The sequence below is a fragment of the Coregonus clupeaformis genome, chromosome 5 (genome assembly GCF_020615455.1).
Source record: "Coregonus clupeaformis isolate EN_2021a chromosome 5, ASM2061545v1, whole genome shotgun sequence".
Classification (NCBI taxonomy): domain Eukaryota; kingdom Metazoa; phylum Chordata; class Actinopteri; order Salmoniformes; family Salmonidae; genus Coregonus; species Coregonus clupeaformis.
In genome coordinates, this window is record NC_059196.1 from 41762013 (window position 1) to 41863667 (window position 101655).

Genomic DNA, 101655 nt, shown 5'->3' on the forward strand with positions numbered 1-101655 from the left:
CTGCATGTGCGATCTGCTTAACCTTCTGAAGTTTCTCCTGGATCATCTTCTGAACTTTACCCTTAGTCTTCCTCATCTGAGCCTTCCTCTTCCCATACTCTTCCTCTATAGGGACAGTGTTGCGTCTTGTGGTCTGTCTCACTGCAGAACTGACACACACATGTCTGGTCTCTTCTACAGAACAGCTCCAGGGGTCTCTCATGCTGTCTTCCAAGTTCTCCTGATCTTGTGTTTTTTGAAAGACGCCAGTGTCTTTTTACACATTGGACACTGGTACAGGTCAGTGCTATCCCAACATCCTTTGATAAAGGCCTTGCAGTAGTTGTGTCCACATGGGATGGACACTGGCTCAGTGAACACATCCAGACAGATACCGTAGAACACTGGAACTGCACTTCAGACAGGAGAATGCAGGAGGAAGCCATAGCTGGAAACAGACAAAAGAAAACATGATTTATGATAGTCACTCTGATGGTTAGTGTTGATAGATTTGAAAGAGCTGTCTGGTCCATTCATTTGATATGTACAACATTTATTTACTTGTCTCAAACTAAATAAATCATTTAAAACCGCAATCTGTCAACAAAAGAATACATAGGTGAGCAACTTGTCTCATGAAGAATTTCCTTAACACATACTTTTAAGTTGATTAAACTTTCCCCCAACTTGTCCCATTGAGTCAGAACAAAGTTTTGGCCATCTCAAAATGTGAATTTCATGCAACACATTTGGGCCACCTAAAGAAAAAGTACAGTGTGACCAAAGCCATTCCAGCTGAGTTGACCCCAACTATAGTTGGTCAAATATTGCCACTCTTTCACAGATGGCTGACACAATAACCTGAGGCTCTTGAGGTCAGCCATTCCCTAGAGGTCCATTACCAGTGCTAAGTAGAGAGGTAGAAGGACCCAGGAGAGAAGTATGTGTGCCGCACCCTTCCTATCAACTCTGCTGTAAACAAAGCAGTCATTAACCTAATGAGCAAAGTTTCAAAGAAAGTAAACATTGTGGTTGCTACAGTATACACATGGTTGGTAAGTGTACTCTTCAATAACAAGGCCTAAGGTGAGGAGAGACCCTCAAATAACATCTGTTCACCGAGGCAGCCAATGAGGTGAAGGTTATGATGACACCACTGTGTCGTCTAATTCCATTGGGTGCTTTGTCGGAGCAACATCTCTAAGCTTCATTTGAGTTGTAACAGAGGAGACAGAGAGAGGACCTCACGCTACAGAGCTCATTACAGAAATGTAACTACTGTTATATGTAAAGATATATTTTATTTTCTGTTCAGGCACTGTAGAAGATGACAATACTACACATTTGTTGTCTATTGTATACACAGCACACTGAATAAATCCTTATGGGAGTCAACTAACTAGGAATGAATGTTCATTCCTATCAGGTGTCTGCTGACAAGTCAACAAAACACAGTTTAAACAGAGCTTGTTAACTGTAATATGCACATTATCAAGCTCCAAATCACGTTGTGGACCTCATGCTCAATGTTAAGATTGAACATTGGGACACAATGTGCCCCAGATTCAATTGACCTGTATAAAACTGTTATTTGATGCTTCATGTAATATTTTCAAATGAGGATACTATAGTTCCTCAATGACCAACAATCTTTCTATGACCAATAAGTACGTAATGCATTGTAGAATAAATGCAAAATAAGCATATCGTTTATATAGGTTCTCATAAAAGCCAGGAGGTTTTATTTTGTATTTGTATGTGTATTTATTAAGGATCCCCATTAGTTCCTGCCAAGGTAGCAGCTACTCTTCCTGAGGTCCAGCAACATTAAGGCAGTTATATATAGTTTAAGATATTACATGACATTACATTTCATAACACTTTCCCCAATACATTGAGTGTGTTCCCTCAGGCCACTACTCCATTATCACATATTTACAATACAACATCCATGTGTACGTGTGTGTAGAGTGTGTGTCTTATCATGTGTGTCTGTGCCTGTGTGTGTGTCTCTTCACAGTCCCCGCTGTTCCATAAGGTTTATTTTGTATCTATTTTTTAAATCTGATTCTACTGCTTGCATCAGTTACCTGATGTGGAATAGAGTTCCATGTAGCCATGGCTCTATGTAGTACTGTGCGCCTCCCATAGTCTGTTCTTGACTTGGGGATTGTGAAGAGACCTTTGGTGGCATGCCTTGTGGGGTATGCATGGGTAGCCGAGCTGTGTGCTAGTAGTTTAAACAGACACCATGGTGCATTCAGCATGTCAACAGTTCTTACAAAAACAAGTAGTGATGAAGTCAATCTCTCCTCCACTTTGAGCCATGAGAGATTTACATGCATATTATTAATGTTAGCTCTCAGTGTACATTTAAGGGCCAGCCGTGCTGCCCTGTTCTGAGCAAATTATAATTTTCCGAGGTCCCTCTTTGTGGCATCTGACCACACGACTGAACAGTAGTCCAGGTGTGACAAAACTAAAGCCTGTAGGACCTGCCTTGTTGATAGTGTTGTTAAAAAGGCAGAGCAACACTTTATTATGGACAGACTTATCCCCATCTTAGCTACTGTTGTATTAACATGTTTTGACCATGACAATTTACAATCCAGGGTTACTCCAAGCAGTTTAGTCACCTCAACTTGCTCAATTGCCACATTATTCATTACAAGATTTAGTTGAGGTTTAGGGTTTAGTGAATGATTTGTCCCAAATACAATGCTTTTAGTTTTTGAAATATTTAGGAGTAGCTTATTCCTTGCCACCCATTCTGAAACTAACTGCAGCCTTTGTTAAGTGTTGCAGTGATTTCACTCGCTGTAGTAGCTGACGTGTATAGTGTTGAGTAATTTGCTTACATAGACACACCAGCTTTACTCAAGGCCAGTGGCATGTCATTAGTAAAGATTGAAAAATGTACAGTTCCTAGACAGCTGCCCTGGGGAATTCCTGATTCTACCTGGATTATGTTGGAGTGGCTTCCATTAAAGAACACCCTCTGTGTTCTGTTAGACAGGTAACTCTTTATCCACAATATAGCAGGGGTTGTGAAGCAATAACACATACGTTTTTCCATCAGCAGACTATGATCAATAATGTCAAAGGTCGCACTGAAGTCTAACAAAACAGCTCCCAGTATCGTTTTATTATCAATTTCTCTCAGCTTGTTGAATGTCCTTCCCTATAAGCGTGCTGAAAGTCTGTTGTCAATTTGTTTACAGTAAAATAGCACTGTATCTGGTCAAACACCATTTTTTCCAAAAGTTTACTAAGGGTTGGTAACAGGCTGATTGGTCAGCTATTTGAGCGGAATTACTTTTGCTTCCCTCCAGACCTGAGGGCACACACTTTCTAGTATGCTTAGATTGAAGATATGGCAAATAGGAGTGGCAATATCGTCTGCTATTATCCTCAGTAATTTTCCATCCAAGTTGTCAGACCCAGGTGGCTTGTCATTGTTGATAGACAATAATAATTGTTTAACTTCTTCCACACTCACTTTACGTAATTCTAAATTATAAAGCTTGTCTTTCATAATTTCATCAGTTATACTGGGATGTGTAGTGTCAGCATTTGTTGCTGGCATGTCATGCCTAAGTTTAATAATCTTGCCAATAAAACATTTATTAAAGTAATTGGCAATATCAGTGGGTTTTGTGATGAATCTGATTCAGTGAATGACGGAGCTGAGTTTGCCTTTTTGCCCAAAATTTCAATTAAGGTGCTCCAAAGCTTTTTACTATCATTCTTTATGTCATTTATTTTTGTTTCATAGTTTAGTTTCTTCTCCTTTTTATTCAGTTTAGTCACATGATTTCTCAATTTGCAGTACTTTGCCAATCGGTTGTGCAGCCAGACTTATTTGCCATTACTTTTGGCTCATCCCACTCAACCATACATTTTTCGATCCCTCATCAATCCATGCGGCTCTAACAGTTTTTTACATGCTTATTAGTAACTGGAATAAGCAATTTCATAAATGTGTCAAGTGCAGCGTCTGGTTGCTCGTCATTACACACCACAGACCAACAAATATTATTCACATCAACAACATAGGAATCACTACAAAACATAGTGTATGACCTCTTATACACTGTATTAGGCCCAGCTTTTGGAAATTTGGTTTTCCTAAATATGGCTACTATATTGTGTTCACTACAGCCGATGGATTTGGATACTGCTTTAAAGCAAATTTCTGCAGCATTAGTAAAGTTGGGATCAATACATGATAATTGATGATTTTCTTTCTGTACTCTTTATAACTACCCTGGTAAGTTGACTGATAACCTGAACCAGGTTGCAGGCACTAGTTACAGTTTGAAGCTTTTTCTTGAGTGGGCAGCTTGATGAAACCCAGTCAATATTTAAATCACCCAGAAAATATACCTCTCTGTTGATATCACATACATTATGAAGCATTTCACACATCAAATCAAATAAAATAAAATTTTACTTGTCACATACACGTGTTCAGCAGATGTTATTGCGGGTGTAGCGAAATGCTTGTGCTTCTAGCTCAGACAGTGCAGTAATATCTAACAAGTAATATCTAAAAATGTCACAACATATACCCAATACACACAAATCTAAGTAAGGAATGGAATTCAAGAATATATACATATATGGACATGCAATGACAGAGCGGCATGGACTAAGATACAGTAGATACATATGAGATGAGTAGTGCAAGATATGTAAACATTATTAAAGTGAACCACACTGTCTGCGTGGGTGGACCATTTCAGTTTGTCGGTGATGTGTACGCCAAGGAACTTGAAGCTTTCCACCTTCTCCACTGCGGTCCCGTCGATGTGGATGGGGGGGTGCACCCTCTGCTGTTTCCTGAAGTCCACAATCATCTCCTTTGTTTTGTTGAGTTGAGTGAGAGGTTATTTTCCTGGCACCACACTCCCAGAGCCCTCACCTCCTCCCTGTAGGCGGTCTCGTCATTGTTGGTAATCAAGCCTATTACTGTTGTGTCGTCTGCAAACTTGATGATTGAGTTGGAGGCGTGCATGGGTGAACAGGGAGTACAGGATGGGGCTGAGCACTCACCCTTGTGGGGCCCCAGTGTTGAGGATCAGCGAAGTGGAGATGTTGTTTCCTACCTTCACCACCTGGGGGCGGCCCGCAGGAAGTACAGGACCCAGTTGCACAGGGCGGGGTTCAGACCTAGGGCCTCAAGCTTAATGATGAGCTTGGAGGGTACTATGGTGTTGAATGCTGAGCTATAGTCAATGAACAGCATTCTTACATACAGTAGGTATTCCTCTTGTCCAGATGGGATAGGGCAGTGTGCAGTGTGATGGCGATTGCATCGTCTGTGGATCTATTGGGGCGGTAAGCAAATTGAAGTGGGTCTAGGGTGACAGGTAAGGTAGAGGTGATATGATCCTTGACTAGTCTCTCAAAGCACTTCATGATAGAGGTGAGTGCTACGGGGCGGTAGTCATTTAGTTCAGTTACCTTTGCTTTCTTGGGTACAGGAACAATGGTGGCCATCTTGAAGCATGTGGAGACAGCAGACTGGGAAAGGGAGAGACTGAATATGTCCGTAAACACACCAGCCAGCTGGTCTGTGCATGCTCTGAGGACGCAGCTAGGGATGCCGTCTGTGTCACAACTTCCTCCGAAGCTGCCTCCTCTCCTTGTTCGGGCAGGCTTCGGTGTTCGTCGTCACCGGCCTTCTAGCCACTGCCGCTCCATATCTCATCATTCCATTTGTTTTGTCTTGTCTATTACACACACCTGGTTCATATTCCCCTCATTAGTACATGTATAAGTGTTCCCTCTGTCCCCCTTGTCCTTGTGGGTGATTGTTGAATGTGAGGAGAGAGTAGCTCGGTTGAGCTACGTGTACTTTGTATTGCCGGGTTATATTTTGCCTGTGTGCCTGTTTTCTTCCAGTGCGGCTGTTTTGCGCACTGGACTGTTTGACGCTATCCAGCGTAACTTTGTACTATGGAATAAACTCTGTATTCTGTGATTTACCCTCCTGCGCCTGACTCCTTCAAATCACCTCTTACAGTCTGGGCTGGCAGCCTTGTGGGGGTTAACATGCTTAAATGTCTTACTCACGTCGGCCACAGAGAAGGAGAGGCCACCAGTGTTGCCAACTCATTTTCAGGGGAAATTGCTAGAGGCAGGTCGATTTGTTGCTAAAAGTTGCTAAATGACGTTGTGATGTCATTGCGTGATGACGTCATTATGTAATAATGTAAAACTGCATCATTACGTAGAATACACAATAACGTTGCTCAAATTGACTGGCGTCTCGGCGACAAATATGATTTGACATTTGTTAGTTTAGATTTGTTTGTTTATTATCACATATTTTTATTTGTAAAAGTAATATAAACACAACACATTTTATATGATCAGATATTTATATTTTTAAACACAACACATTGAATTATTGAACAATTACACATTACACATTATTGAACAATTACATTTAATTTTTTCCTTAGTAACTAGTAAACCTACACATTCTGAGCAATTATATTTTTAAGCAGTGCATTGGTAGTTAATTAACATGCTACCTAACGGATCAATAATTCTAGGTACATGCTAATAACAAGGTACATATGCTATCTTATTGAACAAGCATCTTAACTCAAATAATAATGAGTGCACTAGACATCTCTCTCCAGCTCTCTCCAGGTTGTTGTGCTGCTTGGCTGGCCTGCTGCTGCCTGTGCAGGAGCTGAGCGCCTGCTGCTGACGTCACTCACAATGCACTTTTGCAGCCATGCACGTGTGTTGTGACTTAGTGTGTGACAGAGAAAATCATTTTTTGTGTCATTTTGAGGGAAAATGCGTGCATTTTAGCGTTTGAGACAATTTTCAAAAGTTGCTAAAAGTTTCAAATACATTTTTAAAAGTAGCTAAATTTGTTGCTAGGTGCTGTTTGAAAAAATAGTTGTCAGGATAGTCTGAAAAGTTGCCAAATCTAGCAACAAAATTGATAAGTTGGCATCACTGGAGGCCACAGTCCTTGATAGTGGGCCTCGTCGTTGGCACTGTGTTATCCTCAATGCGGGTGAAGAAGGTGTTTAGCTTGTCTGGAAGCGAGACGTCGGTGTCGGCGATGTGGCTGGTATTCCTTTTGTAGTCCGTGATTATCTGTAGACCCTGCCACATACGTCTCGTGTCTGAGCCGTTGAATTGCGACTCCATTTTGTCTCTATACTGATGTTTTGCCATCTTAATTGCGTTGACGGAGTGAGTAGCTACACTGTTTGTATTCTGCCATATTCCCAGTCACCTTGCCATGGTTAAATGCGGTTGTTCGCGCTTTCAGTTTTATGTGAATGCTGCCATCTATCCACGGTTTCTGGTTAGGGTAGCTTTTAATAGTCATAGTGAGCACAACATCACCTATACACTTCCTGATAAACTCAGTCACCGTTTCAGTCTATTCGTCTAAATTATTTTTGCAAGCTACCCAGAACATATCCCAGTCCGCGTGATCAAAACAATCTTGAAGTGTGGATTCCGATTGGTCAGACCAGCGTTGAATAGTCCTTAGCACGGGTACAGTACTTCCTGTTTGAGTTTCTGCCTATAGGAAGGGAGGAGCAAAATGGAGTCGTGGTCAGATTTGCCGAAAGGAGGGCAGGGGAGGGCCTTATAACCATCCTGGAAGGTCGAATAGCAATGGTCGAGGATTTTAGCTGCCCGAGTACAACAGTCAATATGTTGATAGAACTTCGGCAGCCTAGTCCTCAAATTTGCTTTGTTAAAATCCCCGGCTACAATAAATGCAGCCTCGGGATATGTGGTTTCCAGTTTGCATAAAGTCCAGTAAAGTTCTTTGAGGGCCGTCGTGGTGCTTGAGGGGGGATATACACGGCCGTGTCTATAACCGAAGAAAATTATCTTGGGAGATAATACGGTCGGCATTTGATTTTGAGGTCAATAATTCATGCATAATGCATTATACATAGGCCGTTAATATAAAGTGCTACTAAGGAATGCTACAGCAGCAACAAAAGATTAATGAATGCAGTCTGATATGACAGACTGTACAACTCTTTCCTCATCACTGGTGAAATATGACATACTGTAAGTGAACAGAAATTAGCTGACAAAAGTGGAGGGGACCACCCATCAAGAACATTCAATTAAAGTTAAATTGTTCTTTGTTGACATCTTCTGTCTTCTGGTGAAATATGACATACTGTAAGTGAACAAAAATTAGCTGACAAAGTGGAGGGGACCACCCATCAAGAACATTCAATTAAAGTTAAATTGTTCTTTGTTGACATCTTCTGTCCTTGTGTGTGACGTATTATTAATATTTTTATATTACCAAAAGAGTGTATAAATCATGTGTGTGACGTATTATTAATATTTTTATATTACCAAAAGAGTGTATAAATCATGTGAAAGACAGTTCACGTTCACTATAAAACCCTTCCATGAAATAGGCTATAGTAACCATCTCTCTTTCTTTCTTTTTACTGTGGGAGTGCTTTATCTGCAGAACATTTGGTTCATCAGTCACCAAGTTCCATGGCTTTGCTCTGATGAAGGCCTGAACAACCATGGCCCTGCGAGAGCATGTCTGCAGTGGACGTGTATTTGAGTATTTGTTATTTATATATTTGAGTATTTGTTAATTAAATATATACACAGCCCAAAACAAGTACTTTCATTTGAATATTTGAATGGTTATTTGTAAAAACCAAATAGTCTACCAAATTGTATTTGACAGGATTTTCAAATACTTATTTCAAATACTATTTTCAAATACCTAGGTTAAATGCATAGGAGTGTATTTGAGTCAGTGTATTGAATATTTTCAAATTCATTCCAAGTGTATTTCCAAATACATTCCAATATTAAACTACTTGTTTTTTCAAATAAACGTTATCTGAATACTTGTTTTGAAATGTTTTGAAAAGTAATTTAAATACCTGAAATAGCATTTGACCCCAGGTCTGGTCTGCAGTGAGTGCATAACCAGGCTAACGGCAAATACATTGTGGAAATGAAATGTTCGTTTTTTAAAGCTTTTGTTGAAGCTTAGAAGAGCTACATTTTCTTAGAGTATTATATAACTTCTGATTGTGGGAAGTTTATTGCACTAGAAAACAAAGCCAAGTGGCTCCCAATGAAATTTGCTTATTTTTTAAGAATAGTTCATCATTTCCTAAATCTGTACATGCAATCTCATGTGCCAGATTTATATGTCTGGTAAATTTACGATAAATCCAAGTTAAGCTGTAGTTGGCTTCCTGACATGACATTTGCCTCCTAGGAGAGATTATCTAATAATTTACATCATGTGTCAAATTTATTCCACGGAGGGCTGAGTACCTGCGTGTTTTCGCTCCACCCTTTTACTTGATTAATGAATTAAGGTCACTAATTAGTAAGGAACTCCCCTCACCTAGTCGTCTAGGTCTTAATTTAAAGGAATCACCAAAAACCCACAGACACTCGGCCCTCCATGGAATTAGTTTTACACCCCTGATTTACATTGTCCAATCACTGCCTCCAAAATACATTAATACATTATTAATGACAGACCAATAATTGTTTGAGGTAAGGTTTTAGAACCACAAAGCACAGGATCACCTTTCTTATAAATATGCATGCAACCACGTTTCCATAACTATTAACACTGATGTTCTGCACTGTACATCTACAAGGCTATCAGTGAATAACAATTCCTGTACATTTAAGTTGATGTTTTTGGACATTTTTTACACTCTTCAAAGCTGGTGTGAAGCTGCCGTGAGGTTCAACGCTACAGGAGGATGGGGAACCAAACCATAGATGTACTTGACACTGTTTTCATAATGGGCAAAATAGACTTGACCTCTGAAGGGAAATATTTGACTGTCCTAATAGGCTCTCTCATCTACTTATTTACACTATTCGGTAATCTGTCTTTGCTTGCGGTTATAGCTTTCAACAGAAATCTACACGGGCCTATGTATCTGTTCCTTTTTAATTTATCCATCAATGACTTGATAGGTATCAGTGCAATGATTCCAAGGGTCATGTCAGATGTATTGTCTGAGGATAGGCACATCACTTACCCAGCATGCTTGATTCAGGCTTTCTGTATTCATATGTATGGCGGAGCGACACTTCTCATATTGTCTATTATGTCGTTTGATCGCTACATAGCTATCTGTCATCCATTAAGGTACCACTCGATCATGACTAAGAGCACTGTTGTAAGTCTCATTGCCTCTGCTTGGCTGATTGACTTTCTACTGGTGGGGATCCTGTTCGGGCTCATGTTGCGTTTCCCTGTTTGTAAAACAGTTATCGTGAACATCTTTTGTGACAACGTGGCCCTGTTAAGACTGACCTGTGCAACAGACACCACAGTGAACAACATCTATGGCTTATTCATCACAGGTGTACTCCATGGGGGAGGGTGTTTTTCTGTGGTGTTCTCCTACTCATTGATTCTATTCACATGCTTTAAAAGTAGTGACTCTGATGCCAAGCTAAAGGCCTTGCATACCTGTGCCACACACCTGCTTGTCTTTCTAATCTATGAGTTCTCAGGTATCATTATTGTCCTTGTGTATCGAATACCAAACAGTCCACTCCTACTTCAGACATTTGCAGGAATGATATTTGTTGTATTTCCTTCAGGTCTAAACCCAGTAATATATGGTATCAAAACTAAAGAGATTAGAGTGAAATTACTTCTGCTTTTCTCCATGGCAAAAGGTTCAGTTAGAGCAGTAAAAGTCAATACTGTAACTTTATAATGTAACGTTAATTCCTCATTGTTCTGTTTGTTATATGTTTTAATTTCTATTGTCAAGGAATATAATACTCAAGAGGAATGTATGTTAAAAAGCATTGGGATGTCAATGTATGTTAGAAAGCATTGGGACCAGAAGAGGAGCTATAGTATGTTGCCCTACTGCCTGTCTCCTTTCCATCTGTCTAAGTAAAGGGTAAATATACAGTATATATATATATATATATATACAGTGGGGCAAAAAAGTATTTAATCAGCCACCAATTGTGCAAGTTCTCCCACTTAAAAAGATGAGAGAGGCCTGTAATTTTCATCATAGGTACACGTCAACTATGACAGACAAAATGAGGAAAGAAAATCCAGAAAATCACATTGTAGGATTTTTTATGAATTTATTTGCAAATTATGGTGGAAAATAAGTATTTGGTCAATAACAAAAGTTTCTCAATACTTTGTTATATACCCTTTGTTGGCAATGACACAGGTCAAACGTTTTCTGTAAGTCTTCACAAGGTTTTCACACACTGTTGCTGGTATTTGGCCCATTCCTCCATGCAGATCTCCTCTAGAGCAGTGATGTTTTGGGGCTGTCGCTGGGCAACACGGACTTTCAACTCCCTCCAAAGATTTTCTATGGGGTTGAGATCTGGAGACTGGCTAGGCCACTCCAGGACCTTGAAATGCTTCTTACGAAGCCACTCCTTCGTTGCCCGGGCGGTGTGTTTGGGATCATTGTCATGCTGAAAGACCCAGCCACATTTCATCTTCAATGCCCTTGCTGATGGAAGGAGGTTTTCACTCAAAATCTCACGATACATGGCCCCATTCATTCTTTCCTTTACACGGATCAGTCGTCCTGGTCCCTTTGCAGAAAAACAGCCCCAAAGCATGATGTTTCCACCCCCATGCTTCACAGTAGGTATGGTGTTCTTTGGATGCAACTCAGCATTCTTTGTCCTCCAAACACGACGAGTTGAGTTTTTACCAAAAAGTTATATTTTGGTTTCATCTGACCATATGACATTCTCCCAATCCTCTTCTAGATCATCCAAATGCACTCTAGCAAACTTCAGACGGGCCTGGACATGTACTGGCTTAAGCAGGGGGACACGTCTGGCACTGCAGGATTTGAGTCCCTGGCGGTGTAGTGTGTTACTGATGGTAGGCTTTGTTACTTTGGTCCCAGCTCTCAGCAGGTCATTCACTAGGTCCCCCCGTGTGGTTCTGGGATTTTTGCTCACCGTTCTTGTGATCATTTTGACCCCACGGGGTGAGATCTTGCGTGGAGCCCCAGATCGAGGGAGATTATCAGTGGTCTTGTATGTCTTCCATTTCCTAATAATTGCTCCCACAGTTGATTTCTTCAAACCAAGCTGTTTACCTATTGCAGATTCAGTCTTCCCAGCCTGGTGCAGGTCTACAATTTTGTTTCTGGTGTCCTTTGACAGTTCTTTGGTCTTGGCCATAGTGGAGTTTGGAGTGTGACTGTTTGAGGTTGTGGACAGGTGTCTTTTATACTGATAACAAGTTCAAACAGGTGCCATTAATACAGGTAACGAGTGGAGGACAGAGGAAACTCTTAAAGAAGAAGTTACAGGTCTGTGAGAGCCAGAAATCTTGCTTGTTTGTAGGTGACCAAATACTTATTTTCCACCATAATTTGCAAATAAATTCATTAAAAATCCTACAATGTGATTTTCTGGATTTTTTTTTCTCAATTTGTCTGTCATAGTTGACGTGTACCTATGATGAAAATTACAGGCCTCTCTCATCTTTTTAAGTGGGAGAACTTGCACAATTGGTGGCTGACTAAATACTTTTTTCCCCCACTGTATATATATAATTAATTGATGTCAATTTATGTGATTGTGTTTCAAGTTACCTGAATTACCACAAAAACAAATATTTATCCTTTATGTTTAATTAGCAAATACAATTTCCTCCATATACAGTATTTTTACTATGGTTTTACATATGAAAACTGTCAGCTGGAATACCACTTTTCTCATAAAATAAATTATGTGAATAATTATCTCAATTTGTAAACCAAACTTTCCACCACTCTTTTCCTGACACATTCTCACTTTGCATTTGCATTTGCATCCTTTTCAGTATTGTTTCATTTCATTGATTCAACCTGTCTGGTATTGCATTGAATCTGTGCTCTGATGAAAGGTGCTATGCAACATGATCTTCAACCAATCAGCAGACCAAATCTTCAGAAGCCACATTTTTCCATGTGTGCTAAACCCGCCCATAGTTTCTGAGTGGACACTGATCAAGTGCCTCTACTGGAGAATTTCCAGACTGAATCAGTGAAACAGTGGAACGGAGTGATATTCAGTGTGGATTCCAGGCTGTATTTTGTGCAGAACAAAATCACTAGAGGGTGCTGTGAACAAATGTGTTCCTTTTTTTTCTGAGTTCATTCACATTGTTCTTATCAGCATCACAGACTTTTGAATGAACACAATTTTGAGACCAAAATAGATATGTGTATGTCTCGTTCTATACATTTGAAGTATGTCTTGTTTTGTGGTATCCACAAACTAAACATGGGGTTTGCAAGATGAAGAGAAAAGGGAAAATGTCCGACTGAATCACTAGGTCATTGCACAACAAACACACTGACTGGAATGTGATATCATATCTTTAATGTGAAGAGACGGCCAAATACACCAGACATACTGCATAGGCCTACATATGAGATATATAACAATTACACTTTTACATTTTAGTCATTTAGCAGACGGTCTTATCCAGAGCAATTTACATGAGCAATTAGGGTTAAGTGCCTTGTTCAAGGGCACAGATAGATTTTTCACCTAGTCAGCTCAGGGATTCAAACCAGTGAGCTTTCGGTTACTGGCCCAACGCTCTTTTTTTAAATTATTATAATTTTTATTAATTTTTTTAGGGGTTAGATCAGCTTTAATATTGCAGATAGATTGTAACTTCCATCAATGTAATTGTCTGCATCACTTCCCCATATGTTTATTTTGTAGCAAACCCCACCACCCCTTCCCTAATTGGAATAAACTAGTGAACAACAATGCTTAGGCCTCTACTTCCAGCTTATACATACTATATATATTTTATGGACACAGTCAATTTTACAATAATTATATTTTGTTTGTTTTTACTCCTGAGCTTCCTCTACCCTCAACCTCTCCGATCATTTTCATGATGTCCATCCGTTTTAATTCTATATGCCATATCTTTCTAACTGTGCTCTTTCACAAAAGCTCTCAACCTATAACCTATATACTTATTATGGACACATTATGCTTTACATTAGTTATCTTGTTGTTATTAGTTGTTGTTAGTTGTTATTAGTCCCATCCTTCAACTCCATTCAACACCACCCATCTATCTCTTAACACCATCCATATTTGCCATATATATTTCAACCGCACTGTGATGTTTTACAAAAGTTCTGAACACTTCTATTATCATTGTTTCTGCAGATTGTAAATTGAAAATAAACATTTTCGCTAAAAGTATTATTATATTATTGATCGATTGACTATGACTTTTCAGATCACCCAGTAGTGCTATCTGCAGGGTTAGCTCCAGGTAAACATTATAATCATTTAGCCATTCCTGGACCTGTGTCCAAAAACAAGCTACAAATGGACAGTACCAAAACAAATGATCTAATGATTCTGTCTCTTCACAGCCAAATCTGCAGAGCTTGGAGGATTGTATCCCCCATATAAAGAACATTAAATTTGTAGCAAGAATTTTGTATAATAATTTAAATAGAAAAATTCTAGGTTTTGAATCAGGCGTCGTTTTGCGTATCAGTTCATAAACACTATGCCATGGAACCGGTACGTCAAAAATCTCTTCCCAAATATTTAGCAATCTATATGGGACGGCTGTCAATCCTTTGGTCCTTAAATGAAACTAGCATACTTTTATATTTATCACAATTTTCTTTAACCAATTATGTTCTTTAATACAGGGCCGACAGACACGTTCCTTACTTTTTCCCCCTTCCACTTTCCTCTTCCATTTTTGCGGTAATGCTGCAATTATTTGGTTGTAATTTTGGGTAGAGCAGACATTTCCGTATGTTCTTGTTAGCTGCATGTGCAACATAACTCCACCAGTCCTACCTATGATTTCATTTACAAAGAATATACCTTTTTGAATAAATAAAAAAATAATCATGATTTTTTATCAATTAGTATATTTGAGTTTAACCACAATATCATCTGACCAGAGAACCTTCTTCCATATGTTTGGGGAGTCTCCCACATGCCTTTTGGCGAACACCAAATGTGTTTGCTTACTTTTTTTCTTTAAGCAATTACTTTTTTCTGGCCATTCTTCATTAAAGTCAGCTCTGTGCAGTGTACAGCTTAAAGTGGTCCTATTGACAGATACTCCAATCTCCGATGTGGAGCTTTGCAGCTCCTTCAGGGTTATCTTTGGTCTCTTTGTTGCCTGTCTGATTAATGCCCTCCTTGCCTGGTCCATGTGTTTTGGTGGGCGGCCCTCTCTTGGCAGGTTTGTTGTGATGCCATATTCTTTCCATTTTTTTTATAATGGATTTAATGGTGCTCCGTGGGATGTTCAAAGTTTCTGATATTTTTTTATAACTTTGTCCCTGACCTGTTTGGAGAGCTCCTTGGTCTTCATGGTGTCGCTTGCTTGGTGGTGCCCCTTGCATAGTTGTGTTGCAGACTCTGGTGCCTTTCAGAGCAGGTGTATACAGTGCGGAGAACAAGTATTTGATACACTGCCGATTTTGCAGGTTTTCCTACTTACAAAGCATGTAGAGGTCTGTAATTTTTATCATAGGTACACTTCAACTGTGAGAGACGGAATCTAAAACAAACATCCAGAAAATCACATTGTATGATTTTTAAGTAATTAATTTGCATTTTATTGCATGACATAAGTATTTGATACATCAGAAAAGCATAACTTAATATTTGGTACAGAAACCTTTGTTTGTAATTACAGAGATCATACGTTTCCTGTAGGTCTTGACCAAGTTTGCACACACTGCAGATCCTTCATGTTTTCGGGGCTGTCGCTGGGCAATACGGACTTTCAGCTCCCTCCAAAGATTTTGTATTGGGTTCGGGCTGGGCCACTCCAGGACCTTGAGATGCTTCTTACGGAGCCACTCCTTAGTTGCCCTGGCTGTGTGTTTCGGGTCGTTGTCATGCTGGAAGACCAAGCCACGACCCATCTTCAATGCTCTTACTGAGGAAAGGAGGTTGTTGGCCAAGATCTCGCGATACATGGCCCCTTCCATCCTCCCCTCAATACGGTGCAGTCGTCCTGTCCCCTTTGCAGAAAATCATCCCCAAAGAATGATGTTTCCACCTCCATGCTTCACGGTTGGGATGGTGTTCTTGGGGTTGTACTCATCCCTCTTCTTCCTCCAAACACGGCGAGTGGAGTTTAGACCAAAAAGCTTTATTTTTGTCTCATCAGACCACATGACCTTCTCCCATTCCTCCTCTGGATCATCCAGATGGTCATTGGCAAACTTCAGACGGGCCTGGACATGCGCTGACTTGAGCAGGGGGGACCTTGCGTGCGCTGCAGGATTTTAATCCATGACGGCTTAGTGTGTTACTAATGGTTTTCTTTGAGACTGTGGTCCCAGCTCTCTTCAGGTCATTGACCAGGTCCTGCCGTGTAGTTCTGGGCTGATCCCTCACCTTCCTCATGATCATTGATGCCCCACGAGGTGAGATCTTTCATGGAGCCCAAGACCGAGGGTGATTGACCGTCATCTTGAACTTCTTCCATTTTCTAATAATTGCGCCAACAGTTGTTGCCTTCTCACCAAGCTGCTTGCCTATTGTCCTGTAGCCCATCCCAGCCTTGTGCAGGTCTACAATTCTATCCCTGATGTCCTTACACAGCTCTCTGGTCTTGGCCATTGTGGAGAGGTTGGAGTCTGTTTGATTGAGTGTGTGGACAGGTGTCCACACACTCAATAATAAATAAATTCATAAAAAAATTAATAAATTCATAAAAAATCCTACAATGTGATTTTCTTTATTTTTTTTCTCAATTTGTCTGTCATAGTTGATGTGTACCTATGATGAAAATTACAGGCCTCTCTCATCTTTTTAAGTGGGAGAACTTGCACAATTGGTGTCTGACTAAATACTTTTTTTCCCCACTGTAAATAACATTCTACTTGTAGCAAATATTTTGTATAATAATTTAAATTGAAAATTATAAGTTTTGAATCAGGCATCGTTTTGCTTATCAGTTCATAAACACTATGCCATGGAATTGGTACGTCAAAAATCTCTTCCCAAATATTTTGCAATCTATATGGGACGGCTGTCAATCCTTTGGTCCTTAAATGAAACTGGCATACTTTTTTTATTTATCACAATTTTCTTTAACCAATTATGTTCTTTAATGCAGGGCCGACAGACAAGTTCCTTACTTTTTCCCACTTCCACTTTCCTCTTCCATTTTTGCGATAATTATTCAATTATTTGGTTGTAATTTTGGGTAGAGCAGACATTACCATATGTTTTTGTTAACTGCATGTGCGAAATAACTCCACGAGCCCTACCTATGATATAATTTACAAAGAAAATACCTTTTTGAAATTTTTTTTCAAAAACTGTTTTTTTATCAATTAGTATATTTGAGTTTAACCACAATATTTGTTGCATTATTTGTTCTGTCGTTTCTCCGATATTCTTTGTTTTAAGACCATATCTGATTGGATTTAAAATTGGGGGGGAAATGAATGTGGAAACCCCTATGAGTCTCCGTAATTGTGAGGGAAATTGGCTCAGTCTGTATGAAATAACGACGAGAAGCCATAAACACGTGAAGAGGTGAAAACTATTAAATGTGTAGCACAAGTCTGCAGAACTTTGCTTTTAGTGTCAGCTGATCCTTTCTTTCTGAAACATGTGACAAGTATATGAAGGTAAGTGTAGAGAATGGTCCAAACAACTATGACCTGTATGAGGGTAGGAATAAAGAGTCCATAGATGTTATTGATGGCTGTGTTAGCACAGACCAGTTTCAACATGGAGGGGTTGTCACAGCAGGAGAGTGCCATCAGAGATCTACAGCGTGGTAACCGAAGCAGCAGGAAAAAGAGCACCCCCATCAAAATCAAGTCACACACCCATATCAGTGTGATGATTTTCATGATGTGAGCATTGGTCATAATTGTGTTGTACCTCAAAGGGCAACATATGGCAATATATTTTACATTTACATTTTAGTCATTTAGCAGACGCTCTTATCCAGAGCGACTTACAGTTAGTGAGTGCATACAATTTTTTTCATTTTTATATATATATTTTTTCATACTAACCGCAATAATATTTGATTGAATCCTCACATCCTCCCTCCTTCTCAAAGCACATTGGAGTAGATCTAAGGTTCCTCTCCTCTGATCTTCTCCTCCAATGCATTTTGAGAAGGAGGCAAGTAGAGGATGCGAGGAATCAAGGAAATACAATTGACATACACACCAGGAATTGGACTACTGTGAGGTCATCCTAGAGAACGAGGCTGGCCGACTATCCGCCCTGCTGCTGGATGAAAGGGTTGGGGATGGCTTCCATGCCGTCCTGAGGACAGATGAGCACCACGGACGTCCCTCTACAAACCACCCTATATCTGTCATATGCCATAGCAGTCAGGATGAACACAGCTCCCGTCCCATAGATTGTAATAAATAAAGCTTGTGTGACACAAACAGCGTATTGAATGGTCCTTGTGTCAAGTAAAAGCTCTTTGATGACCTGTGTATAGAGTGCTGTGGAGCCTATAAGGTCATTGATGGGTAGGTTTAGCAGCAGAAGGTTCATGGGCTGGTGGAGATTCCTATTGAGTACGATGGTGAGAATCAAGACCAGTGTCAAAACAGATGATGGATTTGATCAAAAGTTATCCATTGGTCCAGTTCAGATTTCTTGATTTTTAAAAAGGGGATCCAATAATGATTTATACCAGAAAAAAACTACTGTACACCTCTCAAAAACTGAAATGACTGACTTGTTATACTGTGGTCCCATTATATAGGCCATTCAATGCATCTTGAATTTCAGTGAGTCTGTCTTTCTTTCACAGATAGCCCTACCTTCTCATGGGGACAAAGAACAGGCATAACAATTATACAATATGGGAGAGCGAGAGAAGGAGGGTGAGAGAGAGAGAGAGAGAGAGAGAGAGAAGGAAGGAGGGAGAGAAAGAGAGAGAGAGAAGGAGGGAGAGAGAGAGAGAGAGAGAGAGAGAGAGAGAGAGAGAGAGAGAGAGAGAGAGAGAGAGAGAGAGAGAGAGAGAGAGAGAGAGAGAGAGAGGGGGAGAGAGAGAGAGAGAGAGAGAGAGAGAGAGAGAGAGAGAGAGAGAGAGAGAGGTACAGCGAACAACTGACATTTGTCTTCTACTTGTGTTACTCAGCTCCTCCAGATAGCGCATTATATATTGTTTAACTATCAAATCTACTGTTTTTATTCTACATGAACGTCAAGTCAGTCAGGCTCAAGCTGCACACACACACACACACACACACACACACACACACACACACACACACACACACACACACACACACACACACACACACACACACACACACACACACACACACACACACACACACACACACACACACACACACACAGCTATTTTGAGGAAGGGGATCTACTGTGCTGTCTTAGATTGTTATTGTTATTAAAATGGTGAAGACTGACAAAACAAAACAAGTTACACACAATTTAGTCAACATGCTGTAGCCAACCCATAACCAATCTTAACCCATTACACATTTTAACCTATAACAAATCAATGAAATTACTAATTGTCTTGCACAAAAAGACGGAACACAACTCTAATTTTCATTGACTGATTTACAAAGGAGCATATCTTTCTTTTATTGGGAAGGCCTTAAAAACTATCTGAAGCGAATGCCATGTATTATACATGTTCATGTACAGTATTTCTTCTCATTTAACTGAAGATACCTTTCGTTTGTAGAAACCCAGAACATTTTGGCGAATTTCTTTAGTTTTTAGACCATATATGAGGGGATTCAGAATGGGAGGGAACACCATAACTGATACTCCAAAAGCTCTCCTCAAGAAAGGGTCTGTTTGCTCAAATCGATGAGCTATCAGGCTAAAGCAGGCGTTGAACTCTAAGAATAAGAACACTACAAGATGCGTACCACATGTCTGAATGGCCTTGCTCCGGGCATCAGACGACTTATTCATGACACAGGTGATCAGGATCTGGATATATGTATATATAACCACTAGCAACGATACACCCTGAAAGACGGCTATTATAAACAACCCATAGTAGTTGTTTATACGTGTGTCATCGCAAATGAGCCTCACCAACGACGGATTGTTACAATATATATCCACTATCGTCGTTCTGCAGATATTGAAGCGAGTGACCAGAGCCAGCAGAACCACAATCAGAGCAATGACCAAGAGCCACATGAAAATTATGATTTTCATCAAGTTACTTGGACTCATGATGGCGTTATACCTCAGTGGACAGCAGATAGCGATATACCTGTCGTAAGCCATTGCAGTCAGGATAGTTAAGGAGCCAGCTCCATACAGGTGGAGGAGCAGAGCCTGGAGGTAGCATGCAGGGTAGGAGATTGACCTGTTCTGAGCCAGGATGCTCACCACCAGCTGAGGGAAGAAGGCTGTAGCACCTATTAAGTCATTGATAGGCATGTTGAAGAGTAGGATAAACATGGGTTTATGCAGCTTTCTGTCCAGGGCTATGGTGGCTAAAACCGTTACGTTGCAAAACACAATGAAACAGTATGTAAGGGTTCCAAAAAGGAATGCTGGGTAAACACCAGATGGAGCTATGGCCAGTGATTCCATGCTCAACATGTATGTAGAATTTGTATACATAACTACTGTAGAATGATTTTGTAATTGCCTTCTGGAAAGCAGCCCACCTGAAACAATACAGAAATAGTCATATAGTCTTCAACACATATGTTTGTCCAATGAATGTGTTGAATTAAAAGAGCACAATATTGCCTACTGCAACAAATATTATGTTTTGACTGCAACAAATATGACAGAAAAAACACATCTCTACAACTAAAAAGAACAAAACAAAATCCCAAAGAATTAAGAAATAAATTACTTTGTTGTTGTTGAAACTGTTGCATATAACACACATTTTTCTTTGCCAAATGGAAACACATTAATTGAGTAGCCTACTGCAGTTTAGCTTAATCTATCATATTATTTAAATCATTCATACTTCTCTCTTCTTAGATGTCAGTCCACGGCCAGAGCTGGAGGCCACCTTCAGTTATGACAGACCCCTGTATGATGGCTCCCTGACAAGCCCTCTTTATTGCCTCATGATCAGTAAAGGACAGCCCTTTAGTGTCCTAGAGGCCTTTCACCTAGCTGATGTAACCTGGGAACCTCCTTAGATATGTGTTGCTGTCTAGTCTAGTTCATGATAACATTTTAAAAACAACTTTATTGCAATATTATAACATCCTTATATGTACAGTGGCTTGCGAAAGTATTCACCCCCCTTGGCATTTTTCCTATTTTGTTGCCTTACAACCTGGAATTAAAATTGATTTTTGGGAGGGTTTGTATCATTTGATTTACACAACATGCCTACCACTTTGACGATGCAAAATATTTTTTATTGTGAAACAAACAAGAAATAAGACAAAAACACAGAAAACTTGAGCGTGCATAACTATTCACCTCCCCAAAGTCAATACTTTGTAGAGCCACCTTTTGCAGAAATTACAGCTGCAAGTTTCTTGGGGTATGTCTCTATAAGCTTGGCACATCTAGCCACTTGGATTTTTGCCCATTCTTCAGGCAAAACTGCTCCAGCTCATTCAAGTTGGATGGGTTCCGCTGGTGTATAGCAATCTTTAAGTCATACCACAGATTCTCAATTGGATTGAGGTCTGGGCTTTGACTAGGCCATTCCAAGACATTTAAACCACTTGAGTGTTGCTTTAGCAGTATGCTTAGGGTCATTGTCCTGCTTGAAGGTGAACCTCCGTCCCAGTCTCAAATCTCTGGAAGACTGAAAGGTTTCCCTCAAGAATTTCCCTGTATTTAGCGCCATTCCATCATTCCTTCAATTCTGACCAGTTTCCCAGTCCCTGCCGATGAATAACATCCCCACAGCATGATTCTGCCACTACCATGCTTCACTGTGGGGATGGTGTTTTCAAGGTGATGAGAGGTGTTGGGTTTGCGCCAGACATAGAATTTTCCTTGATGACCAAAAAGCTAAATTTTTGTCTCATCTGACCAGAGTACCTTCTTCCATATGTTTGGGGAGTCTCCCACATGCCTTTTGGCGAACACCAAATGTGTTTGCTTACTTTTTTTCTTTAAGCAATTACTTTTTTCTGGCCACTCTTCATTAAAGTCAGCTCTGTGCAGTGTACAGCTTAAAGTGGTCCTATTGACAGATACTCCAATCTCCGGTGTGGAGCTTTGCAATTCCTTCAGGGTTATCTTTGGTCTTTGTTAACTGTCTGATTAATGCCCTCCTTTCCTGGTCCATGTGTTTTGGTTGGCGGCCCTCTCTTGGCAGGTTTGTTGTGATGCCATATTCTTTCAATTTTTTTATAATGGATTTAATGGTGCTCCGTGGGATGTTCAAAGTTTCTGATATTGTTTTATAACTTTGTCCCTGACCTGTTTGGAGAGGTCCTTGGTCTTCATGGTGTCGCTTGCTTGGTGGTGCCCCTTGCTTAGTTGTGTTGCAGACACTGGTGCCTTTCAGAGCAGGTGTATACAGTGCGGAGAACAAGTATTTGATACACTGCCGATTTTGCAGGTTTTCCTACTTACAAAACATGTAATTTTTTATCATAGGTACACATCAACTGTGAGAGACAGAATCTAAAACAAACATCCAGAATGTCACATTGTATGATTTTTAAGTAATTAATTTGCATTTTATTGCATGACATAAGTATTTGATACATCAGAAAAGCAGAACTTAATATTTGGTACAGAAACCTTTGTTTGCAATTACAGAGATCATACGTTTCCTGTAGGTCTTGACCAAGTTTGCACACACTGCAGCAGGGATTTTGGCCCACTCCCCCATACAGACCTTCTCCAGATCCTTCATGTTTTCGGGGCTGTCGCTGGGCAATACGGACTTTCAGCTCCCTCCAAAGATTTTCTATTGGGTTCAGGTCTGGAGACTGGCTAGGCCACTCCAGGACCTTGAGATGCTTCTTACGGAGCCACTCCTTAGTTGCCCTGGCTGTGTGTTTCGGGTCGTTGTCATGCTGGAAGACCCAGCCACGACCCATCTTCAATGCTCTTACTGAGGGAAGGAGGTTGTTGGCCAAGATCTCGCGATACATGGCCCCATCCATCCTCCCCTCAATACGGTGCAGTCGTCCTGTCCCCTTTGCAGAAAAGCATCCCCAAAGAATGATGTTTCCACCTCCATGCTTCACGGTTGGGATGGTGTTCTTGGGGTTGTACTCATCCCTCTTCTTCCTCCAAACACGGCGAGTGGAGTTTAGACCAAAAAGCTCTATTTTTATCTCATCAGACCACATGACCTTCTCCCATTCCTCCTCTGGATCATCCAGATGGTCATTGGCAAACTTCAGACGGGCCTGGACATGTGCTGGCTTGAGCAGGGGGACCTTGCGTGCGCTGCGGGAATTTAATCCATGACGGCGTAGTGTGTTACTAATGGTTTTCTTTGAGACTGTGGTCCCAGCTCTCTTCAGGTCATTGACCAGGTCCTGCCGTGTAGTTCTGGGCTGATCCCTCACCTTCCTCATGATCATTGATGCCCCACGAGGTGAGATCTTGCATGGAGCCCCAGACCGAGGGTGATTGACCGTCATCTTGAACTTCTTCCATTTTCTAATAATTGCGCCAACAGTTGTTGCCTTCTCCCCAAGCTGCTTGCCTATTGTCCTGTAGCCCATCCCAGCCTTGTGCAGGTCTACAATTCTATCCCTGATGTCCTTACACAGCTCTCTGGTCTTGGCCATTGTGGAGAGGTTGGAGTCTGTTTGATTGAGTGTGTGGACAGGTGTCTTTTATACAGGTAACGAGATCAAACAGGTGCAGTTAATACACGTAATGAGTGGAGAACAGGAGGGCTTCTTAAAGAAAAACTATCAGGTCTGTGTGAGCCGGAATTCGTACTGGTTGGTAGGTGATCAAATAATTATGTCATGCAATAAAATGCAAATTAATTACTTAAAAATCATACAATGTGATTTTCTGAATTTTTGTTTTAGATTCCGTCTCTCACAGTTGAAATGTACCTATGATAAAAATTACAGACCTCTACATGCTTTGTAAGTAGGAAAACCTGCAACATCGGCAGTGCATCAAATACTTGTTCTCCCCACTGTATATACTGAGATCATGTGACAGATAATGCGACACTTAGATTGCACACAGGTGGACTTTATTTAACTTTTTTTTTAGGGGGTAGTTCAGCTTTAATATTTCAGATAGATTGTAACTTCTATCAATGTAATTGTCTGCATCACTTCTAATCCCCCATATGTTTTTTTCTCTCGTAAATATATATATATATATATATATATATATATATATATATATACACATACACATACATACACATAAATACATATACATACACATATACAAAATATATTTCCCTTTATTACTTTCCAACCCCACCACCCCTTCCCTAATTGGAGTAAACTAGTGATCGACAATGCTTAGGCCTCTACTTCCACATTATACATATATATTTTATGGACACAGTCAATTTTACAATAATTATATTTTTGTTTTGTTTTTACTCCTGAGCTTCCTCTACCCTCAACCTCTCCGATCATTTTCATGATGTCAATCCGTTTTAATTCTATTTGTCATATCTTTCTAACTGTGCTCTTTCACCTTTCACAAAAGCTCTCAACCTATATTATATACTTATTATGGACACATTATGCTTTACATTAGTTATCTTGTTGTTATTAGTTGTTGTTAGTTGTTATTAGTCCCATCCTTCAACTCCATTCAACACCACCCATCTATCTCTTAACACCATCCATATTGGATTTCTATTTGCCATATAATTATTCAACCAAACTGTGATGTTTTACAAAAGTTCTGAACCCTTCTATTATCATTGTTTCTACATACTGTAAATTGAAAATAAACATTTTTGATAAAAGTATTATTATATTATTGATCGATTGGCTATGACATTTCAGATCACCCAGTAGTGCTATCTGCAGGGTTAGCTCCAGGTAAATATTGTAATCCTTTAGCCATTCCTGGACCTGTGTCCAAAAACAAGCTACAAATGGACAGTACCAAAACAAATGATCTAATGTTTCTGTCTCGTCGCAGCAAAATCTGCAGAGCTTGGAAGATTGTATTCCCAATATACAGTGGGGAAAAAAAGTATTTAGTCAGCCACCAATTGTGCAAGTTCTCCCACTTAAAAAGATGAGAGAGGCCTGTAATTTTCATCATAGGTACACGTCAACTATGACAGACAAAATGAGAAAATCAGAAAATCACATTGTAGGATTTTTAATGAATTTATTTGCAAATTATAGTGGAAAATAAGTATTTGGTCAATAACAAAAGTTTCTCAATACTTTGTTATATACCCTTTGTTGGCAATGACACAGGTCAAACGTTTTCTGTAAGTCTTCACAAGGTTTTCACACACTGTTGCTGGTATTTTGTCCCATTCCTCCATGCAGATCTCCTCTAGAGCAGTGATGTTTTGGGGCTGTCGCTGGGCAACACAGACTTTCAACTCCCTCCAAAGATTTTCTATGGGGTTGAGATCTGGAGACTGGCTAGGCCACTCCAGGACCTTGAAATGCTTCTTATGAAGCCACTCCTTCATTGCCCGGGCGGTGTGTTTGAGATCATTGTCATGCTGAAAGACCCAGCCACGTTTCATCTTCAATGCCCTTGCTGATGGAAGGAGGTTTTCACTCAAAATCTCACGATACATGGCCCCATTCATTCTTTCCTTTACACGGATCAGTCGTCATGGTCCCTTTGCAGAAAAACAGCCCCAAAGCATGATGTTTCCACCCCCATGCTTCACAGTAGGTACGGTGTTCTTTGGATGCAACTCAGCATTCTTTGTCCTCCACACACGACGAGTTGAGTTTTTACCAAAAAGTTATATTTTGGTTTCATCTGACCATATGACATTCTCCCAATCCTCTTCTGGATCATCCAAATGCACTCTAGCAAACTTCAGACGGGCCTGGACATGTACTGGCTTAAGCAGGGGGACACGTCTCGCACTGCAGGATTTGAGTCCCTGGCGGCGTAGTGTGTTACTGATGGTAGGCTTTGTTACTTTTGTCCCAGCTCTCTGCAGGTCATTCACTAGGTCCCCCTGTGTGGTTCTGGGATTTTTGCTCACCGTTCTTGTGATCATTTTGACCCCACTGGGTGAGATCTTGCGTGGAACCCCAGATCGAGGGAGATTATCAGTGGTCTTGTATGTCTTCCATTCCTAATAATTGCTCCCACAGTTAATTTCTTCAAACCAAGCTGCTTACCTATTGCAGATTCAGTCTTCCCAGCCTGGTGCAGGTCTACACTTTTGTTTCTGGTGTCCTTTGACAGCTCTTTGGTGTTGGCCATAGTGGAGTTTGGAGTGTGACTGTTTGAGGTTGTGGACAGGTGTCTTTTATACTGATAACAAGTTCAAACAGGTGCCATTAATACAGGTAACGAGTGGAGGACAGAGGAGCCTCTTAAAGAAGAAGTTACAGGTCTGTGAGAGCCAGAAATCTTGCTTGTTTGTAGGTGACCAAATACTTATTTTCCACCATAATTTGCAAATAAATTCATAAAAAATCCTACAATGTGATTTTCTTGATTTTTTTCTCTCAATTTGTCTGTCATAGTTGATGTTTACCTATGATGAAAATTACAGGCCTCTCTCATCTTTTTAAGTGGGAGAACTTGCACAATTGGTGTCTGACTAAATACTTTTTCCCCACTGTAAATAACATTTTATTTGTAGCAATAATTTTTTATAATAATTTAAATTGAAAAATTATAAGTTTTGAATCAGGCGTCGTTTTGCTTATCAGTTCATAAACACTATGCCATGGAATTGGTACGTCAAAAATCTCTTCCCAAATATTTTGCAATCTATATGGGACGGCTGTCAATCCTTTGGTCCTTAAATGAAACTGGCATACTTTTTTATTTATCACAATTTTCTTTAACCAATTATGTTCTTTAATGCAGGGCCGACAGACAAGTTCCTTACTTTTTCCCACTTCCACTTTCCTCTTCCATTTTTGCGATAATTATTCAATTATTTGGTTGTAATTTTGGGTAGAGCAGACATTACCATATGTTTTTGTTAACTGCATGTGCGACATAACTCCACGAGTCCTACCTATGATATAATTTACAAAGAAAATACCTTTTTGAATTTTTTTTTCAAAAACTGTTTTTTTATCAATTAGTATATTTGAGTTTAACCACAATATTTCGATATTCTTTGTTTTAAGACAATATCTGATTGGATTTAAAATTGGGGGGAAAATTAATGTGGAAACCCCTATGAGTCTCCGTAATTGTGAGGGAAATTGGCTCAGTCTGTATGAAATAACGACGAGAAGCCATAAACACGTGAAGAGGTGAAAACTATTAAATGTGTAGCACAAGTCTGCAGAACTTTGCTTTTAGTGTCAGCTGATCCTTTCTTTCTGAAACATGTGACAAGTATATGAAGGTAAGTGTAGAGAATGGTCCAAACAACTATGACCTGTATGAGGGTAGGAATAAAGAGTCCATAGATGTTATTGATGGCTGTGTTAGCACAGACCAGTTTCAACATGGAGGGGTTGTCACAGCAGGAGAGTGCCATCAGAGATCTACAGCGTGGTAACCGAAGCAGCAGGAAAAAGAGCACCCCCATCAAAATCAAGTCACACACCCATATCAGTGTGATGATTTTCATGATGTGAGCATTGGTCATAATTGTGTTGTACCTCAAAGGGCAACATATGGCAAGATATTTTACATTTACATTTTAGTCATTTAGCAGACGCTCTTATCCAGAGCGACTTACAGTTAGTGAGTGCATACATTTTTTACAATTTTTATATATATATTTTTTCATACTAACCGCAATAATATTTAATTGAATCCTCACATCCTCCCTCCTTCTCAAAGCACATTGGAGTAGATCTTAGGTTCCTCTCCTCTGATCTTCTCCTCCAATGCATTTTGAGAAGGAGGCAAGTAGAGGATGCGAGGAATCAAGGAAATACAATTGACATACACACCAGGAATTGGACTACTGTGAGGTCATCCTAGAGAACGAGGCTTGCCGACTATCCGTCCTGCTGCTGGATGAAGGGGTTGGGGATGGCTTCCATGCCGTCCTGAGGACAGATGAGCACCACAGACGTCCCTCTACAAACCACCCTATATCTGTCATATGCCATAGCAGTCAGGATGAACACAGCTCCCGTCCCATAGATATTAATAAATAAAGCTTGTGTGACACAAACAGCGTATTGAATGGTCCTTGTGTCAAGTAAAAGCTCTTTGATGACCTGTGTATAGAGTGCTGTGGAGCCTATAAGGTCATTGATGGGTAGTTTTAGCAGCAGAAGGTTCATGGGCTGGTGGAGATTCCTATTGAGTACGATGGTGAGAATCAAGACCAGTGTCAAAACAGATGATGGATTTGATCAAAAGTTATCCATTGGTCCAGTTCAGATTTCTTGATTTTTAAAAAGGGGATCCAATAATGATTTATACTAGAAAAAACCTACTGTACACCTCTCAAAAACTGAAATGACTGACTTGTTATACTGTGGTGCCATTATATAGGCCATTCATTGCATCTTGAATTTCAGTGAGTCTGTCTTTCTTTCACAGATAGCCCTACCTTCTCATGGGGACAAAGAACAGGCATAACAATTATACAATATGGGAGAGCGAGACAAGGAGGGCGAGAGAGAGAGAGAGAGCGAGAGAGAGAGAAAGAGAAGGAAGGAGGGAGGGAGAGAGAGAGAGAGAAGGAGGGAGAGAGAGAGAGAGAGAGAGAGAGAGAAGGAGGGAGAGAGAGAGGAGGGAGAGAGAGGAGGGAGAGAGAGAGAGAGAGAGAGAGAGAGAGAGAGGTACAGCGAACAACTGACATTTGTCTTCTACTTGTGTTACTCAGCTCCTCCAGATAGCGCATTATATATTGTTTAACTATCAAATCTACTGTTTTTATTCTACATGAACGTCAAGTCAGTCAGGCTCAAGCTGCACACACACACACACACACACACACACACACACACAGCTATTTTGAGGAAGGGGATCTACTGTGCTGTCTTAGATTGTTATTGTTATTAAAATGGTGAAGACTGACAAAACAAAACAAGTTACACAAAATGTAGTCAACATGCTGTAGCCAACCCATAACCAATATTAACCCATTACACATTTTAACCTATAACAAATCAATGAAATTACTAATTGTCTTGCACAAAAAGACGGAACACAACTCTAATTTTCATTGACTATGTCAAGGGCTGAGCGTAGATGTGGTGCAGAAATCAAGCGCAGGACAACAGAGGCTCTTCAACAGTCTTTAGTGAGGATCAAATAATGCAAAAAGACTCACGGCAAAATCCCAGCCGGAGGGCAAGCGAAACAATTACGCACACAGGAAACAGAGCGTAACCCAAACTGCGCACACAGTGCGGACACTCTCTCCAAACAAAACAGAACGAGAAAGAACAAACTGACGCCAAGCTGACACGAAACAATTACACACAACACATGACAAAACCTAAGAGAACTTATAGGGCACATAATCAACACTAACAAAGAACAGGTGTACAAACAGACCAAACCAAACGGACATCGAAACATAGAACGGTGGCAGCTAGTACTTCGGAGACGACGACCGCCGAAGCCTGCCCGAACAAAGAGGAGAAGCAGCCTCGGCCGAAACCGTGACAGACTGATTTACAAAGGAGCATATCTTTCTTTTATTGGGAAGGCCTTAAAAACTATCTGAAGCGAATGCCATGTATTATACATGTTCATGTACAGTATTTCTTCTCATTTAACTGAAGATACCTTTCGTTTGTAGAAACCCAGAACATTTTGGCGAATTTCTTTAGTTTTTAGACCATATATGAGGGGATTCAGAATGGGAGGGAACACCATAACTGATACTCCAAAAGCTCTCCTCAAGAAAGGGTCTGTTTGCTGAAATCGATGAGCTATCAGGCTAAAGCAGGCGTTGAACTACAACAAGTTCAAACAGGTGCAGTTAATACAGGTAATGAGTGGAGAACAGGAGGGCTTCTTAAAGAAAAACTAACAGGTCTGTGAGAGCCGGAATTCTTACTGGTTGGTAGGTGATCAAATACTTATGTCTTGCAATAAAATGCAAATTAATTACTTAAAAATCATACAATGTGATTTTTTGGATTTTTGTTTTAGATTCCGTCTCTCACAGTTGAAGTGTACCTATGATAAAAATTACAGACCTCTACATGCTTTGTAAGTAGGAAAACCTGCAAAATCGGCAGTGTATCAAATACTTGTTCTCCCCACTGTAGGTATTCCTCTAGTCCAGATGGGATAGGGCAGTGTGCAGTGTGATGGCGATTGCATCGTCTGTGGATCTATTGGGGCGGTAAGCAAATTGAAGTGGGTCTAGGGTGACAGGTAAGGTAGAGGTGATATGATCCTTGACTAGTCTCTCAAAGCACTTCATGATAGAGGTGAGTGCTACGGGGCGGTAGTCATTTAGTTCAGTTACCTTTGCTTTCTTGGGTACAGGAACAATGGTGGCCATCTTGAAGCATGTGGAGACAGCAGACTGGGAAAGGGAGAGACTGAATATGTCCGTAAACACACCAGCCAGCTGGTCTGTGCATGCTCTGAGGACGCAGCTAGGGATGCCGTCTGTGTCACAACTTCCTCCGAAGCTGCCTCCTCTCCTTGTTCGGGCAGGCTTCGGTGTTCGTCGTCACCGGCCTTCTAGCCACTGCCGCTCCATATCTCATCATTCCATTTGTTTTGTCTTGTCTATTACACACACCTGGTTCATATTCCCCTCATTAGTACATGTATAAGTGTTCCCTCTGTCCCCCTTGTCCTTGTGGGTGATTGTTGAATGTGAGGAGAGAGTAGCTTGGTTGAGCTACGTGTACTTTGTATTGCCGGGTTATATTTTGCCTGTGTGCCTGTTTTGTTCCAGTGCGGCTGTTTTGCGAACTGGACTGTTTGACGCTATCCAGCGTAACTTTGTACTATGGAATAAACTCTGTATTCTGTGATTTACCCTCCTGCGCCTGACTCCTTCAAATCACCTCTTACAGTCTGGGCTGGCAGCCTTGTGGGGGTTAACATGCTTAAATGTCTTACTCACGTCGGCCACAGAGAAGGAGAGGCCACCAGTGTTGCCAACTCATTTTCAGGGGAAATTGCTAGAGGCAGGTCGATTTGTTGCTAAAAGTTGCTAAATGACGTTGTGATGTCATTGCGTGATGACGTCATTATGTAATAATGTAAAACTGCGTCATTACGTAGAATACACAATAACGTTGCTCAAATTGACTGGCGTCTCGGCGACAAATATGATTTGACATTTGTTAGTTTAGATTTGTTTGTTTATTATCACATATTTTTATTTGTAAAAGTAATATAAACACAACACATTTTATATGATCAGATATTTATATTTTTAAACACAACACATTGAATTATTGAACAATTACACATTACACATTATTGAACAATTACATTTAATTTTTTCCTTAGTAACTAGTAAACCTACACATTCTGAGCAATTATATTTTTAAGCAGTGCATTGGTAGTTAATTAACATGCTACCTAACGGATCAATAATTCTAGGTACATGCTAATAACAAGGTACATATGCTATCTTATTGAACAAGCATCTTAACTCAAATAATAATGAGTGCACTAGACATCTCTCTCCAGCTCTCTCCAGGTTGTTGTGCTGCTTGGCTGGCCTGCTGCTGCCTGTGCAGGAGCTGAGCGCCTGCTGCTGACGTCACTCACAATGCACTTTTGCAGCCATGCACGTGTGTTGTGAGTTAGTGTGTGACAGAGAAAATCATTTTTTGTGTCATTTTGAGGGAAAATGCGTGCATTTTAGCGTTTGAGACAATTTTCAAAAGTTGCTAAAAGTTTCAAATACATTTTTAAAAGTAGCTAAATTTGTTGCTAGGTGCTGTTTGAAAAAATAGTTGTCAGGATAGTCTGAAAAGTTGCCAAATCTAGCAACAAAATTGATAAGTTGGCATCACTGGAGGCCACAGTCCTTGATAGTGGGCCTCGTCGTTGGCACTGTGTTATCCTCAATGCGGGTGAAGAAGGTGTTTAGCTTGTCTGGAAGCGAGACGTCGGTGTCGGCGATGTGGCTGGTATTCCTTTTGTAGTCCGTGATTATCTGTAGACCCTGCCACATACGTCTCGTGTCTGAGCCGTTGAATTGCGACTCCATTTTGTCTCTATACTGATGTTTTGCCATCTTAATTGCGTTGACGGAGTGAGTAGCTACACTGTTTGTATTCTGCCATATTCCCAGTCACCTTGCCATGGTTAAATGCGGTTGTTCGCGCTTTCAGTTTTATGTGAATGCTGCCATCTATCCACGGTTTCTGGTTAGGGTAGCTTTTAATAGTCATAGTGAGCACAACATCACCTATACACTTCCTGATGAACTCAGTCACCGTTTCAGTCTATTCGTCTAAATTATTTTTGCAAGCTACCCAGAACATATCCCAGTCCGCGTGATCAAAACAATCTTGAAGCGTGGATTCCGATTGGTCAGACCAGCGTTGAATAGTCCTTAGCACGGGTACAGTACTTCCTGTTTGAGTTTCTGCCTATAGGAAGGGAGGAGCAAAATGGAGTCGTGGTCAGATTTGCCGAAAGGAGGGCAGGGGAGGGCCTTATAACCATCCTGGAAGATTGAATAGCAATGGTCGAGGATTTTAGCTGCCCGAGTACAACAGTCAATATGTTGATAGAACTTCGGCAGCCTAGTCCTCAAATTTGCTTTGTTAAAATCCCCGGCTACAATAAATGCAGCCTCGGGATATGTGGTTTCCAGTTTGCATAAAGTCCAGTAAAGTTCTTTGAGGGCCGTCGTGGTGCTTGAGGGGGGATATACACGGCCGTGTCTATAACCGAAGAAAATTCTCTTGGGAGATAATACGGTCGGCATTTGATTTTGAGGTCAATAATTCATGCATAATGCATTATACATAGACCGTTAATATAAAGTGCTACTAAGGAATGCTACAGCAGCAACAAAAGATTAATGAATGCAGTCTGATATGACAGACTGTACAACTCTTTCCTCATCACTGGTGAAATATGACATACTGTAAGTGAACAGAAATTAGCTGACAAAAGTGGAGGGGACCACCCATCAAGAACATTCAATTAAAGTTCAATTGTTCTTTGTTGACATCTTCTGTCTTCTGGTGAAATATGACATATGACAATATGACAGATGACAATATGACAGATGACGCAGATGCTAAGCTACAGGACTGTTTTGCTAGCACAGACTGGAACATGTTCCGGGATTCTTCAGACAGCATTGAGGAGTACACCACATCAGTCACTGGCTTCATCAATAAGTGCATCGATGATGTCGTCCCCACAGTGACCGTACGTACATACCCCAACCAGAAGCCATGGATTACAGGAAACATCCGCACTGAGCTAAAGGGTAGAGCTGCCGCTTTCAAGGAACGGGACTCTAACCCGGACGCTTATAAGAAATCCCGCTATGACCTCCGACCGAACCATCAAACAGGCAAAGAGTCAACACAGGTCTAAGATTGAATCATACTACACTGGCTCTGACGCTCGTCGGATGTGGCAGGGCTTGAAAACTATTACAGACTACAAAGGGAAGCACAGCCGCGAGCTGCCCAGTGACACAAGCCTACCAGACGAGCTAAACCACTTCTATGCTCGCTCGAGGCAAGCAACACTGAAGCATGCATGAGAGCACCAGCTGTTCCGGATGACTATGTGATCACGCTCTCCGTAGCCGATGTAAGTAAGACTTTTAAGCAGGTCAACATTCACAAGGCCGCAGGGCCAGACGGATTACCAGGACGTGTACTCCGAGCATGTGCTGACCAACTGGCAAGTGTCTTCACTGACATTTTCAACATGTCCCTGACTGAGTCTGTAATACCAACATGTTTCAAGCAGACCACCATAGTCCCTGTGCCCAAGAACTCTAAGATAACCTGCCTAAATGACTACCGACCCGTAGCACTGACGTCTGTAGCCATGAAGTGCTTTGAAAGACTGGTCATGGCTCACATCAACAGCATAATCCCAGAAACCCTAGACCCACTCCAATTTGCATACCGCCCCAACAGATCCACAGATGATGCAATCTCTATCGCACTCCACACTGCCCTTTCCCACCTGGACAAGAGGAACACCTACGTGAGAATGCTATTCATTGACTACAGCTCAGCATTCAACACCATAGTGCCCTCTAAGCTCATCACTAAGCTAAGGATCCTGGGACTAAACACCTCCCTCTGCAACTGGATCCTGGACTTCCTGACGGGCCGCCCCAGGTGGTAAGGGTAGGTAACAACACATCTGCCACACTGATCCTCAACACGGGGGGCCCCTCAGGGGTGCGTGCTCAGTCCCCTCCTGTACTCTCTGTTCACCCATGACTGCATGGCCAGGCACGACTCCAACACCATCATTAAGTTTGCCGACGACACAACAGTGGTAGGCCTGATCACCGACAACGATGAGACAGCCTATAGGGAGGAGGTCAGAGATCTGGCCGTGTGGTGCCAGGACAACAACCTCTCCCTCAACGTGACCAAGACAAAGGAGATGATTGTGGACTACAGGAAAAAAAAGAGGACTGAGCACGCCCCCATTCTCATCGACGGGGCTGTAGTGGAACAGGTTGAGAGCTTCAAGTTCCTTGGTGTCCACATCACCAACGAACTATCATGGTCCAAACACACCAAGACAGTCGTGAAGAGGGCACGACAAAGCCTATTCCCCTCAGGAGACTAAAAAGATTTGGCATGGGTCCTCAGATCCTCAAAAAATTATACAGCTGCACCATCGAGAGCATCCTGACTGGTTGCATCACCGCCTGGTATGGCAACTGCTTGGCCTCTGACCGCAAGGCACTACAGAGGGTAGTGCGTACGGCCCAGTACATCACTGGGGCAAAGCTCCCTGCCATTCAGGACCTCTATACCAGGCGGTGTCAGAGGAAGGCCCTCAAAATTGTCAAAGACTCCAGCCACCCTAGTCATAGACTGTTCTCTCTGCTACCGCACGGCAAGCGGTACCGGAGTGCCAAGTCTAGGTCCAAAAGACTTCTCAACAGCTTCTACCCCCAAGCCATAAGACTCCTGAACAGCTAATCATGGCTACCCGGACTATTTGCACTGCCCCCCCACCCCATCCTTTTACGCTGCTGCTACTCTGTTAAGTATTTATGCATAGTCACTTTAACTCTACCCACATGTACATATTACCTCAACTACCTCAACTAGCCGGTGCCCCCGCACATTGACTCTGCAACGGTACCCCCCTGTATATATAGCCTCCCTACTGTCACTTTATTTTACTGTATATATAGCCTCCCTACTGTCACTTTATTTTACTTCTGCTCTTTTTTTCTCAACACTTTTTTTGTTGTTGTTTTATTCTTACTTTTTTTGTTTAAAATAAATGCACTGTTGGTTAAGGGCTGTAAGTAAGCATTTCACTGTAATGTCTGCACCTGTTGTATTCGGCGCATGTGACCAATAAAATTTGATTTGATTTGATTTTGATTTGATTTGACATACTGTAAGTGAACAGAAATTAGCTGACAAAGTGGAGGGGACCACCCATCAAGAACATTCAATTAAAGTTAAATTGTTCTTTGTTGACATCTTCTGTCCTTGTGTGTGACGTATTATTAATATTTTTATATTACCAAAAGAGTGTATAAATCATGTGTGTGACGTATTATTAATATTTTTATATTACCAAAAGAGTGTATAAATCATGTGAAAGACAGTTCACGTTCACTATAAAACCCTTCCATGAAATAGGCTATAGTAACCATCTCTCTTTCTTTCTTTTTTACTGTGGGAGTGCTTTATCTGCAGAACATTTGGTTCATCAGTCACCAAGTTCCATGGCTTTGCTCTGATGAAGGCCTGAACAACCATGGCCCTGCGAGAGCATGTCTGCAGTGGACGTGTATTTGAGTATTTGTTATTTATATATTTGAGTATTTGTTAATTAAATATATACACAGCCCAAAACAAGTACTTTCATTTGAATATTTGAATGGTTATTTGTAAAAACCAAATAGTCTACCAAATTGTATTTGACAGGATTTTCAAATACTTATTTCAAATATTATTTTCAAATACCTAGGTTAAATGCATAGGAGTGTATTTGAGTCAGTGTATTGAATATTTTCTGTCACAAGCTGGGCTAGAACTCCGGTCTCAGATGTGGGGAGCTGGGGGTTCTACCCCTTAGCCACAGAGGAGGTATAGTTGGACCCAAATGAAACACCCAAGGCAATACTCCAGGTAAGTAGATTTAATGTAACAAAAAGGTTCTTTGCACTTCAAAAATAGTCCAACAAAAGTTCTTCTCAGAAAGAGGTATATTAACAGAGGTAGAGTAACAAAACAGGAGGCAAAACAAAATAACTCCACGAGGGGAGAAAAACAAACTAAAGATAACTTAGAAAAGCTTACTTGGAAAGACACGGTGGGACAAAGCAGGAGACACATAGCCAGGACTCACAAACCAAGTGAGGAACAGGGGAAAAAACACAGCTAAAATACTCTAGGGGAAACAAGGCACAGGTGACCTGGATCAAGCTAATAAGGACACACGAGGAAGAACTAAGGCAGAGGGGAACACAGATGACCTCTAGAGGCCCGGAGACAAACAGGAGGCAGGAAGCTGACAGGACCCCCTCCTCTAGGAACGACTCCTGACGTTCCTTCCAGAACACCCTGGCCTCAGGGTGCGAAACTCTCGGATCAAACCTGGGTCCAGGATGTCCTTGGCTGGAACCCAGGAGCGCTCCTCTGGCCCGTAGCCCTCCCAGTCCACCAGATACTGCAGAGAGTTCTGGACCCTCCGGGAGTCCAGTATCCGGCGGACTGTGTAGGCTGGCTGGCCGTCAATGATCCTGGGAGGTGGCGGGGGTCTGCGTGGGGGGGCAAAGGGAGAAGACAAGACAGGTTTAAGTAGTGAAACATGGAAAGTGGGGTTAATTCTAAGGGAGCGAGGGAGAACCAAACGATACGAAACAGGGTTAACCTTTCTTGCTATGCGGAAAGGGCCAATGTATTTCTGGGAAAGCTTCTTGGATTCGACCCGGAGGGGCAGGTTCTTAGTGGCCAACCAAACTCTCTGACCAGCTCGGAAACTAGGGGCCGTCCGGCGGCGGCGATTAGCCTGACCTTGGTATCTCTGGGAGGTCCGAAGGAGGGTACGCCTGTCCTTCTTCCAGGTCCGCCTACAGCGTTGGACAAAGCGCTGGGCCGAGGGAACACCAACTTGCGCCTCTTCCTCTGGAAATAATGGAGGGGTGTAACCGAACTGGCATTCGAAGGGGGACAATCCGGTGGCTGAGGACTGGAGGGTGTTGTGGGCATATTCAGCCCAAATGATATAGGTGGCCCAAGACGTGGGATTACTGGCCGCCATACACCGCAGGATGGTCTCCAGATCCTGATTAATCCGTTCCGTTTGGCCATTAGACTCTGGATGGAACCCCGACGATAGGCTGGCTGTGGCCCCAATAAGCCTGCAGAAGGCCCCCAAAACCGGGGACGAGAATTGGGGACCTCGGTCGGAGACCACGTCCAGGGGAATTCCAAATATCCGGAAGACATGGTTCATGAGGAGCTCAGCAGTCTCCTTAGCCGAGGGCAGCTTGGGCAGGGGAATAAACCGGGCAGCCTTAGAGAACCGGTCTACCACCACTAGGATGACGGTGTTGCCCTGGGATGGAGGAAGTCCCGTAACAAAGTCCAGAGAAAGGTGTGACCATGGCCTTCGAGGAACAGGTAAGGGATGGAGCAGTCCCTGGGGTCGCTGGCGTGTCGACTTTCCCTGGTTGCACACAGGGCAGGCCTCAACATAGACCTGCACGTCCTTCTTGATGGACGGCCACCAAAACCGCCGTCGGAGGAATTCCAGTGTGCGAGCACTGCCTGGATGGCATGTCAAGGTCGACTCATGACCCCACTGCAAGCACGGGCCCGAACAGAGAGAGGAACGTACAGGCGACCGGCAGGACCACCGCCTGGATCGGGCTCATGGACAAGGGCCTCTCGTACCCCTCTTTCTAGTTCCCACTGAAGAGGTGCGACGATCCTAGACCTCGGAATAATCAATGCCAAGGGCTTCTCTTGTACCTCGGGAGAATAGGCTCGAGACAGGGCATCCGGCTTGACGTTCTTGGTGCCAGGTCGGTAAGACAGGAGGAACTGGAATCGATTAAAGAAAAGGGACCATCGTGCTTGCCGAGGGTTCATCCGCTTAGCCTGTTGGAGATATTCCAGGTTCTTGTGGTCTGTGAGAACCTGGAAAGGATGCTGAGCCCCCTCAAGCCAATGGCGCCACTCTTCCAAGGCCAGCTTAACCGCAAGCAACTCTCGATCCCCCACGTGGTAGTTGCGCTCGGCCTCAGACAGGCGGCGAGACATGAAGGCACAAGGGTGTAATCTCCCATCCTCACCCCTCTGTGACAGGACGGCTCCCACCCCCACCTCTGAGGCGTCCACCTCCACCACGAAAGGTCTTTCTGGGTCAGGGATCACCAGAATCGGAGCAGAAGTGAAGCGGCGCTTGAGATCCTCGAAGGCCCCTGCTGCTTCCGGACCCCAGTGAATCTTGGTCCCTCCTCCCTTGGTAAGCGTCGTCAAAGGGGCTACCACAGAGCTGAAATTCTTAATGAACTTCCGATAGAAGTTAGAAAAGCCAATGAACCGTTGAACCTCCTTGACCGTGGCAGGTGTGGGCCAGCTGTGGACCGCTTTGACCTTCTTGGGATCCATCTCTAGGTGGCCGGGAGTGACAATAAACCCGAGAAACTGAGTCTGAGAAACATGAAACTCACACTTCTCAGGTTTAACGTAGAGGTGATTGTCAAGGAGCCTCTGGAGAACCCTGCTAACATGCCCCTCATGCTCCTTCAGTGACCTCGAGAAGATGAGGATATCGTCCAGGTACACGAAGACGAACAGATTAAGCATATCCCGGAGAACATCATTAATCAGGGCTTGGAATACTGCGGGGGGCATTGGTGAGCCCGAACGGCATCACCCGATATTCATAGTGCCCCGTGGGCGTGTTGAACGCCGTCTTCCACTCGTCCCCTTGCCGGATCCGCACAAGATGGTAAGCATTGCGGAGATCCAGTTTAGTAAAAATGGAAGCCCCTTGAAGCAGCTCAAAAGCAGTGGCCATGAGAGGAAGGGGGTATCGATTCCGAACCGTGATCTTGTTGAGTCCCCGGTAATCAACACAAGGCCTAAGACCCCCGTCTTTCTTTTCAACAAAAAAGAAGCCCGCCCCAGCCGGGGAAGTAGAGGCACAGATGAGGCCGGCTGCCAAGGACTCCTTAATGTAGGTGTCCATAGCTGCTTGCTCGGGGGAGGATAAGGAAAAGATCCGACCTCTAGGAGGGCAGCAACCAGGGAGTAGATCAATGGCACAGTCATACGTGCGATGAGGCGGTAAGGAAGTAGCCAGGGCCTTGCTGAACACTGCCTTGAACCGATGGTAAACACTGGGGACTCGGGAGACGTCAACAGACTCTTGAAACTGGGTACTAGGGGCTGAGGGACTCTGAAGCATGCAGGTGAGTTGGCAAGTGGAACCCCAGCTTAGAATGGTGCCAGTAGGCCAGTCGATCTGGGGATTATGTCTGCATAGCCAAGGGTGACCCAGGATAATAGGATACTCGGGAGAGTCAATGAGATAGAAGGTCTCCTCCTGCTGGTGTTGAGAGATGGTAAGTCGCAGGGACTGAGTCGCCTCAGTAACCTTTCCTGGTTCCAGAGGTCTGCCATCTAAGGCTGTAACTGCCTGGGGTTGAGGAAGTAGTTGGGTAGGGATCTTAAGTTCCTTAGCCAAGGTTACATCCATGAAATCACCTGCGGCACCGGAATCGATCATAGCCTGGACCCGATGCTGGTGGCCCTCCCAGGACAGAGTGGCTGGAATAGCTAGGACAGCGTTAGTAGGAGGAGCTCTAATTTTCCCCATCACAACCCTCCTGTAGCTGGGCGGGGACAGGCGTTTCCCAAAGCTCGGGGGCAAGTGGAGCGGAAGTGGCCGGCAACCCCGCAGTAGAGGCACCGACGCTCCCTCATGCGACGTTCCCTTTCGTTGGGAGAAAGCCTGGAACGGCCTAACTGCATGCTCTCCGGGGAATCCTGGAGCAGTTCAGGAGCCGGGGAAGCTCTGAATGACGGAGTCCAAACAGGAGAAACAGAGCTACTCAGAGGAACCTGGGACTGAGACACCTGGCGGCGAGCCGTTCTCCGCTCTCTTAGACGATTGTCCAGGCGGATGGCCAAGGCTATGAGGGACTCGAGATCTCCAGCTGGTTCTCGGGTGGCTAACTCATCTTGAAGGGGGCTCAGATAACCCTCCCTGAAAACAGACCCTCAGCGCTTCATCATTCCATCCGCTCCTTGCTGCTATGGTCCGAATTCAATGGCAAAATCTGCCGTGCTTCGGGGACCCTGACGGAGAGACAGTAGGCGCTTGGAAGCCTCCCGCCCACTGACAGGATGATCGAACACCCGCTTGAACTCTTCTACAAATGCAGCGTAGGAGTCACAACAGGCCTCCTGGGACTGCCACACCGCAGAGGCCCAGGCGAGCGCCTTGTCTGAAAGAAGGGTAATGATGTAGGCAATCTTGGAACGGTCTGTGGGAAAACTTGAGGGTTGGAGCTCGAAGGTGAGGGAGCATTGGGTGAGGAAACCCTGGCAAGAGCTTGGATCCCCAGAAAAGGGCTTGGGAGGTGGTAGTCGGGGCTCCGCCACTGGAGAAGGCCTGTCGTCACTGGGGGGTGACCTGGAGGAAGGGAGAGGACCAGGGAGGCGTTCAAAGAGCTGGTGGAGGGAACTCATCATTTCGGCCAGGAGTTGAGAATGACTAGCCATCAGCTCTTCTTGTCGGCTGAGAACGGCTTCCTGGCGCTGGAAAGATGCCTCATGTCGAGTGATCACCGCCACCAGGTCCTGGGAACTGAGTGTTTCTGGGTCCATGATTGACTTGGTTTTTTCTGTCACAAGCTGGGCTAGAACTCCGGTCTCAGATGTGGGGAGCTGGGGGTTCTACCCCTTAGCCACAGAGGAGGTATAGTTGGACCCAAATGAAACACCCAAGGCAATACTCCAGGTAAGTAGATTTAATGTAACAAAAAGGTTCTTTGCACTTCAAAAATAGTCCAACAAAAGTTATTCTCAGAAAGAGGTATATTAACAGAGGTAGAGTAACAAAACAGGAGGCAAAACAAAATAACTCCACGAGGGGAGAAAAACAAACTAAAGATAACTTAGAAAAGCTTACTTGGAAAGACACGGTGGGACAAAGCAGGAGACACATAGCCAGGACTCACAAACCAAGTGAGGAACAGGGGAAAAAACACAGCTAAAATACTCTAGGGGAAACAAGGCACAGGTGACCTGGATCAAGCTAATAAGGACACACGAGGAAGAACTAAGGCAGAGGGGAACACAGATGACCTCTAGAGGCCCGGAGACAAACAGGAGGCAGGAAGCTGACAATTTTCAAATTCATTCCAAGTGTATTTCCAAATACATTCCAATATTAAACTACTTGTTTTTTCAAATAAACGTTATCTGAATACTTGTTTTGAAATGTTTTGAAAAGTAATTTAAATACCTGAAATAGCATTTGACCCCAGGTCTGGTCTGCAGTGAGTGCATTACCAGGCTAACGGCAAATACATTGTGGAAATGAAATGTTCGTTTTTTAAAGCTTTTGTTGAAGCTTAGAAGAGCTACATTTTCTTAGAGTATTATATAACTTCTGATTGTGGGAAGTTTATTGCACTAGAAAACAAAGCCAAGTGGCTCCCAATGAAATTTGCTTATTTTTTAAGAATAGTTCATCATTTCCTAAATCTGTACATGCAATCTCATGTGCCAGATTTATATGTCTGGTAAATTTACGATAAATCCAAGTTAAGCTGTAGTTGGCTTCCTGACATGACATTTGCCTCCTAGGAGAGATTATCTAATAATTTACATCATGTGTCAAATTTATTCCACGGAGGGCTGAGTACCTGCGTGTTTTCGCTCCACCCTTTTACTTGATTGATGAATTAAGGTCACTAATTAGTAAGGAACTCCCCTCACCTAGTCGTCTAGGTCTTAATTTAAAGGAATCACCAAAAACCCACAGACACTGGCCCTCCATGGAATTAGTTTTACACCCCTGATTTACATTGTCCAATCACTGCCTCCAAAATACATTAATACATTATTAATGACAGACCAATAATTGTTTGAGGTAAGGTTTTAGAACCACAAAGCACAGGATCACCTTTCTTATAAATATATGCAACCACGTTTCCATAACTATTAACACTGATGTTCTGCACTGTACATCTACAAGGCTATCAGTGAATAACAATTCCTGTACATTTAAGTTGATGTTTTTGGACATTTTTTACACTCTTCAAAGCTGGTGTGAAGCTGCCGTGAGGTTCAACGCTACAGGAGGATGGGGAACCGAACCATAGATGTACTTGACACTGTTTTCATAATGGGCAAAATAGACTTGACCTCTGAAGGGAAATATTTGACTGTCCTAATAGGCTCTCTCGTCTACTTATTTACACTATTCGGTAATCTGTCTTTGCTTGCGGTTATAGCTTTCAACAGAAATCTACACGGGCCTATGTATCTGTTCCTTTTTAATTTATCCATCAATGACTTGATAGGTATCAGTGCAATGATTCCAAGGGTCATGTCAGATGTATTGTCTGAGGATAGGCACATCACTTACCCAGCATGCTTGATTCAGGCTTTCTGTATTCATATGTATGGCGGAGCGACACTTCTCATATTGTCTATTATGTCGTTTGATCGCTATATAGCTATCTGTCATCCATTAAGGTACCACTCGATCATGACTAAGAGCACTGTTGTAAGTCTCATTGCCTCTGCTTGGCTGATTGACTTTCTACTGGTGGGGATCCTGTTCGGGCTCATGTTGCGTTTCCCTGTTTGTAAAACAGTTATCGTGAACATCTATTGTGACAACGTGTCCCTGTTAAGACTGACCTGTGCAACAGACACCACAGTGAACAACATCTATGGCTTATTCATCACAGGTGTACTCCATGGGGGAGGGTGTTTTTCTGTGGTGTTCTCCTACTCATTGATTCTATTCACATGCTTTAAAAGTAGTGACTCTGATGCCAAGCTAAAGGCCTTGCATACCTGTGCCACACACCTGCTTGTCTTTCTAATCTATGAGTTCTCAGGTATCATTATTGTCCTTGTGTATCGAATACCAAACAGTCCACTCCTACTTCAGACATTTGCAGGAATGATATTTGTTGTATTTCCTTCAGGTCTAAACCCAGTAATATATGGTATCAAAACTAAAGAGATTAGAGTGAAATTACTTCAGCTTTTCTCCATGGCAAAAGGTTCAGTTAGAGCAGTAAAAGTCAATACTGTAACATTATAATGTAACGTTAATTCCTCATTGTTCTGTTTGTTATATGTTTTAATTTCTATTGTCAAGGAATATAATACTCAAGAGGAATGTATGTTAAAAAGCATTGGGATGTCAATGTATGTTAGAAAGCATTGGGACCAGAAGAGGAGCTATAGTATAGGTTCATTGTAATGGCACAGGAGACAAGCAAGTGGGACAACAGTAGGAAGGGTGGACGCAGGGATTGATCCCTGGTCTCCGGTGGGGAGCAGTGTATGACTGGCTGTGACAGTCACTGCTAGACTACGGTTTCTGCACGTCAAGTAAAGGATAATCAACGAAGGGCTTTGCTTTCTTTGGAAAAGAATGAACGACGTGGAAGCTTAGTTTCACTCCGCTGGCGTGTCGTGGAACACACCTTCCACCTCGTTCATTATTTTCAATAGAACGCATAGCCCCTCATTGATTATCCCTTACTTAACGTCCAGAGCCTGTGGTCTAGCAGTGACTCTTATGGCCAGTCCTATACTACTCCCCACCGGAGACCAGAGTTCAATCCCTGTGTTGCCCTACTGCCTGTCTCCTTTCCATCTGTCTAAGTAAAGGGTAAATATACAGTTATATATATATATATATATATATATATATATATATATATATATATATATATATATATATATATATATAATTCATTGATGTCAATTTATGTGATTGTGTTTCAAGTTACCTGAATTACCACAAAAACAAATATTTATCCTTTATGTTTAATTAGCAAATACAATTTCCTCCATATACAGTATTTTTACTATGGTTTTACATATGAAAACTGTCAGCTGGAATACCACTTTTCTCATAAAATAAATTATATGAATAATTATCTCAATTTGTAAACCAAACTTTCCACCACTCTTTTCCTGACACATTCTCACTTTGCATTTGCATTTGCATCCTTTTCAGTATTGTTTCATTTCATTGATTCAACCTGTCTGGTATTGCATTGAATCTGTGCTCTGATGAAAGGTGCTATGCAACTTGATCTTCAACCAATCAGCAGACCAAATCTTCAGAAGCCACATTTTTCCATGTGTGCTAAACCCGCCCATAGTTTCTGAGTGGACACTGATCAAGTGCCTCTACTGGAGAATTTCCAGACTGAATCAGTGAAACAGTGGAACGGAGTGATATTCAGTGTGGATTCCAGGCTGTATTTTGTGCAGAACAAAATCACTAGAGGGTGCTGTGAACAAATGTGTTCCTTTTTTTTCTGAGTTCATTCACATTGTTCTTATCAGCATCACAGACTTTTGAATGAACACAATTTTGAGACCAAAATAGATATGTCTATGTCTCGTTCTATACATTTGAAGTATGTCTTGTTTTGTGGTATCCACAAACTAAACATGGGTTTGCAAGATGAAGAGAAAAGGGAAAATGTCCGACTGAATCACTAGGTCATTACACAACAAACACACTGACTGGAATGTGATATCATATCTTTAATGTGAAGAGACGGCCAAATACACCAGACATACTGCATAGGCCTACATATGAGATATATAACAATTACACTTTTACATTTTAGTCATTTAGCAGACGGTCTTATCCAGAGCAACTTACATGAGCAATTAGGGTTAAGTGCCTTGTTCAAGGGCACAGATAGATTTTTCACCTAGTCAGCTCAGGGATTCAAACCAGTGAACTTTCGGTTACTGGCCCAACGCTCTTTTTTTAAATTATTATAATTTTTATTTATTTTTTTAGGGGGTAGATCAGCTTTAATATTGCAGATAGATTGTAACTTCCATCAATGTAATTGTCTGCATCACTTCCCCATATGTTTATTTTGTAGCAAACCCCACCACCCCTTCCCTAATTGGAATAAACTAGTGAACAACAATGCTTAGGCCTCTACATCCAGCTTATACATACTATATATATTTTATGGACACAGTCAATTTTACAATAATTATATTTTGTTTGTTTTTACTCCTGAGCTTCCTCTACCCTCAACCTCTCCGATCATTTTCATGATGTCCATCCGTTTTAATTCTATTTGCCATATCTTTCTAACTGTGCTCTTTCACCTTTCACAAAAGCTCTCAACCTATATTCTATATACTTATTATGGACACATTATGCTTTACATTAGTTATCTTGTTGTTATTAGTTGTTGTTAGTTGTTATTAGTCCCATCCTTCAACTCCATTCAACACCACCCATCTATCTCTTAACACCATCCATATTTGACATATATATTTCAACCGCACTGTGATGTTTTACAAAAGTTCTGAACACTTCTATTATCATTGTTTCTGCAGATTGTAAATTGAAAATAAACATTTTCGCTAAAAAGTATTATTATATTATTGATCGATTGACTATGACTTTTCATATCACCCAGTAGTGCTATCTGCAGGGTTAGCTCCAGGTAAACATTATAATCATTTAGCCATTCCTGGACCTGTGTCCAAAAACAAGCTACAAATGGACAGTACCAAAACAAATGATCTAATGATTCTGTCTCTTCACAGCCAAATCTGCAGAGCTTGGAGGATTGTATCCCCCATATAAAGAACATTCTATTTGTAGCAAGAATTTTGTATAATAATTTAAATAGAAAAATTCTAGGTTTTGAATCAGGCGTCGTTTTGCGTATCAGTTCATAAACACTATGCCATGGAACCGGTACGTCAAAAATCTCTTCCCAAATATTTAGCAATCTATATGGGACGGCTGTCAATCCTTTGGTCCTTAAATGAAACTAGCATACTTTTATATTTATCACAACTTTCTTTAACCAATTATGTTCTTTAATACAGGGCCGACAGACACGTTCCTTACTTTTTCCCCCTTCCACTGTCCTCTTCCATTTTTGCGGTAATGCTGCAATTATTTGGTTGTAATTTTGGATAGAGCAGACATTTCCGTATGTTCTTGTTAGCTGCATGTGTTAGGCTATGGTTCAACCCAGCACTCAGAGAAACAAACACGACAAAGGGAGTGGAAGAAACAAAAATATTTAATAAAAGTTAAAATTGTCTTAGTCCAAAAACAACTGAAGTAAAGGAACAGAGTGGGCTAGTCGGCTCCGGAGGAAGGAGAGGCTGAGGCAGGCAGGCAGGCAGGCAGGCAGGCAGGCCGACAGGCAGGAAGGCAGGCAGGTTGGGAGGTATGTCCGAAACGCTCTGGTAAGAACAACGATCTGGCGCCGGTGGAGAGCCATGCCCCGGAATTAGTAGTGCAGGTTGATTAGAGAATAGGATGCAGCTGCGTAGGCAGGAATCACTGGAAACAACCCGCAGCTGCACAGGAGAGGCAGATCCTGAGCACGCCCCTGATCCACTCCAGACACACCCACATAAAGGGGACAAACACACATACAGATACAACAGACACAGAGGGGACAAAACAAGGAGGAAGGGAAACAGAAAAGGGAGAGACAAGCTGCCCACATAACAGTACCCCCCCTCAATGGTCGCCACCTGGCGACCCACCAGGCCTGTCAGGGTTGTCGTGATGGAAGTCCGTGATCAGCTGAGGATCCAACACAAAACGCTTAGGGACCCAAGACCTCTCCTCTGGTCCATAACCTTCCCAATCGACTAGGTATTGGAGACCCCTACCCCGCCTCCGAGAGTCCAGTAGCCTACTGACGGTGTAGGCCGGATGGTCGTCAATGAGACGAACAGGTGGAGGTGGAACAGCCGGCGGACACAAAAGGCTGGAGGACACAGGTTTCAGTTGGGAGACGTGGAAAGTAGGGTGTATCTTCATGGCTGAAGGCAACTTCAAACGAACCGCAGCGGGGTTAATGATGGACTCCACCACAAACGGACCCAGGTACCGAGGAGACAGCTTGCGTGATTTGGTACGAAGAGGTACGTTCTTAGACGACAGCCGAACCTCTTGACCAGGATGAAACACAGGTGCGGGGAGTCCTGCTCCTATCCGCTGTCATCTTGTTCCTGTCGGTGGTCCGAAGCAACGCTTTCCCGAGCGTCGCGCCACACTCTCTGGCAGCGGGCGGAGGTTCTCCTGAACCGAAGGAACAGCCAATTCCTTCTCCTGAGCAGGAAACAGAGGGGGTTGATAACCCATGGTAACTTCGAAGGGTGAAAGACCAGTGGCAGAGGTGGTGAGGAGTTGTGGGCGTACTCTATCCAAGGCAGATGTTTGGCCCAGGATGATGGATGTTGAGCAGCCACACAACGAAGGGTTGCTTGAGGTCTTGATTGGCTCTTTCTGTTTGACCGTTGGTCTGGGGATGAAACCCTGAGGACAGACTAACGGAAGCACCCAAAGCAGAACAGAAAACCTTCCAAACACGGGAAGTAAACTGTGGGCCTCTATCAGATACGATGTCCACAGGTATTCCATGGGGACGGAATACATGTTGGACTAGGAGGTCCGCTGTCTCACTGGCAGACGGTAATTTTGGTAATGCTATATAGTGAACAGATTTAGAGAATCTGTCCACAATGGTAAGTATAGTATCATTACCTTCAGACTTGGGTAGGCCGGTGACAAAATCCATGGCTATGTGGGACCAGGGACGGCTGGGAACTGGGAGGGGTAGCAGCAGCCCCGAAGGGGACTGATGGGAGGCTTTGCCCGAGCACAGGTTGAACAGGCTGCCACAAAAGCCCGAACGTCAGTTTCCATTGAAGGCCACCAAAAATGTCTCCTAAGCAGCGTCAACGTGCGTCTCATCCCAGGGTGACCAGCAAAACGGGAGGTGTGAATCCACTGCAACACCTGAGACCGGACCGTCTCGGGAACAAAGAGTAGGTTGGGAGGTCCATCACCCGGTCCCGGGTCCGTGGCAAGTGCAGTCTTCACAAGAGACTCGATCTCCCACTGAACAGCCGCCACGACGCATGAGGAAGGCAGGACTGCCTCAGGCTCGCTGGTCTCCGAAGGGTCAGCAAACTGGCGGGACAAAGCATCTGGTTTAACATTTCTTGACCCCGGTCTGTATGTAAGAATAAAGTTAAACCTACTAAAAAACAGGGCCCATCTGGCTTGGCGTGAGTTGAGTCTCTTAGTGGCTTGGATGTAAGCCAAGTTCTTGTGGTCTGTCCAGACCACAAACGGCAGTTCAGCTCCATCCAGCCAGTGCCGCCATTCTTCCAGTGCTAGCTTGACCGCCAGCAGTTCTCGGTTTCCAACGTCGTAATTCCGTTCTGTGGGTGACAATTTTTTTGGAGAAAAAGCACAGGGGTGAAGCTTTTGGTCAGTGGGGGGAGCGCTGGGAGAGGACGGCTCCCACACCTGAGTCCGACGCGTCCACCTCCACAACAAACTGCAGAGAGGTATTGGGGTGTATCAACACAGGGGAGGTGGAAAACAGTTCCTTCAAAACCCCTACCGCCTGCTCCGCCTCAGGGGACCACAGAAAAGGGACTTTTGGGGATGTGAGTCTAGTAAGGGTGCCACCACTTTACTAAAACCCTTAATGAACCTACGGTAGAAGTTAGCAAAGCCCAAAAATCGTTGAAGTTGCTTACGGGTGGTGGGTATGGGCCATTCCGTCACTGCCCGGATCTTCTCGGGGTCCGCCTTCACCTGCCCGCTCTCAATGATGAAACCAAGGAACGATGTAGACTGTTTGTGGAACTCACACTTCTCTGCTTTGACATACAGCTTGTTTTCCAAGAGCCGTTGAAGGACTTGACGGACGTGTGACTCATGCTCCTCGGGTGACTTGGAAAAAACAAGAATATCATCCAGGTATACAAAGACAAAACGGTTCAAAAAAATCCCTAAGAACATCGTTCACCATGGCTTGGAAAACAGCAGGGGCGTTTGAGAGCCCAAAGGGCATGACCAAATACTCAAAATGTCCCAGTGGAGTGTTGAAAGCGGTTTTCCACTCATCTCCCTTACGGATCCGGACAAGGTGATAAGCGTTCCTGAGGTCGAGCTTGGAGAAAACTGTGGCGCCATGCAGAGGTTCAAAAGCAGAGTTGATGAGTGGAAGGGGATACTTGTTTTTAACAGTTATGTTGTTTAAACCCCTGAAATCGATACAGGGGCGTAACGACTTGTCCTTCTTTTCCACGAAAAAGAAACCTGCACCCAAAGGAGACGACGAGGGACGGATTATGCCCGAGACCAGAGAATCACCAATGTACTGCTCCATTGCCTCTCTTTCCGGTCGGGACAGATTGTATAAGCGACTAGAGGGCAAGGGAGCACCAGGAAGCAGTTCAATAGGGCAATCATAAGGCCTATGTGGTGGTAGAGACAGAGCCTTGTCCTTACTGAAAACCTCCGCTAAGTCATGGTATTCTTTGGGGACAGATGACAGATCAAGAGGAGCTGAGGGATGAGTTGGGTTACACTTAGTGGGGGAACCGCTGACCTAAGGCACTCTGAATGGCAGTTAGTGCTCCAACTGAGAATGGTGTGACGTGTCCAATCAATTTGTGGGTTGTGAAGAGCCAACCAGGGGAAGCCAAGGATTAGGGGAGGTAGCTGAGCCAGACATAACTCTTAGCTGAATGCTTTCACAATGATTGCCAGAAATCACTAGGGGAAACGGGGGTGGTTTGATGAGTTATCTCTGCGGAGGCGCCCATCAAGGGCTGTGACCCGAATGGGGGTAGGTAGTGGCTCCATGGGGATACGAGCTTGTGTAACGAACTGGTGGCTAATAAAGTTGTCTTCTGCACCTGAGTCTATGAGAGCTGAGAGTGGCAGGGAATGACTCTGGAAACGTAAGGTTACAGGTACTTGTAATCGGGGAATGATGGGTTCAGGATCTAACTCTGGGCTCGCAAGTAGACCCACCGTTACGAGCGAGCCTTGTCTTTTGGCCGCTTAGGGCATGTAGCCAGAATGTGTGGCGTCTCCACAGTACAGGCACTCACCCGCCTGGAGGCGCCGTTGCCGTTCTGCTGGAGGTAGTCGAGCTCGACCCACTTGCATAGGTTCCTCCCTCTGTGCTCGGGATGGAATCAGGAATAAGAAGCTGCCGGCTCCCGGGGAGGCGAGACTCGAGTGGTTGAAGGCTGGGAACTCGTCCTCCTAGATGCGGCCGACCGCCTCTCTCCCGACGCCTCCCGCAACCGGTTGTCTAGCTTAATGGACAGGGAAACGAGAGAATGTAAATCATGTGGCTCGTCACGAGCAGCCAGTTCATCCTTAATGGCTTCATTCAAACCGTTTAGAAATGCTCCTTGAAGTGCCACATTGTTCCACTTGGAGTCCGCTGCCAAAGTCCAGAACAATAGAGTACTCAGCCACACTGTTAGAACCCTGCCTCAAATTAAAAAGTATCTTGGAGGAATTACCCACATGGTCAGGATGGTCAAAAACAGTCTTCAATTTAGCAGAAAAATCAGCGAAAGTCAATCCAGTCAAAGTTTGATTTGAGCACACAGCCTCAGCCCAAACCAGAGCTCTCCCTCTTAACAGCCCCAGAACATAATGTACCTTAGAGGAATCAGTAGAAAATGACAGTGGTCTCTGCCGAAAAAATCAAGTCACACTGAAGCAAAAATCCCGGCACTTGTCCAATTCTCCATTGAACGGTTCAGGCGACGTGACAGGGGGTTCCCGATGGAACGAAGCCTGCATCATGTCCGAGGAACCAACTTGGGGTGCATCAAACTGGGGGTCAGAGAGAGATGGAGAACTGATAACAGACAATTTAGAGACTTGTGTAGTTAACTGAGTCACCTGGTTCAGCAGTTGATGATTATTTTCCAAAAGAGTCCGAATCAGTTGGTCATGCTGTCCTAGCAACGTTCCTTGAGCCTGGATAGCTTGTTGGAAGCTGTCTTCGTTTGCCCCGTGCTGTCTCTCTGTTGGGTCCATGGCCAGATCGTTCTGTTAGGCTATGGTTCAACCCAGCACTCAGAGAAACAAACACGACAAAGGGAGTGGAAGAAACAAAAATATTTAATAAAAGTTAAAATTGTCTTAGTCCAAAAACAACTGAAGTAAAGGAACAGAGTGGGCTAGTCGGCTCCGGAGGAAGGAGAGGCTGAGGCAGGCAGGCAGGCAGGCAGGCAGGCAGGCCGACAGGCAGGAAGGCAGGCAGGTTGGGAGGTATGTCCGAAACGCTCTGGTAAGAACAACGATCTGGCGCCGGTGGAGAGCCATGCCCCGGAATTAGTAGTGCAGGTTGATTAGAGAATAGGATGCAGCTGCGTAGGCAGGAATCACTGGAAACAACCCGCAGCTGCACAGGAGAGGCAGATCCTGAGCACGCCCCCTGATCCACTCCAGACACACCCACATAAAGGGGACAAACACACATACAGATACAACAGACACAGAGGGGACAAAACAAGGAGGAAGGGAAACAGAAAAGGGAGAGACAAGCTGCCCACATAACAGCATGTGCAACATAACTCCACCAGTCCTACCTATGATTTCATTTACGAAGAATATACCTTTTTGAATAAATAAAAAGATAATCATGATTTTTTATCAATTAGTATATTTGAGTTTAACCACAATATCATCTGACCAGAGAACCTTCTTCCATATGTTTGGGGAGTCTCCCACATGCCTTTTGGCGAACACCAAATGTGTTTGCTTACTTTTTTCTTTAAGCAATTACTTTTTTCTGGCCACTCTTCATTAAAGTCAGCTCTGTGCAGTGTACAGCTTAAAGTGGTCCTATTGACAGATACTCCAATCTCCGATGTGGAGCTTTGCAGCTCCTTCAGGGTTATCTTTGGTCTCTTTGTTGCCTGTCTGATTAATGCCCTCCTTGCCTGGTCCATGTGTTTTGGTGGCGGCCCTCTCTTGGCAGGTTTGTTGTGATGCCATATTCTTTCAATTTTTTTATAATGGATTTAATGGTGCTCCGTGGGATGTTCAAAGTTTCTGATATTTTTTTATAACTTTGTCCCTGACCTGTTTGGAGAGCTCCTTGGTCTTCATGGTGTCGCTTGCATAGTTGTGTTGCAGACTCTGGGGCCTTTCAGAGCAGGTGTATACAGTGTGGAGAACAAGTATTTGATACACTGCCGATTTTGCAGGTTTTCCTACTTACAAAGCATGTAGAGGTCTGTAATTTTTATCATAGGTACACTTCAACTGTGAGAGACGGAATCTAAAACAAACATCCAGAAAATCACATTGTATGATTTTTAAGTAATTAATTTGCATTTTATTGCATGACATAAGTATTTGATACATCAGAAAAGCATAACTTAATATTTGGTACAGAAACCTTTGTTTGTAATTACAGAGATCATACGTTTCCTGTAGGTCTTGACCAAGTTTGCACACACTGCAGATCCTTCATGTTTTCGGGGCTGTCGCTGGGCAATACGGACTTTCAGCTCCCCTCCAAAGATTTTGTATTGGGTTCGGGCTGGGCCACTCCAGGACCTTGAGATGCTTCTTACGGAGCCACTCCTTAGTTGCCCTGGCTGTGTGTTTCGGTCGTTGTCATGCTGGAAGACCAAGCCACGACCCATCTTCAATGCTCTTACTGAGGAAAGGAGGTTGTTGGCCAAGATCTCGCGATACATGGCCCCTTCCATCCTCCCCTCAATACGGTGCAGTCGTCCTGTCCCCTTTGCAGAAAATCATCCCCAAAGAATGATGTTTCCACCTCCATGCTTCACGGTTGGGATGGTGTTCTTGGGGTTGTACTCATCCCTCTTCTTCCTCCAAACACGGCGAGTGGAGTTTAGACCAAAAGCTTTATTTTTGTCTCATCAGACCACATGACCTTCTCCCATTCCTCCTCTGGATCATCCAGATGGTCATTGGCAAACTTCAGACGGGCCTGGACATGCGCTGGCTTGAGCAGGGGGGACCTTGCGTGCGCTGCAGGATTTTAATCCATGACGGCTTAGTGTGTTACTAATGGTTTTCTTTGAGACTGTGGTCCCAGCTCTCTTCAGGTCATTGACCAGGTCCTGCCGTGTAGTTCTGGGCTGATCCCTCACCTTCCTCATGATCATTGATGCCCCACGAGGTGAGATCTTTCATGGAGCCCAAGACCGAGGGTGATTGACCGTCATCTTGAACTTCTTCCATTTTCTAATAATTGCGCCAACAGTTGTTGCCTTCTCACCAAGCTGCTTGCCTATTGTCCTGTAGCCCATCCCAGCCTTGTGCAGGTCTACAATTCTATCCCTGATGTCCTTACACAGCTCTCTGGTCTTGGCCATTGTGGAGAGGTTGGAGTCTATTTGATTGAGTGTGTGGACAGGTGTCTTTTATACAGGTAACGAGATCAAACAGGTGCAGTTAATACAGGCAATGAGTGGAGAACAGGAGGGCTTCTTAAAGAAAAACTAACAGGTCTGTGAGAGCCGGAATTCTTACTGGTTGGTAGGTGATCAAATACTTATGTCATGCAATAAAATGCAAATGAATTACTTAAAAATCATACAATGTGATTTTCAGGATTTTTGTTTTAGATTCTGTCTCTCACAGTTGAAGTGTACCTATGATAAAAACTACAGACCTCTACATGCTTTGTAAGTAGGAAAACCTGCAACATCGGCAGTGAATCAAATACTTGTTCTCCCCACTGTATATACTGAGATCATGTGACAGATAATGCGACACTTAGATTGCACACAGGTGGACTTTATTTAACTTTTTTTTTAGGTGGTAGATCAGCTTTAATATTGCAGATAGATTGTAACTTCTATCAATGTAATTGTCTGCATCACTTCCAATCCCCCATATGTTTTTTCTCTCGCAATAAATATATATATATATATATATATATATATATATATATATATATATATATATATATATATATATATATACAAACACATACACATACACATACATACACATAAATACATATACATACACATATACAAAATATATTTCCCTTTATTACTTTCCAACCCCACCACCCCTTCCCTAATTGGAGTAAACTAGTGAACAACAATGCTTAGGCCTCTACTTACAGCTTATACATACTATATATATTTTATGGACACAGTCAATTTTACAATAATTATATTTTTGTTTTGTTTTTACTCCTGAGCTTCCTCTACCCTCAACCTCTCCAATCATTTTCATGATGTCCATCCGTTTTAATTATATATGCCATATCTTTCTAACTGTGCTCTTTCACCTTTCACAAAAGCTCTCAACCTATATTCTATATACTTTTTATGGACACGGTATGCTTTGCATTAGTTATCTTGTTGTTATTAGTTGTTGTTAGTTGTTATCAGTCCCATCCTCCAGCTCCATTCAACACCACCCATCAATCTCTTAACACCATCCATATTGGATTTCTATTTGCCATATATTTTTCAACTGCACTGTGATGTTTTACAAAAGTTCTGAACCCTTCTATTATCATTGTTTCTACAGATTGTAAATTGAAAATAAACATTTTTGCTAAAAGTATTATTATATTATTGATCGATTGACTATGACTTTTCAGATCACCCAGTAGTGCTATCTGCAGGGTTAGCTCCAGGTAAATATTGTAATCCTTTAGCTATTCCTGGACCTGTGTCCAAAAACAAGCTACAAATGGACAGTACCAAAACAAATGATCTAATGATTCTGTCTCTTGGCAGGAAAATCTGCAGAGCTTGGAAGATTGTATTCCCCATATAAATAACATTCTATTTGTAGCAAGAATTTTGTATAATAATTTAAATTGAAAAATTCTAAGTTTTGAATCAGGCGTCGTTTTGCGTATCAGTTCATAAACACTATGCCATGGAATTGGTACGTCAAAAATCTCTTCCCAAATATTTTGCAATCTATATGGGACGGCTGTCAATCCTTTGGTCCTTAAATGAAACTGGCGTACTTTTTTATTTATCACAATTTTCTTTAACCAATTATGTTCTTTAATACAGGGCCAACAGACAAGTTCCTTACTTTTTCCCACTTCCACTTTCCTCTTCCATTTTTGCGATAATGCTTCAATTATTTGGTTGTAATTTTGGGTAGAGCAGACATTTCCATATGTTTTTGTTAACTGCATGTGCGTCATAACTCCACGAGTCCTACCTATGATATAATTTACAAAGAATATACCTTTTTGAAACATTTTTTCAAAAAATAACATTTTTTTATCAATGAGTATATTTGAGTTTAACCACAATATTTGTTGCATTATTTGTTCTGTCGTTTCTCTGATAGTTTTTGTTTTAAGATCATATCTGATTGGATTTAAAATTGGGGAAAAAATGAATGTGGAAACCCCTATGAGTCTACGTAATTGCGAGGGAAATTAGCTCAGTCTGTATGAAATAACTACGAGAAGCCATAAACACGTGAAGAGGTGAAAACTATTAAATGTGTAGCACAAGTCTGCAGAACTTTGCTTTTAGTGTCAGCTGATCCTTTCTTTCTGAAACATGTGACAAGTATATGAAGGTAAGTGTAGAGAATGGTCCAAACAACTATAACCTGTATGAGGGTAGGAATAAAGAGTCCATAGATGTTATTGATGGCTGTGTTAGCACAGACCAGTTTCAACATGGAGGGGTTGTCACAGCAGGAGAGTGCCATCAGAGATCTACAGCGTGGTAACCGAAGCAGCAGGGAAAAAGAGCACCCCATCAAAATCAAGTCACACACCCATATCAGTGTGATGATTTTCATGATGTGAGCACTGGTCAACATATGGCAATATATTTTACATTTACATTTTAGTCATTTAGCAGACGCTCTTATCCAGAGCGCCTTACAGTTAGTGAGTGCATACATTTTAAAAAATGTTTTATATATTATTTTTTTCATACTAACCGCAATAATATTTAATTGAATCCTCACATCCTCCCTCCTTCTCAAAGCACATTGGAGTAGATCTTAGGTTCCTCTCCTCTGATCTTCTCCTCCAATGCATTTTGAGAAGGAGGCAAGTAGAGGATGCGAGGAATCAAGGAAATACAATTGACATACACACCAGGAATTGGACTACTGTGAGGTCATCCTAGAGAACGAGGCTGGCCGACTATCCATCCTGCTGCTGGATGAAGGGGTTGGGGATGGCTTCCATGCCGTCCTGAGGACAGATGAGCACCACGGACGTCCCTCTACAAACCACCCTATATCTGTCATATGCCATAGCAGTCAGGATGAACACAGCTCCCGTCCCATAGATATTAATAAATAAAGCTTGTGTGACACAAACAGCGTATTGAATGGTCCTTGTGTCAAGTAAAAGCTCTTTGATGACCTGTGTATAGAGTGCTGTGGAGCCTATAAGGTCATTGATGGGTAGTTTTAGCAGCAGAAGGTTCATGGGATGGTGGATATTCCTATTGAGTACGATGGTGAGAATCAAGACCAGGTTACAGATGAGAATGATTATACAGCTCAGTGTGGCAAAAACAAATGCTACAAAGGCACTTTCAGGGGGGGAGATCGAAGCCTTGCAGTGTCAAAACAGATGATGGATTTGATCAAAAGTTATCCATTGGTCCAGTTCAGATTTCTTGATTTTTAAAAAGGGGATCAAATAATGATTTTCTACAAAAAAAAAATACTGTACACCTCTCAAAAACTGAAATGACTGACTTGTTATTATATAGGCCATTCATTGCATCATGAATTTCAGTGAGTCTGTCTTTCTTTCACAGATAGCCCTACCAGGCATAACAATTATACAATATGGGAGAGCGAGACAAGGAGGGCGAGAGAGAGAGAGAGAGAGAGAGAAGGAGGGAGGGAGAGAGAGAGAGAGAGAGAGAAGGAGGGAGAGAGAGAGAGGAGGGAGAGAGAGAGAGAGAGAGAGAGAGAGAGAGAGAGAGAGAGAGAGAGAGAGAGAGAAGGAGGGAGAGAGAGAGAGGAGGGAGAGAGAGAGATAGAGAGAGAGAGAGAGAGGGGTACAGCAAACAACTGACATTTGTCTTCTACTTGTGTTACTCAGCTCCTCCAGATAGCGCATTATATATTGTTTAACTATCAAATCTACTGTTTTTATTCTACATGAACGTCAAGTCAGTCAGGCTCAAGCCGCACACACACACACAGACACACACAGACACACACACACACACACACACACACACACACACACACACACACACACACACACACACACACAGACACACACACACAGCTATTTTGAGGAAGGGGATCTACTGTGCTGTCTTAGATTGTTATTGTTATTAAAATGGTGAAGACTGACAAAACAAAACAAGTTACACAAAATTTAGTCAACATGCTGTAGCCAACCCATAACCCATCTTAACCCATTATACATTTTAACCTATAACAAATCAATGAAATTACTAATTGTCTTGCACAAAAAGACGGAACACAACTCTAATTTTCATTGACTGATTTACAAAGGAGCATATCTTTCTTTTATTGGGAAGGCCTTAAAAACTATCTGAAGCGAATGCCATGTATTATACATGTTCATGTACAGTATTTCTTCTCATTTAACTGAAGATACCTTTCGTTTGTAGAAACCCAGAACATTTTGGCGAATTTCTTTAGTTTTTAGACCATATATGAGGGGATTCAGAATGGGAGGGAACACCATAACTGATAATCCAAATGCTCTCCTCAAGAAAGGGTCTGTTTGCTGAAATCGATGAGCAATCAGGCCAAAGCAGGCGTTGAACTCTAAGAATAAGAACACTACAAGATGCGTACCACATGTCTGAATGGCCTTGCTCCGGGCATCAGACGACTTATTCATGACACAGGTGATCAGGATCTGGATATATGTATATATAACCACTAGCAACGATACACCCTGAAAGACGGCTGTTATAAACAACCCATAGTAGTTGTTTATACGTGTGTCATCGCAAATTAGCCTCACCAATGACGGATTGTTACAATGCGTATCCACTATTGTCGTTCTGCAGATCTTGAAGCGAGTGACCAGAGCCAGCAGAACCACAATCAGAGCAATGACCAAGAGCCACATGAAAATTATGATTTTCATCAAGTTATTTGGACTCATGATGGCGTTATACCTCAGTGGACAGCAGATAGCGATATACCTGTCGTAAGCCATGGCGGTCAGGATAGTTAAGGAGCCAGCTCCATACAGGTGGACGAGCAGAGCCTGGAGGTAGCATGCAGGGTAGGAGATTGACCTGTTCTGAGCCAGGATGCTCACCACCAGCTGAGGGAAGAAGGCTGTAGCACCTATTAAGTCATTGATAGGCATGTTGAAGAGTAGGATAAACATGGGTTTATGCAGCTTTCTGTCCAGGGCTATGGTGGCTAAAACCGTTACGTTGCAAAACACAATGAAACAGTATGTAAGGGTTCCAAAAGGAATGCTGGGTAAACACCAGATGGAGCTATGGCCAGTGATTCCATGCTCAACATGTATGTAGAATTTGTATACATAACTACTGTAGAATGATTTTGTAATTGCCTTCTGGAAAGCAGCCCACCTGAAACAATACAGAAATAGTCATATAGTCTTCAACACATATGTTTGTCCAATGAATGTGTTGAATTCAAAGAGCACAATATTGCCTAATGCAACAAATATTATGTTTTGACTGCAACAAATATGACAGAAAAAACACATCTCTACAACTAAAAAGAACAAAACTAAATCCCAAAGAATTAAGAAATAAATTACTTTGTTGTTGTTGAAACTGTTGCATATAACACACATTTTTCTTTGCCAAATGGAAACACATTAATTGAGTAGCCTACTGCAGTTTAGCTTAATCTATCATATTATTTAAATCATTCATACTTCTCTCTTCTTAGATGTCAGTCCACGGCCAGCGCTGGAGGCCACCTTCAGTTATGACAGACCCCTGTGTGATGGCTCCCTGACAAGCCCTTTTTATTGCCTCATTATCAGTAAAGGACAGCCCTTAAGTGTCCTAGAGGCCTTTCACCTAGCTGATGTAACCTGGGAACCTCCTTCGATATGTGTTGCTGTGTAGTCTAGTTCATGATAACATTTTAAAAACAACTTTATTGCAATATTATAACATCCTTATATGTACAGTGGCTTGCGAAAGTATTCACCCCCCTTGGCATTTTTCCTGTTTTGTTGCCTTACAACCTGGAATTAAAATTGATTTTTGGGAGGGTTTGTATCATTTGATTTACACAACATGCCTACCACTTTGACGATGCAATATATTTTTTATTGTGAAACAAACAAGAAATAAGACAAAAACACAGAAAACTTGAGTGTGCATAACTATTCAACTCCCCAAAGTCAATACTTTGTAGAGCCACCTTTTGCGGCAATTACAGCTGCAAGTTTTTTGGGGTATGTCTCTATAAGCTTGGCACATCTAGCCACTTGGATTTTTGCCCATTCTTCAGGCAAAACTGCTCCAGCTCATTCAAGTTGGATGGGTTCCGCTGGTGTATAGCAATCTTTAAGTCATACCACAGATTCTCTATTGGATTGAGGTCTGGGCTTTGACTAGGCCATTCCAAGACATTTAAACCACTTGAGTGTTGCTTTAGCAGTATGCTTAGGGTCATTGTCCTGCTTGAAGGTGAACCTCCGTCCCAGTCTCAAATCCTTGGAAGACTGAAAGGTTTCCCTCAAGAATTTCCCTGTATTTAGCGCCATTCCATCATTCCTTCAATTCTGACCGGTTTCCCAGTCCCTGCCGATGAAAAACATCCCCACAGCATGATGACTTCTCAAATGACTACCTCGCCTGGTTCAACAACTTCTTCTCAGATAGAGTTCAATGTGTCAAATTGTAGGGCCTGTTGTCTGGATCTCTGGCAGTTTCTATGGGGTGCCACAGGGTTCAATTCTCGGGCCGACTCTATTCTCTGTGTATATCAATGATGTTGCTCTTGCTGCTGGTGACGCTCGGATCCACCTCTAGGCGGACGACACCATTTTGTATACATCTGGCTCTTCATTGGACACTGTGTTAACAAACCTCCAAACGAGCTTCACCCCAATACAACACTCCTTCCATAGCCTCCAACTGCTCTTAAACACTAGTAAAACTAAATGCATGCTCTTCAACCGAACGCTGCTTGCACCCGCCCACCCGACTAGAATCACTACTCTCGGCGGGTCTGACCTAGAGTATGTGGAAAACTAGGTGTCTGGTTAGACTGTAAACTCTCCTTCCAGACTCACATTAAGCATCTCCAATCAAAAGTTAGATCTAGAATCGGCTTCCTATTTCGCAACAAAGCCTCCTTCCCTCATGCTGCCAAACATGCCCTCATAAAACTGACTATCCTACCGATCCTTGACTTCGACGATGTCATTTATAAAATAGCCTCCAACCCTCTACTCAGCAAATTGGATGTAGTCTATCACAGTGCCATCCGTTTTGTCACCAAAGCCCCATATACTACCCACCATTGTGACCTGTACGCTCTTGTTGGCTGGCCTTCACTACATATTCGTCGCCAAACCCACTGGCTCCAGGTCATCTATAAATCACTGCTAGGCAAATCCCTGTCTTATCTTAGCTTACTGGTCACCATAGCAACACCCACCCGTAGTCTGCGCTCCAGCAGGTATATCTCACTGGTCATCCCCAAAGCCAACACCTCCTTTGGCCGCCATTCCTTCCAGTTCTCTGCTGCCAATGACTGGAACGAACTGCAAAAATCTCTGAAGCTGGAGACTCTTATCTCCCTCACTAACTTTAGGCTTCAGTTGTCAGAGCAGCTTACCGATCACTGCAACTGTACACAGCCCATCTGTAATTAGCCCATCCAACTACCTCATCCCCATATTGTTATTTATTTTGCTAATTTGCACCCCAGTATCTCTATTTGCACATCATCTTTTGCACATCTATCATTCCAGTGTTAATACGAAATTGTAACTATTTTGCACTATGGCCTATTTATTGCCTTACCTCCATAATTTACTACATTCGCACACACTGTATACATATTTTCTGTTGTATTTTTGACTTTATGTTTTGTTTACCCCATGTGTAACTCTGTGTTGTTGTTTTTATCGCACTGCTTTGCTTTACCTTGGCCAGGTCGCAGTTGTAAATGAGAACTTGTTCTCAACTGGCTTACCTGGTTAAATAAAGGTGAAATAAAAGAAAAAAAGAAAATGATGCTGCCACCACCATGCTTCAATGTGGGGATGGTGTTCTCGGGGTAATGAGAGGTGTTGGGTTTGCGCCAGACATAGCATTTTCCTTGATGACCAAAAAGCTCAATTTTAGTCTTATCTGACCAGAGTAGCGGTGTTGCAGACTGGGGCCTTTCAGAACAGGTGTATATATACTGAGATCATGTGACAGATAATGCGACACTTAGATTGCACACAGGTGGACTTTATTTAACTAATTATGTGACTTCTGAAGGTAATTGGTTGCACCAGATACATATGCACACACCACTTCTCCGTTATTTTTTATTCAAATGTTTTGAAACAAGTTTTCATTTCACTTCACCAATTTTGACTATTTTGTATATGTCCATTACATGAAATCCAAATAAAAATCCATTTAAATTACAGGTTGTAATGCCACAAAATAGGAAAAACGCCAAGGGGGATGAATACTTTTGCAAGGCACTGTAATTCATTGGTGACTGAGTTGATATAGGCATGCTGTTCAGAGTTTTCCCATTGTTTTGCATGCAATTATGCTCATGCTAAATTGTGATTAGGTAAACTAAGCCACGTTTTTGGTTGCTGACTCTCATCCATCATCCATATATTGCCAGTTATCTGTCAATGGGTGAACTATGCCTTTACAGAACGCCTGATGTGTATGAAACCAGTGAACTATCCATTTAGAACCGCCCAATGTGTATGAGGCCAGTGTGAGTATCTGTAGACTAAGCTCAAACTGTCTAAGCTCAAAGTATTGTGGGTAATTCAATACCTTCAAAAGCATGTTGACAGATGGGTAGGCTCCTGGCTCGCTTCACTGCACATCATGTAAATTAGAGGAGAGTGGGCGGATCATGACAATCCCAGAGAGTCCAAACATAATTTGTGGTGATTATAGATGCAGCCCCTGACCGCAGGAAAAAGGGTTTCCATGGTGCTGCTGTCCCGGTTGTGAAGTACAGCTGTAGTAACACCTGCCCCCTAACAGTCACACCTCCTGACCTAACAGTACACAACTGCACTGCCTTCCAAAGGCCTTACTTAAAAGGTCCAATGCAGCTGTTTTTTATTTCAATATCACATATTTTCTGGGTAACAAACAAGTACCTTACTGTGATTGTTTTCAATTAAAATGGTCAAAAAGAAACAAAAATAGCTTCTTGGCAAAGAGCAATTTCTCAATCAAGAATTTTGCTATGATTTTTCTGGGAGTGGTCTTAGTGGGGAGGGGAAAACGCAAAATTATCTGTTATTGTCAGAGCGGTTTGGAACTCTCTTTCTTATTGGTCTATTAACTAATTTACTGGCTGGTGGCCAAATCGCCATCCCACCAAAACAGGCAGAAATTTCAGGCGGTCTTTTCAAACAGCTCTTACACTAAAATGGCATTATCATAATTTTCACAATTTCACAGTATTATCCCAACCTCAAAGTGTGGAAATATATATAACACACAGGAAAATCTAGTTTTGACTGCACTGGGCCTTTAAGTAATTGGGACTGTGTAACCTAACAGTACACAACCACAAAGCAGACAAAGTCATTGACACTGGGTAAGAGTACCAATTACACATACAGCTGTCTCATAGTCTGCTCGACTCCACAGACAAAAGAGGCTTTCATAGACTGATGCAGTTCATATTGAATTGAATAATTCGGAATCACGCTTATTAATAACGTGTTGTAAGGGTTTCTGGGCTGATTGAACTTTTTCACATTACTTAATTTTCCACACTGAGGTCACCTTGCAATATACCAATCTAGATGGAAAAAAACGTTATGCATATATTAATAATATAAAGTAAAATATGAAAAAGTAAAGCAACCTTTAAAGAGGCCACTGCCTAACATATCCAGTTGACAAAATGTGATTGAATAGTAATCTCAAAACAAGTCAAGTAAGAAAGGCATTAAACAGATGTTAGGTATGTTACTATGACAGATTATTGGTGTCACAGTAGATATTTAGTATGTAAGCCTTGCACCTCTTAACTCTGGACTGAAGAGCAAACAGGGTCAGTATCATGGCCAGGTCCAGGCCCCAAGCAGCTGATATAATGACACATTCTATTGCAGTGGTTTGCAAATGGTAAAATATCTATCAATTGACATCGCTGCAGGTAGGAAAAGCACACCACCCCCGTACATGTGACAAACAAAGGCTTGAAAAACACATGTGGGGTAATACACAGAGTGAGTCTGTGTCACGATGTCTGCCAACACCCTGGGTAGCATAGAGCTGATTCCTACCAGGTCGTTCAGGGGGAGACTGTAAAACATGGGCTTGTGGAGAGTCCGCTGTGTGACGATCAACAGCATGATGGTCAGGTTACAGAAGACAGAGAACAGATAGAGCAGGAGACCCATGGTGAACACAGGGTAGCTCAATGGGGTAGGGATGTCAAAACTGGCGATCTGCAAGTGGTAACTGAATGTCTGATTAAGATTCTGGTCAGCCATCATCAAATACTTGTACAGGAAGAAAAGCAAATCTTATGTATACATTCAATGTACTATTAGGTATATAAATCTGACCCAATACTAGCAAAAAATGATCTAAAGCTAGTTAGCTCCAGTCTAGCTTACTGTAGGGCTCTTATTAACTGAATGATCAGATTGGTTATATTCAGTCACTGTAGATGGTGAATTGAAATCATATTGTAGTTTAGAATTTTAAACATACAGTGCCTTTGGAAAGTATTCAGACGCCTTGAATTGTTCCACATTTTGTTACGTTACAGCCTTATTCTAAAATGTATTAAATAGTTTTTGGGGAGTTTCTCCCATTCTTCTCTGCAGATCCTCTCAAGCTCTGTCAGGTTGGATGGGGAGCGACGCTGCACAGCTATTTTCAGGTCTCTCCAAAGATGTATGATCTGGTTCAAGTCCGGGCTCTGGCTGGGCGACTCAAGGACATTCAGAGACTTGTCCCAAAGCCACTCCTGCGTTGTCTTGGCTGTGTGCTTAGGGTCGTTGTCCTGTTAGAAGGTGAAACTTTGCCCCAGTCTGAGGTCCTGAGCGCTCTGGAGCAGGATCAAGGATCTCTCTGTACTTTGCTCTGTTCATCTTTGCCTCGATCCTGACTGGTCTCCCAGTCCCTGCCGCTGAAAAACATCCCCACAGCATGATGCTGCCACCACCATGCATCACCGTAGGGATGGTGCCAGGTTTCCTCCAGACGTGACGCTTGGCATTCAGGCCAAAGATTTCAATCTTGGATTCATCAAACCAGAGAATCTTGTTTCTCATGGTCTGAGAGTCTTTAGGTGCCTTTTGGCAAACTCCAAGCGGGCTGTCATGTGGCTTTTACTGACCAAGTCCCTTCTCTCCTGATTTCTCAGTTTGGCCGGGCGGAGCTCTAGGATGAGTCTTGGTGGTTCCAAACTTCTTCCATTTAAGAGTGATGGAGGCCACTGTGTTCTTGGGGACCTTCAATCTAACCCATTTGTTCTGAATCAATGTTTTAATTTCCCCTCTACCCAACTGCACCTGTATATCCACAATATTATTTTTCACTGCTCTTTTTGCTATTATATCTACTATATAATTTCCATTAACTCCTGTATGAGCTGGAATCCAACAGAACTGAATTTCAATACCATTTCTTTGTAACCCCAAACAACAGCATTATTCTTTCTAACTATAAATCCTCACGTTCAGACTTTCCAGATCTTAAACTACACAAAACTGATGCAGAGTCCCAACATATTACTACTCTTCTTGGTTGCGCCTCCTCTATCCATTTCAATCCAACAATTATCGCAACCATTTCTGTTGAATATACAGACAAATCATTAGTTAGTCTCTTGCATAGATTAACATCGAACTCAGGAATAAATACACCTGCACCTGTCTTCCCATTCATGGGATCCTTTGAACCATCTGTATACACTGCAAGACAATAATAAAACTGATTACTAATATATTGATCCACTATTGTTCCTACATTATCTTCTTCACAACACTGTTTCTTTTCTTCTATCAGGCTAAAATCAACGCGTGGTCTTGCATTAAACCACAGTGGCACATTTCCTATTGCCACAGATGGCCCTATAGCAATATATCTGAGTCCATATTCATCAACCCTTTTTCCAATCTCTGGGCCAAAACCCCTCTTTTGATATCATTCATATTCCCAACAGTCTTCCAATACTGTCAGTGTAGGATGATCTACCGTACTACCCTTCAGTCTTTCCCAGCATGCCTGGGCTAGCTTAACTCTTCTAAGGGATAGAGGCATTTCCCCAGTATCTACTTGTAAAGCCTCAACCAGTGTCGTTTTAAATGCACCATCACACATCCTGAGTGCCCTCACTTGCATCCTATCATGGCTCAACAGTGATGTAAAAGCCGCAGAACCATAAACAAAGCACCCATAATCTATGGACGATCTCATCAAAGTAAGATGAATATTCAGTAAAGATTGCCTATCTGCCCCCCAATCATGACCAACTACTGTCCTCATAAGATGTAATACTTTCTTACATTTAGTCTCAAAACATGTCATATGTCTCCATGTAAGCTTTTCATCAAACCATAGCCCCAAATACTTGAATTCTGTTACCCTTTCCAGTCGTTCTCCATATAATTGAACACTGACATCTTCCTTAATCATTTTGTTAGTGAACATCATATGGCAAGATTTTGATAAAGATAACTACAATCCCACCCTGACCTGGAAGGTTTGGTCAAACAAGAAATCCATAATCCAGTTATACATTTTTCCCACTAATACCCATTCCATTCAATTTAATCAGTAGACCTTCCCGCCACATTGTATCATATGCTTTTTCAATATCAAAATATACTATTGACCTCACTTCCTTCATTGCCAAAGCTTTGGTCACCTCAGTCTGACATGCACTGTCAACTGTGAGACCTTATATAGACAGATGTTTGCCTTTCCAAATCATGTCCAATCAATTGAATTTACCACAAGTGGACTTCAATCAAGTTGTAGAAACATCTCAAGGATGATCAATGGAGCTCAATTTCGAGTCTCATAGCAAAGGGTCTGAATACTTATGTAAATAAGGTATTTCTGTTTTTAATTTTTAATACATTTGCAAACATTTCTATAAACCTGTTTTCGCTTTGTCATTATGGGGTATTGTGTGTACATTGATGAGGACAAAAATGTATTTGATCCATTTCAGAATAAGGCTGTAACGTAACAAAATGTTATGTGCAAAAACAATAGACTTTGCCCCACATCTGGCCTAATTGTGACTGTGAACCATCATCATACACCAGGTTTGTTATTGGTTCAGACTGATACTTGTAGCATAGATAAAATGTAGCATAGTTTTGTTTGAGAAAAAAAAAATTATATTCAAATGTAGGAACTGGGTTCTACAGTTTGAACCCCTGCTGTCTCTGGCTCCACATCCACCCTGCCCGGCCATCTAGATGTGTGAAAGTTATTGTATAAGCTAATGATCCATCATGTATGACATTCCTGGGAGTGTGTAAACTTACATTTTGTATTACCATATCATTTTGTATGTTCTCTATAGTTATGTACTTGAAAATGTATCAATTGACCAATTCGGCACATTTGGGCAGACTTGATACAAAATATTCGAGTATTGCAATGCTTCGCTGGATCAATCTGAAACTTTGCACACACACTGCTGTCATCTAGTGGCCAGAATCTAAATATGATGATGATAGAACAAACAAATTAATAGAAAACGCATGTTTCTTTTACAAACACGGTTTTCGTGTTTAGTGAGTCCGCCAGATCAGAGGCAGAAGTGATGACAACACATTATATTGATAGGTTTGTGAATTGGGCCATGTCGCTGCCCTGCTAAGCATTCAAAATGTAGCAGTACTTTTGGGTGTCAGGGCAAATGTATGGGAGTAAAACGTTCTTATTTTCTTTATGAATGTATTGGAAAAGTTGTAAAAAATATAAATAGTAAAGTAAAGTACAGATACCCCAAAAAACTACTTAAGTAGTACTTTAAAATATTTTTACTTAAGTACTTTACACCACTGGGAATATGAAGAGTAAACTGTGACGCACAAACCCCATCTCCCCTCGATGAATTTAATTCATTAATTCATTTATTTATTCATTCAATCATTCATTCATTACAATTACAGTAGCATTTACTTTGTTACAGTGTAATTAATAAGAGTGAAAATTATACGGTGACATTCAGTGGGGCCTCTATTGGGTGCATGGGCACATATTTGTTTTATGGGCCTAATAGTAAAGACGTAATTTAACATATTTTTTTATGTGGCATGAACACAACCAGTCATAATGTATTTGTCTAATTGTCAAACAAATCTCTTAAAAAAGTAGGCTACCTGCGCACGTTTGGCCACTCCAAAACAATTCCAGCATCCAAACAGTGCACTGTGCACCTGCCATTTGATGAATGGAAAGATACATCTGTTACAGACACCATCAGTGTAATCACATCTGTTACAGACACCATCAGTGTAATCACATCTGTTACAGACACCATCAGTGTAATCACATCTGTTACAGACACCATCAGTGTAATCACATCTGTTACAGACACCATCAGTGTAATCACATATGTTACAGACACCATCAGTGTAATCACATCTGTTACAGACACCATCAGTGTAATCACATCTGTTACAGACACCATCAGACTTAAGACTTCCAAATCGCTTTGAGCCCCTGTTCCAGCTGTCTTCTGCTGGGGGCTTGGGTGTTCCCTCCATGGCTGTGGACGACCCTCCAGCTACCTCTCCCTGCGGTATATATTCAGAATCACATTCCTGTAAAGCTTAGAGAGGATCTCATGTTAAATACTGTTGAAGTGATATGGCTACAGATTCACCTGCCTCACCTAAAGCCCATTCTGGTGGGAAGCTGCTATAGACCACAAAGTGCTAACAGTCAGTATCTGGATAACGTGTGAAAATATTGATTATATATGTGATATCAATAAAGAGGTATACTTTCTGGGTGATTTTAAATATTGACTGGCTTTTTTCAGGCTGCCCACTCAAGAAAGCTTCAAACTGTAACTAGTGTCTGCAACCTGGTTCAGGTTATCAATCAACCCACCAGGGTAGTTACAAACAGTACAGGAATGAAATCATCAACATGTATTGATCATATCTTTACTAATGCTGCAGAAATGTGTTTGAAAGCAGTATCCAAATCCATCGGATGTAGTGATCACAATATAGTAGCCATATCTAGAAAAACCAAAGTTCCAAAGGCTGGGCTAATATTGTGTCTAAGAGGTTTTACAATAAGTTTTGTAGTGATTCATATGTTGAGTTGAAGAATATTACAGACTCCATCTTTCTTGTCTCTCTAATTTTCCTTCAATTTGCAAGTGGCTGAATCTATCTTACTGGAAAGTAATGTCATAATCCTTTTGGCCAGACAGCATCAGATACATTGGCTACATATACTGACACAGAGGGCACTGTTTTGCTCAGTCGGATGCTTTCTCCGGTGAGACTGATGTGTCTTTCTGTCGACGTGCGTCTCGGTCAAATTATCAATATTAAGAGACCCCCCCCTCAAAGTTAGACTTTTGTTGCCTTTAGGGGAGCTAATGTCTCATTCAGATGTCTTACCATCACTGCCCCACCCCTTTTGTGTACACATACAATATCCAACATAGTAAGACTTAATTTATTTGCGAACATCACTGATATCTAAAAACAAGTTATTGATACATGTTTGATAATATAATACTCTCTGTTACAAGTGAGGATGTCTCTTTTTAACTTTTATCGTCTTTTAAAGTATACCCCATCTAGTATTCCATGTGATTACCTTTATTCACCTAATACAGTTCATTGTGGCTACTTTGTTAATCATAACACCTCCATAATTACATCAGTTAGCAGAGACTGTCATCTTGGTGTGAACAACATGTATTAATGAGCCCCGTAGAGAGTTGATTAACTAATGTCTTATTAAGTGTATCTTGTTGTAATTAATCCATTGGGACTGCAGAAACCTCTCGTCAGTTATTAGAGTCTTCACCTCTCGCTAATGAAGCATGTTGATAAAACACAAGTTCAAGTTAGGCCTCTGCTTTATAGTTTGGTAGCATTAGACACATTTTAATGACATAAATCATATAGATGATATCTCAAATGTCCAATGCATTTCAATAGAAGGGTGAAAGATATCTATCTATCATAACATTGCCTTATTTTATTCTCCATGCCTCTATCCCAGACATGCTCTAACCAGATTATCCATGTTGATGCTCCATCAGAACAGATATCGAATCACGTGTTAAAAATTAATATCGTATCTACTCATTTCTATAACTCCTTCCTTCCTGATGTGTCAGGATGTCCACAGAGAGAAACATTGATTAAGTATCTATTAAAACTAGAGGAGATAGGGGAATATGTGGACACTGACCTATGGGATTGCAGTGGGGACAAGTGGGCCTCTTTACCAAAGTAGAGTATAGAACTGGGGAATGGACATAAGGGATAGGTTAATCATTCCACCCAGGAGAGATAGCCCTATTGGACAGGGAGGTAGTTAATTACTTTTAGATTTGTGTGTATTGTTGTGAATTGTTAGATACTACTGCACTGTTGGAGCTAGGAACACAAGTATTTCGCTACACCCGCAAAAAAACATCTGCTAAATATGTGTATGTGACCAATAACATTTGATTTGATTTAATTGAATCGAGCTCTGGTCATTGTTAGTGGATGAAGGGTTAGGGCGAGGCCACCAGAGCCCCTCTCATGACTGGAGGAATACTGTAGGATCCTGAGGGATGGAAGACTCCATGCTGCTGACTGTCTATCTGCAAGCATTTCGCTACACCCGCATTAACATCTGTTAAACATGTGTATGTGACAAATCAAATTGGATTTGATTTGACTTGCTAGCCATGCTTCACAAACCCACTGAATTGGTGAGGAATTAGGTCTTCAAAAACATACAGTATACAATGCCTTCAGAAAGTATTCACACCTCTTGACTTTTTCCACATTTTATTGTGTTACAGCCTGAATTTAAAGTGGATTAAATTGAGATTAATTTGTCACTGACCTATACACAATACCCCACAATGTCAAAGTGGAATTATGTTTTTCAGAAATGTTCAAAATTAATGAAAAGCTGAAATGTCGTGAGTCAATAAGTATTCAACCCCTTTGTTATGGCAAGCCTAAATAAGTTCAGGAGTAAACATGTGCGTAATAAGTCACATAATATGTTGCATGGACTCACTCTCTGTGCAATAACAGTGTTCAACATGATTTTTGAATGACTACCTCATCCCTGTACCACACATATACAATTATCTGTAAGTGTATCAGTGAATTTCAAATACAGATGAAACCATAGAGACCAGGGAGGTTTTCCAATGCCTCACAAAGTGGGCACCTATTGATAAAAAATAAAAAAACAGACACTGATTATCTCTTTGAGTATGGTGAAGATATTAATTACACTTTGGATGGTGTATCAATACATCCAGTTACAACAAAGATACAGGCGTCCTTCCTAACTCATTTGCCGGAGAGGAAGGAAACCTCTCAGGATTTCACCATGAGGCCAATGGTGACTTTAAAACAGTTACAGAGTTTAATGGCTGTGATAGGAGAAAACTGAGGATTGAAAACAACATTGTAGTTACTCCACAATACTAACCTAATTGACAGAGTGCAAAGAAGGAAGCCTGTACAGAATAAAAAATATTCCAAAACATGCATCCTATTTGCAACAAGGCACTAAAGTAATACCTCAATACATGTGGCAAAGCAATTAACCTTTTGTTCTGAATACAAAGTGTTATGTTTGGGGCAAATCAAACACAACACATTACTGCATCATGTTATGGGTATGGTATGCTTGTAATCATTAAGGACTGGGGAGTTTTTCAGGATAACAAATTAACAGAATGGAGCTAAGCACAGGCAAAATCCTAGAGGAAGATCTGGTTCAGTCTGCTTTCCACCAGACACTGGGAGATGGATTCACCTTTCAGCAGTACAATAACCTAAAACACAATACCTAATATACACTGGAGTTGCTCACCAAGAAGACAGTGAATGTTCCTGAGTGGCGAGTTACAGTTTTGACTTAAATCTATTTGAAAATGGTTGTCCAGCAATGATCAATAATCAATTTGACAGACATTGACAGAGGTTGAAGAATTTTGAAAATAATATTGGGCAAATGTTTTGAAGCGCGAGACTTACCCAGAAAGTCTCAGAGCTGTAAACGCTGCCAAAGGTGCTTCTACAAAGTATTGACTCAGGAGTGTGAATACTTATGTAAATTAGATATTTCATTTTGATTTGCAAACATTTCTAAAAACATGTTTTGACTTTGTCATTAAGAGGTATTGTGTGTAGATGGGTGAGAAAAAATATATAATGAATCCATTTTGAGATCAGGCTGTAACACAACAACATGTGGAAGGGGTATGAATATATATATATATTTTTTTTACCTTCTGGCGGGCCAAACCAGAACTTGGCCCGTGCCGACTTTTGGTAAAAAAAAAAATTGTAAGTTAACCCAGCAGAAGGTAGGTTTATTTTTTTTAGGAACTTAGTCGGGTACTCAACTTACTGTTGAGAGTTAGAAAATTAGAATACACAAGGTGCAATTTTGAAATTTGGTAGTCCATCAGCAGTTTTCCACTTCTTATGTCTGTCACTGACAGTCACTCAATTAGCCCATGTCAGCTGACATTTTTTAGATTTCTGGGTAAGGTAGTCTAGCCAGCTACATGTATCTAAACCTTGTAGTAGGCTAATCATCAGTCACTCTCACTCAGATATCATATGAACATGGCATAAGTCATGGCAAAATGTGTAGAATTGTAGGAAATTATCTCTAAAATGGCAAACGTTTATCACCACCCTATGGCAAAATGTGTAGAATGGCAGAGAAAGTGCTTTAAAACTGCAAAAACAATTATTCACCTCATGGAAAATCTTGCTTAGGGACCCCAAAAGGCTAGAGACGCTTCTGGGTGATGAGCTTCCCTGATGTTTTCTTGAACTTTCCAATACCTTTATGATGCATTTCAGTGACTTACTGCTGCAAATACAAATTGTTACACCTTTCCAATATTCAAGTCATTTTAAACATATTCAAGTCATTAGCTTTATGAACATGGAAACTTGGTAGCAGTTTCAGCACTACAATGTTTCTTATTTTTATGCATCTTTTAAGCGATTCTCCGGTACTTTTGCCAGTAGTTCTGAAAGTAGGGCTCACGAGCCAAAAGTGGTCTCCTAAAATGGTGTACTACGTCACATGTGCAGATATGTGCACCACATTTTTGCTCTCTCTTTTGCTCTGCTGTGTGTGAATGATGTGCCTCTTGCTAGCTGTCGCTCATATGGCAAGGGGCTGAGAGTTCATTGGTCGAACTCAAATTGCTAGGGGGGCTGGCCCACGTGGCGGAAAAAATGGCGCAACACAGCTTCCAGAAAAAGGTTGCTTTCAAACTAGGGATTTTGTGGCTAATTGAGGTAAAACAGTAATTCTGCTAAAAGTATATGCATGTATGAACTACACATTGACACGTCCAGCCCAAAGCAGGAGGTGTCAAAGTAGTAGCCAAAGTTCCAGAGCATGTCATTAATACTGGTAAATAGAATGTGTTGTTAGGTGTCATGTTATATGGCTACAATTTGATCAATGTTTGAAGTGTGATTTTGTGATTGCTTACTATACTGAACAAAAATATAAACGCAACATGCAACAATTTCAAAGATATTACTGAGTTACAGTTCATATGAGGAAATCAGTCAATTTAAATACATAAATTAGGCCCTAATCTATGGATTTCACATGACTGGAATACAGATATGCATCTGTTGGTCACAGATACCTTAAAGAAATGGGCCTCACAATGGGCCTCAGGATCTCATCATGGTATTTTTGTGCATTCAAATTGCCATCGATAAAATGCAATTGTGTTTGTTGTCCGTAGTTTATGCCTGCCCATACCATAACCCACCACTACCATGGGACACTCTATTCACAACATTGACATCAGCAAACCACTCGCCCACACGATGCCATACACATGGTCTGCGGTTGTGAGGCCGGTTGGATGTACTGCCATGGTAGAGGTGGCTTATGGTAGAGAAATTAACATTACATTATCTGGCAACAGCTCTGGTGGACATTCCTGCAGTCAATATGCCAATGGCATGCTCCCTCAAAACATGAGACATCTGTGGCATTGTGTTGTGAGAAGAAACTGCACATTTTAGAGTGTCCTTTTATTGTCCCCAGCACAAGGTGCACCTGTGTAATGATCGTGCTGTTTAATCAGCTTCTCAATATGCCACACCTGTCAGGTGGATGGATTATCTTGGCAAATGAGAAATGCTCTAACTAACAGGGATGTAAACAAATTTGTGCACAACATTTGATATAAATAAGCTTTTTGTGCACATGGAACATTTCTGGGATCTTTTATTTCAGCTCATGAAATATGGGACCAACACTTTACATGTTGCGTTTATATTTGTGTTCAGTGTAAAAAGCTATTGTTTAAATACCCTAAGAAGCAATTGTTTACCATTTATATTTCTAAACACATAATGTCTATTTGTTCGGCTCGCAGCCCATCAATCAGATCATATTTTGGCCCACAAGGCCCAAAAGTTTGAGCACCCCTGTTTTATTGATACAAAACTTTGGATTATTCACACATAATTTTTATACAGTAAATGTAGCCATACTAATTTGTTATTGCATCCACTAGTGTTTTCCTCTCCATTTCATCATTCCTCTCCCTGTTGGGAATTAGAGTTTAGGGATCCTAGATAATTAGCGCTCTGTTTTTAGCCTGATTTGTTAGTGCTACAGTACATAGTGATCATGGCGCTCATTAGTTCCTCTAGTCATTGTACAGTGGCTTGCGAAAGTATTCACCCCCCTTGGCATTTTTCCTATTTTGTTGCCTTACAACCTGGAATTAAAATGGATTGTTGGGGGGCTTGTATCATTTGATCTACAGAACATGCCTACCACTTTGAAGATGCAACATATTTTTTATTGTGAAACAAACAAGAAATTAGACAAAAAAACAGAAAACTTGAGCATGCATAACAAAGGTGGCTCTACACTTTGTTGAGCCACCTTTTGCGGCAGTTACAGCTGCAAGTCTCTTGGGGTATGTCTCTATAAGCTTGGCACATCTATCCACTGGGATTTTTGCCCATTCTTTTAGGCAAAACTGCTCCAGCTCCTTCAAGTTGGATGGGTTCCGCTGATGTACAGCAATCTTTAAGTCATACCACAGATTCTCAATTGGATTGAGGTCTGGGCTTTGACTAAGCCATTCCAAGACTTATTGGCAGACTAAATAGCCTTGGTTTCTCAAATGACTGCCTCGCCTGGTTCACCAACTACTTCTCAGATAGAGTTCAATGTGTCAAATCGGAGGGCCTGTTGTCTGGACCTATGGCAGTCTCTATGGGGGTGCCACAGGGTTCAATTCTTGGGCCAACTCTTTTCTCTGTGTATATCAATGACGTCGCTCTTGCTGCTGGTGACTCTCAGATCCACCTCTACGCAGACGACACCATTTTGTATACATCTGGCCCTTCATTGGACACTGTGTTAACAAACATCCAAACGAGCTTCAATTCCATACAACACTCCTTCAGTAGCCTCCAACTGCTCTTAAACACTAGTAAAACTAAATGCATGCTCTTCAACCGAACGCTGCTTGCACCCGCCCACCCGACTAGAATCACTACTCTAGACGGGTCTGACCTAGAGTACGTGGACAACTACAAATATCTAGGTGTCTGGTTAGACTGTAAACTCTCCTTCCAGACTCACATTAAGAATCTCCAATCCAAAGTTAAATCTAGAATCGGTTTCCTATTTGCAACAAAGCCTCCTTCACTCATGCTGCCAAACATGCCCTCGTAAAACTGACTATCCTACCGATCCTTGACTTCGGCGATGTCATTTACAAAATAGCCTCCAACACTCTACTCAGCAAACTGGATGTTGTCTATCACAGTGCCATCCGTTTTGTCTCCAAAGCCCCATATAATACCCACCACTGTGACCTGTACGCTCTTGTTGGCTGGTCCTCACTACATATTCGTCGCCAAACCCACTGGCTCCAGGCCATCTATAAATCACTGCTAGGCAAATCCCCGCCTTATCTTAGCTCATTGGTCACCATAGCAACACCCACCCGTAGTCTGCGCTCCAGCGGGTATATCTCACTGGTCATCCCCAAAGCCAACACCTCCTTTGGCGCAATTCCTTCCAGTTCTCTGCTGCCAATGACTGGAACAAATTGCAAAAATCTCTGAAGCTGGAGACACTTATCTCCCTCACTAACTTTAAGCATCAGTTGTCAGAGCACCTTACCGATCACTGCACCTGTACACAGCTCATCTGAAATTAGCCCGCCCTAACTACCTCATCCCTATATTGTTATTTATTTTGCTCATCTGTACCCCAGTATCTCTATTTGCACATCATCTCTTGCACATCATTCCAGTGTTAATACTAAATTGTAATTATTTTGCACTATAGCCTATTTTATTGCCTTACCTCCATAACTTGCTAAATTTGCACACTGTATATTAATTGTATTTCTATTGTATTTTTGATTTTTGTTTTGTTTTACCCCATATGTAACTCTGTGTTGTTGTTTTTATCGCACTGCTTTGCTTTATCTTGGCCAGGTCGCAGTTGTAAATGAGAACTTGTTCTCAACTGGTTTACCTGGTTAAATAAAGGTGAAATAAAAAAAATAAAAAAAATAAAAATTTAAATGTTTCCCCTTAAACCACTCGAGTGTTGCTTTAGCAGTATGCTTAGGGTCATTGTCCTGCTGGAAGGTGAACCTCCGTCCCAGTCTCAAAACTCTGGAAGACTGAAACAGGTTTCCCTCAATAATTTCCCTGTATTTAGCGCCATCCATCATTCCTTCAATTCTGACCAGTTTCCCAGTCCCTGCCGATGAAAAACATCCCCACAGCCTGATGCTGCCACCACCATGCTTCACTGTAGGGATGGTGTTCTCAGGGTGATGAGAGGTGTTGGGTTTGCGCCAGACATAGCGTTTTATTTGATGGCCAAAAAGCTCAATTTTAGTCTCATCTGACCAGAGTATCTTCTTTCATATGTTTGGGGAGTCTCCCACACACTAAATGTGTTTCCTTATTTTTTCTTTAAGCAATGGCTTTTTTCTGGCCACTCTTCCATAAAGCCCAGCTCTGTGGAGTGTACAGCTTAAAGTGGTCCTATGGACAGATACTCCAATATCCGCTGTGGAGCTTTGCAGCTCCTTCAGGGTTATCTTTGGTCTCTTTCTTGGCTCTCTGATTAATGCCCTCCTTGCCTGGTCCGTGAGTTTTGGTAGGCGGCCCTCTCTTGGCAGGTTTGTTGTGGTGTCATATTCTTTCAATTTTTTAATAATGGATTTAAATGTGCTCCGTGGGATGTTCAAAGTTTCAGATATTTTTTTATAACCCAACCCTGATCTGTACTTCTCCACAACTTTGTCCCTGACCTGTTTGGAGAGCTCCTTGATCTTCATGGTGCCGCTTGCTTGGTGGTGCCCCTTGCTTAGTGGTGTTGCAGACTCTGGGGCCTTTCAGAACAGGTGTATTTTTACTGAGATCATGTGACAGATCATGTGACACTTAGATTGAACACAGGTGGACTTTATTTTACTAATTATGTGACTTCTGAAGGTAAGTGGTTGCACCAGATCTTATTTAGGGGCTTCATAGCAAAGGGGGTGAATACATATTCGCGCACCACTTTTCCGTGATTTTTATTTATTTATTTTTTGAAACAAGTATTTTTTTTCATTTCACTTCACCAATTTGGACTATTTTGTGCATGTCCATTACATGAAATCAAAATCAAAATCCATTTAAATTACAGGTTGTAATGCAACAAAATAGGAAAAATTAATACTTTTGCAAGGCACTGTACTATAACAGCTTGACCAACCATAGAAAACAAACTTTGATAATGTCAGGTCACCTGACCCCCTGTCAATATCAAACGTATCCACTTGCTCCACTTGGGTAATTAACGGTGAAGTTTATGTCATTCAAAGAGCGCTTGCAGACAGGTGGAAACAGGTGTCATTTCACTGACAGAGGACACAAAATTATAGATCAAAGTCATTGTTGAGAGTATAACAGTAGGCCATAGACTTGTTCGATATTTATACACATTGAGCATATACTGCATTGTCTAGATTACTGATACTTAAACAGCATAACTTCTTCATTGTTGCATATCTACGTACCGCAGAGACTAAATGCCATAACCAATGTATCTCAGACACATACTGGCCTACAGCAGGATGAAGGCCAGAATAAAATCACTTGAGGTACGCATCAGTACAAAATACACTACATGACCAAAAGTATTTGGACACCTGCTCGTCGAATGTCTCATAAAAAAATCATGGGCATTAATATGGAGTTGGTCCCCCCTTTGCTGCTATAACAGCCTCCACTCTTCTGGGAAGGCTTTCCACTAGATGTTGGAACACTGCTGTGGGGACTTGCTTCCATTCAGCCACAAGAGCATTAGTGAGGTTGGGCACTGATATTGGGCGATTAGGCCTGGCTCGCAGTCGACATTCCAATTCATCCCAAATGGGGTTGAGGTCAGGGCTCTGTGCAGGCCAGTCAAGTTCTTCCACACCGATCCCGACGAACAGTTCTTGTGCTGACGTTGCTTCCAGAGAACGTTTGGAACTCAGTAGTGAGTGTTGCAACCAAGGACAGACTATTTTTACATGCTACGCGCTTCAGCACTCGGCGGTCCCGTTCTGTGAGCTTGTGTGGCCTACCACTTCACAATAACATCACTTGCAGTTGACCGGGGCAGCTTTAGCAGGGCAGAAATTTTACGAACTGACTTGTTGGAAAGGTGGCATCCTATGACGGTGCCACCTTGAAAGTCACTGAGCTTTTCAGTGAGGCCATTCTACTGCCAATGTTTGTCTATGGAGATTGCATGGCGGTGTGCTCAATTTTATACACCTGTCAGCAACGGGTGTGGCTGAAATAGCCTAAGCCACTAATTAGAAGGGGGTGTCCACATACTTTATATATAGTGTATCAGGATTTGATACTACACAGCGCTGCCTATCCAACTCCTATATGGAATAATTGTCCGCCAACCAGCCATGTTGGTCTGCTTGGTGTAAAAATGCCGACGGTGCAAACAGATCCAGGACCAGGCTAACAAACAGCTACACAATATCATACAAAACCTTGTTGCCAGATGGCTTCCATTAGTGGTCACTCACACAATATTTTCATTGTTTTTTATATATAACAATTTCCTTCTCAAGATGAGTTGTCATGTCAATCAGCCTAGCAATAGCTCTTGAGACTACGACATGAAAATGTTAACAATCACGTGACCATTTGTCTTACCTCATTATTGTTGACATCAAATTAAGGATGATAAATGATGGGGGAGTGTTTTAGATAAAAAGGATTTGGCCGATACCTGTGGCAGGATTCTTACCCACTTCAGCAAGGTACAGGTGTGGCTTTTGAGGACTACCTGTATACAGGTTTTCCTCTTGACTGACTACAGCTGTTAATGCTGCGGTATTCTTACTCACTCTGTCAAATGTGTTTATATGGGGTATTCAAAATTATTACCAGTAGCATAAAAAAAAGAGGATACGAACAGCATGTGTAGTATATCTTCATTTAAAACTTGTATTTACCATTTTAAAAAATCTGTATTTTTGTAAAACATATTTCTGTTCTTTTTGTACAGGTTTGCCCTGTGTTGCTAACAGGATGGACAACAACATGTCATTACCAAGCCATATCCTTAAAATACAGGGGTTTTGAAATCTCACAGACATTCATGTATCCATTTTTTTCTCCATGCTGTTTGTTTATCTCTCCCTCCTTGTTTCTAACATTGGAGTCCTGGTTGTCATCATCACAGAGAGAAGCTTGCACAAACCAATGTACATCCTCTTCTGTAACCTGTCTGTTAATGACCTGATTGGCAACACTGTCTTGTTGCCTCGCCTCATGGCTGATATTGTTTCAACTGAGAGGTTTATCACGTACAGCCAATGTGTTGCTCAGGCCTTTTTCAGTCACACGTTTGGATCAGCCGCACATATGATACTGACCATTATGGCCTTTGACAGGTATGTGGCCATATGTTACCCTTTAAGGTACACATCAATAATGACAACCAAAACTGTAGTTACGCTGTCTGTGTCTGCTTGGGGGGCTTCCCTTGTGTTAGTGTCTGTCCTACTGGGTCTCACCATAAGGCTATCCCGCTGCAGTTCAATCATTCTGAATGCTTATTGTGACAACGCATCGTTGTTCAAGCTATCCTGTGAGGACGTTTCAATCAATAACATTTATGGGCTTTTTTTCACTGTGCTGCTCTTTACTTCTTCAATGGGAAGCATAGCTGTCACTTATTTCAGGATTGCTGTGATTTGCTGGACCAAGAAAAGCAAGGAGATGAACAACAGAGCATTGCAGACCTGTGCAAGCCACCTGGTGCTGTATCTCATTATGCTGTGGAGTGGGTTTCTAACCATCATACTGCATCGCTTTCCAGACTATCCATATTTGAGAAAACTGGCTTACGTTCTATTTCATGTCGTCCCTGCTAATTTGAATCCAATTATCTACGGCTTGCAAACAAAGTCATTGAGGCAGAAAATTACACAAATACTCAGCCGGAAAGTTACACACTCTTAATACAGATATTTGTTTGGCACTTTGAAAATCAAATCGACAGGCTTGTTGATTATTCTGGTACTGAAACCATGAAAACAAAATGGATTAGAATTCAACACATACCAGTCTTAAAAGCTGTCTTTGAGGTACATTTCAAACATTTTCTGCTCCATATTCATAATCTCAGCACCACCCCAACATCAACATATGTTAAAATGGCGCCTTTCTATGTTTTGTAGTCAAAAAGATAGAGGAAGATAAATGTTTCCGATGACATCATCCGGTGTGTGTCGTGATTTTAACCAATTATGTGCAGGCAATGAGCAGACAATGTTCGGGCGGAAATTGCAATGTTTCCCTTTAAAGGTTATGTCTTGCCATTTTCACATTTTGATGTTGGGGTGTTGATGGAGATGATGACTATGAAGTCGTAAAATGTTGAAATCACCCTTTAAAGGTGACGTTCTGTAAGATATTAGGAGGTATGAATGAGGGAACTGTAGAGGTGACGATGAGCACACATTGTTTAACAGGCTTTCCTGTCTGTGCCTAGTCATTACCTGGTTGCCAGTCAAAATGGTATCTCTATAGAGAATTCAGAGGGACGTCGCAGAGATGTCCTGCTGGTTTTCAGGTGAGGTACCAAGCCAACCTGTACCTTATTCACTCTATAGAGCCAACCTGTACCTTATTCACTCTATAGAGCCAACCTGTACCTGGTTCTCTCCATAGAGCCAACCTGTTCCTGATTCACTCTATATAGTATACATCTAATCAAATTTTTATTGTCCTATCATGATGGAAAGATCCCTAACCCTATATCCTGGACACCCACCTGAGTGACCCATACACCAAAGAGAAGTTCCCATCTCTTTTATGGACCTGCTGTGAGTATGCAGCCTAAACAGAGAAATAAATGCGGTCAGAGACCTACTTGAGCAGCACCGCCCCCTCAAGATTCTGAGCCTGCCTGGCCAGGTTGGTCCTACAAAGCCAGAGCCCCCTGATGGGAGAGCATTATATACAAGGACATTCTCAAAGCTGCTAATGAGAACCTTGACGACCTTTTACCTAGCCCGTGAGGATTCCGGTGGGTACCCCCCACCCAGGTGGTGGCAGTGCTGCCAACACTGGCTGCAGTAACCCATGGGGAGGGGTCACACTCGGACAATCAGAGAGGGGTTTATCATTGTGGCCCAGGTGGCACAAAATAATCAAAGGTCTGACTGCACGGAGATGCTTGGGAATCAGAGTGTTTGTGTCTCAGGTGAAGAGGGTGGATCTGATCTCCATCACCTAGGACTTGGCATAGATTAATTAGATTAATCAAATCTCACATTGTTGTCAATTTCTGCTCAGTCTGCATGCTTTCTCAATCAGCTTTAACTGTATGTGCACTCGTAAATCAGGTCCTTTCTTGAGCTGGGCTCTGGGATTTAACAGCCGTTGAGTATCTGATTTTATGGTGGATTGTGGAGGAGGGGGTTGAGTGTGTTGGAGTATGTGTGTGTGTGTTTGTCCGGCATCTGTTGTGGGGGTGGGGATGTTGGGGGAGGGTATGGGATGGACCACGGGAATTATTTGCTAGGATAATAATTGCTTGTCAATAAATTAAATGTAATACAATGGCAATCCGGGTTATATGTTAAAATCCTACGCATGAACTGCCGACATTATTACGACATACTAATAGATAATGATGGAAAATTGGATATGCATATATTTTTTTAATAGTTATGTATATATATATATACAGTGGGGAGAACAAGTATTTGATACACTGCCGATTTTGCAGGTTTTCCTACTTACAAAGCATGTAGAGGTCCGTCATTTTTATCATAGGTACACTTCAACTGTGAGAGACGGAATCTAAAACAAAAATCCAGAAAAACACATTGTATGATTTTTAAGTAATTAATTTGCATTTTATTGCATGACATAAGTACTTGATACATCAGAAAAGCAGAACTTAATATTTGGTATAGAAACCTTTGTTTGCAATTACAGAGATAATACGTTTCCTGTAGGTCTTGACCAGGTTTGCACACACTGCAGCAGGGATTTTGGCACACTCCTCCATACAGACCTTCTCCAGATCCTTCAGGTTTCGGGGCTGTCGCTGGGCAATACGGACTTTCAGCTCCCTCCAAAGATTTTCTATTGGGTTCAGGTCTGGAGACTGGCTAGGCCACTACAGGACCTTGAGATGCTTCTTATGGAGCCACTCCTTAGTTGGCCTGGCTGTGTGTTTCGGGTCGTTGTCATGCTGGAAGACCCAGCCACGACCCATCTTCAATCCTCTTACTGAGGGAAAGAGGTTGTTGGCCAAGATCTTGCGATACATGGCCCCATCCATCCTCCCCTCAATACGGTGCAGTCGTCCTTTCCCCTTTGCAGAAAAGCATCCCCAAAGAATGATGTTTCCACCTCCATGCTTCACAGTTGGGATGGTGTTCTTGGGGTTGTACTCATCCTTCTTCTTCCTCCAAACACGGCGAGTGGAGTTTAGACCAAAAAGCTCTATTTTGTCTCATCAGACCACATGACCTTCTCCCATTCCTCCTCTGGATCATCCAGATGGTCATTGGCAAACTTCAGACGGGCCTGGACATGCGCTGGCTTGAGCAGGGGGACCTTGCGTGCGCTGCAGGATTTTAATCCATGACGGCGTAGTGTGTTACTAATGGTTTTCTTTGAGACTGTGGTCCCAGCTCTCTTCAGGTCATTGACCAGGTCCTGCCATGTAGTTCTGGGCTGATCCCTCACCTTCCTCATGATCATTGATGCCCCACGAGTTGAGATCTTGCATGGAGCCCCAGACCGAGGGTGATTGACTGTCATCTTGAACTTCTTCCATTTTCTAATAAATGCGCCAACAGTTGTTGCCTTCTCACCAAGCTGCTTGCCTATTGTCCTGTAGCCCATCCCAGCCTTGTGCAGGTCTACAATTTTATCCCTGATGTCCTTACACAGCTCTCTGGTCTTGTCCATTGTGGAGAGGTTGGAGTCTGTTTGATTGAGTGTTTGGACAGGTGTCTTTTATACAGGTAACGAGTTCAAACAGGTGCAGTTAATACAGGTAATGAGTGGAGAACAGGAGGGATCCTAAAAAGAAAAACGAACAGGTCTGTGAGAGCCGGAATTCTTACTGGTTGGTAGGTGATCAAATACTTATGTCATGCAATGAAATGCAAATTAATTACTTTAAAATCATACAATGTGATTTTCTGGATTTTTGTTTTAGGTTCCGTCTCTCACAGTTGAAGTGTACCTATGATAAAAAATTACAGACCTCTACATGCTTTGTAAGTAGGAAAACCTGCAAAATCGGCAGTGTATCAAATACTTGTTCTCCCCACTGTATAGAGGTGACAGCATTGGAAATGCTGTTGGCGGTTAATCTGCTTCTGTTTTGTGGGTGGCACTGTGTGCTGTTTTTGATGGATGGGTCCTGGCCTCTCGGGGCCTTAGGGATCTGGAGGGACGTGGGTGGGATGCCGATCACTGGGATGACGGCTCAACTTGGGATGGGGAGGGGTTTTAACGGGGGAATTAGTGGAGAACAATTGAAGGGTTACTCAGTAGCAATGCAAATATCACGGTACAGCTATATGGACACTCAATCATTACAGTGTTTTTTATTGGTAAATTTACAAACATATATAATGATAAATAGACTTGAAACTTGTATCTCATTATGGTGTATGGTGAAATAAGTATAGCCAGTTATAATTGTAATGGCTTAGCTGATAATAACAAAAGAAGAACAATATTTACATGGCTCAAAGAGAAGGAATATAATATCTATTGTATACAGGAAACTCATTCAACAATTCGAAATGAAGTTGCGTGGAAAAAGGAATGGGGAGGGGGGAAATATACTTCTCCCATGGGCAAAGAAATTCAAAAGGGGTGATGATATTAATTAATAGTAATTTCGATCCGAATGTACAAATTGTCCAAATAGCAAGGTAGATGGATTATTTTAAATATGTTATTGGACCATAAACAGATTTGGCTCATTAACCTTTACGGACCAAATAATGATGATCCACACTTCTTTGACAATATATATAATAAATTATCAAGCCTGCAAGCAATTCAAGACAATATTATTATGGTGGGGGATTATAATACTGTTTTAAATAGCTCAATGGACCGTAAAGGAAATCACACCACAAACAATCACCCACATGCTCTTAAGGAAATTGTGAATGTCATGGATACATTAGAACTAGTAGATATATGGAGGCTTAAATATACTGATCTAGTGAGATATACATGGCGGAGACTCAATCAAGCTAGTCGTCTTGACTCCTTTGTTATCTCATTCTCGTTGGCACCAAAAGTTAAAACAGTGTTGATAGGGGACAGAATGCGGTCGGACCATCAGATAATTGGCATATACATTACTCTTACTGGATTTCCACGTGGGCGAGGATTTTGGAAATTTAATCAAAGCCTATTGGATGATAGTTTATTTATAATTAGAACAAAGGAATTTATAACTGACTTTTTCCGACATTACATAGGTACAGCAAATCCCCTTATTGTATGGGACACCTTTAAATGTGCCTTTAGAGGCCATGCAATTCAGTACTCATCTCGAAAACAAAAGCAATTTAGGTCAAAAGAGTTTATACTAACAAAGGAAATAGAAAGTCTAACAGAACAGATAGATGGCAATAAAAACTGTAACATAGAGGCTCAGAATAAATTAGAGGAAAAACAAAAGAAATGGAGAAACTTATTCAAGAAAGATAAAGTGTAATATATTATAAAAATAAAGCAAACTGGATGGAATATGAGGAAAAATGCACAAAATTATTTTTAATCTTCAACATAGGAATGCTACCAAAAATAACTTCATGAAACTGGTTACAATTGACGGAGTCACCCAGATTCACCAAATGATATTTGAAGGAAGAAACAAAGTACTTTAAGCATATGTTTTCTTTTCAGTCAACTCCATCTCCTCTAACTGAAGCTAATTGTAGAGATTTTTTTCTATTGATAATGTAAAATTAACAGCCATACAGAAAGACTAATGTGAAGGTGAAGTTACAGAGGAGGAATTTCTGGATGCAATTAAATACTTAAAGTCCGGGAAAACTCCAGGGTTGGATGGCATACCAGTCGAGGTATACCAAACCTTTTTTGATATACTAAGAGGACCGTTATTAGCATGTTTTAACCACTCCTATGTAAATGGTAGATAATCTGACACTCAAGAAGAAGGTCTGATCTCATTATTACTGAAACAGGATACAAGTGGAAAATATAAAGATCCAGTCCATTAAAAAAATTGGAGGCCCCTTACACTTCAGTATTGTGATGCAAAAATTCTAGCAAAATGTATAGCGCATAGAATTAAAAAGGTATTGTCGGATATTATTCATTCTAATCAGACATGTTTTTTACATGGAAGACACATTGGAGATAATATAAGGCAAATATTGCAAACAATAGAACACTATGGAAAATATGGGAAACCAGGCCTGCTATCCATAGCAGACTTCGAAAAGGCATTTGATAAAGTACGACTGGGTTTTATATATAAATGCCTGGAGCATTTCAATTTTGGAGAATCTCTTATAAAATGGGTCAAAATCATGTATAGTAACCCTAGGTGTAAAATAGTAAATAATGGATATTTCTCAGAAAGTTTAAAACTGTCAAGAGGAGTGAAACAAGGTTGTCCACTATCGGCATATCTATTTATTGTGGCCATCGAGATGTTAGCTATTAAAATCAGATCCAATAATAATATCAGAGGATTAGAAATCCAGGGCTTAAAAACAAAGGTGTCATTGTACGCTGATGATTCATGTTTTCTTTTAAATCCACAACTAGAATCCCTCCACAGCCTCATAGATGATCTAGATACATTTTCTAACCTCTCTGGATTACAACCAAATTATGACAAATATACTATATTACGTATTGGATCACTAGAAAATACAATTTTTACATTACCATGTAGGTTACCAATAAAATGGTCTGATGGTAATGTGGATATACTCTGAATACATATCCCAAAGGAAATAAATTATCTCACTTCAATACATTTTAATAGAGAGTTAGCAAAAATAGATAAGATCTTGCTACCATGGAAAGGTAAATACAGTGGGGGAAAAAAGTATTTAGTCAGCCACAAATTGTGCATGTTCTCCCACTTAAAAAGATGAGAGAGGCCTGTCATTTTCATCAAAGGTACACGTCAACTATGACAGACATTGAGATTTTTTTCCCCAAAAATCACATTGTAGGATTTTTAATGAATTTATTTACAAATTATGGTTGAAAATAAGTATTTGGTCACCTACAAACAAGCAAGATTTCTGGCTCTCACAGACCTGTAACTTCTTCTTGTCACGGTTCAGACAGACGACAAGAGGACCACAATTGCGTCACACCAGAAAGTTTATTAAAACTTAAGGGGAAAAGGGAAGTAGGGGAGTGAGTGAAGGCTCCAGGGGTTATCCCGTCCAATGTGCTGGGTCTGTGCCCCCCAGTGGCAGCGATCGTCCGATGGCGCCGGTGGTTGGTGGTCCAGAAGTCCTGGGGGAGGAAACACAGACACAACGGGCGGATGAAACAAGGCAGAAGTACAGTTCAAGGGAAATCCAAATACGTTGTAGCAAGGCAGAAGGCTGGTCAGAGTTACCGGGGTCGAAGAGTAGTCAGGAGTCGTAATGGCAGAAAGCAGGTCTGGTTTTCCTGGGGCAGAAGAGTATCCAAGAATCAGGCAGGTCCGGGGTCACAAAACAAGGGTGAGCCAGAAGCGCGAGCACACAGGTTCCGGGTGTGAGCTTTGCAGACGATCTGACAAAGGAGAGCTGAGAGACGGGACTTTAAATACTGGGAGAGGTTAGTGGGTAATGCAGCGCAGCTGGCAGAGTAATTAGAGCCGAGCAGAGCAGGGACAGGTGGAGCTCGTTAGGCTGAGTAGAGAGAGAGAGAGATGAGCAGAGTGGAAGATAGTGGAAACACATTAAGGTGGTAACCCGGTGGAGTGAGAGGGCTCATGACAGAAACCCCCCAAGGGACGGCCCCAGAAGTCCCAAGAGCAACACCACGCCGGGCGGGAGGAGGGGAGCCGGAGGAGGGCTAGAACTCCTCCGAACGGTCCGAGCGAACGCCCTCATCCTCGGGAGGAAGCCGGAGGGCCGTGGTCGGGGAGATGGGACAGGTCCCGAGACAGGATCAGGCACAGGACAGGAAGCCGAGCGGGCAGGACGGTTAGGGATCCCTCTGGGGCGGCCCCCTACGGATTGCAGGTTGATCAGGATGCCGTTGGTGGAAGGCGGTGATGAGAGTCCTATCCACAATCCGACTAGCTGGCACCCAGGTCCTTTCCTCAGGTCCATAGCCCTCCCAGTCAATGAGGTACTGGAGACCCCTACCCCTCCGTCTGGACCGAAGCAGGCGGCGGACGGTGTAAACCAGACCACCATCGACGAGCCGTGGAGGAGGAGGACAAGGCGCAGCAGGGACCAGCGGACTCTCATGAATGGGCTTAATCTTAGACACATGGAAAGTGGGGGTGCACCCTCATGGAATTAGGCAGTTGGAGCCGGACAGCAGTTGGGCTAATCACTCTTATGATAGGGAATGGGCCAATGAACCGAGGTGCCAACTTCTGCGACTCCACCCTGAGTGGCAGGTTCCTTGACGACAACCACACCCTTTGACCAACATGGTAGGTGGGAGCAGGGATTCTCCGACGGTTGGCCCCGGTAGTGTAGCTGGCAACGGATCTGAGAAGTGTGGCTCGGGCCTGTGACCAGGTGCGGCGACATCGACGGGCAAACGCAAGTGCAGATGGGCAAGTAACCTCCCCTTCCTGACTGGCAAATAGAGGAGGCTGGTACCCATAAACACATTGGAAAGGGGACATACCGATGGCAGAGCAGGTCAGAGAATTGTGTGCGTACTCCACCCATGTCAATTGCTGCGACCAGGAGTGGGGGTTGCGTGAAGTCATGCATCGCAGTGCCTTCTCGAGCTCCTGATTTGCCCGCTCTGACTGCCCATTGGATTGGGGATGGAATCCGGAAGTCAGACTGACTGTGGCTCCCAGCAGGTGACAGAACTCCTTCCAAAAAGCGGAGGAGAATTGTGGACCACGGTCAGAAACTACATCCTTTGGCAGTCCGTGGATCCGGAAGACGTGTTCCAGGACCACCTGGGCGGTCTCCTTGGCGGTTGGGAGCTTGGGGAGGGGAATGAAGTGTGCCATCTTGCTGAATCGGTCAACTATGGTGAGAATGACGGTCTTGCCCCTTGAAGGGGGCAGCCCCGTGACAAAGTCAAGGGCGATGTGAGACCAGGGACGTCTGGGCACAGGCAGGGGCTGCAGCAATCCGGCTGGGGGCTGGCAGGACGACTTGTGTTGGTTGCAGATGGGGCAGGCTTGGACGAATTCCCCGTACATCCTTTCTCAGAGCGGGCCACCAGAACCTCTGGGCGAGCAGGTTGTAAGTGCGGGTGGAGCCAGGGTGACAAGCTAGGCGGGGAGTCATGTCCCCACTGAACGACCTGGGACCTTAGGTTTTCGGGGACAAAAAGGCGGTCAGCTGGGCAAGTGCTGGGACCGGGCTGGTTACGGAGAGCTTCCAGCACCTGTTCCTCAACAGCCCAGGTCAGAGCTGCTACGATGCAGGGACTTGGCAGAATCGACACAGGATCCTTGGAGGGGTTGTCATCCTTCTGGAATTGACGGGAGAGGGCGTCTGGCTTGGTGTTGCGTGATCCAGGCCGGTATGACAGAGTGAAATTAAACCTGGTGAAGAATAGGGCCCAGCGGGACTGCCTGGAGTTCAACCGTTTGGCCGTGCGGATGTACTCCAAGTTCTTATGATCGGTCCAAACGAGAAATGGAATGGTGGACCCCTCCAGCCAGTGACGCCACTCCTCCAAGGCAAGCTTCACAGCCAGCAGCTCTCGGTTCCCTATGTCGTAATTGCACTCAGAGGGGGACAACCGACGTGAGAAAAGGCACAGGGATGGAGCTTCCTATCCTCCGCAGCCCACTGAGAAATCACAGCACCAACTCCCACATCCGAGGCGTCCACCTCCACAATGAATTGCCGGTCCACGTCAGGCATCTGGAGGATGGGAGCGGAGGTGAACCTTACCTTGAGGGTACTGAAGGCCTTGTCGGCTGCTGGGGTCCAGGTGAAGGGGTTGCTTGGTGCTGGTTAGAGCAGTGAGAGGGGCAGCAACGGTACTGTAGTTCCGGATAAACTTTCTATAGAAGTTAGCAAACCCCAGAAACTGTTGCAGCTTCTTTCTGTTCTCCGGAACTGGCCATGACGTGACTGCTGATACTTTGGCAGGATCCATTTGGATACTTCCCTCTGCCACTATGTACCCCAGGAAGGCCACTGTCTTGACGTGAAACTCACACTTCTCTGCCTTGGCGTAGAGGGAATTCTCCAGAAGACGATGAAGGACTTGCTGGACATGGCGGGTGTGTTCAGACAGGTTTCTGGAGTAGATTAAGATGTCATCCAGGTAAACGAAGACAAACTTGTTTAACATGTCCCGCAGTACATCATTCACTAGAGCCTGGAACACAGCAGGAGCATTGGTGAGGCCAAAAGGCATAACCAGATACTCGTAGTGGCCTGTTGGTGTATTGAATGCGGTCTTCCATTCATCTCCCTCCCGGATCCGCACTAGGTGGTAAGCGTTTCTGAGATCCAACTTGGTAAAAACAGTGGCTCCCTGGAGCAACTCAAAAGCAGAGGTGAGCAGAGGGAGAGGGTAACGGTTTTTCACTGTGATGTCGTTGAGTCCCCTGTAGTCGATGCAGGGGCGAAGAGATCCGTCCCTCTTCCCCACAAAGAAGAAGCCAGCACCAGCCGGAGATGAAGATGAACGGATCAATCCTGTGGACAGAGAGTCATTGATGTAGTCCTCCATGGACCTTCTTTCAGGAGCAGACAACGAATAAAGACGGCCCCTTGGAGGGGGCTGTTCCAGGGAGGAGGTCGATGGCACAGTCGTACGGTCGGTGAGGGGGCAGAGATGTGGCTCTTGCTTTGTTAAACACTTCTCTGAGACCATGGTAGCATTCTGGGACATGGGAGAGGTCAGGGGCGGAGTTAGTAGGTACTGGCCGAGGGGGTAGTGCGGCAGCAAGCAGGCAGGTTCGGTGGCAGTCCTCTCCCCACTCCTGATCACCCGGTCACCCAGTCGAGCTGAGGGTTGTGCCGGGCGGAGCCATGGGTAACCCAGGATGAGGGGTTGGCCTGGAGAGGGGAGCAGGTGAAACTGGATAGTTTCTTGATGGTTTCCGGACAGACCCATCAAGACCCGGGGCCGTGACATGAGTGACCGATCCGAGTAAGTGTCCGTCCAGTGCCCGGGCAGGAATAGGAGGTGTCAAACGGAGGTTCTCCAGTCCCAGTTGGCGTGCCAGCTTGATGTCCATTATGTTGGCTTCGGCGCCAGAATCCACCAGAGCAGCCAGGGTGTGAGTAGAGTCAGAGAGGCGGAGGTGAACTTGCAGCAAGGGTTTGCGGTCGGAGGACTGGATGGTCATTGAGCTCAACCGGACTCCCCTATGCCCGGTGAGCTTCGGCTTTAAAGGGCAGGTTACCACACGATGTCCATCACCTCCACAATAGAGGCAGAGGTTTGAGGTGAAGCGGCGCTGGCGCTCTGCAGGAGTGAGAGAGGCTCGCCCAATCTCCATAGGCTCAGACTGATCAAGCTGACTTGGGTGAGTGGCAGTAGCTGACAGGAGCCCAGTCGGATCTCTCCGAATGCCGGTAGTTGGTGGACCTTGGCGCCCCCTCTCACGACGACGGGTCTGTATCCTTCTGTCGATCCGGACAGTCAGTGCGATGGCTTCATCAAGAGTGGAAGGCAGTTCATGGGAGACCAACTTCGTCCTTGATATAGTCAGCCAAGCTATGGAAGAACGCGTCCACCAACGATGGTGTGTTCCAAGAACTTCGTCTTGCCAGGGTTCGGAAGTCGATGGAATGGTCTGCGACTGTACGTCTGCCTTGTCGAATACTGAACAGTTCACGAGACGCCTCTGCGGTTGGTGAATCCAGGTCAAACACCTTCAGCATCTCCTCAGCAAACAGGTCGAAGGTTGCACATGCGGGGGTTTGACGTTCGAACTCTGCTGTTCCCCAGAGTCGAGCTCGGCCCGTCAGGTGAGTGATGGCATACCCGACCCTAGCCCCCTCCGTGGCGAAGGTCCTTGGCTGCAAGGAGAACTGAAGTCGGCAGCTAGTCAGGAATGGCCGGACCTGGGTAGAATCGCCGTTGAACCGCTCGGGGTTTCCAATCTTGGGTTCGGGGCAGCGGCTGAAATGACCGGGGCAGGTAACTCGGGAGGCAGGGCTGGTGGGCAGACTGGCTGGGGTAAGGTTGGTGAGGAGTTGGATGATCCTGGCGAGTTGTTGCTGCTGCTGGGACTGCTGCTGGTGCTGCTGGAACTGCTGATGCTGTTGGTGGCCGACCTGAAGCAGAGAGGTGATGTCGCGCTCATGCGGCCTAGCTCTCTCTCAGTGTGTTCCAGGCGTAGCATGGCGGTGGGTTGCTCAGGTTCTTCGGTTTCCATGTCGGGGGAAGTGTGCGCTGAGTCCATGATGGTCAGATCGTACTGTCACGGTTCAGACAGACGACAAGAGGACCACAATTGCGTCACACCAGAAAGTTTATTAAAACTTAAGGGAAAAGGGAAGTAGGGGAGTGAGTGAAGGCTCCAGGGGTTATCCCGTCCAATGTGCTGGAGTCTGTGCCCCCCAGTGGCAGCGATGCGTCCGATGACGCGCGGTGGTTGGTGGTCCAGAAGTCCTGGGGGGAGGAAACACAGACACAACGGGGCGGATGAAACAAGGCAGAAGTACAGTTCAAGGGAAATCCAAATACGTTGTAGCAAGGCAGAAGGCTGGTCAGAGTTACCGGGGGTCGAAGAGTAGTCAGGAGTCGAATGGCAGAAAGCAGGTCTGGTTTTCCTGGGGCAGAAGAGTATCCAAGAATCAGGCAGGTCCGGGGTCACAAAACAAGGGGTGAGCCAGAAGCGCGAGCACACAGGTTCGGGTGTGAGCTTTGCAGACGATCTGACAAAGGAGAGCTGAGAGACGGGACTTTAAATACTGGGAGAGGTTAGTGGGTAATGCAGCGCAGCTGGCAGAGTAATTAGAGCCGAGCAGAGCAGGGACAGGTGGAGCTCGTTAGGCTGAGTAAAGGAGAGAGAGAGATGAGCAGAGTGGAAGATAGTGGAAACACATTAAGGTGGTAACCCGGGGTGGAGTGAGAGGGCTCATGACACTTCTTTAAGAGGCTCCTCTGTCCTCCACTCATTACCTGTATTAATGGCACCTGTTTGAACTTGTTATCAGTATAAAGACACCTGTCCACAACCTCAAACAGTCACACTCCAAACTCCACTATGGCCAAGACTAAAGAGCTGTCAAAGGACACCAGAAACAAAATTGTAGACATGCACCAGGCTGGGAAGACTGAATCTGCAATAGGTAAGCAGCTTGGTTTGAAGAAATCAACTGTGGGAGCAATTATTAGGAAATGGAAGACATACAAGACCACTGATAATCTCCCTTGATCTGGGGCTCCACGCAAGATCTCACCCCGTGGGGTCAAAATGATCACAAGAACGGTGAGCAAAAATCCCAGAACCACACGGGGGGACCTAGTGAATGACCTGCAGAGAGCTGGGACCAAAGTAACAAAGCCTACCATCAGTAACACACTACGCCGCCAGGGACTCAAATCCTGCAGTGCAAGACGTGTCCCCCTGCTTAAGCCAGTACATGTTCAGGCCCGTCTGAAGTTTGCTAGAGTGCATTTGGATGATCCAGAAGAGTATTGGGAGAATGTCATATGGTCAGATGAAACCAAAATAGAACTTTTTGGTAAAACTCAACTCAGTCGTGTTTGGAGGACAAAGAATGCTGAGTTGCATCCAAAGAACACCATACCTACTGTGAAGCATGGGGGTGGAAACATCATGCTTTGGGGCTGTTTTTCTGCAAAGGGACCAGGACGACTGATCCGTGTAAAGGAAAGAATGAATGGGGCCATGTATCATGAGATTTTGAGTGAAAACCTCCTTCCATCAGCAAGGGCATTGAAGATGAAACATGGCTGGGTCTTTCAGCATGACAATGATCCCAGAAACACCGCCCGGGCAACGAAGGAGTGGCTTCGTAAGAAGCATTTCAAGGTCCTGGAGTGGCCTAGCCAGTCTCCAGATCTCAACCCCATAGAAAATCTTTGGAGGGAGTTGAAAGTCTGTGTTGCCCAGCGACAGCCCCAAAACATCTGTCACGGTTTCGGCCGAGGCTGCCTCTCTTCCTTGTTCGGGCAGGCTTCGGCGTTCGTTGTCTCCGGAATACTAGCTGCCACCGTTGTATGTTTCATGTTCGTTTGCTTTTGTCTGTTTGTTGTGACACCTGTTCTCGTTTAGCGTAATTAGTGTCCTATAAGTTTCTCGTTGTGTTTGTCTAGTGTTGTGTGTTATTGATTTTGGTCTGTCGTGTGTAGGGCTTATTTAGCTATTTCGCTCGGTTGAGCTTCCCTCCACTGCGTTGGAGTGTTTACGCACCTGTTTAGTGCGCTTTGTTTTGTTCGCCTTCGTGCGTAATTTCGCCTTGAGCAAGTGTTGTCGTAATTTCCTTGTTGGAGATTTACTAAAGTCTGTTGGACTATACTTGGTGTCCTGCGTTTGATTCCACCACTACACCCACATACAGCACGCGTGACAACATCACTGCTCTAGAGGAGATCTGCATGGAGGAATGGGCCAAAATACCAGCAACAGTGTGTGAAAACCTTGTGAAGACTTCAAAAAAAACGTTTGACCTGTGTCATTGCCAACAAAGGGTACCATAATTTGCAAATAAATTCATTAAAAATCCTACAATGTGATTTTCTGGAATTTTTGTTCTCATTTTGTCTGTCATAGTTGACGTGTACCTATGATGAAAATTACAGGCCTCTCTCATCTTTTTAAGTGGGAGAACTTGCACAATTGGTGGCTGACTAAATACTTTTTTTCCCCACTGTACCTGTCAATTTGTAGAAAAATCACCCTGATTAACTCTTTAGTATTATCCCAGTTTACCTATTTGCTTATGGTCTTGCCTACGCCTCGCGAACAGTTTTTTAAATTATATGAGAAATAAATATTCAATTTTATTTGGAACGGCAAGCCAGACAAAATTAAAAGGGCCTTTTTATATAATTAATATGAATTCGGAAGACAGAAATTATTAAATATTAAAGCATTAGACCTATCACTAAAAGCTTCAGTCATACAAAAGTTATACTTAAATACGAACTAGTTCTCAGCAAATTAGTAAGATTGTCTCACCCAATGTTCAAGAATGGCCTTTTTCCCTTTATTCAGATTACAACCACTCATTTTCAGTTATTTGAAAAGGAAATCATCTCCCAAATATCACTATTTCTAAAACAAGCCATAGAAAGTTGGTTGCAATTTCAATTTAATCTTCCAGAAACGACAGAACAAATAATGCAACAAATATTGTGGTTAAATTCAAATATGCTAATTGACAAAAAACCTTTTTTTGACAGAATGTTTAAAACGACAACAACAGCGCCGGAGAAGATGGCTGCCGTTTACAGCCCTCTAACCAATTGTACTATTATGTGTGTTTTTCCGCGTTATTTGTAATTTATTTTGTACATAATGTTTCTGCCATCGTCTCTTATAACCAAAAAGAGCTTCTGGATATCAGGACAGCGATTACTCACCTCGCATTGGACGAAGATTTTTTCTTCAACGAAGGCGGCGCGAAGGGATATCCTACAAACACCCGACAAGGCCCAAATCCCCGATCATTCGCGTGAGGAAGAGACGGAGATATCGCGGACGCAGATCCGGGTGCCTTGTAAGGATCCGACGGCGAGCGAGTAAACTGCCTCTCCCATCAATCCTATTAGCCAACGTTCAAGCTTTTGAGAATAAAATGGACGATTTAAGATTACGGTTATCCTACCAACGGGACATTAAAAACTGTAATATCTTATGTTTCACGGAGTCGTGGCTGAACGACAACAATGATAACATTCAGCTAGCAGGCTATACGCTACATCGACAGGACAGAACGGCAGACTCTGGTAAGACAAGGGGTGGCGGTCTGTGTATATTTGTAAACAACAGCTGGTGCACAAAATCAAATACTAAGGAAGTCTCGAGGTTTTGCTCGCCTGAGGTAGAGTATCTTATGATAAGCTGTAGACCACACTATTTTACCAAGAGAGTTTTCATCTATATTTTTCATAGCTGTCTATTTACCACCACAAACCAATGCTGGCATTAAGATTGCACTGAATGAGTTGTACAAGGCCATTAATCAACAGGAAAACGCTCATCCAGATGCAGCGCTCCTAGTAGCCGGGGACTTTAATGCAGGGAAACTTAAATCCGGTTCTACCTAATTTCTACCAGCATGTTAAATGTGCAACCAGAGGAAAAAAACTCTAGACCACCTTTACTCCACACACAGAGACGCATACAAAGCTCTCCCTCGCCCTCCATTTGGCAAATCTGACCATAACTCTATCCTCCTGATTCCTGCTTATAAGCAAAAACTGAAGCAGGAAGCACCAGTGATTCGGTTAATAAAAAAAGTGGTCAGATGACGCAGATGCTAAGCTACAGGACTGTTTTGCTAGCACAGACTGGAACATGTTCCGGGATTCTTCAGACAGCATTGAGGAGTACACCACATCAGTCACTGGCTTCATCAATAAGTGCATCGATGATGTGCGTCCCCACAGTGACCGTACGTACATACCCCCAACCAGAAGCCATGCATTACAGGAAACATCCGCACTGAGCTAAAGGCCTAGAGCTGCCGCTTTCAAGGAACGGGACTCTAACCCGGACGCTTATAAGAAATCCCGCTATGACCTCCGATGAACCATCAAACAGGAAAAAGAGTCAATACAGGTTTAAGATTGAATCATACTACACTGGCTCTGACGCTCGTCGGATGTGGCAGGGCTTGAAAACTATTACAGACTACAAAGGAAGCACAGCCGCGAGCTGCCCAGTGACACAAGCCTACCAGACGAGCTAAACCACTTCTATGCTCAGCTTGAGGCAAGCAACACTGAAGCATGCATGAGAGCACCAGCTGTTCCGGATGACTATGTGATCACGCTCTCCGTAGCCGATGTGAGTAAGACTTTTAAGCAGGTCAACATTCACAAGGGGCCGCAGGGCCAGACGGATTACCAGGACGTGTACTCCGAGCATGTGCTGACCAACTGGCAAGTGTCTTCACTGACATTTTCAACATGTCCCTGACTGAGTCTGTAATACCAACATGTTTCAAGCAGAACCATAGTCCCCGTGCCCAAGAACTCTAAGATAACCTGCCTAAATGACTACCGACCCGTAGCACTGACGTCTGTAGCTGAAGTGCTTTGAAAGACTGGTCATGGCTCACATCAACAGCATAATCCCAGAAACCCCTAGACCCACTCCAATTTGCATACCGCCCCAACAGATCCACAGATGATGCAATCTCTATCGCACTCCACACTGCCCTTTCCCACCTGGACAAGAGGAACACCTACGTGAGAATGCTATTCATTGACTACAGCTCAGCATTCAACACCATAGTGCCCTCTAAGCTCATCACTAAGCTAAGGATCCTGGGGACTAAACACCTCCCTCTGCAACTGGATCCTGGACTTCCTGACGGGCCGCCCCCAGGTGGTAAGGGTAGGTACAACACATCTGCCACACTGATCCTCAACACGGGGGCCCTCAGGAGTGCGTGCTCAGTCCCCCTCCTGTACTCTCTGTTCACCCATGACTGCATGGCCAGGCACGACTCAACACCATCATTAAGTTTGCCGACGACACAACAGTGGTAGGCCTGATCACCCGACAACGATGAGACAGCCTATAGGGAGGAGGTCAGAGATCTGGCCGGTGGTGACCAGGACAACAACCTCTCCCTCAACGTGACCAAGACAAAGGAGATGATTGTGGACTACAGGAAAAAAAAGAGGACTGAGCACGCCCCATTCTCATCGACGGGCTGTAGTGGAACAGGTTGGAGCTTCAAGTTCCTTGAGTGTCCACATCACCAACGAACTATTATGGTCCAAACACACCAAGGACAGTCGTGAAGAGGGCACGACAAAGCCTATTCCCTCTCAGGAGACTAAAAAGATTTGGCATGGGTCCTCAGATCCTCAAAAAAATTCTACAGCTGCACCATCGAGAGCATCCTGACTGGTTGCATCACCGCCTGGTATGGCAACTGCTTGGCCTCTGACCGCAAGGCACTACAGAGGGTAGTGCGACGGCCCAGTCCATCAATGGGGCAAAGCTTCCTGCCATCCAGGACCTCTATACCAGGCGGTGTCAGAGTGGAAGGCCCTCAAAATTGTCAAAGACTCCAGCCACCCTAGTCATAGACTGTTCTCTCTGCTACCGCACGGCAGCGGTACCGGAGTGCCAAGTCTAGGTCCCAAAAGACTTCTCAACAGCTTCTACCCCCAAGCCAAAGACTCTGAACAGCTAATCATGGCTACCCGGACTATTTGCACTGCCCCCCACCCCATCCTTTTTTACGCTGCTGCTACTCTGTTAAGTATTTATGCATAGTCACTTTAACTCTACCCACATGTACATATTACCTCAACTACCTCAACTAGCCGGTGCCCCCCGCACATTGACTCTGCAACGGTACCCCCCTGTATATATAGCCTCCCCTACTGTCACTTTATTTTACTTCTGCTCTTTTTTTCTCAACACTTTTTTTGTTGTTGTTTTATTCTTACTTTTTTGTTTAAAATAAATGCACTGTTGGTTTAGGGCTGTAAGTAAGCATTTCACTGTAATGTCTGCACCTGTTGTATTCGGCGCATGTGATCAATAAAATTTGATTTGATTTGATTTGATTTGAATGTTTAAAAATGGTATAATCTTCGCAAAAGATATAATCGGGTAGGACTGGTGGAGTTATGTCGCACATGTAGCTGACAAAAACATATGGAAATGTCTGCTCTACGCAAAATTACAACCAAATAATTGCAGCCTTACCGCAAAAGTGGAAGAGGAAAGTGGAAGGGGAGAAAGTAAGGGAACTTGTCTGTCGGCCTTGCATTAAAGAACATAATTGGTCAAGAAAACTGTGATAAATAAAAAAGTATATCAGTTTCACTTAAGGACCAAAGTATTGACAGCCGAAACCCATATAGATTGCAAAATAGTTGGGAAGAGATTTTTACGTGACGATCCCATGGCATAGTGTTTATGAACTGACACGCATAAACGACACCGTTTTCAAAAATTTGAATCTTTCAATTTAAATTATTATATAAAATTATTGCTACCAATAGAATGTTATTTATATAGGGGGATACAATCTTCCCAGCTCTGCAGATTTTTCTATGAAGAGACAGAATCATTAGATAATTTGTTTTGGTTCTGTCCATTTGTAGCCTGTTTTTGGACACAGGTCCAGGAATGGCTAAAGTATTGCAATATTTACCTGGAGCTAACCTTGCAGATAGCACTACTGGGTGATCTGAAAGTCATAGTCAATCGATCAATAATATAATAATACTTTTTAGCAAAAATGTTCATTTTTAATTCACAATCTGTAGAAGCAATGAGAATAGAAAGGTTCAGAGCTTTTGTAAAACATCACAGTGCGGTTGAAATATATATGGCAAAAATAAATCCTGTATGGATGGTGTTAAGAGATAGATGGGAGGTGTTGAATGGAGTTGAAGGATGGGACTAATAACAAATAACAACAAACAATAACAAGATAAATAATAATGTAAGCATACTGTGTCCATAATAAGTATATAGGTTGTATGTTGGGAGCTTTTGGGACAGAGCACAGTTAGCAAGATATGGCATATGAAGCTAACCTGATGAACATCATGAAAATTATCGGAGAGGTTGAGAGTAGAAGAAGTTCAGGAGCAAAAAACAAAATAATAGAATTATTGTAAAATTGACTGTGTCCATGAAATGTAGATAGTAAGTATAAGCTGGAAGTAGAGGCTAAGCATTGTTGTTGACTAATTTACCCCAAGTAGGGAAAGGATGGCGGGGTTGAAAAATGTAATAAAGGGGAGTATAGCATACAAAAAACATGGGGGATTGGAAGTGATGCAGACAATTACATTGATGGAAGTTACAATCTATGTGCAATATTAAGCTGATCTAGCCCCCCTCCCAAAATAAAATAAAATAAAAACATTCTGGCAAACACACTGTACTGTCATAGAAATATGTGGTATTTTGGACATTTGAACTGGCATTGTTCCTATCCTTATAATTTGCCCATTCTCTGAAAAAGTGTACATGTTAATTATTTGATTGAATCATAATAAACAATAAGCATCAACTTGTTATGAAATTATTGTTATTCTCTATATACTTTTCTACAAAAGTATATATCATAGGCAAAATATAATGTATTTTATTACATTAATTGTATTTATTCAATGCAATAAGATAGGATACTGTAAATGTTACCAGAAAACCTTTGTCCACTTGGTTGGCAAAGGACACAGAAAAATATTAAAGATAATATTTCACAATTCTTATAGATATCATTGTGACTTTGGCTGTGGCTAATTGAAATTACCATTCAACAGCAGGAAATATCCCAGATTGCCTTTAACATGTTCAGGCTGCTACACTGTCAAACATAAACTGCCAATAATCCAGGGCCTTTTACTCTGACACAGTTCCTACAGTCCTTCTGGTGCTCCCTCTCACAGGAGCAGAGCAACAATTGACATTAATGTCTGTCTGTTTACCAAAAACATCACAAGAGGGCATACAGTGAGCTCCAAAAGTATTGGGACAGTGCACAAAGTTTTTTTTTATGATAGAATGACTATCAGGTTAAAGTGCAGACCGTCAGCTTTAATTTAAGGGTATTTTTATCCATATCGGGTGAACCGTTGAGATATTACAGCACTTTTTGTACATAGTCCCCCCATTTTAGGGGGACCAAAGGTATTGGGACAAATTTACTTAAACGTGTATTAAAGTAGTAAAAAGTTTAGTATTTGGTCCCATATTCATGTACGCAATGACTACATCAAGCTTGTGACTCTACACATTTGTTGGTTGCATTTGCTGTTTGTTTTGGTTGTGTTTCAGATCATTTTGTGCTCAATTGAAATGAATTAAAAATAATTTTGGGGTCACTTTTATTGTAAATATGAATATGTTTCTAAACACTTCTACATTAATGTGGATGCTACCATGATTATGGATCATCCTGAATGAATCGTGAATAATGACAAAGTTACAGATGCACAAATACCATACCCCCAAGAAATGCTAACCTCCCTGTTATTGAAATGGTGAGAAGTTAGTATGTCTTGGGTATCTGTACTTGACTTTACTATTTATGTTTTTTGACTACTAAAGATTTATGTTTTTGATTCCTAAAGAAAAGGATGTACTTTTTACTCCATACATTTTCCCTGACAACCAAAAGTACTCATTATATTTTGAGTGCTTAGCAGGACAGGAAAATGGTCCAATCCATGCACGTATCAAGAGAACATGCCTGTCATCCCTACTGCCTCTGATCTGGCGGTTTCACTAAACATAAATGCTTCATTTGTAAATGATGTCTGAGTGATGGAGTGTACCCTGGCTAGCCTAAATAAAAAATATATAGAGAAAATGGTGCCATCTGGTTTGCTTAATATAAGGAATTTGAAATGATTTATAGTTTCATTTTTGATACTTAAAGTAAAGTATATTTTTAGCAATTACATTTAATTTTGATACAAAAGTATATTTAAAACCAAGTACTTTTAGGCTTTTTCTCAAGTAGTATTTTACTGGGAGACTTTCACTTTTATTTGAGTCATTTTTTATTAAGGTATCTTTACTTTTACTCAAGTATGACAATAGGGTCCTTTTATCACCACTGGTGTAGATTATGTTCTTCTACTTAGTACATTTAATCACTGCATGGATGCTATATAATTGTATATTAAATCACAGACATGGCATGGCCTTACCAACTTAAATTGGACCACAGTGTATTGGACAGGCCTGCATTGTTTTCATGTGATATGACACCTTAGAGACATAAAACGTTTGAAGGGTCTCTGTGTTCTGATCAAACCAATTAGAGCTGGTGTTGTAGGTCCCAATAATGAGCTTGTTTCAGACAACATGATCAATAGGTCCCAAAGTGACTCTCTGTTTGCTGTCTAATTAAAAAGCTTCCTGAAAAGGATAACAGAGGAAGAGCGGGTGAGGAGTTCTTATAAAAGTTGTCACATTATGCAGCTCTTCCTCAATCCCAGAGATGCTGGTCTGAGAGCAGGATTGTCTGGTGAGATGACCAACACAATGGCAAGTAAGTGAGAAATCCAGTGCTTTCTATGATATGACAATTGTTTGTGTTTTCTAATTTTCCAATTGGAAAAATATAATGATACAAGAGCTGTTTAAGGAACAAGAAGAAACTGCAGCCATAATAAACATCTTATTTTTCTCTTTCAGGTAA

The 101655-nt window shown here is 42.6% G+C and overlaps 4 protein-coding genes and 3 pseudogenes across 4 annotated transcripts; 2 read left to right on the top strand and 5 right to left on the bottom strand.

The window, feature by feature from the left end:
* Positions 1-9788: 9788 nt before the first annotated feature.
* Positions 9789-10721, top strand: LOC121568124 (olfactory receptor 52D1-like). Its single transcript, XM_045214868.1, has one exon. It carries the CDS (start codon positions 9789-9791, stop codon positions 10719-10721), a length of 933 nt encoding a protein of 310 aa, XP_045070803.1.
* Positions 10722-17275: 6554 nt separating this feature from the next.
* On the bottom strand, positions 17276-18582 carry LOC123484482 (annotated as a pseudogene).
* A 1002-nt stretch (positions 18583-19584) lies between these two features.
* LOC123485468 (olfactory receptor 52K2-like) lies at positions 19585-21027 on the bottom strand. Its single transcript, XM_045216413.1, has 2 exons — positions 20972-21027; positions 19585-20657 (listed from the first exon to the last, which is right to left on the bottom strand). Exon 2 carries the CDS (start codon positions 20608-20610, stop codon positions 19678-19680), a length of 933 nt encoding a protein of 310 aa, XP_045072348.1. The 5' UTR covers positions 20611-20657; positions 20972-21027; the 3' UTR covers positions 19585-19677.
* A 1424-nt stretch (positions 21028-22451) lies between these two features.
* LOC123484483 lies at positions 22452-28382 on the bottom strand (annotated as a pseudogene).
* Positions 28383-29623: 1241 nt separating this feature from the next.
* LOC123485470 lies at positions 29624-56807 on the bottom strand (annotated as a pseudogene).
* A 902-nt stretch (positions 56808-57709) lies between these two features.
* On the bottom strand, positions 57710-63883 carry LOC123484485 (putative gustatory receptor clone PTE03). Its single transcript, XM_045214875.1, has 2 exons — positions 63549-63883; positions 57710-58406 (listed from the first exon to the last, which is right to left on the bottom strand). The coding sequence occupies exons 1-2, from the start codon at positions 63881-63883 to the stop codon at positions 57803-57805; spliced, it is 939 nt and encodes a 312-aa protein (XP_045070810.1). The 3' UTR covers positions 57710-57802.
* Positions 63884-79291: 15408 nt separating this feature from the next.
* LOC123484488 (olfactory receptor 52A5-like) lies at positions 79292-80137 on the top strand. Its single transcript, XM_045214880.1, has 2 exons — positions 79292-79544; positions 79674-80137. The coding sequence occupies exons 1-2, from the start codon at positions 79292-79294 to the stop codon at positions 80135-80137; spliced, it is 717 nt and encodes a 238-aa protein (XP_045070815.1).
* Positions 80138-101655: the final 21518 nt, after the last annotated feature.

Bases quoted from the DNA above. Each gene is read 5' to 3' on its own strand.
- LOC121568124 (XM_045214868.1), top strand. From the start codon at position 9,789: ATGGGCAAAATAGACTTGACCTCTGAAGGGAAATATTTGACTGTCCTA.
- LOC123485468 (XM_045216413.1), bottom strand. From the start codon at position 20,610: ATGTATACAAATTCTACATACATGTTGAGCATGGAATCACTGGCCATA.
- LOC123484485 (XM_045214875.1), bottom strand. From the start codon at position 63,883: ATGGCTGACCAGAATCTTAATCAGACATTCAGTTACCACTTGCAGATC. The intron at 58,407-63,548 runs CCTACCTGCAGC...TGGCTCCTTAAC, and splicing joins TACGGGGGTGGTGTGCTTTT to TATCCTGACCGCCATGGCTT.
- LOC123484488 (XM_045214880.1), top strand. From the start codon at position 79,292: ATGCTGTTTGTTTATCTCTCCCTCCTTGTTTCTAACATTGGAGTCCTG. The intron at 79,545-79,673 runs TGACCATTATGG...TGTTAGTGTCTG, and splicing joins ATCAGCCGCACATATGATAC to TCCTACTGGGTCTCACCATA.